At 35.3% G+C, this 144,179-nt stretch overlaps 4 protein-coding genes and 7 non-coding genes across 11 annotated transcripts in view; 4 read left to right on the top strand and 7 right to left on the bottom strand.

The window, feature by feature from the left end:
- LOC137402721 (uncharacterized) overlaps nt 1-12,479 on the bottom strand; it is a 13,811-nt gene extending 1,332 nt beyond the window's left edge. Inside the window, exons 1-7 of the mRNA XM_068089226.1 lie at nt 12,356-12,479; nt 10,975-11,131; nt 10,118-10,251; nt 8,817-8,964; nt 6,005-6,114; nt 2,722-2,792; nt 1,496-1,618 (exon numbers count right to left, since the gene is read on the bottom strand). Of these exons, the coding sequence (XP_067945327.1) occupies nt 1,496-1,618; nt 2,722-2,792; nt 6,005-6,114; nt 8,817-8,964; nt 10,118-10,251; nt 10,975-11,131; nt 12,356-12,479 (867 nt within the window). The remainder of the gene's footprint in view (nt 1-1,495; nt 1,619-2,721; nt 2,793-6,004; nt 6,115-8,816; nt 8,965-10,117; nt 10,252-10,974; nt 11,132-12,355) is intronic.
- Nucleotides 12,480-21,860: 9,381 nt separating this feature from the next.
- LOC137402720 (uncharacterized) lies at nt 21,861-25,245 on the bottom strand. Its single transcript, XM_068089225.1, has 3 exons — nt 24,970-25,245; nt 22,061-22,190; nt 21,861-21,976 (listed from the first exon to the last, which is right to left on the bottom strand). Exons 1-3 carry the CDS (start codon nt 25,243-25,245, stop codon nt 21,861-21,863), a joined length of 522 nt encoding a protein of 173 aa, XP_067945326.1.
- Nucleotides 25,246-29,976: 4,731 nt separating this feature from the next.
- On the top strand, nt 29,977-121,665 carry LOC137402719 (coiled-coil domain-containing protein 158-like). The gene is made up of 25 exons (XM_068089224.1): nt 29,977-30,049; nt 30,368-30,548; nt 32,976-33,198; nt 35,753-35,847; nt 37,218-37,389; nt 44,135-44,305; nt 44,909-44,985; nt 49,104-49,214; nt 56,088-56,202; nt 57,018-57,226; nt 57,345-57,453; nt 58,377-58,542; nt 62,959-63,152; nt 67,655-67,756; nt 79,950-80,057; nt 85,392-85,480; nt 89,554-89,693; nt 91,020-91,085; nt 93,915-94,028; nt 107,222-107,331; nt 112,095-112,286; nt 113,344-113,450; nt 114,267-114,331; nt 116,111-116,250; nt 121,034-121,665. Exons 1-25 carry the CDS (start codon nt 29,977-29,979, stop codon nt 121,187-121,189), a joined length of 3,285 nt encoding a protein of 1,094 aa, XP_067945325.1. The 3' UTR covers nt 121,190-121,665.
- Trnag-ucc (transfer RNA glycine (anticodon UCC)) lies at nt 78,466-78,537 on the top strand. The gene has a single exon. It is a non-coding gene; the product is annotated as a tRNA-Gly (tRNA).
- Trnag-ucc (transfer RNA glycine (anticodon UCC)) lies at nt 86,998-87,069 on the bottom strand. The gene has a single exon. It is a non-coding gene; the product is annotated as a tRNA-Gly (tRNA).
- Trnag-ucc (transfer RNA glycine (anticodon UCC)) lies at nt 87,825-87,896 on the bottom strand. The gene has a single exon. It is a non-coding gene; the product is annotated as a tRNA-Gly (tRNA).
- Trnag-ucc (transfer RNA glycine (anticodon UCC)) lies at nt 92,227-92,298 on the bottom strand. Its single transcript has one exon. It is a non-coding gene; the product is annotated as a tRNA-Gly (tRNA).
- Trnag-ucc (transfer RNA glycine (anticodon UCC)) lies at nt 100,835-100,906 on the bottom strand. Its single transcript has one exon. It is a non-coding gene; the product is annotated as a tRNA-Gly (tRNA).
- On the bottom strand, nt 103,685-103,756 carry Trnag-ucc (transfer RNA glycine (anticodon UCC)). Its single transcript has one exon. It is a non-coding gene; the product is annotated as a tRNA-Gly (tRNA).
- On the top strand, nt 110,329-110,400 carry Trnag-ucc (transfer RNA glycine (anticodon UCC)). The gene has a single exon. It is a non-coding gene; the product is annotated as a tRNA-Gly (tRNA).
- Nucleotides 121,666-131,778: 10,113 nt separating the features above from the next.
- LOC137402717 (large ribosomal subunit protein eL29-like) lies at nt 131,779-134,402 on the top strand. Its single transcript, XM_068089223.1, has 2 exons — nt 131,779-131,868; nt 134,070-134,402. Exons 1-2 carry the CDS (start codon nt 131,779-131,781, stop codon nt 134,400-134,402), a joined length of 423 nt encoding a protein of 140 aa, XP_067945324.1.
- Nucleotides 134,403-144,179: the final 9,777 nt, after the last annotated feature.

Below are 144,179 nucleotides of genomic sequence, written 5' to 3'. Positions count from 1 at the left end.
TGCCATTCTAACTTTCAAACTACATATCATGAGAAAATTGTTTGTGTAGTTGAAATAATTTAAGACAAAATAGAAACAACTGTAAAGATTTTCAAACTTTGTCAAACAACTGTAACTTTTAAACTTCATATCATGAGGAAGATTTTTTGTGCAGATCAAATAAATTAAAAAAAATTAAACAACTATGAAAGAGTTTAGATTTAAATTTGAATTAGCAAGTAATAGCTAAATTAAGTCGGTTTTGCTATGATTACATTAAAAAGTGACTCCGTGATGATACAATTAATACAAGTAAGTAAATAAAATAAAAATCCTGAAAATGTTAAACTCATAATAACAATTCTTGCATAGAAGTGTGTATAAAAAAGGTTACTGTTCCACCAGAAGCTATTCATCAAAACTTAGAATACGACGATTCTGGTGCTTCTCAATACTGGTACAAATGTAGAAATGAGATATCGTACTGCCTTTGTCTGACCGAACGGAGAGATAATGTCGAGGCTCTTCCCACGAAGATAATATCATTGTCCGTGTGAGAAGAATTGACTTTGACCCCAGATATAGCAATTGAGCCTCACGAAAATATTTCTTAGCAGGGGCATCGTAACGGGTAGGCGCAATCCAAAATAATTAGCGTGTACATACGTACCGCCATATGTTATATGATAACGTCTGAAATCATTACGTCTCGTATGGCTCAGTGGTAGAGCGCCATGATTTTTAACATGTCGTAGCAATTTAGGTGAATTCAAATCTGTCAAAACGCGTAATGTTAATTCTAAAAGTTAAATAGCTATAGTTGGACTTACATACATACGACAAACTTTGAAAAATATAGATAAAGATATGCACTATATGTTTCTAATTATACTAATGGTATTTCCAAAGGTTTTTTGGACAAACAAAAGGAAGAGCTAATTGCCTAAAGCTGAACATGATAAGTAATACAACCGTATCAATAAATCAATAAACTAATCGCATAAATCTTAATTTGTAAAATACTGTAAAAACTGGCCATGATGCTTCATTATTTAAAAAGCTAGATGAAGAAAAAAACTATTGAATGGTTATTAAATTTAGGTGTATAATTACTGAGCAAAATTGAGTATTGTTTTAATATTTTCATTTTGACAGCATTTTGTATGACTAACATATTTTTAAACGAGTTTTTTATTATTTGAATGTTTCTGAGTGCCTTTAAGTAAACCGAAAAATTTGTTAAGAATGTCAATTACACAAAGCCTCAACTGTTTCGTTACTCAAGTTGAGGCTTGACATAAGTGGACATTAAGATCTTTTTTCTTAAAACGTAGTACCTGTTTTTAATTAATTATTTATCTCATATTTTATCAAGTTTACGCCAAAATATTCTAGTCTACTGAGAATTCATTGCATTAAGTTGGAGCACACAAACTTTAGTTTTTAGATTCATTTATATAGAATATTGCATATTTTTATTCCTATGCTAGTATTTGGCTTGAGATTTTCAACACACCTTATATTTAGAGTCCAGATCACTCCAGTAGTCGATAAGCTGGTTTTTCAAATAGCTGTTTGCTGTATAGGATCCATTCAGGTAGGTGTCATCTTCGCTTACCATTTCAGTATAGCTTCCGATCTGTATATGGAAATTACAAAAAATGGTAAAAAAAATTGGTAAAACAGAAGCAAGCTTTATGATGAAAAGGTGTTTGATCTTTGATATTTAAAATTTTGTGTTAAAGCAGTTTGTTTAGTCGTAATAAAATATAATACAAGTAATTCAGCTTTTCCAGCTGAAAAAAGCAAATTTGTACTTTAGTGTTTTTTTCTTTGGGAGACTTTTTCAAGCCTTGTTTCATAAGTAAAAGCCATGGTTTTGATAGCTGTTAAATGATAATAATTGTACTTATTGTTGTAGCTTTTTGCTTTCTGGAGCATTTTTTTATAACTAATTGAACAATAATTGTAAATAATTGTAAATGTGCTGAAATTAAAGTATTTAAAGTGGTTGTGCGATTTCTTTTCTAACTTTCAAAACTTTAGCTTGTAAGCTTGAAACGCATTTAAATAATTAAAACATAGTTAATTGTTTTATGCATGCATGCATAAAACAATTAGTAATGTTTTATGCATGTATGCATTTTATTACAATAAAGTTCGGGTAGTCATTTTTTGACCTTGAAAAGTTAATAAAAACAGAACCATAGCAAAACAAGTTAAGAAACAAGTCAACACAAATATAATAGAGAGTATATAATTATCCAAATAAACCATTTTTGGTGATCCTGAAAGTAGTGTTGAGAAACCCAAAGGTATACTTAAAAATCTTCCACCATAAATGAACATTGAAAATTCAATTATGGCATGCGTTTATCAGCTTTACCACTTTTGGATCCTTTGAATAAAAATAATAACTGCTTTACAATCCAGTCTTAAGTATTTAATGATGTTTAGTTGTAGCTTTATCTCTAGCTATGTCTAGACCCTTCAATGCATCGCATGTTAAGTGTGATGTAACATCGCACAATAGGACCAATGATATTATAAATACTATCCAAATAGATAATTATAGCATACATTTAGCTATGATGTTAAATTTAAAACTAAAGCAGCATTCTAAATGGCAATTTCAAAAACGTGTTGCTATGGTGATATTTTTTCTATTTGGTTTTCTAAACAGCAGTAAGTATTAAAAGTGTTTTCTGCCACTTTACCAAGCTTTAATACTTGAATATTTACCTCACGAAAGGCCTCATCAGGGAAATTTTCATTGTTGCGCTGCAGGTGCTTTGTAATCAATTTCCATTTCTCTGTAAAAACAAAGTATTACCTTTAGATAGTAAGTTAGGAGCCATCCTGAACAATAATTTATAAATATATAGTACTTTATTGGCAATAATTTCATTTCACAAATAGAAATGTTTTTCAAATTAGGCCACACAACAATAGTAAAACAAAAAGGTTGAAAAAAAGCAACAGTTAGCCATTAAAATTGAATAAATAGTCTGACAAATAGTGTTTAAAATGCCTTTCTCTGCTAAGAGAACGGATATTTGGTGGAAGATTGTTAAAGCAGCTGGCAATGACATTTTCAAAATGATTGTTAGTGATTGTATGCAATTTGTTCATATCACGTAAGTTGAAATGAGTTAAGAACTTGTAATTGTCATGTAAAAAACGAGGACACAAACCATGAAAACTCTTGAAAAATTGAATTGAAGTAAAATAAATATTTAGCATAGGCAGAGTAAGAAGACGCAGAGATTTGGAAAGATCATTCGTTGAAATAATATATGCAGGAAATATGATGTAGATTATTATTTGATTGCTACAGTGTCATAAAATAGATTGACCATTAATAAAACTAATAGCAATATAAAATATTAAGATTTAATATAATATTTCTATAAACTGATAAGACTCTAATTGTCTTGTAGTCTAGCTTAATACAGTCAACTTAAAAAAATGACATATATGGTAACTAAAGGGCTTCATATGACATTCCTATTTAAGGGTCTTTATCTTGTGATATTCAGCTTAAGTTACCGACACCTTATCAACTGTTCCGATCTGACCACTCACATTGCGCACAAAGCTTTACTATAATAAGAACGGCGTTCCGCAGTGTTTAAAAATTATCAAGTAAGAGAAAAGCCTTCAAGCCTAAAAATGCTGCCAGAGCTCTCTGCCTTATCTACAATTTATTTAATGTGCAAAAGCAGGCCTACTCCAAGGATCGTCAGCTCAACTGAGCTCAAATTTTCATTTTACATAAAAATAAGCCGCAATCTGTCTGATTGGAAACTGAAAAATGTGCCTTCGCATGCCTTACATACAAATGCCATCAAGAAATGTGTTCATGAATTGTTGTCGTTAATGTAGTGGAGCCATTTGCGTCAAAATCAAGGCCATACTCACTGTTTATTAAATAATAATATAAATACTTACGTATTAAATAAAGCTTTTTTCATAAACGTTCTGTTTAGCATAAAAAAATTCTTAGGGCAACAACAAAATGGAGTTGTATTGTTTTGAGGCGCCGACAGCAATGAAAGCTTCCGGTCACTATTTTTCTACTGCAATAGATTATGTGTTCGTTGCAACCAGCCATAATTGGTTTGAGAATAATTTTGTTAGTACCAAAAGATTTTGTATTTCTGCATTGGGCTAATAATAGATATTTGATGCCAATTTTTTGTGACATATCAGAATTGATGCGAGATTAGTTCGGTTTGGGCCAAAAAGTTTTGGTCCTTCTACAGTGGTTAAAAAACGTTTCAGCACCAGCTGTGAAGTTCATAACTTCTGTAGTAATATCGTTGAAGCCATGATTTCATAACTCCCTATAACTTGAAGCAAATTTACTTCTTGCTTGCTTTAGCTGATAATTCTAAGTAATCATGATGTTAACTTGTTAAACACAGTAAAGATGATGTTAACCTGTTATAAAATTTTCAACATAAAACATTTTACCAAAGGTTGACAGGAGTTGCTGTAAAAGAACTTTGAGGGAGCATGCAATCTAATTTAAGTTTTTATCAAGGAGAGCATGCTAAGGGTGGGGACAATGCTCAACAATACAGCTTATGGGTACATATGAGGACGGAGCCGGTCAATGTTGTGTCTAAGCTGGCCTATTGACCGGCACAGCGTGACCCGGCTCAACTTGGCCAGGATACCAACAAAAGACCAGATGCAAAGAGGCAGAGCTTAACTAACAAAAAGCCCCTATAAAAAAGAACAGGAAGCACGGATCAAACAGTATTTTTGCGCTTTTTCAGTCTACATATATGCTTCATCGTATTTGCTTATATACCAAACATACGTATCTTCACTGAACTATCTTTGTTAAGTTTATTGGGATTGGTGCTGCATGGCATGAAGGATTCTTTTAGACTGCCTTTACGCATAGCTCTTGCTTGCAGCTACCTTCTTAATAACTTAATAACTGTAACCTTTTCTCATTATTATCAAAACTTTGCCCTTCTTGTAATACCAGAGACGCCACCTTTTATGATTGCTCTATTAGAAGGAAGTACGTCACGAAAACTAATCAATACAGCCGCTATATCTTCAGAAATTAGATAAAATGGGACCGGATCTTGTGAGAATGTTGTCTATAAATGTTTTAAAATGTTTGTTTGCTCTTCTCATTTCCTTTCTTCCTGTAATAAGAGCCTTAATCGAAATTATAGTCATTGTAAAACCATTATTTTAAGCCGTTGGCTATTGCAACAAACAAAAACACCCACTTACCGCTTGTAAGCGACAGCTGAAGTGAGTGTTTGTGAAAGTAAAATTAGAATTAGCCATTAGCTAACGAAATAACACCAACTTGCTAGAAGCTGTGAGCTTTAAGATACAGGATATTCAGTTGTAATGCTGTTAAAATTTGTTTACTGAGGCCAAGGTTTACTGGCATATTCATTACATGCAAGAGATAGATTTAGTGCATGATGAAGTACTGTGATATTACATTACTGGTCTCTCATTGATCTGTTATTTTGCCAATAGTAGCACTTTTAAATTTTGCTAAAAATGCCTTGTCAAAACATTAATTCTTTATTTGACTAATATATTGCAGCAGAAACATTAAAAATGACCTTAAACTCATAACTTTATTGACCAATATTAGCTACAGACAGGTACTATTGTACTATGTAATACTATACAGATACTACAACACAACTACTATTGTAGAAAGACTTTGTCAATAAAGTTTTGTGAAGACAATGATTTTAACATTCTTGTGTGTTGATGTGATGGATAGTTATTTTTCTACAGTTATCATTATATCTACACCAGCATTCAATTTGTTTTTTTTTTCAATAAGTCATTCATTATATAGTTTTCGTCCTAGCAAGCATTTAATTCTGTTAGAATTTAATAGAATTAGAAATCAGAATAAAATAGATTATAATAGACTTGGGATTAGAATATAATTCTGCACCAAGTTCTAAATAGCTCTAAATATCACTACATGTATTTGCAAATTTTAGGTGTCTGATAGCATGAATCTTACCTGTATCCTTTTTAAAGTAGGTGTTGTATCCAAGAATCACATCCAAGTATGTCCAGTCATCAAGAAAGTTTGCAGTAGTAAGAAAACACTCTTCTGCATTGGAGTTGTAGCTACAACCATTCGTAACCTTGAGTTATATTATAGTTCTATAAGCTCACAATCTTTTGTCTTATAGTTGAACACAGATTTTCACGTATTAATTTTCAAAAGCTTCATTCAAGTACAATTCTTAGCATAGCACAAGAAACAAACATGCAATGCCAAACGTTCTGCATTATTGCCGATTTATTACGCAAGTCGCTTATCGACTCACAAATGTTTTTATGATTTGTTAAGTGTTGCTGATTGATTTTTCTACCTTTTGTGTACAAGAACATCTTGCTTTCTATCTAAACAGAGACCATATGTAGCAAAAACCTTTTAACAATGAGGTAAACTAATGCAAACACATTAACTCACAAGTTATCTAGATTTCTACAATCTATAGTTCACTTTCTTGTCATTAAACCCAAGAAAATCTGAGTTGAGTAGATTGTAAGATTGCAGAGCTAGTCTCCTGTACCAAAATACTAAAGACTACTTTACACTATGTTGTTGTTGATCATAAAATACTTTTGTGATCGTCTGTGATAACAATGTTCACACTATCACAAAACCATCCATAATTACATCAGCGAATAGTCCACAACAATGCAGTAGCAAGAAATGGTGAAGTCCTAGACCCACAGCAACTGTCAACTAAGAATATATAATTGTACATCAAGCAATCCGAATCAGCCAATCACTATTGCTGAAGGGGAGCATATTGCAGAGGCTGTCGATGATGAACGGTGAACTATCAGAAAAATTTGACATCTGCAATCTTTTCTAACATATCCATGTTACCTTGACGATTTTTTCAGTTTACGATGCTCAAAGTAAGTCAATGAACATTCACTGAGAGGACACGGTGGAGATATGGCCATATAGTGCCAACCAACCTTAAAGTAATTTCTACGCTATGGGCTATTAGCTTTGAACTAATTGTTTTGACTGCCAATTTCCTTCACAAACAAGCGCATCAATAGATCAACAGATCCAAGCTACTGAGTGCTGTTAGGAAAACCAATATGTTTGATATTTCTATTGATTATTCTTCTTTTTTAGTTTTCTCTGCACGAGAAAGTAGAGTGGGCACTCAAACTTCTCTCAACCATTGTCATACCTGATGCTGGCGGAAAATTTTGTGAAAATCAAACTGGTTCACCCAATGTTTTAAAACACTTTAACTTTACCAAAATCGAAAATTCAAAATTTTTCAGTTCATTAAAATTTCACTCAAAATCCTTAACTATTGAACAGCGTTGGATGCTTATAGAATCATTGAGCTTGGAATAGGCCTGCTTGTAGATAATGCAAGAAGTTGTAGATAATGCATAGGGTTCTGGCAGCATTCTTAGGCCTCAAGTTCCTTTCATCACATGACAACTTTTAAACACTGCGGAACATCACCCTTATTATAGTAAAGATTTGTGTGTAATGTTAGTGGTCGGATCGAAGCAATTGATCAGATGTCGGTAACTGAAGCTGAATGTCACCAGGTAAAGACCCTTAAATAGGAATGTCATACGAAGCCCTTTAGTTACCATATTTGTCATTTTTTCAATTTGACAGTATCAAGCAAGACTACAAGACAATTAGAGTTTTATAAGTTTGTAGAAATATTATATTGAATCTTAATATATTATATTGCTATTAGTATTATTAATGACTAATCTATTTTATGACACTATAATAGCAATCAAATGATTGTTCAGGATTGCTTCTAACTTACTATTTAAAGGTAACACTTTGTTCACACAGAGAAATGGAAATTAATATCAAAGCACCTGCAGCACAACAATAAAAGTTTCTCTGATGAGGCCCTTCGTGAGGTAAGCATTCAAATGTTAAAGTTTGTTGAAATGGCAGAAAAAACTTTTAATATTCACTACTACTTGAAAAGTCAAATCAAAAAATTTTTACCATGGCAGCATGTTTTTGAAATTGCCATTAAAAATGCCGCTGTAGTCGTAAATTTAATATCATAGCTAGATGTGTAATAAAATTGTCTATTTGGATAGTCTTTAAAATATCATTAGTTCTGTTCTGAGATGTTACATCAAACTTAATCTGCGATGCATTGAAGGGTCTAAACATAGTTGGCGCCAAAGCTATAGCTGAAAACCATTGGATAATTAAGAGTGGACCGATGGAATTAAAGCTTCCAGTAAGCATTGAAAGGCCATCCATCATATGTAGTAATAACACTCAAAAATCGATAGGTAGTGCATAGTAGTTGCTTTGTGGCAACAGATGCCATTATCCGTCACTGGAACATTAGAAATTTTAAAAGCAAGCACTTTTATGATGCACAGCTATTGCAATAATAGCAGTTTCATGGTTCTAATAGTGCTTTCTCATTGTGCTTTCGGAAAGCTTTTTGCTCATTGGTACCCATAGCTTTTTCATTTAAAGTTTTCTCTTTGTTTCCAACTGTCGAGATGAAAGCAGCTAATAAAGTTTCTGTCAATAAACGGAACATTCAAACTTTATAAACAACAACATGTATTTCTTTTCAATGACTCTTGTAACACTACATATTTTTTATTTAATTTCTCTTCAAAAAAAACTTGCAATATCAAGAGGCTTTTATGTAAATTTAAACAGCTGAAATTTTTGGAATGTTTCTGAAAAGTTTTGCAATGTTTTTATGCTTTTAGATTTATGCCAAAGAAGAAAACTTTTCTGCGTCTCACTTTGAAATTGGCATTGTCATAAGATGTTATCTTACCTAAAGGTAGGACAATCTCCAGTCAGAGCCACACATACTTTGTAGCAAGAATTTAGATCTGGCACCTCAGGGATAGCCATCATATTGTGTTGTCCAATTCTGCCATCTCTAACGCGCTGGTCTGTAAGGTTGCAATAATCTGCTAAGGCTGAAATCAAGCAATACAGTGTAATGTTAGTTTAAGTATTTTGCTATGATATGATGTAGTAAAAGTTAAACTGTCATGAAATAATATACAGTTGCATAATGTAACAAACATCATAAATAATATTTTGGTATAGCAAAGATTGAAGACAATATAGCATAATAAAATATAACATTTATATAACATAATAAGTTATAATATAATGTTATGTAACATAATACAATAAAATGCATTATAGTATAGTGCAATTTAATGTGATAAAACATACTGTGACATAATATAATGCAACAAAACATGACTGAATCATGTGATAGCATACCAAATCTTATTATTACATAATATAATATCCTTAAAAGTTGACCTGCAACAAAATTCACATTACAGTTATTTGGTATCAAAAGATTCACCATGTCTTACTCTGTTGTGTTGTAGGTGCAAAATATATGGAAATATAACTATAAGCTCTTTAAAGCTAAAAAACGAACAGTGAATCGCCGTCATTACAAAAACGTCGTAGGCTGGAATCTCTTTATGTCGATGAAGTTCTCAAACTTTTTATTTGTGTAACAAGTATATTTGTGAAAATATTTTGTCAGTAGCCTAATAAGAAGTATTATTAAACAAAATTCATATTGTTCAACTACGTTCCATTTGAGCCGTTTTGAAAAGGGATTCTAATCTACGGCGTTTTCGTGATGGCTGCGATTAACTGTTCGCTTTTGAGCTTTTAAAAGCTTGTAATCACATTTCCACATATTTTGCATCTACAACACAGCAGAGTAAGACATAGTAAACCTTTTGATATCAAATAATTGTAATGTGAATTTTGTTGCAAGTAAACCTTTAATATAATATAACATTGAATATTATGCTGAAGTTGCACTATATTAAACATGCTGGAATCTGCGACTAGCTGCGTTTTCAAGCAGTTTCTTTAACGATGAAATATATCTTTGATATAGCAAAATCTTTTTTTTACTTTATTGTTTAATTAGGGTAATATCGCCTTACATTTAAACCAAATTGCCAAAATACTAGTGCAAAAAAGCAGTGCTGAGGTAAATATAATATTAGAAATAAAGCAGCATGTCACTTGCGTAGTAACTCTTACTAATGCATCACCACATTTCTACATTTGGAGAGTTTAGCTACTTACATGTCAGCTGTCTTGAGACTTGCGCTGCTGATATAAAGTACGTGCTGAGAAGATTACTTGAAGAAATGTTAAATTTAGAAACTAATACATTTTGGACATTCTGCTGCGGAATTGAGCAATACCCTTCTCCGTACCTACAACAATTACCTACATTGTAATAGACAGCGTTTACCTATGCTGTAATAGACAACATTTACCTACGTTTTAATAAACAACATCTACCTACGCTGTAATAGGACCAGACAGCAAACTCTCATTAGTTGATGTAGATATTCTGATCAAAATGAAACAGTGATTATAAAATGATATAAAAATTGTATTACTATTAGTGACAAATAAAAAGGGTGGTTAATATTTTAGCAATGGCCGCAATACGTAGTGTTTTAAAGTTGCCTTTCTGCATTTCTGAACTTGGTCCCATACACTTTTTAAACATTGTGGAAGAAAACCACCAAATACTCATCAAAGAATGTTTGCAATTATAATTTTTTGCAGTGTAGCTGTTTTTAATATAACTTTGCATTGCACTTAAAACTTTACTCGTCGTAGTCACAGGCATGATATAACCATTAAGTTAATCGTTAACATTTAGCAACAGCTATTCAATATCAAGGAAAAATTAGCAAAATAGAGATGTATTTATAGTATTTAGCCTTGACATTTAGATTTCACGGTATGCCATCGATTTGCATAATGGTTTATTCAAATAGAAAAAGTTGAACGACTTGCTAAGACGTAGCTAATTAATTAGTGTTGAGATTGATGTAGATATCTATGACACGTTTTAGCTATCCCTAAGTGTCAGACATAAAATTGTTGAGGTGAATGCCTTTATGTGCTGTTAGTTAAGGACTTACGTGAATAACAAGCAGTTAGTTCCATATCGCAAGATACAGTAGCTATAACAGTCTTCTGCATTGCGAGTCAAATTTGTTACATCAAGGTGGTCGTTAGTCTCTTCAAAGCCAAATCCTTGGACTAAGTGGTAGTAAGGAATATTATCGACATCGATGACTACAAACAGTGATTTGTAGAAGGTCAGCAAGGATTTGGATTAGAGACAAGTTTATGTCACAATAGTCATCTTATGGAGGAATTCGGGTCAGCAAGCAACTACTCTGTATGTTTATGTTTTGGTGTTATTGGTTGCCCGAATATAGTGTCACCAAAAGATTAATTCTTTAAAGATGCATTTTTTAAAAATATTTTTAATATATTGGTTAGACAATAGAGAGATTAGAAAATAAGGGAAATGGCAGCATCTTTATTTATGTGTTGCTGTTAGTGGTTGACAAAATAATGTAACAAGAAATTTTATTATTTAGAGATATGTCATAGAACAACATACTTGAAAGACTACTGAAAAAAAAGCATTTAAGGAAAAACAGAGAAAGGCAGCATAATTATATCTCATTATTTATAGTGGCTCTCATGTCATTCAGATATGTATATATTATATATTATTATATATTATTTTTTGTTTAATTTTAAACAAATAGTTTAGTACAGGAAACTCTATACTACGCTTAAAGGTTCTTTTGACAAGTTTTGTAACCTTCGTGTCAATTTTTCTGACATCTTATACCAATCTTGTTGGCACTTGAATTGTGGCATATAGCTTTCAAGTAGGTACACATTTACAAGTGTCAACAGGTTTATTAGTCTATACAGTTTTAGCCGTTGAATTGTTGTAGTGATTAACTAAAATGTTTCTTATTAAAAACACGCAGCTTTAAAACTTGGTAAAAATCAGCTGGTTTAAGTGGTACGGAAATAAAAATCTGCCAAACTGGACAAAAATGCCGTTAAAGTTACAAAATAAATTGTAATTCAACTTAGTTCTCACATAAAATGGTGGTTAATTTATTTACTTTCGTCAATTATAATTGCAAAAGCAATTTTAATAAATTTAAATTAAAATTCATTTATCTGACATTCATCATTATTTTATCTGATGCTACAGTTCCATATGAAATAAATTATGATTGGATAAAAGCTAGCAGATTGCTCAAACACCTTTAGTCATTCTAAAACATAAAAGTACAAAAAAATTAGTGAAGCTGTTATATGGTTATTGGCTCAAGTACACTAATGTAATTACTGGCAACAAGTAGCTTGTAGTCGCTATTTGACAAATACACTTTTTAATACTTTACAGAAATGTACAAGCCGACTAGAAAAAAGACAAAAAAACAAAAGAAGCGCATTTTATTAGGATGCATTGCTATGTTTACTCACCGTACACGCTAGAAGATAAATCTTCAATTTGTACAGCTCCTGAAGTGGAAAGTTTACAGGTCCTGTCATTTTTCTCATAGGACACCTGTACACATCCCTCTTCACCGGCATCAATGCATGCCATCATGCATTCTATGCTGCTTCTTATATCGTTCAGTACAGTTGTTGCCTTTTGTAACTCATAACCATGAAATGTCCGAAATCGGCCTTGTGATTGTTCAGTTCCTTTTGCAGTTGTTAGTAAAATCTAAAAGTGTGTTGATTGGCCTCAAATTTTAAAATAATGTCCTTTTACACAAACCAGTATGAGACTAAAAGTGAGATGTAAAATTTGAAGCTAAAAAAGCCATGTAGGCTAACTGCAAACAAGTTTCAGACATGTGTGCCTATATTTACTTCTAACCATTGCATTGAGTTGCGTCTAAAAACAAATTATTTGTTCAAAACAAGTTTTTGTCTAATCAAATTTTTTTTTTAATTATCGTAGTACTGTTTAGAAATTAGTGAATAAACTTTATTCATAGCTAAAAGGAGCCCATTTTTTATTGACATTTTATGGAATCAAATGGACCATTTTAGCTTTTGTTCTAACAATAACCATAAAATTGTTTTCAAAGGATTTTTCCAACTTTGCAAATACTCTAAAATCTTTCCCATTTATTTCATGCTGAATATGTTGAATAAAGTGACATTCAGTGAAACCACTCAAATTGACAGAAAATGACTTTATGCACAGAACCCTCTAAACTCTTTAAATTAGAACCATAGTTTAAACTCTTATATAAAACCTATCTGAGATTTGTAAAATGAGCAAAAGAATAGATAAATACCATACCATAGTCAGTATCAGCAACTTCATAGTCATATTGAATCTATGTTAGTGTGTCTGGCCTCAGAGAATAGATGACCATGTTTTATACCCGCTTTGCAAGTATTGATTTTGTAGCATTTGAATAGAGCCACAAGTCTCTCTGCTACATTAATATCCTGTCATTAAAATAGTATTTCTAAAATTTCCTGGATGTGACTGATTACTCTATGAGTAAATATTTGTTAGATAGATATATATACAAAGAACTAAAAACTCGTTTCTTGACCTTATTATTGACGTATCCTGGTGCACACTGCAGGTTCCGGTTTTATTCTGAAAGCTTGAGCATTTCACTAATCAACTGCAACTCACAAATTTCTTTAAGTTTGTGATTGAATTATCACTTGAATTGAATTTGAATTGTCACTTGCTGTCACTGTTGCAATAATCTCAGATCACCACAATTTTCATGCAAATGTTATCTGACCTGTTGTTGTGTGTAGGACAAAATTAGCATTTGTGAATTTACCAAGTTCTAGACTAGTTTCTTCAAGTGTTATTCAGTTTTTTATGAAACCAATTGCCTATCAGCCTTTATTTTTTAATCATAAGCAATTAAAACTCCAACAATCTTTCTCAAGTTACTGTTTACATTCAGGAGGCCGCAACTAGATACCGTGATTATTAATGTATTGATTGTTCGGTATATGCTGACAAGTCAATTGATAAAAGCCAATAACTAATAAGGTTAAGTACAAAGGGAGTATGCATGTACACAGTTACTAAATAACGGGTATCATATGAGAGTAGCTTTGCTGCTTCTATAGTCAACGTACACTCAAAGAAAACTCAAATAAGATAAAATCTATTCTCTGTGGCAGTGGCAATATTGAATAGTTTATTCCAGTTGATTCTAATGTCTGATGATTTAGAGTAATTGTATATCTAAACAAACAATTTTTTGATGCATTGAGTGTGCTGCTGATACACGAATACTTATAGCAACTTTCTCTTCTTCTTTTTCTTCTTTCAGCAGTCAGTCGAGACAACTGATACTGTTTACATGGCTGCTGTTTGCTTATGCCAGGCAATCTCTCAACTTTGCGTAGCTTTAATCAATCTGCTTTTTTGGTGGAGCAGCCAATAGCGTATCAGGTTAGATAAGCTGATATTTCCTATTGGCTGAGGTGTTTCCTGAAGCATTTCCTACTGGCTATGAAGTATGGCTGACACAGTGACAGCTGACAATAGTGCCTACACCAGAAGGATCAACCTGGTTGATGAGTTTTTTGTAAATATGTTTACTTAATTGCTATTTTTCAATAAGTATTTCGTCTCTAGCGCATTATTTAATGTTGCTATCTTCTCTTTGAACAATCTTTTTATATTTCATTAGAGGTGCAAAAGTTAGTTTTCAAACCCTTATTATTTGAGTAACTTTTTAAGAAGGAAGCAGCATGGTGGGAGCCAACATAGCCAATAAGATGCATGCAATGAAAAAGCATTTGTAATCACTACAAGAAATGCCAGAAATGGAGCTCACAACTTCAAAATTAGATGCCCGAATATTAGTTTTTGTTTAGGAAAAGCACTAACTTGTGTAGATAGACCTTTTTATGAGAACATGCTTTCCTGTATATACCTAAAAGTGTATGTGAAATACTTTAATTAGGCTCCAAATTTTTTTCAGTAGATTTTCTACATATTAGATCGTTCAAAATAAATTCATTGATTTTCCTTCTAATACTTTGTATGTAGCATTACAATAAAAATAATATATCAATTGGTCACAAATTTTGTCAGTATGACTACTAAATTTTGTACAAGCTTAATTTTTATATACTTTAGTGCTCTAAATCAACTGTGAATCCTTTGAAATTGTATCGTTTTAAAAAATTAGCATTGGCAATATATTGCAGTGGTTGCCACACTAATCTTTTTACAATATGTTTTATTTAGCATTTTATTTGCTACAGTGTTTAATTCTTAATTAATAAATTCTACCAACGTTTGACCTTTGTTTTGATTGCCTTATCAATATACATGAGTCATATATTGGCCATAGAATGTGGTGTTTATGCATGTGGTAAAATAAATATATTGATTCACTTTGATTGCTTTCACTGTAAATCCGAAATTACAACTAATTCCGAGGCTTAGTTAGAAATTTCTCTACTGGGAGCACAGCCATTAAGCGGGGTAATTACAATATCTGGTGGGGATGTAACAGTCTGGAACGTACAGTCTGGTCATACCATCTGGCAGTCGTTCACTTCACGAGAAACCATCTGTTTAGTCTGATCATAGCATCTGGAAGATACACTCTATAGATACAGATCTATATAGATCTACAGATACAGCATTTACATGCACATGCACGCATGTGCATGTGTCTGTTAGCTCGCCTAAACATCGTGCATTTCCACATGTTTGAGCTGCTTGCATTCAAATTTTCCATATCTTTGCTCCATTCCTTCTGCTAAATGCTAAAGGCTGCTAAAAGTGTTTGGGCTCAAAACTCAATCAGGTTTCTGAGAACTACCCTCTTAAACATCCTCTTGCAAGCAATCTGATTAAAAATGAAACAATTCTCGAGCATCATTGCACTTACTAAAAACACATGTTATTATGTTAACATATTAACATATTATACTAGAAATTCCACTGTCATACAGCCCACGACCAAAGAGATATTGGAAAAAAAAGAAAGGGTACTGATGGTTGAGAAATGCAATATTAGCAGTCAAATAGCCCTGCAGTGCAATAGGATAACTGCAATGGTAGTTGTAATGTACTGGGTGTGGGTGTTATTATATACAACAAATAGCAATAATGAAAGGAAAAGATTATATGTTTATATCTCTCCCCCTGCAATAGGAGAAATGCAATATTGGCCAATATTAGAAGTAAAATGCACTGATATTATTAGAATAACCAATATTATTAATATAGTAATATTATAAAACCAATACACAATTTTGTTTACATTTGAAAACATCATAGTTTTTATAATCTAATAAGTATAATCTCATAATCTTAAACTCTCTTAAGAATCGTTAAAAAAAAATATCATCGTCATTTCCTTTGCTTACACTGCATTGTACATCAGTTAGAATACCGAAGTACTCAAGAGTCTAAAATGTCAGTTACTTTGAAATCGGCAAAAACGAAACGATTTCAGTACTCCTACTGTAATTACAGAAACCTTCGACAATGCTATAGACTGGTAAAATGTGCACGTTATTTTTTCGTGAAATGCGCACGACTTTATTGTTCTAATCTCTGTCGCTCGGCGTTTCCATTTCCGGTCTTAACTTTTATTAAACCAAGCTTTTCAAGCGTCTTGTGGCGATTTTCGTCCAAATTAATCTGTCTATTTGTGTATAATCCGATCAGATGGGAAAGTTTTAAGATAATGCCGACGGTTTACAAAGACTTGGTAACATATTTAAATAAGCTTAAATGTGTTTTGTATCGTTATTATACTGTAACGACTCTACAAAACGATGGTGAAATTTGTTGATGAAATTTCTAGACAAGGGTTCGTCTCATTGTTGATGATTAATTTTCGTAAGTTGTGTGCACATGCATTTATCATAAAAACTCTCATGCTTCGCTTCTGCTCGTTTTTTCGTGGGATTATTCGTGAGTCTGTAAGACTTTAAGAAGACTTTGATGTGTATGCACGATCAGATTCAGATCATATTAGGCCTCCTGTAGGCCTAATATGATCTGAATCTGACCATGCATACACATCAAAACATTTAGCATATGGACTCAGCTGATAAAGGTTAGAAGAAAGTGATCAGAAATACGAATTGTCCATATAATGGTTCACAGTGGATCCCAGCCCATGGCTCAAGCAAACCATAAAAAGCCAAATCCAAGCTTTCATCTTTGCACTGTATTATCTCAAGTATTATCTCATATATTTGTAAATATATGAGATAATAGACAATTGTATATATACTAAAATAGACAATATATATATATATATATATATATATATATATATATATATATATATATATATATATATATATATATATATATATATATATATATATATATATATAGTGCTTTCTGCAGGTCAAATAATTTAAGAAACGACATAAAACAACGATATAAGTGTTTAAATGTAAATGTGAAATAAATAGCAAGTAGTGGCTAAATTAATTCTGTTTTGCTACGATTACAATAAAAGACGATTTGATAATGATACAATTAAAACGAACTGAAAAACCAAAATAAAAATTTTGAACATGTTGAATTGAATATAACAATTAGTGCATTGAAGTGTGTGTATAAAAAAGGTTACTGTTTTAGCAGATGCTATCCATCAAAATTTTGATTACGACGATACTGGTACATTACCTCTCGATACTAGTACAAATGTAAAATTGAGATATCGGACCGCCTTTGTCTGGTACTTTGTCTGACCGAATGGAGAGAGAATGTAGAGGCTATTCATACTTGAGATAACACAATTGTATATGTAAAAAATATTTCCCTTTACCGATTTAGCAACCAAACCTTATGAAAAACCGGAATTACAAGCATAACCCACATTTGAGATTAAAATGGCACATTTGAGAATTACAAATTAACAAAATAATTAAAAGTAACAAAAAATTAGTTTTTCAACAATTTCAAAAAATAAAAAATGCAAAAAGTAATATTAGTTAATAATCAAAAGTGCACATTTGGCGTGCACTTTTGTTCCGTATGCGCGTGTGTGCGGTATGTATTATAGAATAAGTGCAACACACTTATAAGCTCAGTATAGCTCAGTGGTTAAGCCTGTGGATTGAAAAACTGCAGTTGTAATCACCATGAGTTCAAATATAGCAAGTAGCAAGCTTTTAATCCAATATTTTAATAACTATAGCTGGACTTACACAGACACACAAACTTTGATAAATATAAATATATATGATATACAATTTATATTATATAATATGTTATATACTAGCGGAATTGCACGAGTATTGAAGTGATAGCAATGCCACACTAATAAACTTAGCTTATAACTAGTGCCACTTGATGTTAGCCTGGCAATTTGAACATGGCTAACTTAAGTCTAGCTGTCTATACGGCTCTTACTAATACATAGAATGGTGTTGCGCCGTAACAAAGAGCGATGGAGTATTTTCACCCACATAACGACATATATCGGTCACTGAATCCACAAGGGTTTAAGGTATCGTCTGGGGGACAGGAGTTACCGAGATCAAATCTTCGGCGATACAGATTCATCATTCCAAGATTGTGATAGCTATAACTGGACATACCAAACTACACAAGTGCTTACAGACCAACTTTGAGATATAATGTATATATATTTATATTCATATACATTTATGTATACTCATATATATATTTCATGTATGTTAAAAATGTAATGCTTTTCCCTCAAAGGCTCTAGTTTTCTACATACTAGCATAAAGCTGTGTATCTTTGCTATATCTGCTCCAAGAACACGTGTGTCAGTGAAATTTTGACTTATTGTAGATTTTATGTTAACATAATCATAGATGATCGGATAGGGTAGAGATGAATTCTAATCAACAAAACTTTTAAAACAGCACATGAGGAAGCCTTGCTGCTAAAAAGGAAATGCTAAATTACTGCTCTTCTAGGCTCCAAGACATCTGGCCCAGGAGTTACCACTCCTAGAATGAATTGCAGGTGAGTTTCCATACAGCCAGAGACATGGATTATGCATAGAAACAATGCATTAGGTATTCTAGTAGCATAGTGTCAAACCAAAGCACGTTTACAAAACAAAAACTCTTAGCCAGATTTCAAATAGTTGTTAGTTCATTTAGTTAGTATATTAGCATAGATCTACAATATCTGCAGCTTTTTCATGTTATTTATTTTTAAAAAATTATTACTTTTAGTTTTAGCTGTTTTAGTTTAAGACTATAATTACATTAAACATATTTTATGCCAATAAACTAATACAAAAAAGATCGCTCCACACTGTCTTTAGGACAAAATAATTCCCAGTCATTATGTCAGTCAGGCTATCAAATACTATCACTTCCACTCATTAAGAGGACCTTTTTAGATCTGATTTAAGGGTATAAGTATAAGTCTTTTAAACTATCACCTTTGACGGATAATTCTCTGCAATTTTCACCATTTGCATAAACAAAAGAATACTGGGAAAACCCAACCTTTAAGAAGTAAACGCACAATCAGTCCTTATAACCAGTTGATTTCGCAAACATAGAGTACAGCCTAGTTCATAAAGTTTGAATACGGTATCGATGATAGTAGTGGTACTGCTGGTCCTGTTGGCACTGCTGGTACTGCTGGTGCTGCTGCTGCTACTGCTGGTACTGTTTCTACTGGTAATGAAACAAATGGTACTTGTTTCATTGGTGGTAGTGGTAGTAGTGGTAGTACTGAAGGCACAGGTGATAGTGGTGATGAACAGATCAGACTTGGTTCCTAACAATATTAGTGTAAACCAAGTGTTCCTCTGTTGTACTAAAATAGATTTTGGCACTGACATATATAATATTCCTTTAGTAAGCTCTGAGTGTATTCTCATGGTTTACAAACCTTTAAACAACCTGCAGTACAGAAAGTGAACTACCCAACTACTCCCAATATACAAACTTTGGCTATTTCACAATTAAACCGATTAACTGTACAAGTTTGACCGATTACAGCATTAAGATGAGTATCCAAAACTTATGATTAGTAAAAAGCTCTAGAAACAGAAACAGGCTGAAACAGATAATCTTTTGATAATTACAAAAAAGGTCTTTCAGATTAGCTCTGCCCATAGATATATAAAGGTTTATATATCTATGGCTCTGCCATTCTTATAAATAGTGGTAACCTTGTATCATTTGTAAGTTATAAAAACTACCATACTGTGTAATAATATATTGTGAGATAATACAAGTAAGTATAATTACAATGTAATAAAAAATAATACAATTGTGATTTGAAATCTGTGCTAATATTTGATCAATCAGCTGTAATTTTATGTTGGTGATGTTTACGTTTATAGATTAAAGGTACGGCCACACAGAACAATTTTTTTGTTGATTCTGACTGAAATCACGAAATGAACAAAAAACACAGAATTATTTGGCCGAAATTCGCATAATTGTCAAAGCTGTGCATGCACACAGGAATCGTCAACAAAATGTTTCTAATTGGATAAACAAATTATTTGCAAGCACGATTCTAGCAGCTTTTGCAATTTATATAGTTCAAGACACATATCAACGAAAAAATCAACGAAAAAATTTCACAATCAACGAAAAAATCGTTGTGTGGCTGTACCTTAAGTCTACATTTAAGTTTGCTATTTTGGTATTTTAATACGGTATTTATATTCTACAAACTAATAAATTTCATCACGATCAACATGCTCGGCCTTGATCTCGTCTAGCAATAGAATGTTATGTTAAAAACTCACCAGGTTTAAATACGCTGCCGTCCAACTCCTCGTCTTCTATACCGGACATAAATGACAATCACTGTGACAGCTACTACAAAGGCTATTCCTCCTAGGACACATCCTGCGATTACACCAGTGTTGTTGTATGTGTAGCCTTTATAGTCTTCAAATATAGCAGTATCTAATCAGCATCAAACAATAAAAACGTTCAACAATGGAATTTTCTAAAAATTGCAATAATATTAATCTATAATCTTTTGTGTTGAAGATGAACTTGTACAAAATATTGGTGAATTTTATTTGAAAGTATTGGTATGTTTTTATTATTCGCAATTGTTTTGATGTTTAAGGTGATCTTATTGCCAGGAGGTTTTGAGAGTAAAATCAATAAAACAATTACAACACTCAGATCAAGCGAAAGTACAATTATGACACACGTGGTTGCATAGAGACGGAAAAATAGAGACAAGTAGCATTGCTACTTGAACGCAATAGCCGGTATCACAGCGATAACAACTAGTGATGTCATTCCTCACATGCTTTCGTCATGACTGTTTTAACCACAATCAAGTTTTATTGATTTTAATCTTGCAACATCCTGGCAGTCAGATTCCATCAAATATTAAAAACATTCACAAATAATAAAAAATATTCATACTTTATAATAAAATCTACTAAAGTTTTGGGTTAGTTCATCTTTAGATCTGCTGTATCTGCAGCAGAGAACAACAAATGTTTTGCATCGATTGCTTAATGATCCGTCAAGAGTAGCTGAATAATCTCTTTTGTCACATTTCAAAACTTCTGAAATTTTGGAAGCTTTTTAAGATTTTATGTTGGTAGTCTTGATTAGAATGTCTCAGCTGCCAAAGTAGGCGGATAGGAAACGCATCTTCAATAAATTTTACTAAATTTAGTTTTATCACATTGAGATACGATAGCCTGAGATTTCACACTTTCTGCTGACCTATCAGTCAGTAGTTTTTAGTTCTAGTAAGTTACATACATTGCTAGGAGTAGAAATGGAAAAAGTTGTGGCTATTTATTAATAATAAAGCAAAAATATCAATCAATTTTATTGAAAAATCCAAAGCACATGTCTGCAGGATTCAACGCTAGGGCACTTGCATGTATTGGAAGTTTTTTATATTTACGCCACTTTTCTGTAATCAAATTTCTGATCGCCACAGGTTCTATTTTAACTTAAATTTACAACTGACCAAAAAAGTAGTTCAACTTACAAAAAAAATCAATTTGCAGACTTTCGACTAATTCAGCACAAGCGCATATGATTGTTGGACGCCTTTCCTAATACCACCGATGGTCTCTGTCTGACTGGAACAATAACCTAACCTCTGAACCACAGTTGCTCCGTTGTCCCTCGCTGCAAATATTCACGCTAAAAATGCATCATGCGCAGCAAGCTCGGCCATATTTACTAACTAGTCATGACATTCAGGTTACATACCATAGTTTTCAATGACCATCTGGAAGTCAAAGTCTGCAGATGAGTTTGGGTTGTAGAGCTCAATAGTGATATGCTCGGCTTCGTTTATTTGGTAGGATGTTGGAAAGTCTGCCCCAGATGTATATATCGCCTAAATTAAAACAACATCAAAGCCTCATCGATGAACAAGCAAATGGATTATATAATTTTGTTTTGGCAATGTCTACAAGTTTATCTGATTTGGTAATTATGTGGGTTTATTATTATTATTATTATTATTATTATTATATTATGTTATTATAGTAATTATAATTATTATTACATTAATAATTAATTAATTAATTATCTAATAATTACTTTTACTTAATTAATAACTGAAATTAATTATTAATTGTTTTTAATAATTAATTATGATTAATTATTAAAAACAAGCTTAAAAATGAACTTACAAACATTTTTGTAGTATTTATCAGAGAGTATTGTTTTTTTCTATCAAATGCGATTGTTTTTGATGTTTGATGTGTTCTAATTGCACGGATATTTCAAAATTAAAATAGATAAAGCTTGATCGCAATTAAAACAATCAGACAAAAAATACGTGCGAAATGACATCACTAATTGTTATCGTTGCGATAATTAGTGTCGGCTATTGCGCTCAAGTGGCAGCGTTACGCTTCTTTATTTCGTCAATCTCCGTGCACCTATAGAGATCATAACCACACTTTTGCTTGATCTGAGTGTTTTAACTTCGATCAAGTCTAATAAATTTTAATCTTAAAACATTCTGGCAATCAGATCACTTCGAACATTAAAAACAAATGATGCTTTTTGAGAAAATTTACTAAAAATTTTGTGAAAGTTCAATCTTAACTTTTACAGTATTTAAAATCTAAAACTAGAGTCCAGTGTCTGTTTGGTTATTTGACTTACATAAGAATGTAAAATAAATCCTAAGAGCATAGATTATACTTAGCTTCATTTCTAAAATACAAGAATTTAGTCTAAACCATCAAAGTAGCCAGTGCTCAAAAACATTTGACTGCACATTAGGCTAGCCCATAGCAAATGCAAAGGTTTATTTACTCTCAGTTTGAGCAAAAAGTCAAAAGATTTGACTACTGCTTGCTAAATAAGCGGTGGGTCTAAAATAATTTTTGTTATTCACCCGACTCAAATTTTGTCATGTCAGAACTTGCCAAAAAATTAGGTTATATTTCAAAAATTCAATACTTAGAGGGAAAATAAACTAGACAATGAGACTTTAACTATTGCAGTGCTGTCACAACATTTCTATCTAGCATAGCTAGCTGCAGTTCTGAGTACAAGTGCACACAACTTCTTTTGCCAAGTACCTAGTTGTCAATGAGTGCTTATGTTTGGATAGCACTTGCATATGATATAGGTCGAATAATCAAAGATTAGTTTTGTTGTAGATAAAAAGCTATTACGACATTTGTCATTTGAATTCATCCGCTCTTTTGACATACCATAAAATTTAAAGTGTATATAGTACTTATTACTGTTAAGCGGTTTAAAAACTTGTATTTTATCATTAGGGAACTTTTACTGTTTTCTCTAAAGTCAGGTATTTCAGTCACAGCTTTTACGAGTGGTAAGTTTTTTAAGTTTAATTTGTAAAATTGAACCCTGGAAACCTATCAATTTTATTCTTGACAATAAAATTCCAAGCGATCGTAAACTACAGCTTGCAGTCACTGCACAGTCATGAGGAATACTTGAGTATTGAATTTCACCATTTTTTAAATGGATAGATTTATTTGATTTATGCTGCAATAGTAGATAATAGCGGTATTCACTTACAATTCCTTTATTCAACACACTAATAAATCTAAAGAAGGTTTCGCCCTGGCTTAAGTGTAATTAATACAAGGTGTCTGAGAGCGGCTAACCGGTCAAAATTTACAGATAGGCCAAAGATATAACTAACAATGTTAGCGTAAGCATAGTTCCTCAAACCAATTGTCAATGCAGTGGAACACAGGCTATTGTAGTATACATTTGAGTTGAGTAGTCAAGCAGTCTGTTGATGCCATTTTTAAAGTATTGTTTTCCAGTTGAATCATCAAAAAGTATCTTATGGCAGTTGAAGCAAGCTCAAAATCTATTAGGTAAATAATGCTGGTCTAACTGAGATGGATATTGCGCCATTCATGTGATGAAAGAAGATTTGTCGCAGTCGAAGATTTGTTTCCCGATCCGAACTAACCCAGCAAGCAAGTAGATGCTGGTAAAAGATGCATGTTAAAAAGCAGGCCTGGGTCTAGAACAAGTGCCACCTGCTCTGCAACCAAACCCCATTTAAGACACACAAATTTGCTAACAGAAACTTTTGAAACAATTAAGGTACTGTCTATACGCCTTAATAGTGGAATATATATAGATACCAGTCTTCTTTACTATAATAAGAGCTGTGTTTGTCTCTTCGTCTGTCGGAAGCCACAGTTGGAGGCTGGGAAAAAAGATTGCATCGTGCGAGATTCGCACCGGCGGCATTTGGCTTACTAGCCTCATGCAGTAACATCGCCCAGTCGACTGCCTTTGGGCTGAATCAGAATATTTGTATGCGCTTCACCAGCACACCTGCTGATCTCTTACGGTCCACTGACTGCTGCAGCACTCATCCATCCCTCTGTCCAAGGCCATGGTTAGAAAAAGTTGGTGAAAAAAATCGCATCATAAGGATTTGAACTTATAATATTCAGATTAGCGGACTGACACTCTAGCACCTGAGCTATTCATTCACGTTTCAGCATATCAGAATAGTTGTGCGCGCTCGTGCTCACTGTACTCCATTGTCAAACCTTCCAGTCTCAACACTGAACTCGAAGCTGCCAGGATACTAATTTAACTAAAATAAAGCCACCTAAAAGTGACAAATCCGAGGCACCATCAAGAAAAACAATACTTACAATCTGATCCCTGAAAGTCGTAGAGACTCCTTTATAAACGTTTAATGTCACTTCACTTTCCGTTGCGATATAACCACTACTGAATTTAAACTCCATGCCGTATCCGGGTACAGAGCTTATAGCTAAGGTACATCCTCCGATCACCGCATGCCGAGCAGCAGAGTTTGACCAGGCAAACACTGTGGCAACTTGAGAATAGGATTCTAGTTGCAATGTACTGGGATAGTCTCCGCAAGAATCATGATCATCCATATACCGTTTCAGATTTGACCCCATGCTGAGGCTCATCCATGATGCTAAAAGAGTGATTACACCCAGTCTCATGTTGAATGCACTAGTAAAGTTGAGATCTACTAACAACACTGTTTACTATGATGATAGTATCTCAGCTTATAAGGGGCATCTCATCTATCACAAGCATGATCTCTTATCACACGCTAGCTCATGTCTCTACAGTCCTGTATGCCTTATCAGTTTGTAGCAAATCCTGAATGAACTTTATCAGTTGACAGGTTAATCGATTACATGAGCTTGACTTTGTCTGGTACAATGCTCAAGGTCATTTTATTGACACCGCTGTGTGTTATGCACACTAGTATCCTGGCAGTCCAGGGTATTGTGAGAGATCGTCATGTGTAATAAATGGGTTCAACAAAAAGGTGAGATTTCAGTTGAGTTACTTGCCGGGGTTGCTGGAAGCCCAAGTGTCTCATATCACCCAACTTTCCCATATACATTCAATTATTCCGAAATGCGAGGAGGTGGTTGATTGCTGTAGTTGTTAGAGTGTTGAATTTAAGTTTGCATGTTGTGAATTCAGGATTTGAACTCACAACACGCCAAAAGTTGCAAGTTCAAATCCTGTATGATGCGACCCTTTTTCCCAAACCTCCACAAAGGTTTCAGACAGATGGGTTAACAGACAGAGTTCCTATATACTGAAGATTAAGAAAGGATGCATACAAACTCTGGCTATAAGATTATTTAATTGGTCAATAATTTTCAACAGCAGTGGCGCCACATTTAAAAAGCCACTAGTATTATTTGAAAAAGATTGGCATCACTGGCTTCTTTTTGGTAAAGTCTTTCAGCAGCAAGTACCATTTTAATAGGGAATAAAAAAGCTTGAAATGATGCTACCACCATTGAAAAAATTGCTGTTAGAGGGAACTTGAATTTGTAAGTCCAGAGACAAACACACAACTTCCTCAGGTTTTATAAACAAACTGATTTTAGAGAAACAATAATAGAGCAAATTATTGCAGTTAATTTTTTATATCCATCTATATTGTGTGCTATAACTTAAATTCATAAGTAACCTTTTTTACTATTTTGGAAATGTGATCATATCGAATATCTATCTACATGGGACAAAGATTCAGAGCTACAACAACATCAGAGCCTTTGCATATATGCCTACCGGCATAATAACTGCAGAAAGAATTTGACAAGTTATGAGTAAGCCCTAGAAAGGAAGGATTTAGCAAAACACTATATGAAATAATAAACACATGAATGATTGCAGTTGAGTTAGCAAATCAAATGTAGTAAGTGTGTGAAGTAACTATTTTATAATTTTCAGAATATTATAAGTTTGAGATACTGATAGTTGGTAGCAGATAACGATATGCTTTTGCTTGTTACACATAACAATACCCTTTTCTTGTTACTTGTTACACAATACACGACATTTTTGCTTGTTGCCTATTGCACATTACAATACACGTTTGCTTGTTGCCTGTTGCACATCACAATACACTTTTGCTTGTTGCCTGTTGCAAATTACAATACACTTTTGCTTGTTGCCCGTTGCACATTAAAATACACTTTTACTTGTTGCCTGTTGCACATTACAATACACTCTTGCTTGTTGCCTGTTGCACATTACAATACACTCTTGCTTGTTGCCTGTTGCACATTACAATACATTTTTGCTTGTTGCATGTTGCGCATTACAATACATTTTTGCTTGTTACCTTTTGCACATTACAATACACTCTTGCTTGTTGCCTGTTGCACATTACAATACACTCTTGCTTGTTGCCTGTTGCGCATTACAATACATTTTTGCTTGTTGCCTGTTGCACATTACAATACATTTTTTCTTGTAACCTCTTACACATTAAAATGAATTTTTGCTTGCTGCCTGTAGCATGATACAATACAATTCCATTTGTTACCTATTGCACATACAAATTTTATACACTTTGTTACAAGTTGAACAATTTGTTAATGAACAAGACTCGCAAAAGGGCATCGATATAATGCATAGAGACTCGCATCATGGTATAAAATACTGTGTAGGAAGCTGCCGGTTCCCTTTATTCTCCGCAAGGAAGTCAAAGAACAACACCGAGTGTTAAGCACTAATGAAATATATATTTACTCAATATAGGATGTACTGTATATGTATTTCTCAATGCTGGTATGTGTGTCGTTCTAGTTATACATATAGTTATTAAAATTTTGGAATTCTGCATTCTGATGGATTTGAGCTCACGACGAATTCATGAGCAAGTCTATTGCGGGCACTCTACCACTGAGCTACAGCGGCATATTGGTCAATGGTGTTATCATATACTGTCTACTGTATGACACGCTAATTATTTTAGCAATGCACCCACACGTTACGATGATGCTATTAAGAAATATTTTTCGTAAGGTTCATTTACTATATTTGGGATCAAGGCAAATTCTTCTCACGCGGACAATTATATTATCTCCGTGGAAAAAGCCTCAACATTCTCTCTCCGTTTGGTCTGACAAAGATCGTACGATATCTAATGTTTACATTTGTACTGGTGTCGAGTGGTCCCAGTATCGTCGTATTCAAAGCTTTGATGAATAGCTTCAGGTGGAACAATAACCTTTTTTGCGCGCCTACACACGCACGCACGCACACACACACACACTTCTATGCAATAATCGTTATTATTAACTCAACATATTCAGGATTTTTATTTTGTTTTTTTTTTCAGTTCGTATTAATTGTATTCGTATATATTGTAATCGTAGCCAAACTGAGTTAATTCAACTATTATTTGCTAATTATTTTACATCTGAACCCCTTTTTAGTTGTTGTATTTTTTATATTTATTTGACCTGCACAAAAATTTTTCCTCATGATACGAAGTTTGAAAGTTACAGTTGTTTGACAAAATTTGAAAACCTTCACAGTTGTTTTATTTTCTCTTAAATTATTTCAACAACACAAAACACTTTTCTCATGATATGTAGTTTGAAAGTTAGAATGGCAAATGCTGTTATATGTTAAATACAAAACAATTATCTGTGCAAAGCCTTTTTTTATTACCTGGGCAACGCCGGGTAGTACAGCTAGTAAATATATAAGTATACTGGAAATGCATGACAGGCAATCAACCCAGAACATACATGCAAAGAGCATGTGCGCAGTACAACTCTGCTGCAACAAACGATTCCTCTTCATTTTATATATTTACTAGCCGAATGTTCGGCTAAAAACAGCTTATAAACAGTAGCTGATAATGTAGTTGCCTGCTACTTGCCATTAGTCTGGCACATTGCCAATGAATAATTTGAGTAAGCCACTATCCGTATTGCTAAACTTACTAATAAAAGCTGTGAGAGCAAGTTTCAATGGCGTTGCGTAACACAGAGTGCTATCGTATTTTAGGCCAGATAATGACTCATATCTCGTAATGAATCCATTGCAACTCACATAGTTTAATTGGTTAGGTTTTCTCCTAGTGAACAGGAGGTTCCGAGATCACATCCTGCACAAAGTGAATCTTTCATTCCTAGATTTTAACAGCTATAGCTCAACAGACCGTATGACTGACTTTGAGATTTTTATATATAGATTTTACTGTCTAAGCTTCACTGTTTTTCCTTGTTTTATGCACGATTTCTTTTTAGTCTTTTTCTCAGTCCCTCGGCTTTCCTCTCGGTAGTCCGAGTTTTTACTGGTGGCCAGGCCTTCTTCGGTATCTCGAAGGCATGATATTACGACCGTGGTGGCCAAAAGGTCTATTGCTATGGCCCTGATCACAGTGCTCTGCCGTTACAAAACTTCACTTTGTAAAAAACTTAGCAGTAGGTAATGTTTGTGGATTATTACCAAGGAAACAATAGAATGGGTACATGACCAACACTGCCAATCTTTTGACACAGTGTATGAGGACATTTAAAGACAAATTTTTAAGCTCTCACAAAAGTTTCTTTATGCCAATACTATAATATAACTATATATAGCTAGTAACGAGCCCATATCTGAAGTTGAAAACACTATTAAGTTGTTTCATGTTTACATATTGTAACAGAGGGTGAGGAAGAATAAAGGCAAATGTCTGGTTTGATCAAGTTAACAAAACACCACTCAAGTTACATGCTTTAAATATTGAAAAGGTAAGTGATGCATCCTAGACTATTTTGTGCTGAAATTTTTTGAGGTTGACTTGACACTATATGGTTACATGTATTTATCTACTAATAGGTTTTTCAATGCAGTTTACAGTGCCATGCAATAAATCCTAAAGATACTGCTAAACATACTGTTTCATAGCATTAGTTATTTCTATGGATCACAAAAGTACGTTGAAACTGGTTTGATAAAGATCATTGCTTCCTGGTTTTCCTCTTTGAATGCCATGAAAACAAATACATCGCACGGCATGCTGTGGCGAGCCTTAAACAAGTTCAGAGTTGTTGGCTCATGGCAACAGTTTTCGACCTAATCGCTCGATTGTCCATAGAATCGCCAAATATCGATGGTTACCTTGAATTTTGATTGGCTCGAAAAATTGCAGGAAGCTTTTCCGCCGCGAGTTTTGAAAGTGCGCACGCGCATCTCCGACGTAAACAACATGAGCGAGGAATTTGCGCCGTTTAGATTTTTTGTTTTAAAAGTGAGCGACTTATTATCCCATCACCTACTTATTTTTTAATAATTGGCCAGACCGATAAAATTAAACTGTAAAGCCTACCAACAGTTTTAAATAACTGTTTTATGAAGTATAAAGCGTTAAAATGGCGACCAGTCAAAGCTTTGCTGAAAAAATTAAGCAACTAGAACAGCAGGGAAAAGATCTCCTAAGCAAAGGTATTTGTATATGGACGTTCCGTACACAACTACTATGGGCAGCGTGTTTGAGAGTGACGTTTAAGATCACTGGAAATGACGAGGCTGCGGCTTGTGAGTTGATGTAGCACGCTAAAAGCTTGGCTATCTGCCCTTTAATGAATTTTGTTACAGCGTAGTAATCAAATACTCTTGTCTTTTTTTGTTGTGACAGGCAAAGCAATCATTTGTGTTAATTTGATGTTTTGCATTTAACTTTTTCGTAGTTTGGAAGGCTTTACTTGTTAAAAATATTGAAAAAGCCGTAATATTCTTTATTTACATTTTGCATCTAATTAGGCTTTGACTCAACTATTTCATCGCACGAATCCCCACTACCGAAGTCTTCCTCACCGCTTAAAGAATTGCTAAACACTAGAATAGCCCAAGAAGATGAGCATGACCAGGCTAGAGTTAGTGACATATTGAACATGTCTATTCCTGTGCCAAATCCTTCAAATCCCTCAGCCACTCTCTCGCAGTAAGTGCCTATATCACAACCCTAGACAACCATATGCACACAAACTTCTGCTAGGTTTATGAAGGTTTACGGTTATTTTGCCAAAATTCTATTGGCCGATAACACATTCAGAAAGGCCATTAGTCTAAATTGAAGCCTTTCTTCGTCAAGTGGAGTTTCTGTCAAAAGTTTAGGCTATTAGTCAAAAACATGTCATTTAGTCAAAAATATTAATATTGGACAAAAATATAATTAGTTCTATTATTAATAGTAAGTTTTCACTTGTTAGCTAAAATTATATTCAACTTGGTGTTAGTTTAGTATTATAATTTTGTACTAGCTCTCATAGCTAAACATACCGAAATGAGAAGTTGTAATTGTTGTACTGTAAACATACTTCGCCCACAATATTGATATGCATGCAATTTATTTATTTTTCTAAATTTCTGTGACATGGGTCTAATAATATATACATGCATAGCATGTGGTGTGTTCTGTTGATTCAAGGTCCATGTTGCTACGCAAAAATTGGCTTGTTGAAAAGCCATTACAATTTACTGTCATGCATAATTATTTGTTTTACAGGCTATACATATTGTGAAATATTTTAATGTGGCATAATTGAGATGTAATGCTGTACTTTTTAAGAATTATAGCAAAATGATAGTGTTATCGGACAGGTATTTTCAATAATTTTGACTAATAGTCTATGAATTCGACTAAAAGCCTGTCAGTTTCGACCAGCATCTTTTCGACTAAACTTACCACCTATGAATGCTTATTCGTAATTGGCACGTGCATATGTTATAGTTCTAACGCTGTTTTAATTGTCTATCACCAGGGTCATTCTACAACTTGGTCAAGGATTACCGGCGTTGTATGTAAAAAGCTATAATGATTTTGTCATTTGAATTTATCTGCCTCCTGTGGGGTATCAGATAATTTCAAAAAATATGTTTCATTTATAATTATCAATCACCTTAAAATCTGTATGTCACTGGTTAGTGGCCTTCATTTTATTCGCACTCACCAACCTTTTCCTTGCATTCTCTTGTTCTCCTTCAGTGATTATGTCATGGCTGACAGTCTTTGTGATGACATCTTAGAAATACAAGATATATGGATAGATTTTACAGGCTAATCTCTTACATTTGGTGATAGAATTTGTGATATTATAAAACATGTTCCATTCTAATTTTGGCTTAATTTAGCTTTTCATCAAGATTAAAACTTTCTAGTTGCTTAAGTAAAAACTTATTCGTTTTTAGTATCTTTGCTCTCGACATTGCCACTGTTGCATTGATTTTAGTTGTCATGTAGTGGTTATCATAACATCTATGGTAAACTATGAAAAACATGAAGTCATTCATAAAACAATATAAAACGATTACCATATAAAATAGGTGCTGAACATTGTAATTCATGGGGAGTTGCTTTTTCATTACTTCATTAATGCTCTTGCTATGTGTATGCAACTCTTTTAAGGACCTAATTCGATATCTAATAATGTTACTACAGTAGACGCCCCTATACCGTATACCTCCTATAACGTAAATTCCAGATAGCGCAAAGAATTTATGTTAAGCTTTTGCTTCGTACTATGTAAAAAATTCCATATAACGTAAAGTGTCAAGTTGGGCGAGTTCTCAAATTTGATTTGAGTGGTAACCTATTTCCCCACATTTGCGGGAAGTGCGTAAAGCGTTATTTCTATTAATTATATATCATTATATATAATTAATTATATATAGGCCTACAACTTCTGTGACATTCTAGTTCGTCGTGATAGATCGTCAAATGTGTTTACAAAACAGAGAATAGTGTAGCTAAGTTATTCTCAACAGATAGTGTAGAATTGTTCATAATGTTTTGCTTTATTGTAGACGTATAAAATTTTTGTTTATTGTAATATTAATTTAATAGTTTTACTTTGCAGAATAGATTTTGGTTTTCTAGGAAAAATAAGCAAATCATTTAAAATGAACGTCGAATATGTGCGCTACTATCAACTTATTGTAAAATTACCACAACCGTTGTCTATAAAACCCACTGAAGTTGATCAGAAAAAAGGAGAAAAGTTCTCGACGCAAACCAATAATACTGTAGTTACCGTACAGCCCAAAAATTAACAAATTAACGTTAGTTTTTATTTTTTGTCTTGCCAAAAGGGTGAGTTTGGCAAGATCTTGGAACGGATTAGGCAATTAACATTTATTACAGTGGTCTGTAGGCCACAATGTAAAATCCCTATAACGTGAACGCTCCTTGAACGAATTATTTACGTTGTCGGAGCGCCTTCTGTAATTGTTTGTTTAGTGGTTTCTACCTGATCATTACTGCAACAGGCTGCATCACAAGATGATAGTGTTTTATTTGCTACATGGGCAGTACTGAAGTTCCTTATTTATGACAGATCGGTAAATAGAAAGTAATATTTCCTGCTTGTAGAAAGAGGGCACACAAATCCCTTTCCTTTCCATCCCTTCACTCTAGTCTTACGCAAGACCTACTCCCTCCTCCTCCTATTTCATTGCCCAGCTACAGAGGAAACAGCCTGTCTCAGCCCCAGCTAGGAAGTAGCGTGCAATTCGGGTCATCTAGCCGACAACAGCAGGAGAGATTAGCTATTGCCAATCGTACGATAGACAGGATGAGGGAGGAGCTAAAACAGGTGTGCACAGATTTTTGTAGTTGAAGTTTGATGTTGTTTTAACTGAAATTATCTTAATTACGAGCAAATATGTGACAAACTGATTTAAGAAAAAGGGAGTTACGAGCATCGCTTTACATTACATTGGGTCTTCCCTTCAGAACACCGAGTTGGCTATATTTTGAACTTCTGATAAACTGGTAGTGATTAAATTATAGTCAAATTTTGACTCATGATCACCTCTACATACAAACTACAGTCACCTATACATACAAACTACAGTCACTTCTACATACAAACTACAGCGCATACTTGTATCGGCAGAGACATACCAAGTAATTCCCATCATTTGTTTTCTGAAATTTCTCTAAACATAGTTTTCCAAGTAAAAAGGAAAAAGCTTTTACAAATTGAAAATGCGATGCCAAATTAACATAAATTAAATTAATTTCAACTATTTGTGTGTTAATTATATTTCTATGCCCACTGTAACATCTGCCTTACACATTACGAAGCCTTCAATTTCGTTCTCACGTCGGTAAAATAACAATAGAAACCAGTTTTTATGGATGACTACTTTATATTTAGTTTTAAATTTAGTTCTTGAAAGTTTTCTATTTTGCCTTTTGAATATTTTTTTAAACTCTAAAATGAATTAATCAAACTACAAAGCGTTCTTATTAAAATAGTTGCTCCAACCTACGATAGTTTTGACATACATAGTAAATATCAGAATGGATAACTTTATATGCTAACATTTGACTTCATCTTTAAATGAAAGCGAAGACTGCCATTACTTATCTCATTCTTTCCTAGGACAAGTTCTAACTCTCAGCATTGCCAATATTTTTATAAGTGTTTGTTGGATATCAGTATGGAATATTGTAAACCATATCTGACCTTTGTAGGATTGCTCTGAGATGTTGCCAAAAACAACCTCAAATACAAGCCATTTTAAACATTGTGTCATCGACATAAAAACACAAGTGATTTTGCTATCAACCAAAGTTGTTGAAGGTGTTACGCGCATCATTTTGCGTTACATTCGGGTCTCCCCTTCAGAACATCGAGTTGGCTATTTTTTGAACTTCTGATAAACTACTAGTGATTGAAGTAAAGTCAAAGTTTGACTCATGATCACCTCTACATACAAACTACAGTCACCTCTACATACAAGCTACAGTAACCTCTACATACAAACTACAGTCACCTCTACATACAGTGGTGTGCATAAACTTGGAATCACATTGTTTTGTTCACTCTATATCGAATGGATCTTCCATTTGCTTTCTATTTTCCCGCCAATTATGATGCCATGCCAGATATTACATATCAATCTGATCAGCAGAAGATGTGCTTTCAAACAATGCATTGATTGATTTAACACAATCATTTCTGAGTGATTTATATTAATCCTTGGCATCACATCATCACTCCTGAAGAGCTCAAAAAGTTGGTAAACAGCATGCCTCGACGGTGTCAGATGGTGATCAAGAACAAGAGCTGGCCAATAAAATACTAATGCTCAGCTCAAGACACCTTACCAGTCCTTCTGAAGACCAACAATAACCCAACAGCCCTTTTCAGGGCCACCAATTTGTATAAAAGTGTTTGTTTGTATCCTATTTTATCAATTTTCACTAACAACATTCATAGCCTGCAATAAGTCTGCCTTTCGGTAGATCCATCCCCAGCGATAAAAATCTGAGAATATTTTCGAATATTTGGCATCATCTTGTTCTTCAGAATTTTCCCTTTCAAATGATATATATATTGATGGGGTTGAGGCACTTAACTCCAAAGAATTTCTTAGACAACAACATATAAACATACATATTTGAAGATTTAACTGGTGATTCCAAGTTTATGCACACCACTGTACAAACTACAGTCACCTCTACATACAAACTACATGACAAAGTGAATTAGCTGTCAGAGAAACTCTGTTTGATATTATATGCAATGCTTTTTTTGAGATTTTATTGATGTCACCTGCTGTTGTATCAGTATTACTTTTTTGGTCTCTTCTAGCCTTTTGCTAATCTGGGCCATGAGGAGTTTAGAACAAGTGAGAGTGCATCTCAGACCTTAGTTTTGTGATCATGATTTTTTGTGCCTCTACGACATGTATATTTGAAATATTTTTATGAAAATAACTCAAAGCTTTTTATCACAAAGACTGTGCCTGTAGCACAAGTTGAAATTAAAATTTTTTATTGCTTTTATCTCTATAAGCTGAGAAAGTGTGTTGTTAAAAAAACTATTTCTGGTATTTTAATGAGCAACAATCTGACTAAATTTGATATGAATTTACTAGTGGTTTCTCTTTTCCCTCAACACTAAAGAACAAGTATAATAGTCATTGTATTGGTTAATCACCGTTACATGCTTTGGCTCCTTTTGTCTCATGTTTTAACTTTATTGGGGACAAAGCAAGAACAAACTAAGCTAGCATCTCTCTAACTAGGACAGTTGGAACCACCTAACATCACTTGATTTTTCTATTGCTTTCAATAGGTCATCACAACCTTTTTCACAAAGGGTATTTATTGTGCGTGAATCGTTCTCACTCCAGGCACAGAAGCTCAACAGTGACCACAAAAGGCAATTTCGAGTGTCGACAGAAGAAATCACTAGACGTCTGCAGGACTCTTTGCTGGAACGTGATAGGTCTGTAAACCCTTGGAGTTTGTATGATTCTTCTATGTATGAGACAAATTTGTCAGTTCTCTGCACTTATCATTATTTTTGGATGTTTGGGGGATGATCAAGCAGGTCCGCAACCTGTTGAACCAGTTTGTCACTAACTCTGCTATCTTGTGTCATTATATTACAATCTTATTGTTGCTTAGGGAAAAATTAATTTTTACGCTGATCATATTACAGGTTTTACTAAAAACTGAGTTGGTTGAATACCTGACCTTGACACTCGCTAAGCTACATGAATAACTATCAGCGTCACTTTGAACTATGTTCAACCGTAATAATTTTGGTGCTGAGATTTTTTATTTGCGTATATCTACTCCCAGCTAATCATTGTAAACAAGGCGAAAGGTGAGTTTTGATATTAAATATCTTATATTAACACAAGATCACAAAATATTTGAGAGTTGACAGTGGCTTAATGTCAAAATATATACACGTGCACATGTTTAAATCTGCGCTTGTATAAATATGTATAACAATTATAATGGGTAGCGTGTGTATGTATGTAACATATATGTATATATCGTATGTATGGATATAATGTATGCATGGATTTATCTTCTTAAATTATTATGCAATAATAATTGAAATCAATTCTACCAAAAATATAATTAGTTGGATATTTCGTACGTTTTGCAAGGAAAAATATCCATCAGTGAAGGTAGCTTTTTATGTATCCAAGATTAGCAAAATATTTGAAAAGCCCTAAATATGTTTTAACTTTTTAGGTATAACAATTAGCGAATATGGCCAAAGATTAGCATTATTACCTCTTAGTAGGATGGCTATTTCCTACCATACAAATAGGTTCGTCAGACAAGAGCTGCTGATCTTTGACCTCTTCGCTTGCTTAAAATTATTGTTTATAGCTGCTTTAGTCTTGTAATCAAGTGGGATGAACACAAAAATGTTTTCATAACTTAAACTACATACTTGCGGTCTTAATGTTTGTAATATGCATGAAATATGTTAGCTAACTTTTATGTGGACACTAGTCACCCATCTTTGATCTTAGCTTAGGTTTTTCACACATTTATTTCATTGATGCGTTTATTTGTTTATCGTCATAGTAACTACAGTTTAACCACGATCGCAGCAAATTCATTTTATTTTAACTAGCCTTTCACTATCCATAGAGTGCCTAAAATTTTACGTTTGATGCCAATTGTTGCCCTTCATTTTTCTACTCTGTATCACTTTTTTGTGTGAAAGCTAGCCTGAAGCAAAGATATTGCCTCGACTGGCTACACGCAACAGCAAATGTTCTCTACAAAACAATTATTGAAAAATTCATTATTAAAACGTTTCTATTCACCTCTAATTCCATTTGTTAGGCTATTGGCGAGCAAAGCAGCGGAGGCGAGCAATCAAGAGGCCTTGATAAACAGTCTACAGAGTGCTGTCACTGAGCTCCACCAAACTAGTGAATCCCAGAAGCACACCATAGATGAGACAGAAAAACAACTAGAAATGTTACGTCTCATCAAGTCCGACTATGACAATATGGTGGGTGGCATTACCGATGACCCGAGCAAGATAACTTGTGTAAATGTAGGATAAACAGTCTCCAGGTGATCGTTGTACCCTCTGGCCAAGCGGGCGTTGGCTGGGAATATAAAACTGCCTGAAATTTTTCGTTAGAATTATCTACATGTATATTAATAAGCCCAACCTTTTTATTGCATATGTGTGTGTGTGCGTGTGTGTGTGTTAGTTTGTGTGAACGCTGTTTCCACTAAAATGTTTCCACTTTTTGACCTACTTCCTCCAAACTTAATACGCATATGCTTTTCGTTAAAATATTTGGTTTCAAACCCGTTTGGTTCTTAAAAAGCAGCTTCTTAAAGCACATAAATTACATAATTTTTTTATTATATATTTCAATACATCAGAGTCTTGGCTTTCGAATGAGCCTATATTCAATACACAAAGAATGATAGAACTATGAAAAACGGGGTGTCAAAAGTACGTCCTGCAAAAAAATAACACTTGGTTCAGGTACTCAAAATGTGACGTCATTATTCTCATTTAGCCTTAGGTCGTCGGTCCCTTTCACTGCCATTGAAGCTGCGTTTTTCTGTGGCAATCGGTGCTGTTAAACCCAGAGAGCGCTAATAATAAACTAAGATTCTAGATCATCAACAATGCCCGCGATCGATTGTGCTAACGCCCGACCAATACAAACACATGTTCTGGGTTAATTAATTATGCTTCAATAAATGTACTGGCGTTGATAAAGGTAATTAAATCACATCGATTAAATTATGACCTGCGGTTGCGTGGCCCTAGGACTAAATGTCAATCGCACTTTCGCGAAATCACCCAATGCTTGAAATTAATTAGTCTCAGTCGTCACCCTCAACATCACATTAAAAATAAATAGCTAGTGCATAATATCATCGGGAAAATATAGTATGGTTTTTGGAGTCTGAGGTACTTATCATAGAAATAATATGTACATGGAGAACTAATGACACTGATTCCTTTGTCATCTTCATTCGTTCTCTGGAGTTGTCCTACCTTTGCCTGCCACTAGCGTCATTATTGTGGTTGATAAATAAGCGGTAAGAGCACACAACAACGAATATGAAAATTGTGACGTCACAATTTTCGAGACTATGCCAGTAAACTTTTTCGCGGTAGAGCTCTGGGGAAATCCTATAAACACCAACCAATGTCTGTCTCACCATGGCAAACAATAGCTCATTCGAAAGCCAAGACTCTGATGTATTGAAATATACAATAAAAATTATGTAATTTATGTGCTTTAAGCACCGACCAGCAGGCTATCGGATTAAGAAGAAAAGAAATTATGGGCATTGCCACACTAAGTGTTAGTTCTTTATGCGAGGCTTTGAAATTAGCTATAAACCTGTGATATCATTCTGAAACTTAAAAATCCATCTTACAATGTGGGCAGAATTTCACTAAATTTGGTTCTTATCAACTTGGAAAACTTGCATTTTCTATGAAATAAGTCCAAAAACATAAACAGCAGCATGAAGTTTCAGATATCATTTTTTTCATTCAACCTTATTGCTGTCAATTTTTGGACTTCAACTTCTGTATAGTGGCTCTTTAAATTTGGTGAGTACGGCTTTTAGCGAAACCGTTCTGTTTTGCTAAATATTTAACAATCTACTGTTTCAAACTAATTGAAACTTACGTTGTACATTTTTTTAAATCTTACAAAATTTTGTTGTTCCATCACAGATGTTGAATAGCACACAAGCAATCGGTTTGAAAAAAAAAAGTTTTGCCTCAATTAATTTATATGACAGCTGAAAGACAAAAGTAATTCCTCCCTTTCATGATCTTCTAAACTGCGATTAAGAATTATCGTAAATTGTTTATCATTGATTTAAATGTAAGTGCATTTTAATTGAAGCCACTATGACCAAGTTTGGTGTTCAGAAAAACCTGTAAGAATATTTCGATGATTTCTTGATTACCTTAATTACTTCGTTTAGCCACTATTAGTATGCTTATGTAATTATACTCTATCAGAATTCATTGCATTTTAGCCGGGTTATAATTCTATGAGAAAAAGTTAGACAACGTCGTACAATCTGCATACTAATGATGGTGTCATTTGTTAATGCATTAGACTCTAGGTAAAATGGAACCCATTGATCCGGATATCGGATAAGACATACAAATTTGTGCATAACAGCAATCAAAGTGCAGTTATGTCTAAACGATAGTTTATAATGTTTTTTATTGAACATTCAATAAACTTTTAACTGTAAGAAACACGTGTCTATTGGAGCCGATTCTATGAATAACTCGCAAGAGTGAGATAAATTTTTTAATCATATCGTTTGTGTGCCATGCTACATTCATGAGCTTAAAAATTTTATCATTTATAAATATGTTAAAAACTTCAACCTAAGTTTGAAAAAGTAATTCATTTAATATTCAGTAAAACAAAATGGTAGTAATATTTCGCATGTTTAGAAATTTCCATAAATAATCCATCGTTTTTTTTACATCATCAAGTTGTTTGCACATGCGCTCGTTCACGAAAAAGCCGCCATATTTGTAAAAAACGATTGTTTTTCTTTTATTTTCTAATACTTTTTGGTGTTGTTCTGATACTATAATAAAAAAATTGCAAACAAAAGTATCGTTTTCAAAAGATCATTGAAAAAGCTTCGTGCTTTTAACAATAAAATTGTCTATAAAGATGGCCGACAATGATAAAATCACGTCACGAAAAAACGGAGGATATGCTGTTGCAAGGATTGTTGAGCCTTGATTGGTTTTTAAAAGTTTCTACAGCTTAGGAATTTTTTCTCACAGGCTAAATATTTAAAGTATATACAGTTATAGGATAGTGTACAGCCCAGATGCCCAAATGGAGGCCCGCGGGCCTGATCCGGCCCTCCAGCTGTTTTTATCAGGCCCCCCAGCTGTTATAATTTTTTTTAATGTTTTGAAAATTGTAAAGAGTTTGTTAGGCAATGTATTATTGTATCAGTAGTAATTATTACCGTACTTTTCGGACTATTAACCGCACCTCTATATTGGCCGCATCTGCTTTATTTAAAAAACCGGTAATAAAACAATACATGTACATAGGCCGCACCTTCTGTATATGCCGCAAAACTCATGACGGTGCTTTTAACACGGCAGCAACTTTGCTCATTAAAACAGAACAGTGCCGTTAGGCACTGTTTCGTATTAACCAACGCTTTTAACCCATTGCCTAACGGAACAGTATTGCAGTAGGCAAAGTTTCGTTTTTTATTTCACCGCTAGAGGCGCATTAACCACAGAAGCCGGTTAATGCGCCCTAGCGGTGAAAGAAAAAACTGCAGAATAGCCGTAGCCTCTAAATCAGCCGCATGGTTCAAAACATTGCAAAAAAGTAGCAGCTAATAGTCCAGAAGTTACGGTAGTTATCTGAAGTTACCTGACCAGCATTATCGACAATACTAGAGTTTAGTTTTGCGTTAGTGTGGTGGATTTCTCAGCATAAATTGTTTGATTGTATGACTGATGACTTAAAAAAATAATTCGTAAGCAATCATGGCTCAGAGATTGGTAGACAAAGAAAACCGACGTTTTAATCCAAACTGGACTACACAATTCTTTTTTCATGAAGTAAAAGGGAAACCTATATGTTTGATATGCAATAATTCAGTCGCGATAAACAAGGTAGCAAATATCAAAAGGCATTACACTCAAAACCATCCTGACTATGACGGAAGATTTTCTCCAGGGACAGCTAGGAGGCAGGAACAGCTTGATAGATTAACAAGGCAGGCTAATGGACAAATGGCTATGATGAGGGGAGCTACAAGCTTGCAACAAAGAGCAGCTACTGCTGGTTATGAGGTTTGTTATAAAATTGCCAAGGCAATGGCTCCATGCAGCCACAGTGAACTGTTCAAAGAATGCATGGTTTCAGCCGTTCAAGCGCTCTACCCCGAAAAGCTAGATATTCAGCAAGCTGTTCAGTCAGTACCGCTATCTAGGAATACGTGTGCCCGACAAATAGAAGCTATTGCCAATCATGTAACTGAAGGTGTCATATATAACTTGAACAGATGTAAATCATTTTCAGTTGCAGTAGATGAGAGTACTGACATAAACGGTGTTGCTCAGCTGAATGTGTTTGTTCGGTATTATCTCAACAACAAGTTTAGTGAGGACCTTGCAGCAGTTATTCCACTGACAGAACGTACGACTGGAGAAAATATATATCAGGCATTCAAGGCTTACATGGACTCCCATAAAGTGTCAATGCATAAGATAATTTCTGTAGCAACAGATGACGCCCCAGCTATGGTGGGTGTATATTCTGGTTTTGTTAATCGCCTGAAAGAAAACAATCCTCAGATGATTGCATTTCATTGTATCATACACGAAAGCATTCTCTGTGCACAACTGAAAGATGAATCTGGAAGTCTTATGCTGGACATAATGAAACTAATAAACTTTCTCAGATCAAATTCATCTCTACGACACCGCCAGCTTAGAAAATTTCTGCAGGAGTCTGATTCTCAGTATGATGAATTGTTACTACACAAAAATGTCAGGTTAGTACCATACTGCTATCTTCGAATTATATTTGACATACTTATTTTCATTACATTATGATGAGGTAAAAAACACAGCAAAGTTGTTAATATTGTCAATTATTTTTAATATACAATGTACTTTAATGTATATTTTCAGATGGCTGAGTAAGGGTAGAGCTTTGCAAAGAGTATGGACTGTAAGACAGCATATTGAGCAGTTTCTTAGTGAGATTGGAGGAGATGCAGCAGAACGATTTTTAGAGATTCTCAGATCGGAGCATTCACTGAGAGACATGGCTTTTCTGACAGACATTTTGGCTCATCTGAATGACCTAAATTTGAAATTGCAGGGTGAAGGTCGTACTGTGGTAGAACTCTGGCATGCAGTAACATCTTTTAAAGACAAACTCCACTGTTTTTACGAGGACATAAACAGTGATATGAACCACTTTCCAATCAGAGAATTTGTGAATGATCGTGATGGTGTCGTGGACCTTACAGCAGCACGCGCTTTACTCATTGATGTTTCTTCAGAGATGGAGCGTCGCTTTGCTGCTTTCGATAGTATCAATGGCATTATTGAGCTGGTTGCGTGCCCATTTCAGGCACATCAGCTTTGGAAAACCCAAGTTGATAACTTTCCCCGTGTTCAGAGAGGTGTGGCAGAATTAGAGCTGTGTGATTTAAAGGCAGATATACTGGCTAAAGCTCAATTTGCTGAGCGAACTATTGTAGGGTTCTTAACGCAACCTGCTGTCCAGGAGAAGTATCCTATGCTATGCAATATGGCAGTGCACTTGCTTACTTTCTTTGGTACAACCTACTTGTGTGAATCAATGTTTTCAAAGCTGACATTTATAAAAAGTAGGTATCGGAGTGTACTGACAGAGGAACATACTCAACAGCTCTTAGCCGTAGCAGTAACAAAAGATAAACCAGATATTGCAGCAATAGCTGCAAAGCAAACTCGCTTCCATGTGTCTCATTAACATTACAGATACTTCTTCTGCACAGTAGATTTTGTTGAGAATAAACCTACATATGTTATTATGTTACACCTTGTTACTTTTATGTTTATGTTCATGTATACTTACACATTACTTAAAATACACATACAGTTCATGTTTATGTTCATGTTTACTTACACATTACTTAAACTACACATACATTTACATATATACAGCTGTATTCATGCCTGGCCCTCCTGATATGGCCTGGTTACCTGTTTGGCCCTCCAGCAAAAGTATTTGGGCACCCCTGGTGTACAGTATGCAGTGCAATGTATATCAAACTTCGTAAGATCTTTCCTGTATACGTAGACCTAGATATATCTCAATGAAATGAATGAAGATAACACTTTGGTATTTAAGACCATTGCTAAGGGTTTTAAATACCAAATGTCCTTTTTTATTTAATTGAGATATTTTAGCTCTGAAGTTGATTCAATTTTATTGGGCTCTCATCATAAGTACACTTGGACATTTTTTACAGTATATTGACCCAGGTATAGGCATATTGTTTAAACCGAACAATCGGTGAAGATGCGTTGTCCTACCACCTCTATTAGTCCGTTTTAACAGGTCAGCTGATAAAATATTATGTAGCTTAAAATGTAGGTTTATATAAGAGGAAATACATACATTTCAAGCTTCACCCCACTAGTTCGCTAACCATCTGGAGTTCATTCATGAAGAATAATTTATTACCATCATGTTTACCGTTGACTGAATGTAGTGAAACCTTTACAAAAAGCTAAGGAGTTTTATGAATCACCAAATTAAAATAATAGCGAAATGGTTCAAGTGAGCTTACCTAAATTAGACTGTAGCTGACTGGCAGGAAGTAGGCAAATCCAAATTTTGACACAAGTGGCGTTGGGAATTAATTTCACCAAAGAGAATAGTCTCATTAGTCACAAAGAGAAGGAAAGAACTGAATGCAGATGCATTTAATGTCATAAACACTAAAAGCAATTTGCAAGTTGTATTTTTATATGAAACAGTTCTTGGAAATAATTTGCTTTGATCTAGTTTAAGAAGAGGTTGCTCAAGGTCACCACTCTTTATTCAGTGCCATGATGAGCGAGAGTTGTAATGATTATTTGTTCTCTGCATGCAACAGCATCTAAGGTGGCTTCCAAAACTTTCATCAAACTATAGCATCGTTTATCGTCATTCGATCATGTCCACAGTTAAGTCAAGGCCTCTGAATTGTTCATCACACAGGTGGATATGCTGAGGACCGTTGTGAAAGATACTGAGAGAAGGTTGGACAAGTCCTTTTACACTAGCGAACCAATCAGCAGCCAGTCTACTGCCATGTTGGTACACACTCTTGAGAGGTGTATAGAGGAAGGGGAGAGGGACAGAAGACTGCAGGCTAACAGGATATTAGAGGTAAGTCATCTAAGGGCAGGGTAACAGGAATAAGTTCTCTCTGAGCGGGATAGCAGAGGTAAGTTATCTAAAGGCAGGATAGCAGAGAGGTAAGCAAGTCGTTTTAAGTTGGCAAGTGAAAAATGTTAGATATAAGGGCCAGGACCATTCTAGCAGCTCTATGTGTGTGAGGTTGACTTTTAAGAACTTACCTTGACTGTTGCCTGTAATACAAGGTGGAGCTTGTACAAGCCGCATGACAATGCGGCATGACTATTGGTGTCAATCACACATAGTTGACAGTTAAAATAAGTACGTGGCATGAGTTGATTGGTATGAATTACAGGTACTTGCATAGTTTACCGCACTTTGAGATCGGATGTCGGGTTCGTGTTCAGAGAATGCTGAAACCTGACAAATGTATATATTCTGTGATAGGTCCAAAAACAGAAGCATTACAGTAACATAATTGAAACACAAGTTGATATTGCCAGATAGAAGCCAGGTGCAGTATAAGTATAGTCAGATAAGGTTGACTCATGGAAACTCTATATCCATTTCTGATTTCTATTAGTAACACTGACATCATCTGCAGGTGTTTATTTTATATCTGGCACTTTTTAGCTAGAGGAGCAGGTGGCTGACATGAAAAGAATGACGCAGGATGTGGAGAAGAGTATGAATAAGTCCTCTGAAGAGAAGTAATAAGTTCTATTATTAACAGTAGATCTATAGTTGCTTTGAGATTACTTTAGTCACTGCAATTAGATGATGCAATGCGTTTGTAAATACTTTCCATTCCTCCTGGTTCAACATGTGGCTATTTCCATATACCATAAAACTTTTATTTGAACGCCATGGCTCTCTATTGTTCAACCCTTCCCTTAGAGTGGTGCTTTATTAGAGGTGACGTTCAAATAAAGGGTGGCGTTGTATTTTTCAAACACTTCGTCAGAATGCTGAGAATATAAATTCAACCCTTTTACGGACAAATCGAATGCTGCCCATATTTTTTGCACACTCCTCCGGCGGTGTGGCATTAACCCCTTTGGACGCAAAAAATTTGCCAACTTATCTCCAACCTGTCATAGATCTTTATATAAATATGCATGAGGAAACTGATACATGTCTCTACCAGTTGATATATATTGCTTGCAATTAACCTATGATGATCTTATAGCCCGTGTTGCAATTTGTTGGAGCTTCAAAGATTTTTATTTCATTTTAAATTTGAAGGCGTGTTTTCATTTTATAACTATGTTTAACAAGGTTGCATCAAAGCACATTCCACTCATCGATATGTTTGCTACAGTTTACAGCCAAAGTTGGCTTTTTATGTGCAATGGAACAGGAGTTACGAGCGTCGATTCATTGTAAGCTGAGTTCAGATTAAATAATGCTATCATGCTATTAAATAATTTGCGCTACTATCTGCAAATTTATAAGATTATAATGATAATCTATCAAATGCTACAAATATATACAGTGCACCCTCGAGATACGATGCTAATCCATTCAAAAGCTGGCATCGTATGGTGAAAAAATCGTATGTCGGGGTATAGAAACCATTGTAATTGAACAATGAATAAAAAAAAGGTAAAAATCGTCCAAAATTTTATAAAAATGATGTACATATTGAAAATTAGTAACAAAATAGTATGTTAACTTTAGTAACTATAGTCACCTACAGTAGCTGCATTGTATTAAGTGCACCTAGTGATTATAATCTGCAATACTGTAAAATTGTAATCTGTGTACCAAATGCAGATCATACGGTAAGAAGTTCTTACCTTCAAATGGTATGCATAACATAAACTTTGAATTCACTTCAAATAAGTTTAGCTTGCCAAACTCACCCTTAAAACTAAGTTTTAGTATGTATTTTGAACTATTTTAATGAATTTCAATTTTTTATCACGAAATTTATCCTTCATAAGTTCCTGTCTTCATTTTCATTATAAAATTTAGCGTGTCTGGTTGAAACCTTTTTCAACCAGAATTCAATAAGACCGAGCGATGCATTTATCGAAAGTGGCCTCTCACACACCTGACCATTCAATGGCTACCGAAAAGAAAGATGAAATTTTATTTACAGGACGTAAATACCTTTGTAGTAACGTGACTTTAGCTGGTACATCTAACAAATAAAGCAGAGAGGAGGCAAAAACGTATCAATGCTAATTATGTTGCTGTACACTTAAAGATTAATTTAATACGTAATGAAATGTAATTTTTAGCAGGCTAAAGAAAGTTGTCTAGTCCTGTCCAATTTTTCTTCTGGTTCAAAAGAAAAGAATGCTGGTGCAATGCAGAAAACTGCTAGCTAGCTCACGCTTGTAGAAGGATTCAGAGAAGGTGCTACAGTAGTTTTTCTTGTATGAAATGTGCACAGGAATCAATGTAACCGGGCGTACAAAGTTTGTACGTATTTATACCCTAGATGACAGGGCTCTAACAAGTTTCAGAAAGTAATGTGAATGTGTCAACTATCTTGAGTAGCTAGTTATATGAGTGACATACATACGATGAATTGTATTCACGTAGGAGATAACAAACCCACCTTGCAAAGACATGGTCAAACAAGAAAAGAAAGCAAAATCAAAAGGAAACAAATGAAATGGAAAAAATATGAAAAACATGCCACACAAGAGATAAATAATATATATTATACATGCATTGTTTTAATGTACTAATTCACATCAGAAAATTAAACACTTGAAATGTTTCTGCTAATGTGGGGTTTTCTGTATCTTCTACTTCCTCACCCATACTAAATGGTTGCTCCTTTTGAATGCTGATCGCGTGCATGACCTTCCAACTCCTTCAAATCTTCAGTCGGAAGCTCTTTCTTGTGCTTGCTTTAATGGAGTTCTTGTTTTAATAATAATTGCAAATGCTGATTGGTTGCGATCATATTCCTTGACAATGTTAATAATACGGGTGCCTTCTTCTTATTTATGAGATCCAACTTTGTTGACATAGAAATCATTTTTCCTTCGTTTTGTAACGTTTGTATCGGTCTCAGATTCCATAGCTAACGAATTAAATGTAGGTATTGTAGTTATATAGGTATGCTGACTTGAAAGTTTATAGTAAAATATAATATAACACTACAAATGAATATTTGCTGTTGCTTGTGTATTTTACAGGAATTTTTCCACGCGGAATGCTGACATGAAAGAAGTCGATCATCGTGTCCCTTCTAAACTTTCTGAAAATGTTTTCGGCAAACCAAATTTCGGTGTCTTTTTTTATTTCGACGTGCGTTATGAGCACACCGACCGCCAAATTTTAACTCGGGCGAAACTTTTCTCAAAATCGTATGGTGAAATAAAATTCGTATAGCAAGGTGAAGATCTCACAATGTTTGACTTCGTAAGGTGAAAAAATTGTATATCAGGGTAATCGTATCTCGAGGGTGCACTATCAGGGTAATCGCATCTCAAGGGTATTCAAGAACAAGCGAAATGAGCCAACCATAATTATAATATATGCAGAAACAAAAACTAATATTTTGAAAACCAAAAATATTTGCATTGTTTGCTCGGTAGGCTGCATTCCAATTGTCACTTTCGTATGGAACCATTTCATCCTCTTTTAGCTGTTCAATATCTTCCACAATTTCTGCTGACCTAAACTCTTCTGCATTGCTGAGCTTGTCACTATTAGCGTCCAAACCATTTTTTAGCAGAGCAAAACTTACGTGTTGCTACCTGAAAAACTTTTCGTGAAAATAATCATAAACTTTTAGCCGGATGCATGCTTCGCGCAAGTCGTTCAAAACATCGTAATTGCTCATACATTTTTCACAAAGTCGAAGTATCAAAACCACGGTAAACAAGGAACTAACTACTATTAGCCTGGTACAGGTGTTGTTGTATGGTGGTGCAATCAAAGTTTTTAATGATAAAACCTAGAAGCTAAAAGCTTTTAGCATAGTTAAAAGCTATGAACTGCATTGAAGAGTTTTCTGTGATTGGTCGGTGTCTTGGAGTTGTTGCAAATCATCTTTATCGACCATTTATAAAATTAACAAAGCGTTTGTTTGTAACACTCATTTAGGTATCGCAACTTAACTATAGATATATTTCTCAAAGTTTGTGTGTATGCGTGTCCAACTATAGTTATTAAAATCTTGGAATAAAGAATCCGTAAAGCAGAAGATTTAATCTCGGTACCTCCCGTTCGCCAGTCGGACACCTTACTAAATCACACAAGCTTAATAGATTTACTAGGCAATATATGTCGCTATATGGGAGCAAAATGGGATGAAAATGCTTGTATTGAAGCAAAGGCCTTGGTTGGCTACATGCAACAGCAAATCTTGCAGATTTTTGCTACAAAATGCTTAATCCAAATTTGTAATTTTTCTAAGATACGCACACTGATTGGGTATCTGCTGAAGACAGTACATATTCAAGACCTTTTTAAGAATATTCATATATTTTCAGCGAATTTGCTAATAGTTATTTATTAGAGTGATAGGTTTATTGTTTACCATGACTCACGTATATAGCAAACAAATTCAGTTCATGAGTAATGTACAACGCAACGATATTCTTAACGTTAATTGACTAGACTGGGTTAATATAATAGGAAGAATGGTCTGAGCTCGACCTCCTTGTTTAGCCATATGTTAAAAGTTATGTACTGCTCATGTAAGTTTACGCAGTCATCTTATTGGTCAGTGTATTCTCCTGTAAATTATATTAGACTTTTTTACGTAAAAAGGCTTGCTTACCTCTTTGTTAGATGTAAAGATATTTGCTCTAAATAACTTAGATCGGTGGGAGTTTTAACTGGCTGCTTCCTGTTGTAGATTCGAAAGGTTGAAGGCTGATTTGGAATCTAGATTACAGGCTGCTGACGAGAGGGCGATCAATGCCAGGAGCCAATCAGATTCGCTGAAAAAACAGCTGGAGCTGGCGCAGTAGGCTATATTTTCTTTAAACTTTTAGTATTAGCTTATGTTTTGTAGATATAGGGTTTCCACCTTCAAACTACATTTTTATGTTGTTTGAAGATTATGGCTAAGTATGGTAGATCAGGGTATGTAGTGCATGCTACTGTATTTGATTCGTCGAGTAAGATAGTAAAATTATTTAAGGATTTTAAAACATAACGTAAATCACTTGGCAAGGCTAACCAGCAGTTTGCTCTTTGCAAGCATATGTACTTTAGTGTATGACCTCCATTTATGATTCAAGAAATATCAAGGTTACATAACTCAATTGTTTCGAACAAAAAAGTTTAAAATATTACAAACAATATGGCTGGAATAGGTTAGAATAGCTTACCTTCCTTCCCAAAACTCACCTGACAGACGACATTTGAAACTACATATCGGCTGTGTAGCTGTTAATCCTTCTGAGCTTAAGGAAAGCTAACCCTTTCTTTTATGAAAGTACCTGATCTAGCTGTTGGTCACACATGATATCAAGTAAAAGCTGCTATTTGTACTCAGTAAGCTAATAAATAAGTTATTACATGATAACATAGCTAATGACCTACGAAGTAATATATTTCGTTTGGAGTTGTTTACTGCTGCCTAATTCTTAGCTGTAGATTAGACAACTCCTACATCATTCTAACTCAAAAAATTCAGTAAAATTTAGTCACATTGATTAAATACTTAGTATTCAGTTGCAAAGACCCGGGGCAAATGAGTGCATTATACAAAGGCTCAAATTGATGGTATGCATACCCACTCGCCATTGAGTATTTTTATGTTACTCCGAGTATAGTTTGTGAGTATTAGCACTAGTTGTCAATAATAATACTTTGTATGTACTTCTTCCGTGAGTTTAGTTTGTCTTTGTAATATTCTAAGTTTTTACTGCATGATTTGATATTGAATATTTGGTTTGCTGATGCGTGGTAATAAGTCACTGCAATAAGAATACCTTCGCCGAGAAGAGTTCCAGGTCTGTCGCCTTTACCAGAGTTCATGAAATTGCTATCTATAATATGGTTCTTTGACAAACTATTCAAGATCAGACAGCCGATCATGTGTGTAAGATGATTTACTGGTTTTAGTATAAGCTTTCTCTTATGATTTGGTCAATCGCTATAACACAAGCCTGATATGTTTTTGGCTACATTTTGAGTTTATGCCAATCAAAATATGAGTGTGAAATTTAGTAGAGCATATGCATCAGGTATTCATCTAAAGCTAAAGTTTTGGGTTGTCGATAGCTGAAGTACTTTCCCCATATTAACCGTTTTCCATATTAATTATTTTCCATATTAACCATTTTCCATATTAATTATTTTCCATATTAACCATTTTCTATATTAACCATTTTCCATATTAACCATTTTCCATATTAACCATTTTCCATATTAACCATTTTCCATATTAACCATTATCCATATTAACCATTTTCCATATTAACCATTTTCCATATTAACCATTTGCCATATTAACCATTTGCCATATTAACCATTTGCCATATTAACCATTTGCCATATTAACCATCTTCCATATTAACCATCTTCCATATTAACCATTTTCCATATTAACCATTTTCCATATTAACCATTTTCCATATTAACCATTTGCCATATTAACCATTTGCCATATTAACCATTTGCCATATTAACCATCTTCCATATTAACCATTTTCCATATTAACCATTTTCCATATTAACCATTTTCCATATTAACCATTTGCCATATTAACCATTTTCCATATTCACCATTTTCCATATTAACCATTTTCCATATTAACCATTTTCCATATTAACCATTTGCCATATTAACCATTTGCCATATTGACCATTTTTGATATCAATCACTTTCCATATTGACCATTTTCCATATTGACCATTTTCGATATCAATCATTTTTCATATTAACTGGGGCGGCACTGTACTTAACCCAGCAGCTAAACCCAGTAGTCCCTTATATTCGGCGGTGAATCGGGACCGGTACCCGGCTAAAAGGGAATATCATTGGAATAGAAACTGATAAACACATCTATATATGGGCATGTCCATAAATAATAATTTGACATTTAGAATTATTTGATGCCAACTACACATGCACATTTACTTCCATTATAAACTCTTCGAATTAATTGATGCAGTATTTTCTTGGCTTTCAGATAATATAAAGTTTACCGCTTTCAAAATAGTATTTCCAGAGCTATGAAGTGCAACTTGCGTAAATGATGGGACATTTGTGATGTCCCATCATTTACGCATGTTGCACTTCATCGCTCCAGAACTACTATTTTGAAAGCAGTACATTTTGTATTATTTGAAAGCCAAGAAAGTACTGCATCAATTAATTCAAAGATTTTTATAATGGGAGCAAATGTGCATGTGTAGTGAAATCAAATAACTCTAAATGTCAAGATTTTATTTATGGACACGCCCATATATGAATCTCAAAGTCCATCGGTCGTTGTGTCCAGCTTTAGATAATATAATTTAGGAAAGATACATCTGCTTCGTGCTGGATTTGATCTCGGAACCTTACAATCGCCAGGCGATAATCTTACTAATTAAGCTATGCGAGATTCAATGATTTCATTAGGCGATAAAAATCGCCTACGTTGGTCAAAATAAGCATAGCACTCTGCTTTACGCAACGTCACTAAAGCTTACTCTTACTGCTCTTATTAGTAAGTTTAGCAATACGATAGTAGCGTACTCAAATTAGTCATTGTCAATGTTCCAGGCTAATGGCTAGTGGCAGACACCTGCATTACCTGCCACTGTTTAACAGTTGTGTTTTAATGCTCATGCAATGCTGGGCCTTCAACTAGTCTCTAATAAAGTCACTTTTTCCTCAATCAGTGCATTTTCCTCTTTTCCTTTGGTACATTAGACAATTTTGAGGGTCGAAAGTGTTTAAGAAGCATGATAAAGAGTGTTACTAGCACTTTGCACTTTTACAACCGTAACAGAAAACCAGCAAACTCGGACAACTGCTATCACAATAAGGCTCGTGGAGGGAACTCACTAGGCAAGAGTATGAGAGAGGTTTATGTAATTTAGTTTTTATTATAATTTTTTATAACCGTCTTTTACCCTAAAAAGTACTCACACCGTGTAAGCTGAACTGCGAAGTAGCGAGAGATTACTGTATACCCTTGCTACGACAACCATATCAAAGTTAAAAAAATTTGATACTTTCTGCTGCATTGAAATGCCTAAGTTTTTCCGCGAAGAGATAGCAACTCCAATAAGATATACAATTGAAGCGGTGAAGTATGCCATTGCATTTCTTTTACAAACAAATATTTGTCTTTCACTCTTTGCCTCCCTTTTCAGTTATTTCATTAAATTGATTACTAGTAATTCTGTTTTCTCACATAGAACAAGTTCCTTTCATCACTATTGTTACGCGTGTCCTATCAATTATCGCTTGTAACTCACTCATAGAAATCTAAGTCTATTGTTCTGTTGAACTGTTTCTCTATTATCCTAGCCGATGTGAATGAGCCAAAAATAAAGGACAATAATAGACAACAATGACTTTGATACGACTTGCACGCGCTGCGCTTTATGTTGGGTAGTTAGGAAACCTTTGAGCTGAGCATAGTGTCGCTGACTCTCTTCGGCAGCGGGTTAATTATTGGATCATCATGTTTCAATATGATGCTACTGGGTAGGTCTTGTATTAGTTTTTGATTTTGTGGGTTGAATTTTATTTTTTAACAGACGGCAGGCGTTCTGTGTGAAATGAAAGTGGTTTTTGCTCCTTTTGAACAAAATAAAAAGTTTGACTGATTTTTTGATGTTCAATATATTCAACATGAAAAAAACATATGACGTTGTTACATAATTATAGAGAGTAAGTAGGCTATTACTAAGCCTTGTTGACTGTTGTACTAACTGGAAACGTTTTTGAGGCTTCAAAACGAGCCGATTCAATTCAGTTCTCTTTAAAGGTTGACTTCAACAAAATTCATATTACAGTTATTTGGTATCAAAAGGTTCACCATTACTTGCTTTGCTGTATTGTAGGTGCAAAATAGGTAGAAATGTGATTACAAGCTCTTAAAAGCTCAAAAACGAACAGTTAATCGCCGCCATCATGAAAATGCCTTAGTTTAGAATCTCTTCATTTCGACGACGCTCTCAAACATTGTGGTTATTGTTTTGACACGTGATATTATTACGTGAAATTAAAGGCCAATAAAATGCTCAATATAACACTTCTCGTAGCACTAGTTTATGATAAACACTTCGGGCTCTACCCGAAAGCCCTTATCAAATATAGATCCTCGCTACTTTATGACGTTTTTGTGATGGCTGCGATTAACTGTTCATTTTGAGCTTTTAAGAGCTTGTAATCCCATTTTCACATATTTCATACCTACGACACAGCAGTGTAAGACATGGTAAGCTTTTTGATACCAAATAATTGTAATGTGAATTTTGTTGCATGCCAGCCTTTAAGAAATTAACAATTCATTTCCTGATTCTTTTGCATTATGGACCGTGGATGAATCGATTCAATTCAATAATCCAGTGCTAAACTCGCAATTCCATTTTCAATCATTTTACAAAATTCAATTTTATTGATAGGGTGTGCCACGTCAATTCAATCCTACATTAATCAAATGATACTAGAGAACCTATTCAATTCATTTGTGAGTTGAGCCTTAAGGCTTGCTCAGGCAAGCATGTTAACTCGAGTGCCCAATTCTGGTACTAACTATTTAGTTGACAAGAGTTTTTCTGTTAATGGTAGAACAACTAGAATCCAGACTTAATATCATGGTATCATTCATTCTCTATATGTGGCTTGATTGAATTACATCTTGTCAGGTTAACGATATATAATTAGTGTATATCATCTACCCTCATTTTGAATTTGTTAAAGACATTATTCTGATGATTATCTAGCAAACTATGTAAGTTGTGATATCTTCAAGCATTACTAACAAACAAGGGCTAGCTAGAACTACCTCAATATAGTTGGCTTTGCGTTTTGTTTGTTGAGGAAATGTGATGCTTACAACATTGGTTTTGTACAAGTATGTTTTAACTGTTAAAGTTTTGGTGTTTGCAACAGCATTTGTTGGAAGGGTTACGTGATGTAACACTAGTTTGGGATCTTGTGACAATGGGTAATGACTGACTATATGGGATGACGTTGTCTTGTTTGTCTAGCACATTGTATGCAACAAAAGCTTTCTAATGATTAAAAATTTGTAGCGGTTAGCGACTGAAACTTTTACTAGAGACAACTTAGGAAAGGAAGCACAACTTCCAAAATTAATTGTCATAACGGACTGATTCTGTGGGAAGCTTTCTCATTCTTGCCAGAGTAGCCAAACAATCATTAGGAACAATTTCGAGATGAACAGATGACATGACAATCTATTATGACATAACAGCATTCCGCTGTGATAGCTGTTTATTTATTAAATAATGGGACCAGCTTGCTAGATTAGTATTTGGCTGTATGCATTTGTGGCGCTTTAGAATTCCCCACGCTTTAGAATTCCCCACGTGGATGGGGTACGCAATTGTTATGCAACTGAGGCATTCTGATACTAATTGTCTACCCCTCACATTTTTAGAGAATTATGGTAGCTTTTACCCTGATTAGGGCTCACAAAGGAATGCAATAACTAAGTTGACAGTGAACTAGTGCACCAATAAAGTCTGTGGCCCGATATTTTTAAAAATATTTTAATGGTTTTAGGCTATGATAACTGTACGCTTGTCCTATAACAAACCAATTTAGTACATGAGGAAATGTCTTGTTGGATTCGTTCAATGATCGCCAATGTCCTGTGTCGCTGAATATGCCTAGAAATAATTGAATGCTTATCATATACCACATTCAACTATGTATTTTTCATGTACACACATCCTCTATGGTACCACCCATGCAATCCAAAAACCTTTAGCGGCGGCAAAAAGAGAAAATGAATATCAAGTCTGGTTCAAAATTGTGATGCCAGTCATCAATACCGTTGTAGTATACAAATCTTTCAAAAAGGAGAGATGTTACATTAAAGTATGTTTTCTAACAATGGTTTTTTAACAAACAGTTATGAATAATATATACTTTTGAACTCTGAGGTTTAGCCCCAAACGTATTACCAGAATAAAGTTGTAGCTCCATGTAACCTAGAAAAAAATACCGCGACATTCACTAGGCAGTAAGCTATGATTTCAAGGTGGAAGACAACTTCTAGGTCAAGAACTTATGAGTATTATTATTAGGCTTACTGCATTCTGAAAAACATGTTTGGTCTGATTCAGCAAAGACTTGAAGCGGAAGTGTTGTGGTATAATAGAGTTCACATGCTTTAGTCTAATAAGGAATAACCTGACAGAGACAAACCATTTTTTGGGGCGTTTGAAACACCGGTCCTATTAACCTTCCGGATACTGCGTTTTATTCTGTATGTAAGCAGGTTTTCCCTAATGCATAACTTATACTTATTATTAATAGTGTTGTTTCACTTTCTCAACATTTCTAACACTTGTATTTATAATGCCACGTAGTTGAAGAGTGATTCTGGTGAATCTTTTTAACAAATTTATAAAAAAAACAAATTAACGCTATTAGCAAATGAATAAATTTCAGAGAATACGAGTAATGATAAATTTATAAACTTAACATTGGTTCATTAAACATCATCAATATATGTCCTTATTGAAAGCTCCTATAAAACCGTTTGTGAGAAATAACAGACTGCATGATTCCAGTTTTGTTGTCAGTCAACTAAGTCGTGTTGTGGGCATATCTTATCAATATCTTACCAATATCATTGTCCTATCTTTGTGTAAGACACAGAGGAGGTCAATTAGCTGCGATGGGTTTTTATAGAGAGCAATACAGAGGCAGTGAGTTGCTACGGGAAGAGCAAAATAGAATGCTGGAGGAAAGGGTGGAGATGCTCAAGTCCCATCTTGAAGGTGAACGTAAGGACTCTCACACTAAGGTATCCAGATTGTATCCCCCTTCTTATATCTTTAGTAAATTTACTAGGTGTTTTTCTTTCACTTTGATCCAACTAAGTTATATTATTGATTTTTACACAATTAAACTGATAACAGTGAGTACATACTGCGTATCACAAGCCATATAGGTTGTGTTAGAAGTATGTATGGCTTCTTTGCCATCATCAAGATCGCATCTGCCATTATTATATAGTTTCAAATAATCTTCGGACATTTAACAACAAACAATGAATGCCAGGCTGTTCGGATTCTGGTTTTCTTAAAGTGTTTGTGCAGCTGTTGGAAATTCAGTGCCGGATTTAAAATATGTCTCTGTTGTCTTGGCGGCCAGTGTTCAGCAACAACTAGTCCCATGTGATAGATATGGGATCCTAATCAGACTTCAATCTATCACTGATTCAAATAATTACTTCCAAAATCCTAACATTGATTGATGGAAAATATTGGCTGTAAATTGTTAAATTTTATAACTTTTTTATCGCTGCTATTAATAACACAGTGAAAAAGTTGTTTGCGATGCGCTTGTAATGTATCAAATCATTTCATAGAGTTGAAAATGTATTCTTTGGGCATGACTAACATGAAGGAAGCCTATTTGCTGATAATCTACGTCTAAGTTTTTTTTATAACTTTTTCAATATAAACATTTTTTATATTAAAAATGAATCAAATAACTAATTTTAAATATGTTGTGGAAGGATGTAGATTGGCAAGACCTGAAGCTATTAGGTTGGCTATCAGGTTGTAGCAATTAGGCTGTGTTCTATTGTTTCATTTTGTTTTGTTTATTGCTCAGCTGGAGTCAGTCAGCGTCGCATTAGACAGCACCAACAGAGATCTCACGTCTGCCCTTTCGAGCAAAGACGAGCTCGTACGTAGATATGCAGGTATGGAGGAAAGGGTGAAGGACTATGAAGTCATTTTAGAAAAATTGACGAATGAGCTGGAGGCTGAGAAGGAGCAATCGAAAAGACTTTGGGAAAAAGATAATGAAGTCCTGAACAGGTAATATATGTAGTGACATACTGAGCAGCATGTATGTCCACTTTGATGCTGGGGTTAGGCAAACCTTTGACGATTAATAAGGCGAGGCAACTCTGAACTACTTTGTTACATGCCGTAGGAATGTTGAACTGGAAACAAAGATGGCGCTGAGAGATGCAGAGATGGCCAGACTTGAGGCACTGCTTGAGAAGACGAAAGAGGAATGCAGTAGAAAAATCAACCAAGAGGTAAGAAGTTGTCTTTCTCCGATCATTCTTATTGCTTTTTAATGCTCAGTAAATAACTGCCGGCTTGTAAATGTTAACGCTGGGGCACAATTAATGCTAACTAAGTTGTGGGGAACCTTTAAAAAACAGGAGTCTAGCAGTGGTCATCCTACAAAGTACACCTAAAACAAAACATTTGCGGAAAACCTTTCGTTACAGTCAAACCTCGACAACAAATTTTTTTACACGTATCATGAAGTAATTATTTTGATGTACAAAGTCGTTTTAGACATACAAGGAAAACGAAGATTCTTGAAATTTCGCTGCTTCTCTGTATCAGTAGGATCAACAGCTGTGGAATGTCCCAGTACTGTTCTTATTGCCTAATCATTATTAATATAATCAGTCCCAGATGATTCAAATCTAGTAGCTCTTCCATGAATGTATATTATTATTGTTATTTATATTGTTGCTATTTCAAGCCAGTAAGCATAAATTTTAATTTACCTCATTTTGTTTTCATTAAGAATATAGATTGTCTCTGAATTCAAATTTACTACAATGCAAGATTTGAAACTGCATTTTAATTAGATACCTTCTTAGCCAGGACCGGTGTGAGCAAATTAACTGTTATTTTGCCTAATTTAATAAAGCCTTTTTTGGCTTTTTACTGTACTGGGCATCTTATCTAGATAGCTAACCTCAACATAAACTCCTTCTATCTAATGTCTTTTAACCCCTTGAAAGTGCAAGCTCATTGTCTCTGATGCTTTATAACCCTTGACAGCATAAACTCCTTGTCCCTGATGCTTTATAACCCCTTCACAGCATAAACTTCTTGTCTCTGATGCTTTATAACCCCTTGACAGCTTAAACTTCTTGTCTCTGATGCTTTGTTACTCCTTGACAGTATAAATTCATTGTCCTTTCTAATTGGCCACCAGGTCGCTCTCACAGAGAAGTATCAAATGGACAAGTTCACAGAAGAAAAGACTCTACTAGTCACCCAAGTGGACAGCCTCACTGCCAGGGTAAACAAACTAGCGCAAGAGCTCAAAGATGCAGAGGTGGAAAATGGGAAGTTGCTTTCCCAATTACGACATACATTAGGTAAGGAGTTGTTTTCCCAGCAACGTCATCATTAGTTGAGGGTTGCTTTTTCAATCTATATATATATTTCTCAAAGTCCGTCTGTTTTCCGGCTATAGCTATTATTAGAACAGCTGAGCTGGACAACAATACAGACTCAAAGTCATGGCTTACCGTCATTGGAAGCCTAACCTTATTAACTAGCTTAGTGGGATTTTCTATTGGCAATATGCCAGGCTACTAGCTTGAAAGGTACAGTTGTTTGACAAAGTTTTAAAACCTTTACAGTTGTTTTTATTTTTCTCTTAATTTATTTCAACTACATGACACACTTTTCCCATGATATGTAGTTTAAAAGTTAGAATGGCAAATGTTGTTATGTTTTAAATACAATTCAATTTTCTGTCCAAAGACTCTTCTATTACACGGGCAACGCCCGGTGGAACAACTAGTTACTGTATACAGTTAGCTGTGGAGTTGCTTTCCGCAACATGTCAGAATACTATTTGAACAAAGTACTTTTTAAGTATGGCATGCAGTGAATGAGGAATTGCTTTCATCAATTGCGGCAGACATTAATTGAGAGGTTTTTTCCCGAGTTATGGCAAACACTGGGTGAGTCTGTGAGTTTGAGTTAAAAACACGAATGTAAAGTACATTGGTAAACATTTCACATCCTACAAGTTTCTCCGTGTAGAGTTTTGTTAAATACTTATAACATCTAGGAATGTAGCGTTGTCCTATATTAAATATTTTGCAGATGTTTGATAAAGCTCTTATCAGTGTATTAAGTTGTCTCTGAAATCAGTATAATTGCCTGAATTTACTTAGAATCAGTTTGTCTGCATGTTAATGATAATTTAAAATGAATTGTCAAGAGATCTCTCAAACAAGCTTATTCAACATATTTCACTTTAAAAACAATATATACAGTCAAGCATGGATAACTCGAACTTCACGGGACCGAGCAAAAGTGTTCGAATTATCAGAGCATTCAAGTTATCAGAGCACTGTCACAAGTCCATATATTTACTTATTTATTAGTAGATACATGTACATATACAAACTATAATATAAATCAAAAGCACAAATGGCTTGTTTCAAATTAAATGCTTCTAGTGTAAAGTTTAAAACGTTTTTATGAAAATGTATAGAGATTTTTCTATCACTTGAGATTGGTTTGTTGTTTGAGGTGATGTTATTGCCAGGACGTTTTTCAGATTGACATTGGCAAAACTTGATCGTTGTTGAAATGCTCAAAAGAAAAGACATTTTTTTCTTTTGGGGTTTTACCCACGATCAATTTTGCCGTTTTTTCTTGAAGTTTATGCAAAGATTACATTACTTTACCTGGGATTCGTTAAGAGCAACACTCCGAGGCAGTTCAATTAGAAGTTTTACGAGGTTTTACGGTACATTGTATATCACTCACGCTTTTTGAATAGATACTTATTGAATGTACACACGTATTCTGTGTTTAGGTCAAACGATGAATGGTTTTTTGTAGCTCAGACAACGTATACGTTTAATTACAACAATTTTTAAGACGTTTTAAACATTCAACATTCCGACGTTGATTCAACACGGAATCAACGTCGGAAAACTATTCATCACAGGCTAGCCGGGTCACGCACTCAAGGATTTTCGCCACGCACATACAAAACAAAAACAACATGCGATTTTTGTTTTGTATGTGCGTGGCGAAAATCTTTGCGCGCGTGACCCGGCTAGCCCGTGCTATTCATCTTATAGCAGTATAAATCAAATTTCACCAAACCTTTAGAAAAGTCGTTGACAAAAATATTTTGCCGATGGTGGTAATAACGACGCTTATGAATTACGAAAAGATGAAGTTTACCTCTATGGCTTTGAATAAAGTGATTTTCTAAAGCGATAACAACCGTTTCGGTAGCCGTTGGGCAAAAAAACGTTCGAATTAACAGTGTTGAGTTCGAGTTATCTATAGCAATTTATCATTACGTGGGAACGGACCAAAGAAAATGTTCGAATTAACCATGTGTTCGAGCTATCCGTGGACGAGTTATCCATGTCTGACTGTATTTCAAAGCAATCTATTGTTTCACTATGAATTTTCTGTTAATTCACTTAGTGCAAAAATCTTAGCATTATTACTTTATATACGTACATAGCTTAGCATCATTTACATACATCATTTATTGTACTGCTTAAAGGTTGACTTGCAACAAAATTCACATTACAGTTATTTGGTATCAAAAGATTCACCATGTCTTACTCTGTTATGTTGTAGGTGCCAAATACAGTCAAACATGGATAACTCGTCCACGAATAGCTCGAACACATGGTTAATTCGAACATTTCCTTTGGTCCGTTCCCACGTAATGATAAATTGCTATAGATAACTCGAACTCAACACTGTTAATTCGAACTGTTTTTTTGCCCAACAGCTACCGAAACGGTTGTTTTCGCTTTAGAAAATCACTTTATTCAAAGCCATAGAGGTAAACTTCATCTTTTCGTAATTCATAAGCGTCGTTATTACCACCATCGGCATAATATTTTTGTCAACGACTTTTCTAAAAGTTTGGTGAAATTTGATTTATACTGCGATACGATGAATAGCACGGGCTAGCCGGGTCACGCGCGCAAGAATTTCCGCCACACACATACAAAACAAAAATCGCATGTTGTTTTGTATGTGCGTGGCGAAAATCCTTGAGTGCGTGACTCGGCTAGCCCGTGATGAATAGTTTTCCGACGTTGATTCCGTGTTGAATCAACGTCGGAATGTTGAATGTTTAAAACGTCTTAAAAAATGTTGTAATTAAACGTATACGTTGTCTGAGCTACAAAAAACTATTCATCGTTTGACCTAAACACAGAATACGTGTGTACATTCAATAAGTATCTATTAAAAAAGCGTGAGTGATATAGAATGTACCGTAAAACCTCGTAAAACTTCTAATTGAACTGCCTCGGAGTGTTGCTTTTAACGAATCCCAGGTAAAGTAAGGTAATCTGCATAAACTTCAAGAAAAAACGGCAAAATTGATCGTGGGTAAAACCCCAAAAGAAAAAAATGTCTTTTCTTTTGAGCATTTCAACAACGATCAAGTTTTGCCAATGTCAATCTGAAAAACGTCCTGGCAATAACATCACCTCAAACAACAAACCAATCTCAAGTGATAGAAAAATCTCTATACTTTTTCATGAAAACGTTTTAAACTTTACATTAGAAGCATTTAATTTGAAACAAGCCATTTGTGCTTTTGATTTATATTATAGTTTGTATATGTACATGTATCTACTAATAAATAAGTAAATATATGGACTTGTGACAGTGCTCTGATAACTTGAATGCTCTGATAATTCGAACACTTTTGCTCGGTCCCTTGAAGTTCGAGTTATCCATGTTTGACTGTACGTAGAAATGTGATTACAAGTTCTTAAAAACTCAAAAATGAAAAGCCGCTATAGATTGGAATCTGTTTATTTTTCTGACGTAGTCATTACAGAAACCATCCTGTAACAACTACGTCCCATTTGAGCCGTTTTGGAAAGCGAATCCAAACTACGGCGGTCTCGTGTGGCTGCAATTAACTGTTCGTTTTTTAGCTTTCAAGAGCTAAAAAACAAAATTAAAATATATCGCGGAATATACTTTTAAGAGCAGAAAAATAAAATTAGGATTTACTTTCTTTGTTTTTGGTATGTATGCCAATTGCTTTTTACGAGTGAAATGCTTGACTAATTTCTATCTTAATAACCAGTTAACCACAACTATTGAATCTAACGAATCAGCGAAATAGTTGGATTCAAAATACATGTACTGAATGATTTAACTCCTTCATTCATCACTGATATGTTTTAATTATCAAGTGTCTGATATCCATGTTGTAATGATTTTATTTTGTACTTACCATAAGATGCACTCAACAATTGTATTGCTAATTCTTTTAATATTTTGTCAAAAGACATAAGGTGAATACCTAAACCTAGTTGCTTCAAGTCTTTTATGAATTTATTCGTTTTTGCGTTTACGGCACCACCTGGCAATACTTTTTTATTTAGTGATTTATTCGTTTTTTGGTGGCAGCACGAGTGAAACATTTTTTATATAAAAATGATTATGGCCTGCCCAATCCAAGTGGATATAAATACATCGATTTTATTACAAGTCTCCTTTATGTTAGCAGTGGATTTATCTCTACTCCTCACTTACAAAGACCTTTGTAAACCCTTTTGATAGCATTTTGAAGATGCTATTACCACAAACATTACCACATTTGCTGCGGATAATGTGGTAATTTAATATCGCATGTCAGATATATTTTGTTGCAGAGGGATAGGCTTTTTTAATATTATGGATTTGGGATGAAACTTCACATCACATGCATAATTTATGTCTGTTTGTCACGATAGGGTAATCTTGACATCGTAAATGACTATATCTTTCAGAAAAGCTGAAGGACGTTGAAAGGTTACAGGGTGACACCTCCGATGACAAGGTCACACTTCAGTCACAGTTGATAGCCAAGAATGCAATGCTGGATAAGATGACGAGTGAGCGGGATCAATATCTCAACATGCTCGAGCAGAGGAATGCGCAGTTTAATGAGATTAGCCTCGCGTGTGAACGAGTCAACTTGCAGGTATACAGTCTGTATCCTCAGACTATTGTCCAAAAGCATTCTTCTGGAATTGGCTCATTATTGTTAGAAACAATAAGAAATAAAGAATAATGAAGTAAAAGTTCTCAAGACACTAACTGTAGGTCTATAGTGAATTATATTATCTTATATATATATGTATATATATAAATCTCAGTCTTGCGGTCTGACCAGCTATAGCTATTAAAATCTAGGAAAAAAATTTCCACTGCATGTTGGATTTGGTCTTGGACCCTCCCGTTCACAAGGGGACAACCTAACCAATCGAGCTACACGAGATGCATTGGTTTCATTAGGCGATATGAGTCATCATATCAGTTAAAATACGCATAGCACTCTGCGGTATGCAATGTCACTAAAGCTTTCTCTCACAGCTCTTATTAGTAAGTTTAGGAATACTAGCGTACTAAAATTAGTCATTGGCAATGTGCCAAACTAATGGCACGTGGCAGGCAACTACATTAACTGCCTCTGTTTATAAGCTGTTTATAACCCTCACGCAACTCTGGGCATTCGCCTAGTTATCTATATATATATAAATATAAACCTTATTGTGTCTGGTTCGTCTGTCCAGTTATAGTCATAAAGTTTTAGGAACCAAAAATGCACCTTGCGCTGGATTTGAACTCGGCATTTACAGTTCTATCCAGTTCTTGGAAAGCTTACCATTAAGCCACACATCCTATTTGCCCGACTACGAATTAACCGTGATCATATTCGGTACATTGGTTGAAATACTCACGCTTAAAGCGCTTGAGGTTACTAACTGGCACGCTTGATCATTATGCGCTTCTGACACGGCTCTTACTGTAGTAAAGATTTTACTAGCTTATATTACTAGCTTACCAGGTAAGTTACTCAAATTCATTTGGTAATTATTTTATTGCCCGAGCCACACCAGCCATTCAGTTAGTGTAAAATATGAAAAGTTAGTCAATCACTGCAAATTTGTTTCAAGCGTATATAGATCCACTCTCATCAGGTGATAACTTCAAAGAGGTGGAATTCAAGGTGGCTTTAAGTGAGTGTGAAATTGACTCATCAATCACATCTCATTGGTCAATGGGTAGTTGTCATCAACTGATAAGAACTCCCTAGGCCTAAGGGATTCCCTCTTTGAAGAGATGAGTAGATAACTCTTACCATGCTTGCATGATGAAGTAAAATAATTTATTTTATTCAGTGTGCATCTTGTTTGGTTTGCAAATAATCATGAACTTTTGAAAAAGGCAAAGATGCAGGCTTCATATTGTCCAACGTTCTTCCATCTTTCTGATGAGAGCCGGTCTATATGCGCTTGAAGGAAATTTGTAATGATTAGCTAAGTATTCAGTATATATTAATATATATTAATATATATATGTTAATATATATATTAATATATATATATATGTGTTAATATATATATATATATTAATATATATAATTTTGGTACCAGCGTGAGCTGTAGAGTGTAAAATTGAAGAGATCTTATAAAATGGTAAAATGATTTTATAACTTAAAGTTTCATGTTTAAAACAATCTTCAGTTCTAATGATGGTGATCGGGTATCGTATCACTTATATACAAACTGGTGCTATTTAAATGTTACTAAGTAGGTATTTAGCTTTATTTCTACAAGCTGAAACCAGGTCGTTTCTTTCATTTAGGCTAGCCATTTCTGGCAAATGTATTATGTAATACTTCTCAGCTATACAGTATACATACAGGACAAACAAGCAAACTACTCTGTAAAATGGCAAATTATATCAAAAGCCAAGCCATTAGACACAGCAAAGAATTACTGCGGATTATGTATAGCTGAGAAGTATTACTTAATACATTTGCTGGAAATGGCTAGCCTAAATGAAAGAAACGGCCTGGTTTCAGCTTGTAGAAATAAAGCTAAATAGCTGCTTAGTAACATTTAAATAGCATCAGTTTGTATATACCCTACAGGATGAATTCATTCGCGGAGTTATATTTCGCGAAAATTGTCTTTTCATGCATATTCGCGGATGAATTTATTCGCGGCTAAAAACTGCCACTCTCTAGGAAAAAGTTAACTCTATTGCGGCTAGTTATAGATATTCCTACGCATGCGCACACTGCGTATTCCGGTTTCTATTTAGCTTAGAACTGCGAGGCGATCATGCTATTCTACGGTAAACAATTTTTGTTGCGTCCAGAGGTTTTCACGAATATTCATCGCGTTGGAGGCCTTTGATAAGCCAACAACTTGCGGTAAGTAATGAGTTCTTTACATTTACTAAATTAGTTGAATTTTACTTCGGTTCTTCGGTAAAACGCAATACTAACTTTTTCCATCCCTACTGCTTCATTATTTGTTTTAGTGTGAGAGAAAGATTTTCATCATACACTGAAGAACAATGATTGCAAGGGTGGTAGATGTCATTCTTAGAAGATCACCAATCATTCAGGGAGGTCTGGTGGGATTTTGAGGTGTCAAATTGAGGTTGAAGTGACCGCAGCTACTTGCGAAAAGAATATATCTGTTTTTAAAAAATGAACAAAAACGCCTTTACGAGCACAAATCTTTGGCCAACCGGCAGAACTTTGCATTAGTAAGCCACAAGGAGAGTTCTAGTGATAACTTCCTTACCAGCCATGTAGTAGCGAGAGATCAACACCTACCCAAGACAGTGACAGCGACAGAGCTGCTATTACCAAAATAACTAGTCAGAAAGCACCATTACACGCTAGTATTCACATATCAAGAGTACCAGTTTAATTTTATTGCTAGACAACCGCCATATGGACTAAACTGTTTATATTTACTCCATTCATCGTTTGTAAACTTTTATTTGTATTTGAAATGTTTTATTTGTACTCAAGTTTGTAATAAATTATAGTACATCTATACATTAAATAAAATATATAACTTAATCATGTTTGCTACAGCGATATCAAGGAGTTGTTGTCGATGAAGGCGTCTAGGTTGACTGGTTGCCTCTCTGCCAATATTCCTGCCTTGATGAATATTACTACTTGTCTGTAGTTTTCGTAATCGGAGTAGGTTGTTTCATTCTCAATCTGCAGTAAACACAAAACAGAAAAAATATTAACAAGTGTTGAGGAAGTACAAAACAATAGCTGAAGTATTTGATGAAAGCGATCAGTTTTTAAACAAAAGAATTAACTAATGCAGTTGATTATGGAAAAACGTATTTGCACTGCAAATCAAATGCATACCATAATGTCCAGATCAGATGTCATGATCGTCCTTGACTTCGGTATTAGAGATTGATGGAGTTGATTTCAATGTAAAAAGACTAGGAGAGCTTTTTTGCTATGCTGAAGCCATGCCGAATAACTCGTAAAAACCTTGAATAATTTTGTAAAGTTTGACGCAATGGCAATAAAGCTCGAAGCCTGGCGATGATTTTAAAGAAGTTGTGGAACTCGGCTACGTTTAGTACTTTTGCCTCGCGGCTATTTTCGCGATGACGCCATTTTGCATATCTTGTGACAACCTCGAATAATTTTGTAAATAAATGTGATGCATTGTCAATGGTGTTAGCTCAAAGCTCAGGCAATGATTTTAAAATTGTTTTGGAACTCAATTACGTTTAGTATTTACATTAAAAACTAGGCTAGCGACTAGTTTTCAATTTGATGCAGTAGTTATTCTCTCTTGTGATTAAAAATAGAACTAATTATTCACTGAATTTAATAATTCGCGGGATTGACTGTTCGCGAAATCGCGAATTTTTATGACCAACGAATATTTTCATCCTGTAGGGTAAGTGATACGATACCCAATCACCATCATTAGAACTGAAGATTGTTTTAAACATGAAACTTTAAGTTATAAAATCATTTTACCATTTTATAAGATCTCTTCAATTTTATATTAATATATGTATTAATATATATATATTAATATATATTAATATATATATTAATATAAATATATATATTAATGTATGTATTTAGTTTATATAAACTATATATTTATCTATAATACGGAGGAAACGGGCACTTATACATTACATATATGGATTTATGGTTTTAGATATAATTTAGGTATAGAATTTATGACCAAAGGAACTGCTAGTGGAGTATAATACAATTATTGTTTTAAATATAAATAATAATACTCACACTTGTACAACATTGTTTAGTAACAGTCTAGTGCCGGACCACATGCGTATACATCACTCATCAGATAATGTAATTATGTTAGTCTGTCTATCCTGTATTATACTACATTGTGTCGAGATTCTCTATTCAAATGTGAAGTAAATATAAGCTAATTCAAAAAAACTCTGCAGAAGCTGAGTTATTATTATTTTGGTATATTGATTGCTAGTCACTGTTCAAAAAATTGAAATGCTCCACTATTTCAAGTCATGTTCAATTGGTCTAAAAGAGTTAAATATAATTTAGATGGTTCTCTTTGCTATTTTACTTTGGTTAGTATTACATGATAGACCGCAGTATGAAAAAGACAGGATTACTATAGCCAAAGGTTTATATTACAGAAAGATGAGAGGGAAAGGCATGTTTCCACACTTGAATCAACGATTTTGAAGCTAGAGGAAAGGCTCTCGCAGACACACAAAGAGCTGAACAGCTATCAACAGGTATATCGTTTCTTCTATATCGTCATTATCATCATCGTGGTTATAGCGCGATGTAGCTCAATACTTCTTGTGGTGGAACTCCCAGGTTTTGATATGCCCATTTGTACCTCAAACGTTCTGGTTGAAACACGATATAGGTGTTACAATTGCATCAGTGGTGTAAAAGTTAGCATCTTTGCTTTCCAAGCAATAGATCCATGTTCGATTCCCGGCTGATGTACATTTTTTTATGGTAAGTCGTCAATCCTTCCTGTGGTTCTTTTCATGGGACATCCGTGTTTTTGTTTGCCATATTCAGACTTCAAACACTCAGACTGAAACACAAGATAAGTGTTACAATTGCATCAGTGGTGTGAAGGTTAGCATTGTTGCCTTCCAATCTATAGATCCGACTGATGCACTTTTTTTATTTCCACGACCAGCTCTCAATATTTGCTGTGGTTCTTCTGATAGAGCTCCCAGGTTTTGGTGTCCCATATTCGTACCTGAAGCTTCTTTGCTGAATCACAGTTTATCCGTTACAATTGCATTGCTTTAATGGGAAACCTCAAATTGCAATGAAATGCAAGTCGAGGCCTTTCATTAACAAATTGCAAAATACATTTGTTTCCATAACATCCTGCAATATGAGCTCAGCCCACCATAGGGTGTTGTACATGGAAACCCATAGCAGGAGCTCAGGCTATCGTGAAACATTTAATATGCTACAAATAAATGGCTAGCTTCTGTGTAGCCATATATATAGTTTAACTAAAATATATTCCTGTATTGTAACAATATATATTATAATAACCCTGCATCATTTTAATAACTGACTTGTAGTAAAATTAATGGTGTAGATAGTCTTGTTGCTGTATGCAGCTTGTAGAATATACTCCCCATAGTTCACCAGCTCTTCAGGGTTCTTCACTTCAGTGAGGGTCTACAATACTTCTTGGGTGGTCTTGTCTATTTTAACAACTTTGGAATGTCTGTTGGATGATATGATTAGAGAGTTGTTGTCAGTGGCGCACATTATGACATCGTAGAGCTCTATTAACCAGAGGAGGACTGGGATGCCCAGTTTCCAGCTGATGCACATTTTTCTCATGGCCACCACGACCAGTCCTCAATACTTATTGTGGTTCTTTTCATGGAACTCACGGGTTTTGTGTGCCATCTTTGTACCTCAAATGTTCTGGCTGAAACACAATAGGCCTATAAGTGTTACAATGGCATCAGTTGTGTGAAGGTTAGAGCTGTTGCCTTTCAAGCACTAGATCCGTGCCCAATTCCTGGCTGATGCACATTTTCCCACGACCAAACAGAGCGAAGCGATTGGTTGGGAGATTTATGATAAATGCACATGTGCACACAACTCCCGAAAATTTTTCATTAACAATGAGACGATACCCTTGTATCAAAATTTCATCAACAAATTTAATCATCGTTTTGTAGAGTCGTTAAAGTATAATAACGATACAAAACACATTCAAACCTATTTAAATATGTTACCAAGTCTTTGTAAACCATCGTTATTATCTTAAAACTTACCCATCTGATCGAATTATACACAAATAGACAGATTTATTTGGACGAAAATCGTTATTAAAACTTGTTAAGCCTCACTTTTATAAAAGTTAAGACCGAAAATTGAAACGCCGAGCGACAAAGAATAGAACGATTAAGTCGTGCGCATTTCATGAAAATATAACGTGCACTTTTCACCAGTCTATTGCATTGCCGAAGGTTTCGGTAATTAACGTAAGGAGTACTGAAATCGTTTCATTTTTGCCGATTTCAAATTAACTGACATTTCAGACACATTTGAGTGCTTTGGTATTCTAACTGATGTCCAACGCAGTGGAAGTAAAGGAAATGACGATGATATTTTTTTCTAACGATTCTTATGAGATTACGATATTTAATTATAAGTTTGAATACTCTTCTTGATACTTCTTGATATTGTTAGCTATGACGTTTTGAAATGTAAACAAAATTGTGCATTGGTTTTCTATTATTGCTGTATTACTATTACTAAGTTTGGATATTCTTTTTGATACTTTTTGATATTGTTAGATATGACGTTTGTAAATGTAAACAAAATTGTTCATTGGTTTTCTATTATTACTGTATTACTATATTAATAATATTGGTTATTCTAATAATATCAGTGCATTTTACTTCTAATATTTCTCCTATTGCAGGGGGAGAGATATCAACATATAATCTTTTCCTTTCATCATTGCTGTTTGTCATGACCAAACACTCTTTTAAATAGATTTTCTAAAAATCTATATAAATATCACTTCTTGGTATTGTTGGCTATGACGTTTTGAAATGTAAACAAAATTGTGCATTGGTTTTATATTATTACTATATTAATAATATTGGTTATTCTAATAATATCAGTGCATTTTACTTCTAATATTGGCCAATATTGCATTTCTCCTATTGCAGGGAGAGAGATAAACATATAATCTTTTCTTTCATTATTGCTGTTTGTTGTATATAACACCCACACCCAGTACATTACAGCTACCATGGCAGTTATCCTATTGCACTGCAGTGCCATTTGACTGCTAATATTGTAAAGGACTGACTCCGGTAGCTGAGTCAGCTTTACTTCACTAACAAGGAAGGCGCAACCTGAGCTACTGGTCTGCCTTATCCGAGACCTGATTGACACGCCAAGAGTGGTCAAGTCAGTCCAAGACAAGAACCGGGTAGTCAGGCTTGCTCCGAAACCAAATTCCGGCCTGCCCTCTAGGTCCCTATCTCAGGCTAGTCTAGTTCCACTAGCGGCTTGCCCTAGGACTTGATTTCTTATGCCATGGCACACCCGATCAAGTCTAGACAAAGCCGTGGATCAATCCCTAGCCTTATAGAGCCACCCTGGCAATTCCGTCAGATGGTTACAGTGAGCCCGCTTGTGCAATCGTTGAGCCAACCAGGCAAGCGTCAATGTAATCAGTTCTGCGAGTATATAATAGTTTTATTTATGATAGCTTTAGCAACATGCGTACACAAGATCGAGTGATATCAAGCACACTAGTGCACTCACTGCGCTGGCTTTATATAGCGGTCTAACTCCGCCCACCAGTCTACTTATAACGCAAAGAATGCACTGGATATAATAGGATTTGCACACAGGATAAACATAAGATTATATAATAGAAAAAGGAAGTTCAGGAAATTCAGGCAAGTGCTAATAAGGATATAATACGTGTAAATAGTTGATATACGTCCCAGTCTTCCACACTCTCCCCCCCCCCCAATTGTTTGGTCTGAGGATGAACAATTAAAAAGAGTGTTTATCGGTATTGTCGAGCGCGGGCTCTCAATCGCTAGGCCTCCTTACGGCACTCGTCGGCTATATCGCTGGTAGCGCTCCTCCTCCCGTTCTGCCCTGCGGGTATATTCTTCCTGTCTGAGTCGTGGGTCCTCATTGATTCTTTCTGCTTTTCTGCCGACAGGGTCATGGGCCTCGGCACCGGTTTCGGAATAGACCCCGGCTATGTCGTCGGCGCTGACATGAACCTCTAGGGTGGCCTCACCTACTCCTGTTACTTCCCGGCTTTCTGCGAGAGCTCCCTTAGGCGGTGACTCTACCCTCTGACTGGTGGGTATCGTTTGCTCCCGACTCAACCTCGGAATCGTATATCTTGGTGGGAGGGGCTTGTTGGCCATCTCTCTTCCCTCGGTTGATCTGCAGCGGTTTAGGTGGATGCGGAGGTCGGGTTGGCCACTTTTCCCACTCTGGCGGTCCCCCTGGTCAGCGCACCCCTTCCTTTCCAGTGGATTGGCCCTTGCCCGTTTCTGTCCGGCCCTCCTGCCTCTTATCCATCCGTTTCCGTCTTTCACGGGAAGGCAGACCCCAAACGGGGGGCATTCCTTCCATTGCATATATGTGCAAAAGTCAGAATACCATTCCTGGTCTATCTGGTACACGACACCGGGGTGCAGTTGGGGATTTTCGGCTTTCTTCTGATGTTTATATATGCTGAAGAATGAAGAAGAGCTCTTTTGGCATTTACACCAGAAGCGCTAATAATGCTGCCGTATGTGCCTCCTAACCGCACGACTTTCCTTATTTTGGAAGCCGCAGAGCCGGCATTCCCCTTTCTGGCGGTCTTCGGCGGCCTCCATCTTTTCGTAGGAGGTGGGGGAGTACCAGATGTCTTTTGATATCCCCTCGACTGTCTCTCGTCTCTCTCGGTCTTTTCTTATCTCGAACAATTCTTCTCTTTCCTTGTTGGTGGGAATTGTTTGTATATTTACTGAGCAGGCCCTCATTGGCCCTGGTCTGCTCTTGTTCGTTGTTAGCGGAGTGTGCGATTGGCGTTTCTGTCCGGTCTCTAGCGGAGGGCTATCGTTGGGTGGCTCACCTCTACTCCCGACCCGAAAACTTTGTCTCGCGGAATTAGGCTTGTCTTTGTTTGGACTGACCTTGTTTCGGGGCGTCTTGTTTTTCACCAATTGTACCACTCTAATGTTGGTTGCTACCTGTTCCCCTGGTCTCTCTCCCTTATAAGCAATGGGTACTGCATTTCTCCTTGTTTCGCTATTCTCGGATATTTTCTCTCGATCGATTCCTTGTCTTCCTGCTGGTATCTCAGTTTCCTCCAGAATACCATCCAGTTCTGCTAATAGTAATTGTAGTTCATGGTCCTCGATGGCTCCCTTATCATCTTGTGCCGGTTTCATGTTGAATTTAGCGATATAAGTTTTCAAAGGTAGAGCGAGCTTGTTGTTCGTCAGCGTACTGCTTATGGAGTGATTGGAAGTAGCGCCAATTCCAAAAGATGGCCACTTTTTGGTTCCATCGTGCCTTTGCTCCTGAAAAATTTTGCTGTCTGGAGTCCTCCGTCGAAAGCATTTGTTGCCGAACTGTTTTTATACCTCTTGATTTTTTACATCCGCCTCAGCCTCCGCCCCTTTTGCCGAGATGTTTCGGCCAAGTGTAATCAATTCCGGTTGTTCTTCTACGTGTTGGTTCGTGGCCAACATTCCTTTCAGTTCTAAGATCGATTCTTTTAGGATCGCGTATTGGGACATCAACTCTTGGTTAGTCCTCAGGTCTCCCCTCTCTAGTAATTTTTCCAGTTTTCCCACCATAGCTTTGGTGAACTGGTATCGTTCTATGAGTTTGACCTGTCCTTCCATTACTTCTGACCCTTCGTCCTCAGGGCCAATCCAGTGGCATACGGCCTGACCGTATCTGATGGGTGGTCCCACCGTTCGTCTGGGTCTCCCATCCTGCTTTCCTCCAATATTCCTCCAATAAGAAGTCAGTCCAAGACAAGAACCGGGTAGTCAGGCCTGCTCCGAAACCAAATCCCGGCCTGCCCGCTAGGTCCTTATTTCAGGCTAGTCTAGATCCACTAGCGGCTTGCTCTAGGACTTGATTTCTTATGCCATGGCACACCCGATCAAGTCTAGACAAAGCCGTGGATCAATCCCTAGCCTTATAGAACCACCCTGGCAGTTCCGTCTGATGGTTACAGTGAGCCCGCTTGTGCAATCGTTGAGCCAACCAGGCAAGCGTCAATATAATCAGTTCTGCGAGTATATAATAGTTTTATTTATGATAGCTTTAGCAACATGCATACACAAGATCGAGTGATATCAAGCACACTAGTGCACTCACTGCGCTGGCTTTATATAGCGGTCTAACTCCGCCCACCAGTCTATTATAACACAAAGAATGCACTGGATATAATAGGATTTGCACACAAGATAAACATAAAATTATATAATAGAAAAAGGAAGTTCAGGAAATTCAGGCAAGTGCTAATAAGGATATAATACGTGTAAATAGTTGGTGTGTAAATAGTTGGTATACGTCCCAGTCCTCCACAATATTGCATTTCTCAGCCATCAGTACCCTTTCTTTTTTACAATATCACTTTGGTCGTGGGCTGTATGACAGTGGAATTTCTAGTTTTATGATTACCACTGCTAGTCGTCAATACTTCCTGTGGTTTTTTTTATAATAGAGTTTGCGGATTTTGGTGTGCCATATCCGTACCTCAAACGTTATGGCTGAAACACAGTATAGGTGTTACAATTGCATCAGTGGTGTAAATTTTAGCATTGTTGCTTCTCAAGCAATAGATCCGGGTTCGATTCCTGGCTGATGCACAATTTTTCTTGATTTTCCTAACCAGTCCTCAGTATTTGCTGTGGTTCTTCTGACAGCACTCCCAGGCTTTGTTGTGCCATATTCGTACCTGAAACTTCTTTGCTCAATCACAATTTATTCGTTACAATTGTAATTACAAGAGCCCAGTCCACCATAGGGTGCTGTACATGGAAACCCATGGCAGGAACACAGGCTATTGGGAAACATTTAATATGCTACAAATAAATGGCTAGCTTCTGTGTAGCCATATATATAGTTTAACTAAAATATATTCGTATATTATAACAATATATATTATGTGGGATGTTATGTAATATTCGAGGCTTTCCAGTGATTAGGCAGTAATGCAAGGGCTGGCTATTTTGGGAAGCTAGGGCTATTGATAGGCTTTTTTCGTGAAAAGCCAGCTTATCTAAAAAGCATATCTAATGTGTCTTGCTATATAAACTGGCATGAATAAGATGCTTGGCAGATGGCTCAGCAGGAGAGAAAGTGAGCTGATCATCAGTATTGCCGTGCTTCTATTGACAAGCAATTTACCTTGTGGAGATCGGACTTGAGAGTCCATTGGGTAGCAGTGAGTCTGCTAATTTGGTTTGCCAAAGGGTTGGCAGTAGAGACTGCCGTGAGATCGGTGACCACATTCTTCTGTGGCGTGTATCGCCGTTGTGGTGAAGGCCGGTGGCAAAGGGGAGGTTAGTGTGTCATGGTAGCAGCTTGGTGCTGCGCAGCAATATTTTTGTTTATTTGCTACCATAGCAAAATAACCCTGCATCATACTAATAACTAACCTGTAGTAACATTAATGGTGTAGATAGTCTTGTTGCTGTATGCAGCTTGTAGAATATACTCCCCATAGTTCACCAGCTCTTCAGGGTTCTTCACTTCAGTGAGGGTCTACAATACTTCTTGGGTGGTCTTGTCTATTTTAACGACTTTGGAATGTCTGTGGGATGATATTATTAAAGAGTTGTGTTCAGTGGCGCACATTCTGACATCGTAGAGCTCTATTAACCAGAGGAGGACTGGGATGCCCAGTTTCCAGCTGATGCACATTTTTTTTACCACCAAAACCAGTCATCTGTACTTGCTGTGGTTTTTTTCGATAGATCTCCTGGGTTCTGGTATCCCATATTCGTATCTCAAATGCTCAGGCTGAAAGACAATATAGTTGTTACAATTGCATCACTGGTGTAAAAATTAGCATTGTTGCTTCGCAAGCAATAGATCAGGGTTCGATTCCTGGCTGATGCACATTTTCTCATGACCACCACGACCAGTTCTCCATACTTGCTGTGATTATTTCATGGAACTCACGGGTTGTCGTTGTGCCATCTTTGATCCTCGAGATTTTTGGCTGAAACACAATATAAATGTTACAATTGTATCAGTGGTGTAAAGGTTAGCATTGTTGTTTCTCAAGCAATAGATCTAGGTTCGATTCCCGGCTGATGCACATTTTTTCATGGTCAGTCGTCAATACTTCCTGTGGTTCTATTCATGGAACTCCCGGGTTTTTGTTTGCCATATTCGTACCTCAAACGTTTTGGCTGAATTAGGATATACAGTGGAACCTTTGTACTCGAACACAGTTCGTTCCAGAAAGTTGTTTGAAAACCGAGTTCGTGAACTGAACCAATCTTTCCCATTAGAATTTTTATATGTAAATTTTAACCCATTCCAAGTCGCGATAACAACTTCGGTATAGTATTTTTTCAACATTTTACACCCAAAAGTACTGTATACCGCATTTTAATAATAAAATTGGGTAGATATAGTTCATGTTTAATCTTAAGAAATGATTTTTTATTTTTAATGACAACAAAAGAAAACAAAAAGTAAGCATTTCGTATGTTTTGCTCTTGAAACATCGAAAACATAAAAGGTTAAGAAATGATAACGAAAATTGCAAAAATTGATAACGAAACAAAAAATGCAACAGATCAGTTACATTAAAAATTATGTAAAAAAGAAAATATGAATAGCAATGGCACATTTATTCCTCCAAAACAATTTATGATAACTCAAATGGAGGAGTTGTCTCCCTAGCAACTCGCTTTAGTAGAGAAGACGTCGTCCCAAATCGTTCCTTCTCGGTAAAAAATTTATAAAGCGTAACTTGGTTCTCCCTTTTTTTGAAAGCCTTTCTAAAGTGGCTCATTACAACCTCCTTAAACACATCAACAGCTCTAATGCTTGCAGCTATATCTGGATGGTAAAGTTCCACAAAACTTTAGATATCATTCCATCTTGCGCAAATTTCTCTCATATTCGCAGTAGAGGCATCATTTCTGACGTCATCCTCATCAGAAGACATCTCTGTCAACGTTAGTGCTGGATAACGATTCGAGTGCATTCGGTTTTTCGATAGTTGTTCTCTCTCGGTTCATCGATTCAGAAGGAGAAGACAACTGCGTATGAACCGAATTTTACATCACGATTCAATTCAGTGTTTGCGCATGCCCACGCAGCAGCTTCCTAAGCAGTTTCGTGAGAGCATTGTTGGGTCAGCAAATGTGTTTAAAGTTTTTTTTTCACCCAAATAGTAGCAACAGTCTTGACTCTTGTCAAATTAACTCATGTGATGTTTTGTAGTTAAGAGACTCATATTTGTAATATCTTATGGTATTAATCTTCATTGATTGTATTTGTCCTGAGCATATTGTAATTTTTTATTTATGTTTATTCAATTGTTTTTAAATTAATTAATTTGATGTTGATTCATTAAATTTTAAAGAGGATAACATTTTTCAAATTGTATTAGTTAATTAATATAATTGAAAATGACACCATTAAACATTTTTTGCAAATATTAATGATTAGTTTACTATTTAATAATAAATATACAAATCTCGGTTCGATTCGGTTCATAATGCCCATATGAGCAAACCAAAGTAACAAATGAAAATTCGGTTTCATTCAGTTTTCAGGAGAAAACAACTCTGAAATTGAATGCATAGTGCAGGTATACATCGAACAGCTCTAGTCAACGTCCGTTTCTGTTCTTAAACGTGCATGAGTTATTGGGTGGTGAGCAAGTCATGATGTTCGTCGAGGAACTCCTCGACATCGCCACTGTCTATTTCTAAACCAAGATTTTGGCCTATACTGACAATTTCATCAATCAGTTGAACGCCTTTTCGCAGTCCCTCCTTGACATCAGCAGCTTTGCTGGTACCGGCAACACTGTCTAGCCCTTCCAACTCTAGTTCGGCCACACAATTGAGTCACAATGCTTGTATAACACTTGGTTCCACGCTTTGTCAATGAGGGAGATGCAGGGATAAATATTGAAATGATTTTTTCCCAAAATCTCAAAGGGTTAGGTTTGTGTCACTAGTCACATCGAAGCATCGTTGAAACAAGAACTTGGTGGACTACTTCTCAAAATTTACAATGATTTGCTGGTCCATTGGTTGAATCAAAGTTGTGGTATTTGCAGGGAGATGCTTTGTTTTGATAAAATCCAATTGCTCTGTCAAATCCTCTTGCAAACATGGAGGGTGGCAATTTCTTTTCCACCAAATATTTTTTATGGCTTGACCAAACACTTTATGCACCCACTCAGTTCAAATTTGCCTTGTCAGCCAAGCCTTTGTATTTGCCCTCCACAGAATGGGCAGCCTCCCTTTTATAACATTGTTAGATTTAAAAGCACTTGCATTCTCGGAATGGTAAATAAAAGAGACTTTATTTTGAGGTCACCACTAGCATTTCCACACAGGAGAGTTTGTCTATCCTTCAATGGTTTGTGGCCTGGCATCGACATCTCCTCACGAATGATGTACATTCTTCGTGACATTTTCATCCAAAAAAGTCTGGTTTCATCCATATTGAACACTTGTTGAAGCATATTGCTCGGCATCGATATATTGTTTGTATGCCTTTTTGAAGTCATCAGCAACTGCTTTGTCCAAACTTGTTGCTTCCTCATGACGAACAACGAAATGTATACTACTTCTTTTCTTAAACTTTTCAAACCAACCTCTGCTAGCTTTAAAAGCAAACCCTTCAGGAACGATGGTAGGGTATTTTTTGATCAAATCTTCATATAAATTTTGCTTTTGCACAAATCGTATCTTCACTCAGAGTGTCCCCTGATAACTGTTTTTTGTTTACAAAAATAAGCAGAAGTGTTGCCACTTATTCCAATACCTGCGGCCTTTGTTTGCTAAAATCACTAGATCCTTTAGCGACACCACTTGCTTTAAGTTGGTCTTTATTTTTTACGATGGTACTTATGGTCAGTTTCGCCATGCCAAACTCCTTAGCCAACACAGATGCACGCACACCTGATTCACATTTAGCTATCAGTTCCTTTTTAAATTCAATATTTTTGCCAGTTATTTTTCTTTTTTCCTTTGGCGTCTTTCTTTGTTTTTGGAGCTATACTAACGAACGTTCCGATGCCGTTTCCGGAGCTGTTCCAATCGTTTAAATTCAATGCGCATGCTCCGGTTCGGTCAAGGACCGAATTTATGTTCGACATTCGAGACGAACAAACTCAAAATCTATGATCGAAAACTTGAGTTGGTCGAGGACTGAAGCATTCGAGAACCGAGGTTCCACTGGAAATGTTACATTGGCATCAGTGGTGTAAAGGTTAGCATAGTTGCCTTCCAAGCAATAGATCCGGGTTTGATTCCTGGCTGATGCACATTTTTGTATGACCACAGCTGCCAGTCCTCAATACTTTTTTGTGGATCTTTTGTTGGCACTCCCCAGTTTTGTTGTGACATCTTTGAACCTCAAACGTTTTGGCTGAAACACAATATAAGTTTTACACTTGCATTAGTGGTGTAAAGGTTAGCATTGTTGCTTCCCAAGCAAATCATACGGGTTCGATTTCCGGTTGATGCACATTTTTTCATGATTATCACTGCCAGTCATCAATACTTTCTGTGGTCCTTTTCATGGAACTCCCAGGTTTTTGTTTGCCATATTCGTACCTTAAACATTTTGGCTAAAACACAAGATTAGTGTTACAATTGCATCACTGGTGTAAATGTTAGCATTGTTGCTTTGCAAGCAATAGATCCAGATTCAATTCCCGGCTGATGCAGATTTTTGCATGACCACCATAACCAGTCCTCAATACTGTCTGTGGTTGTTTTCTTGGGACTCCCCAGTTTTTGTTTGCCATATTCGTACCTCAACCGTTTTGGCTGAAACACAATATTGGTGTTACAGTTGCATCAGTGGTGTAAAGGTTAGCATTGGTCCCGTTCAATCAATAGATACGGGTCGATTCCCGGCTGATGCAAATTTTTTAATTGCCACCACAGCCAGTCATAAATAATTCCTGTAGTATTTTTATAGATCTTCCGGGTTTTTTCTTGCTATTTTTGTACCTCAAACAGTTTGGCTGAAACACAAGATAAGTGTTACAATTGCATCAGTGGTGTAGAGGTTAGCATTGTTGATTTCTGATGAAATAGATCCAAGATTGATTCCCTGCTGATGCACGATTTTGTATGACCACCGCTGCCAGTCCTCAATACTTTGAATTTTTTGTTGGAATTCACGGGTTTGTTGTGCCATATTTGTACCTCAAACGTTTTGGCTGAAAGACGCCGTAAGTGTTACAATTGCATCAGTGGATTAAAAGTTAGCATTGTTGCCTTCCAAGCATCAGATCCGGGTCTGATTCTCGGCTGTTGTCCATTTTTTCATCTTGGCGAAGGCCAATTCGTTTGAGGTTAAAATGAAACAGGCTAAGCTATTATTTTCATTGTGTAAACCTGTTAATTTGGGGTAAATATTTGGACGGAATTAGATTTTCCTTGCTTTTTCCGCATTTTGTTTGTTGACATTAACACTTTGGTATCGTCATTTCTTACCTATGGTTCTCCTGCTCAAAGCATATGGTAAAGACGTGTGATAGACTTGCATTTATTTCCTTGCCTAATATAAAATACATACTTCATACTTGCTGAACAACATTGATCTGTTTTGTGCTTGTATAAGTCTTCGCTTTCACTATATTATAGGCACGTCCTTAATGTTCTTGTCCCCATCATTTACACTGCCAGATGTCCGTTTGTTCATCACTTTGTTTTGTCTATTCAGGAGAACACAACCCTTCACCGAACTCGAGATGAATTTGATGGTCGAATTAGAGAGATGGAGGCCGCAGTTGAGAAACAGACTAGAAAGCTTAAATCTAAAGATAAAAAGGTTTGTTGTAGATTATGACTATCCGTAACATTCTTCTCGTTCAGAACCTTTTTGTTGTATTTATCCTGCATTCCTCCACGATGAAATTAATGTTCAACCTTCTCGTATGTGTCACTTCAAATCTATCATTTTTACCTTTTAGCCCTATGATCTCCGCTGTGTAGCTCCATAGTAGTCTCTCATAATTTTAGTATTATAATCTATTCCATGATGCATCCGATATTGCCAATGTATTTTATATATACATGTTTTAGTATTTGAGAAAGTATTATATCATTGTCTTCATATTCTAGCATCCGTCAATACGTTAATTGGGGCCTGCGGATTTTTCCTTTGGCCTCCAGTAAAATTATTAATCATCTGAGGTGAAGTCAAATAGGTATATGCTGGTCAATAAACCAATCATAGAGGTATACGCTAGTCAATAAACCAATCAGAGGTATACACTGGTCAATAAACCAGGAATTGTCCTGTACACGTCGCCTTCAGCCAACTTTGTCATTACTTTATTGAGGATAAGATGACCAGCAGACATTCCAAGATAGTTTATATTACTGTTATTTACAACTAGTGTCTGTTGGCTGACATTTTCTCAGTTGCATTTTCTACAAACAGTTTTTATTGGTTGTCTGCTCCCAATGAAGTCAATCCGGCTCAGTCTCGGTGCATCAACGCGTGTCCTAGTTAAAAATGAACTTGCACAAAATTGTAGTAGGTTGTATCAGAAAGTGTCGGTATTTTTCTATCATTCGCGATTGTTTTTTATGTTTGAGGTGATTTTGACTGCCAGCATGTTTCAAGATTAGAATCGACAAAGCTTGATGGCTGTTAAAACATCTATAGTTGCAAAGAGACCTGCAGAATAGAGACGCGTAACACTGCAACTTAAACGCAATAGTCGCTATCATTTATTGCATTTAATGACGCCATTTCACATGTATTTTTCTTCTAAGCATTTCAGCCGCGACCAAGTTTTGCTGATTTTAACTTTGAAACATTTTGGTCAGACGACCTCAAACTTCAAAAATAATCTGAAATAGTAGGAAAATCCTGATAACTTCGGATAAATCTACTAAAATTGAGTGTGAGTTTATCTTTAAAAATAACCATTTCTCTATAATCGTGAGGGGTAAGCCTACCTGATCAGAGTTCAAATGCCACATCGGCACTTTAATCTGATGCGCATGCTCCGAGGGCATACAAACTACTACTAACACTAGTATGGTTGCTATTGGTCCATTGCTGTCACGCGTAGCTCCTGCAACTATATTTGATTTTTGCCATAATGTAATCGAGCGTCTCCAACTATCTGTGCATCACACAAAGTTTTCAAATACTTTCAATTTTGCAACTTAACTTTGGATATTGCTGCTAATTTCTTAGCTGTTTTCACTTTGCTTTCCTTTCAATGTTGGATAAATTAATAAATTTTCCGACCATTGTGAGCGTAAAGTTGAAAAATCGATTTGTTTTGAAAATAGTTTATTTTTACTTCATTAATTGCTTAGTTTTACTCCCCTATTCAAAAGATGCAATTAAAATATTGTATAAAGCTGATTGTAACACATGTAAATCTCCTCATCGGCACAATCAATTTTGAATTAAAAACTAGATTTGCATGTTATCGGCTAACTGTCTCAACCCCTAGTAAAATTTCTAGAAAACAAAAAAATATATACTTTTAATAAAATCGTAATTCATTGATTAGTTGGCTGGGATGAATAACTAAGCACTGGCATTTTACTCTTTGGTTTCATGAACTTGAGTCTCATATTTATTCTGCTGCCGTGAAGTTACGTTTGATTTTAAGACGCTTCTGCAAAGACTCAAAATATTACTGATGGCAAGTGGCTGTTCAAATTATTTGTTCAACAATTCATGTTTTTGGATTTTTTATGGAAACCGTTGAGGAGTGCTGGTGACAAAATATCGAAAAAGCGTCTATGGGTTCTGCAATAAGATGCGTCGGCTTACTTCTACTCGTATCCATAAACTAGGAGTTATTCTCTACCTCTTTTATGTTATATTTCACTGACAGGGAAATTGTCTTATGCACAACCTGCAGACGAGTCCAATAAAAGTTTTTAGCATACAGTGAATGTATTTATTATAAAGCAAGCTTTCATTATCATAGCCTGAGAACATTGAAGGCTGGCTCATACTACATCGCTATATCTCAACATTGATGCCACAATACACCGGTGATCATATGTGATAGCAACGTTCACCATATCTTGTTTGCATCAGCAAATATTCCGCAGCAGAGCGTTCTCGTTTTATAATGCTGTCGCTGAAAGCATCAAACATTGTGGTCTCGCAGAAACTATCGTAAAGGGAACTATAGATCAAGCAATCTACGACTGCCAATCACCATCGTTAAAGTGGTGCACATGGCACAGACTGTCATTGATGCCCAGTGGAATATTGGGAAAGTTGTAAAGTTACCCTCGGTGTTGCCATTGGTCACATGGTGCACACACAGTAGTCGACAAATAATTGCTGAGAGGACAAACTCACTATCCTTCGTTTTTTCGTGACGTCATTTTATTGTTGTCGGCCATCTTTACAGACAATTTTTTCGTTAGAAACACAAAGCTTTTGCATTGATAATTTGAAAACGATGTTTTTGTTTGCAATTTTTTATTATAGTGTCAAAACAACACTTGAAAGTACTAATAAATCAAAGAAAAACGATCGTTTTCTACAAAAATGGCGGCTTTTTCGTGAACGAGCGCATGCGCAAACGATTTGATGACGTCAAAAAAACGATGGATACAGTTTGTGCCAGCCTTTACCGGTTGGGAATCCGAAAGCGTCCGATTCGAAATTGATTGCTCTAACCTTCATCGTCTTTTACCACTGCTCATAATCAATGTTTTTGACATTACTTTTAATCTTTATATTTTACAGTATAACTTGTTGGCTCCTTTTGCAGCCTACACAATGTGATCATCATGTTGTTTGTTTGCAGCTAACAGCCCTTTTAAAAGTGGTAGGTGGTCACTCTCGCTTTTCTCTTCTGTTCAATTATGCTGTTCATTTGAATGGTTCCGCTATCTTGAGCCAAGGTCAACACGACTATCTCTATGGCAACCAATTAGTCATTGCTGCTCTGTATGCTTATGTCTAAACCAGTGCTTGACCTGAGTAATGTAAGAATAAATTTGGAGATTTATCCAATTAATGAATGTTAGTCGACCTACGAGATGCTCTACGGATGATGGTTTGAGACACGAGATGCCTTTTCAACAGAAATATCATTTGAAAACCAATTTATCACATTAAAAAACTTTGTGCATCTGTGCATTTTGCAAATGCAAAATGGGCATTTAAAATAAGATTTTTTTCATTCAAAGTTAAATCCGCTTCAAAGTGTAAGTACATTTTGCTTCATACTTCGGAGATGCTGTAATTTTATCCCCTTTAAGAGTTTTTTCTGGTCATTTATCAGTGAAATTATTTTTAACTATTGAGAATTTTTTCGGTGAAGTTTCTATATGCTGTGAGCAATCTGTCGCACTTCCTCACTCACCCCACGCCCATCTTTTTACTTTTCATCATGAATACACCCTCATCGGCCTACACCAGCTTACTCTGTAACAAGCGGATTGTTACATTTGGGAGACAAATTGAGCAGTTATAAAAGGTACTTCGTAAGAGCATGTGTGAATAATAGGCCTATATTGTTTTAAAACCTTGGAGATAGTGGTGTCGCGCTTTAGGTAACGGAAATTTAAAGGCTTTACTTACCAGTTATATAAACGCATTTCATAAGTATAGATTATTACATGACTATAGATTATTTCGAGCGTAAATGAAGCGAGCAAACAATAAAAAACTCTCATCGCATTTTGTTAATATAATCATAAAGGTTTATTAAAATTCAACTTGTCTCCCAAGTTATTTTGTTATAATTTCAAGTAAATGTTATTATGTAATAAGATCAGAATAAACAATCAGACCATAATATTTCTGTTTTCACTTTTCCAAGTAACCACACCTGTCAATTGCTCAGAAAAATCTCTCCTGGCTGCTGTGTTGCAACAATGATTAACTGTATCAAGGAATAACTAGATGTAAACAAATCACTCCTGCACTCTATAGATCTTTGCTAGAAAGTTGCGAAAACACTCACTCACTATATTAAAGGAAATTGAAAATCCATACACGCTGATTAGTTGACAATTTATAATCTCCCTTTTGTGACTAGTCTGTATTTGCTTGATTTGTGCACTTGTTAGATACAAGCTTGTTCTTGTTTGCCACTTATATTTTGCGCCGAACAACTAGTTTGCATATTACACAACTTCTCCCTGATCTTCTGCTCCAGTTTTTATTGGTCATCAGTACAAACACTTTCTTCATTCTCTATTGTATTTTATCACTTATGAGTTGGTATATTTTGTGATTGAGTGAATTCCCGGCACCCTTCTGCTAGGAGAGACCCTCTTCTTCTCTTTGGTTGCGGAATAATTGGCTCTTCATTTGTATAGATATATTTAAAAATGTAGATTTAATTAAAGAGGTTGCTGCAAATGTCAATCTTTTGCCCCGATGTGGCTGACACATACTGTCAATTGTTTCACGAGTAGGTTCAGAGTGAGGGTGTTCTTTTTCCTGATTTTGTCTTGCTCAAGTCTCATTGGCTCATACTGTTAACACTGATTGCACTTTGGTGTATGCTAGAAAATTGTCAAATGCTAAGAAGCTCATTTCTTTGTTTTTTTTTTCATTTCTATAGTAAAATTTAAAATGGTATTGATAGATATTGATAGGTATTGATTAGGTATTGATAGATAGGTATGAGGCCTGATAAATTTTAGGTAAGTCTATGAGCATCGGCGCATGTAACTTCGCAATGTGTGGCACCTATATTAGCTCATGCCTGTTTGTGTGGCCCTTCCTTAGCTCAACTTCTGATATGTCGGTCATTAAATGACATGTTGGTTAACAGTTGACATGTTGATCGCTAAATAACATGTTGGTGATTTGTTGTTGATTGTTAGAAAATAAGATAGATTTTTGATGATGTGCTAGTCACCATTTGACTTGGTGCTCATGAATTGGCATGTTGGTCGTGCGATGGCATCTTGGTCAGGAGATGGCTTGCTGGTTACGAGATGGCATGGTACTCATGGAATGGCATGTGCTCATGAAATGGCATGTTGCTCATGAAACGGCATGTTGCTCATGAAACGGCATGTTATTCATGAGATGGCATGTTTCTCATTGAATCGCATATTGATCATGCGATGGCATGACGATCATTATATGATACTATAGCCACAAAATGACATGTTGGTCATTGGCTGATAGATTTGGTTTACTTTGTAGATCGCGGATGCTGACTCTGAAAAAGGCAGGTTGCAAGAAATGCTCGAACATAAGAATGACACACTTGATCAGTTGGATGAACAATTAAGGTGATTGGCAGCTGCCTTTACTCTTTGTTATCGTGTCTCTATGGCTTTACTCTTTGTTATATACTCTTGTGTCTTTATGGCTTTACTCTTTGTTATCGTGTCTCTATGGTTTTACTTTTTGTTATCGTGTCTCTATGGTTTTAAATATTTAAAGTTGATGTATCTATTTTATAAATGCATAACTCTTGGTCATACGCAAATGCAGTTCCAAGCCTTATTATGCAGCTCATGGTACGCAATGAGTTGAATATTGAGAAAAAATTATTTATGACAGATTAGAAAGTCTGACATGAATTACAGAACGTTTAGAATTGTTTCACAGCAAATGTTGTGATTGTGTTTAACTCTTTCGTTACCGAATTAGTTTTTTACCAGAACATATTAGGAAAAAATGGATATTTGATCAGAGTGTGTATTAGTAGCCTATTCATAACTTTTGAACCACAGTCTATAAAAAAAAGTTGCTATCAAATTATTCAGCATAGAATTTATATTAACTGATATCATAAAAATGTTATAAATGTGCTGCAAAATGAGTTCGGATACTTTTCCCGACCATTTTCGCTTTGGCCGTGAGTATGTCCAAGTCAGACGATTTATTAATATTATCACTGCTGAAAATAAAAATAATCACTTTCAGTAGTATTATTATTCAATAAAAATCACCCAAAGTCCTTGGATATAAAATTATTGAAACTTTCATAGCTGTAATGCGTCTGACGCACCTGATCATCGCTAAGAAGGAATTACAATGAAAAATAAAGTTTTTGCGAAACTACGCTTAGGATAGGTTGTAAACATATTTTCTATTGCCACAACGCATTCTGACAATTGTTTCCTTTTGTTCAAGTACAGATACCATAGAGTAATTTATAAACTACAAAGACTACTAAATCCACACGCTCTTGGACATACGCAAACGCTTTGCCTTGCTACGCAGCTCGTGGTAGCGAGAGATTAAGCGTGAGAATGCAAATCTGTCAAATTCTGAGACAGAGTTTCTTGAGTAACCTCAATTTGAAGTCTTTCAGTTCCTCTTTTAAAGACTTTTACGATCTACTTTAGGTCTTCAGAATCTCATGAGAATAAGTGAAAACAGCCAATCAATCACACTTGTCAAAACTTAACCACTTTTTTTAAATGTTGACAACATTCTTTTCTGCTCAGTCATATTCAATTCTAACTGGGACTACTCAAAAACAATATTGTTCTTTTAACGGAAGTAGCCTACTGGCTCAGCAAACTTCTACAATTGTTCTTAAAAATAAAGTCTGGTCTTACATCTTAAATAGCAACAACTTGTGAAATTTTAGTGCATCTTACAGCTATTTATAGTTTTGTGTTTTTTTCGGGAACAGTGATATATAAAACAGAGAAAAACCTTTTTTATGCATGTAGTTAGGTAGGCTTCAAATAGGAAGTGGTAGTTGCACAAGAACAAGCTGACAATTGCTGTGACTTTATTGAACAAGCGTCCAGTTTCGCACTATAACTGCTTCAAAGGCTCCAAAAAGAAGTGCGTCGGCCGGGAATCGAACCCGGATCTATTGCTTGGAAGGCAACAATGCTAACCTTTACACCACCGACGCTGCTCTGACAAAAACTCAATGTGTATAAGGCCCGATGAGAAGTAAAATCACTTCATGACAGATGAAAATGATTTATTGCCATTAGGGTATTCATGGTATATATTTTATTGCCCACGCAACGCCAAGCCTTTAGCTAGTCACTGATGTGGCTCTATTAGTCTTTTTTCACTTTGGTTTCTTGTTGGCAGACTTGAATGCTATGGTAACTTTATATCATTTGAGTCTAATGACATGAGAAAACCGCCAATGGCACAAGAAAACTGACTTGTCAAATTCTAAAAATTTCTTTATAGTTTCCCTTTTTTCTTAGCCACAGCTCTTCAGTGTTAGCTACAACCATAAAAGAGTTTGTGGACTAATTGTTTTTACCAATGCACTGGTAACGCTTCGAAACTTTACCAAAATGAAAATAAGGATAAGGATAAAAATAAGGCATTTCTATTCGTTGTAGATAACGATAACAAGTAAAAAACTCTTCGAGCGGTTTTTGATTATCTGTAGTTTTGCTTTTTTATGGGTTCCGTCAACAAATCATATAAAACATAGACCTACTAACTATAATATTATTAACTATTATATTAAGTCTAGTTAATAGGTCTATGTATATAAAACAACTAAAAACCCTTTGTAATAAACTCTATTAGTTAGGGCTCAAAAACAAGTGGATCTAGGTAGATGTTCCATGAGGACATGGTGCTATTTGCTGGTGCCTTTCTGTTTAATTCTAGCAGCTCTAAAAAGATAGCAAAAAGAAGTGCGTCGGCCGGGAATCGAACCCGGATCTATTGCTTGGAAGGCAACAATGCTAACCTTTACACCACCGACGCTGCTCTGACAAATGCTCAATGTGTATAATGCCCGATGAGAACTAAAATCATTCATGACAGATGAAAATGATTTATTGTCGTTTGAGTAGTCATAGAGATGAGCTCTTTAGAGCTTAATCAAAGTCTTATGAGAGCTCTTTAAAGATATTTCAGCACCTTTCACTAGTATTCCAGTATTAGTATAATATTCTACTTATTCTACCAGATAATACGTAATCAAGTCATGAATACAGTGAAGAATGAAAGCAATTGCGGACTTGATTTACCTGAAACAGTTCAAAGTATCCCTGAAGCTTTATAATCATACATCTAGTTTGGGTTTGTACGCGCCACACATAAACAAAATTTCAACATTAATGATTGCTGGATACTACAGAGACTGGCCTGGCGGGAACTGTTTCTCTATGGTGTATAGTCAATTGTAGTTGGCTATTTTAAAAGAAATCAGTTTTTACTGGTCTAGTCAGTTGATGTTATTTATAAAATCAAGCATCAGTGTTAGCATATGAATAAGTATTCATCGGCATTTTAAAAACTAATTAATCTCTTATATTATTTACAATTGAATAATATGGTTTGGCTCTCCAAAAACGAGGCTTTTGAACAAACTTTCAAGTTGAATTGTGACTGAAAATTGAATCTTGCCAATGAGCTGCATAATTGTTTTAACAATGAAAATTAGCTAGTAAGGGATGAGTCATAGCAATCCAAGTCAGCACAACTGAAGGCAGTTTCGGTCATGTCTGAAGCAAGATTGGCTGAGATTAACTACATGTCAATACCTCTCAGTTCGAGATACATTCTGCACTTTTGTACATCATATCAATGGGCTGCTAGTGCATGGGGAGTAGAGGGTAACTCTAATCTTTCTAGACTATCTTTAATTTCGATTCAGTTCCTCTAAAGTCTGGTTCACACGATATCGCCGTTTGTCAGCGTTTTCCTTTCGGTATTCATCGTCGATTATATGAACCGTGAACCGATGGCATCGACGAAGCAACGCGGACACATCGGGAAAGTTTGCAGCTGTCAAACTTTCCCGATATTTCGCCGAGCATCGACGAATTAAATGTGAACCATTTCGGCGATGGTAATTCGCGGTCGCGGATAGCGTGATTTATTCATATCAGTTTATAATAGGCACTGTGGGACTAGTATTTGATTCCAGCACGTGAAAACAGAGTTTTCTCCACGAAAATTTAAAAAGAGAAATGGGGACACCCTTGTCACAGAGTATTTCCTGATGCAAACGGGATAAGTTTGTGATAGTGTGAACATCGTTATCATCGACGATCACCGAAGTATTGTGGCATCAACGCAGAGATATGACGATAGACTGTGAACGAGCCTTAAGGCTAACAATCATCTGCATAACAGATGCATTCCATAGAGATACATTCAATAGAATGTATCATTTAAAGTTACCAAACTCTAAAGTTTGGTGACTTTAGAGTCATGGAAATAATTCCTATAAATGTTATTTGATTCGTAGGGGTAGTCAATTCTCCTTATATAAATGAAAAAAGACAATTTTTCATTACTTATTTATTATTTAAATATTATTTCAACATTCTGAGGTTTTCAAAGATGAACACTACTGCTACACAATACTCTATCAGTTGTAACGCACCTACATTATAAACACACTACTTCATAGAGTGAATGAACACGAACTAAAGGAGGCGAGGAGAGAGATTTCTATGCTGTCAGAAGAATGCAACGCTCTCAAGTCTGTAATCAAAGGGCAGGAAGGAGAGATGCAAAGAGAAATTAACAATCTGCTCATGAAAATCAAAGGTTAGTTCCGTCGGTACAATTGCAGCAGTGTCATCGTCGCTATAACTTTTAGATAGAGCAATTTTATCTAAAGCGATCAAAGAAATCTCTGGCAATTAATTTTGGGATTGTAATTGATTGCGTGTCTTTGATAATGCTTCAAGGTATTTCTGTTTAGTTGCTTGTACAGTAAGTCGTCAACTTAGGACCTATGCGACATACATGTACATGCTCCCGACTTTACGACCAGGCTCGGGAAGGTCAGGCAGCTCAGTGTGAGGCGTAGCAAAAGCTGTTCTTCGTTATTTTTTCCGTTAGGGCGAGTTGTTTTCGCCACTCGATATCAATGATAGTTTCTCTCGAAATTAAACTTTAGCGATTTGTGTACTGCTTATATACGATATTGAGAGATATACATTGCTCACCATGAGGAGCTCAGCGTTTTTCATTATGGTAAAACGGATTATCAAACAGATAAATGATGAAATTTTTGTTAAAATTAAAGTTTACTAAAATACATACTAAAACTTCCTTCAAGTATGTGTGTACTAAGCTAAATTCATTCAAGTTAGATCAGAATCGACTTACTTCCAATTCGACTTACGACCGGCCAGCCGGAACCAAAAGCAGTCGTAAGTCGACCACTTACTGTACTTGTAAATGTGCCCAATAAAAAGTTTTTAACAGTTTTTAAGGTATGTCTGGCCTAGTCTGGACTGATGTTTAGCAATTGTTGAAGCAAACTTGACCAATCAGTATCTGTTCGACAATTTTTAAAACGACTTCAACTACTAGTAAGTTTTTAAAACTTTCTGTTAGCAAGCTGGTCCAATCGGTAATTAGTTTTGAAATGCAGAAAAAAATTTTTTGTGAATGCAGGGTTTTACCTCGTTATGTGCAACTCTAATACCCAATTGAAGTAACCAGTCTCAACCAGTGGCTGGGTTATCAGCTTTTATAAGCTCTAAACAACCATAGATGGTTCTATATATTATTTTAAATTATATGCAATTGTTAGGCTAGTTAGATTGATGGGGGAGGGAAAGAAGATAAAGGCTGAAATCTATTACCGAGTCTTGTATAATCGTAAATTTTAAATCTGAGCCTGTGATTCTGGAACAACAATTGCTCAGAACTGGTGCCCATGCGATTGAGGTTTTCTCCCTTTTAATTAGATTTTAGATTTTCTAAAATTAAATTACATAGTTTTTATTTCATACAAAGTTTTAATGTGCTTATTTGACAGGCAGTCTAGTCTAAACAGCACGTGTACACTCAAAGCAGAGCTTCTCAACCATTCGTACATATTCTGTATGTAACCCAAGTGAACTCTTGTCTCTCTTGTAGCTGTAGAGAATGATTACAGGCTGGCTAAGAAGGCCCTCAAGAGTAAGGAACATGTTGACAAACAAGGTATAAAATTACTCACCATTTCTCTCTCGTTTATCCCTTAGTTTTGCATTATCTTTTTCCCAGCAAAGGGCTCAGATTTACTTGCATCCGTCGGGCATGTAAAATACTGACAAGTGTTGTCTTCCCTTGACTAGCAGTCAGCCAAGCTTGTCTGAATAGGATAGTGAATATATTAACTATCTGATTGCTTTAGTTGAAACTGCTCTAGATGCTGTCAATAATCACATCGGGCAAGTAAGCTGCAAGCACTCTGATATATAGCAACAAAACATAACCAGGAAATAAAATAAAACATAGATATAAACACAAAATAAATAAAAAACTTAGAAAACTTAAAAATAGAGGAAATAAACTTAAAGATAAACTTGCACAAAATTAATAATAAATTTTATCGGAAAGCATCGGCATTTTTCCTCAAACATCAAAAGCAATCGTAAATGATATAAAAATACTGAAACTTTCTGATAAAATTTATCGCAAATATTGTGCACGTTCATCTTTAAGCGAAAATTTATCAGGGGGCAATGGGTTTTTCATAGATCCTGTTTCATACCTTTAAAATAGTTACAAGTCTCAAACCATCAGATTGATGGTTTGAAATTTAAGTGATTCTGACACTCAAATAAACTCCTTCAACAGCACGGGTCATGTGATCTTATCCGCTAGTTAGCCGATATGTTGACACTCTATTGTTAGTTTCTGCAATCACTTCAGGTGTTATGGCTATATTTTTAACTAATTAAGTTATAAACATGCTGTTGTTGGTTGCTTCTGCAACTTGAGTGCTGCTGATTTTTATATGCCTAGAACAAGGGAAAGTGACCAATACAAACCAATAATATCGCAGTTACAGTACAATCATTACACTAAAAGTTTATTTTAGATTTCTCTTTGTTGAAGGACAAAAGGGGCGAGTTTGAGACAATCTTGGAATGAATTGGGCAATTTGCATGTATTTCATTACAACGTTAACGATTTTAGCGTAAACTTTCTAGGAACAGGTTATTTATGTGGTAGTGGTGTCTACTGCGTATCTCGCGGGCTCCATCTATAATCACTCTCCACATCAAAATGTTGCCCTAAAAAAACACTTTTTCACCACACCCAACCATTGAGCAACCAAAAGTATAAAAATTCCCAGTGCGTCGGCCGGGAATCGAACCCGGATCTATTGCTTGGAAGGCAACAATGCTAACCTTTACACCACCGACGCTGATGTCATCCAAATGCATCGATAAATTCATACTGCAACTTTTGCCACATTCACACAGATTTAACTAATTAAATTAGGCAAATGTGTTTTTATAAACTGGCCTCAGGTATTGCACTTCAGTGTATAAGGCAGCTTGTCTAATGATGCTACTGCAGTAGCAAACAAGTGGTGATAGACTGGGCCACCATTCCTAACCTTTCCCATTTTTATAACACCCGATAACCGAGCAAAGTAGGCGCAAGAATTGCAGTAGACAAATGCATGCTTTCCAATGCACCATGAAATTCCTTGACCTTGGATCTTAACAAATATTTAGTGTGCGTAGACTGAGTTCTTGTCATATAACAAATCTATTCATTGAAGGCTGAAAATGCTTGTATTAGATTTGTCATGAGGTCACTCTCTAATCGATGGAATATTACTAAATGGTCATATAACATTGAAAGCTGCGGTAGGAGTGTCTACTGTACATGTATGTGGCAAATTGAAAAACCTGCTGATACTGAATTCTTAGCAAAATAAACTGAATGGAAAGCTGTGTGAAAAATTGAACTAAATTTCCTTTAAAAATTAAATACACCTACCAAAGCATGTTATTAAAACATGTTTTTGGGCATTGTTCTTTGTACATACATCAATATAATATTGGAATCTAGTTTAATAATATAAATGAATATAAGTTGTATTTTGTATTGTGTGATGTATTTGGCTATTCCCAATACTCTGATTATCTCTAAAAACATGTTTACACCACTACGATACGTTATCACTTGTTGCTTTGCTATAGTTCTCAGCCATAGGGCACCAATAATGGAATCTATAGCATGAAAATCATCTAAACCCACTTTTAATGGCTCAAATGTATTCAACTAACCGTTAAAATATTCCGTTAATTCTAGGACAGCCCTTTTAATTCGCTAGCTAATGACATGCCTGTCAACAATGCTCATTTTAATAACTTGCTTTCTCCGAGCAATACTGGATGTGGTTTACTTAGTTACTAAATATCATATCATTTGGAAACATACATTCTTTTATAAAAGGTCACACTTGCTCCGCTTTTTACTGCTACTCATTGACTCAAATATTACAATGTTTTTGTTAGTGGAAAAATAATTTTGTAATCAGGGTATTGTGATCAAATCTATAATCTCGATCACCTACTGTAAATTGACCCAGATAGTTGAAGGGAAATTATACAGTAAATTGGGCAATCGAAGATTGTATTTGTTTGTTAATCAATACATTTCTCATTGCTTAATTTTGTTTTACAGAGGTTTCAATTTGTGAGTATTTTATAATTCATTGTTAGGTTGTAATTGTTTTGAATTAAATTTAGTTTATGGTTACTGTAAAGTTTTAATTTTTTTAAATCTAAACATATGTAGATCATAAATTCACTGTTATTATTGGATGTTCTATATTTAGTTGTTTTTGACTAAAGAAGGCAACTCCAAACTTACAAAATGTACTTGTACAGATATGTGTTACTAGTCTTCAGTAAACCGATTAATTTTAACGTTTGCTAACTGCCTAATTTTTATGGCGTTATTTCAATTTATTTTTTAATTAATTTGCTTTTTAATTTAATCAAGTTTTATTTTATTATGCTTCAGCCAGCGATGTTGCTAACAAACTGCAAATAGAGCTGACAGATCAGAGGAAGTATTCTGATGACCTGAGAAGCAAAATACGCTGGTTAGAAGAGTCAGTCGATGCTGCTAAAAGAGGTATGTAGGTATAACTGTTTATTGGCATTGGTCATCTTCAGCAAAATGACGTATTTTGTTACATGCCGAAATAAAGAAAAGGTAAACAAAAACAGAAATTGGTAATTATTGTGTGAGTTAAGCAAATTTGTTTTTAAAAATTTCTAATCTAATAGTAGCCTATTGCGGAAGAGTCGAGATAGTAAATTGAAGGTTGCAGTAACAAAAAGTTTATAAACTGAAACATATGACGGTGTATGTAGTATCATATGGATGGAGGTGATTATTAACACCTTATAATTATTGCTCGATACTATTTACAAACAAAATTGTCAAGTCAAAACCATGTAAATCACATAATCAGCTATTTGTCCATAAATTTTAGCTTCACACACGACAAATATGTCACATATATAATACATCAGGTAAACGTATTGCATTCTAGACACAATAATGTTTGAATTGATTCGAAGCCTGGAATATTTTGGCAAAGCAGGCCTAAATTAGTGCAAGTACAGTGCTGAACAAAATAGTTGGGACGCAATTGTTAAATCGCCAAATTTTTACTTAATTTGTTTTCTCAGAGTTTTTGTAGTTTAACATCTAGTAACTATGCATATTTATATATCAATAGAATCTTTACACTCTAAGGAACCCAACTCATCTTGTTTAAAAGGAATATTTTAATCATCTCTCCACTTACCAAAAAAATTTTATTTTGAGTCAAATCTTGAGAAGTTGACCCAAACTCACTCACTGGAGGATTAGTTCATCTCTCAGACTCACTTTGAAATTCTAAATTAACTTCACAAGATGTTTGGTATTTTTTCAAGGCATATTGTCTGTGATTGCTGCATAACTTGAATACTCAAGTTGGCCAGTTTTGTATAAATGGGCTGTAAGCTGTTGAGAGAACGTCACTCATTCACAATGTCTACGCTTCAATATACGAAGTTTACCGTAGTGGATCTTCTCATTGAGGAGAACATGACAATACAAGAAATTTCAGCAAAGATAAACATCCCAAAGTCTACTTTGTACAACACAATCAAATTTGTCGACAATTTCTCGTACTGTCATGTTCTTCTCCCTGTAAAGATCCACTACGGTAAACTTCGTATATTGAAGCATAGACATTGTGAATGAGTGACATTCTCTCAACAGCTTACAGCCAATTATACAAAACTGACCAACTTGAGTATTCAAGTAATGCAGCAATCACAGACAACATGCCTTGAAAAAATACCAAACATCTTTTGGAGTTAATTTAGAACTTCAAAGTGAGTCTGAGAGATGAACTAATCCTCCAGTGAGTGAGTTTGAGTAAACTTCTTAAAATTTGACTCAAAATAAAATTTTTTTGGTAAGTGGAGAGATGATTAAAATATTCCTTTTAAACAAGATTAGTTGGTTCCTTAGAGTGTATGGATTCCATTGATATATAAATATGCATAGTTACTAGATGTTAAACTACCAAAAATCTTAGAAAATAAGTTAGGTAAAAATTTGGCGATTCAACAATTGCATCCCAACTATTTTGTCTGGCACTGTAGGTCTCACATAACGACTTGTTTAGCGATGACTTGCATTTACAATGGCATGCTAAAAATCGGAAAAATTGTCAAAAACGGTTTTATGCACATACAGTATAGGGTCCTAGCCTAACATCTGCTGTAGTTGAAGCATTATATGAAAGACTTATGGTACATACAAATGCTAAATGAAAAGAGAAGTACCAAAAATGTAAACACAAGGAATAGGTACAAATAAGTAACATCTATCGCAATGCACTCTATGGTAGCCGAATATGTGTTTACATGTTGGTGCTAACACAAAAGTTAAATTAAAATGGAAAAGGTAAAATTTAATGTACATATTAAAATTTTACTCTTATAAAAAAATCGATGAAAGGCAGAGAAAGAGAAAAAGGTGAAGAAGTACAGTGTAAATATACATTAGTATATGTATGCAATACAGTAGCTTACTACTAAGTATAATGTTCAATGGTATTCATGGGATATTCATGTTTAATGGTTCGACAGAGGCTTGAAGGAAGGAGTTCATTTAACGATTCGCTTATTGGTTGGGTCTTCAGGGATGTAACCCTGTCATTGAAGATGATCTTGCACAGAATTTTAGTAAATTTTATCAGAAAGTATTAATATTTTTCTATCATTCGCGTTTGTTTTTATGTTTGAGGTGATCTGATTACCAGGATGTCGCACGATTAAAATCGATAAAACTTGATTCCGCCTAAAACGCTCAGATCAAGCGAAAATGTGATTATGACATCTATAGTTGCAAAGAGACCGACAGATTTGAGACGATGAACACAGCAACTTGAACGCAATAGTCGGTATCAACTATTGCAACAATAACAACTAGCGACGTCGTTTCGCACGTAATTGTTTTCTGTGAATTTTAATTGCGATCAAGTTTTATCAATTTCAACATTGAAACATCGTGGCAGTCGGAACATCTCAAGCGTCAAAAACAATCCCAAAAGATAGAAAAGTAGCTGATAAAATAAGATAAAAAGATAAAATACAATCGCTAATGATGGGAAAATACCAAATACTTTCTGATAAAATCTGCAATAGACATATAGACAAAATAAATGTAAATAGACAATCATAAATGATAAAAAATATCGATACTTTCTGATAATTTCTTACTAAAATTTTGTGTAAGTTCATCTTTAAGACAGTAAAAAATAAATAAAATAAAAAACATTAACATACTGTGTTAGACCGCATTGCTAAACAATGAATCGCTAAAATGAACTTCAGCTTCCTACTAGCTGTGCTACCCGTCGTTGCCCGCGTAATAAAAAACTCTTTGGTCTGAAAGTTGATCTGTATTTAACATATAACAACGTTTGCCATTCTAACTTTCAAACTACATATCATGAGAAAGGTGTTTAGTGTAATTGAAATAAATTAAGAGAGACAATAAAAACAACTGTAAAGGTTTTCCAACTTTGTCAAACAACCTTTAACCTTCATATCATGAGTCGTGCAGGTCAAATAAATTAAAAAATAAAATGAGTATAAAAAGGTTTAGAGGTAAATGTGAAATAATTAGCAAGTAATAGCCAAATTGAGTCGGTTTTCTACGATTACACTAGAATATGGTTTGGTATAACACAAAATATGAAATGGGAGAACAAAATAAAATTCTTGAATATGTTGAATTATTAATAACAACTCGTTGCATAGAAGTGTGTGCATAAAAAAGACTACTGTTCCAGCAGAACCTATCCGTCAAAACCTTGAATATGACGATACTGGTACCACTCGATACTGATACAAATGTAAAAGTGAGACATCGGACTGTCTTTGTCTGACCAAATGGAGAGATAATGTCGAGGCTATTCCTACTCGAGATAATTTAATTGTCCGCGTGAGAAGAATTGGCTTTGACCTCGGATATAGTAATTGAACCTTACAAAAAATATTTCTTAACAGGGGCATCGTAACGCGTGGCCGCATCGGTAAAATAATCAGGGGGAATGGCAGATCCACAAACACACATACTTTGAGAGATTTATAGATTTGTTAGAAAATAGGCTACCACTTCTGCGACTACGCAACAAAATTTCCACTCAAAGGCTGTGTTATTGTTATGGGTATCAGGTAATGTGACCTCTTGAAATCCATATTGCATTTTTTTACATATATACACATTCTGTGGAAGTACAATATGCTATCATAGAAGTTTTAATATATACCAGCACTTAAGCTTTCACCATCATGAACTACAGTAAGTCATTGACCTATGCGACATACAGATCATCCGTCTTTACGACCATGTCTGTGGGAGGGTCAAGCAGCTCAGTGCAAGGCGTAGCATAAGCCATTCTCCGTTAGTTTCATCAAGTTTTTTGTTATTTTTTCGTTAGGGCAAATGTTTTTTGCTACACGATATTAACAATAATTTCTCTCAAAATTATTAAGACATATACGCTGCGAGTGCAACGTTATCCATTATGGTAAAAACGGATTCAGAAACACATAAATGATAAAATTTTAGTTGCAAGTTTGAAGTTTACTAAATTACATGTGTACTAAAACTTCCTTCAAGTGTGTGTTTAGTGAGCTAAATTCATTTAAGCTAGATCAGAATCGGCAGAATATACAAAATCAACTTACGTCCAAATTGTTCTACGACCAGCCAGAACCAAATCCAGTCGTAAGTCGACGACTAATGTACTCAGAAAAACATCTTCCGCACAAAGGTATCTCATACCCTTAATAATGACATCAGTGTGTTTGTCGTCCCTTAAATAACAGCTGAAATGAGTTTGAACACAGCTGTATTACAGTTGCCATAGCACAGAAGTGAGAGGTCCGTTTGAAGTCATAAAAATCTTATCAATTTTTCAATGGCTACTGGTGGACTTTAAAGCACATAAATTACATAATTTTTTATCATATATCTCAATACATCAGAGTCTTGGCTTTCGAATGAGCCTATATTCAAAACACAAAGAATAATAGAACTATGAAAAACAGGCTGTCAAAAGTATGTCCTGCAATAAAAAACACTTGGTTGCGGTTACCACAATGTGATGTCATAATTATTATTTAGCTTTAGGTCATCGATCCCTTTCGCTGCCATTTAGGCTGCGCATTTCTGTGACAATCGGTAATGTTAAACCCAGAGAGCGCTAATAATAAACCAGGATTCTAGATAATCAACAATGCCCGGGGATCGTGCTAACCCCGACCAATACAAACACATGTTCTAGGTTAATTAATTATGCTTCAATAAGTATACTGTCGTTGGTAAAGGTAATGAAATGTGGCCCTAGGACTATGTCAATCGCACTTTCGCTGAGATCACTCAACATCACAATAAAAAGAGAGGGCTAGTGCATAATATCGTCGGGTAAACATAGTATGGTGCTTGAAATCTGAGTTATTTATCATGGAAATAATCTGTACATGGAGAGCTAATGACACTGATTCCTTTGTCATTTTCATTGGTTCTTTGGAGTTGTCCTACCTTCGCCTGCCATTAGCGTTATTATCATAGTTGATAAATATAAGCGAATATGAAAATATAAATACGTCACAAATATGAAAATTGTGACGTCACAATTTGCGAGCCTATACCATTGAACATTTCTGCAGTAGAGCTCTGAGGAAACCTATAAACACCAACCAATGTCTGTCTCACCATGTCAAACAATGACTCATTTGAAAGCCAAGATACTGGAGAACCTGAATAAGCTGAAACAGTATTTGTGTAATTGATGTGCTTCAACTTTTTTTAATGGCTATGTTCATTGCTCAGAAGCAGGAAATTGAGCTCAATTAAGTCCATGGATATTTACTCAACACAATCATATAACATATAAACTGTTTCTTGTCTCTAGGACAGTAGCTTCAGCCTAATCCAAACAGACAGAATAAAATACTAAAGCTTGTTTTCTTTTTGTATAGAGACTGTTGAAAAAGTTACATAGCCTCACAGTTTTAGCTCAACGGAAGAAGACAGACGTCTCATACTTTTGATGAGTTTTTGACTGTTTCAAGAAAATGCTAGCAGTGAATCGCAATCGCTTAGTTATTAGTAGAACATATATGTAATTCTGCGGTTCATTTTTATTTGACTTGCACCTCTGGTCGTAGGTCTCTAACAGCTCTTCTAAAATTGCCTTCCAACATGTTTCTAAATATTTATCATTGTTGCTAAACTTATGTCAAATGAACATGCAAAAAGTTAATAGCTTCAATTTTGAAATCTTTTGTTGTTTACTGGTCCTGGCTTCGGTTACTGGCCAAAGAAGCACTTGGTCATATGGCATCAAGTGTTAACATAGTTCATAAGACTTGGAGTTATCAACCTACTATCGGAGTCAGTGAACACGTGCACCATTTAGAGCACGTGATAGCAGGTTGTAAAGGCAAATAATGGGAAGGTCTATTAGGACTTTTCTTGTTCTTGAAATTTTGATCTCAAATCTTTCCACCATTTTGTGATCATTCAGTAAAATAAATTAACAGTAAATTAATTAATCGGATTTTTCTTCTGTTACTTACACTTGCGTGTGGGGAAATATTCAATATAATTTATGATAAAGTATATTGTAGTCTAGGATCTAATGACAATGTCAATATATGTGGAGTGCTATTTTCAACTTTTCTGTTGAGCAGTTGATTGCTTATTTGGTTTTAGCTCAGCCAGATTGTTATAAGCCTTTGATTGGTTTCTAAATGTTTCATGCTTTCTCGGATAATTCACGATCACAGATGTTAAAATTTTTGCAACTTTCATCAATTATATGGCCCTATTAGTTTCTTCCACTTTGGTTTCTTGTTGAAAAACTAAAACGATATGGTTTAGGTCCTTTACACACTTGTCAAAACTTAACAATTGTCTTTAGTTTTCCTTTCTGTCTAGCCACAGCTATTTAGAGTTAGCTCCATACAAGAGTCTTAAAACTAATTGTTCTACTGTTCTTACTGATAGCAATAAGAACAAGCTGAAGTTGTTGTAACAGGTAAGGACACCTGTTCTTACCCGTTGTTCTTATTGTTAAAAAATGGAAATGGGCTTTTCCATACGAAAATGGAAATAAGGATAAAAATAAAGCATCGTTGTCGATAACATTAACAAGTTAAGAAGAACGTTTTATGATTGTTTGCAATTTGGCTTTTCTGTCGTCTTCATCAAAATTTATGTATAAAACAGCTAAGAACTTATGTTATAAACTCTATTAGGAGGGGTTCAGCATAAACAAGTGGCTAACAGTAGATTTTGCATGAGAACAAGGTGACATTTGCTGACATCCCTGTTTCATTTGAGCCGCAAAAAAGATGTGCGTCGGCCGGGAATCGAACCCGGATCTATTGCTTGGAAGGCAACAATGCTAACCTTTACACCACCGACGCTGCATTGGTAGTGGAACATGTGTATACTAATTTATGCGTGCTAAAATCACTTTCGGACATGAAAATGATTTATTGCCATTTGGGTAGTCATAGAGATAAGCTCTAAAGATCTTCCACTATTAGTCCAATATTCTTATTATAACCATTTTTACCAAATAATCCGTAATTGCATGTAAGTCATGGATACAGTGAAAATAAAAACAATTGTGGTTATAATTTACCTAAAACAGTTAAAAGTATGCTTGAGATTTTACAATCATACATCCAGTTATGGTTTTTGGGGGCCACACAGCTGCAACACGCAGCCAGTAGAGCAACAAGTCCCAAAGTAAAGTTCCTGTCATTATGTAATTCTAAATAATTTTGGAGCTTGTGAGTTCCCTTACAAGTCAGCGCCATTCTCTTCCAAGATGAAAACGGCAGTTTTTCTAACACAAGCTTCAAGTGCCAAATCTTGTGAAACCTTTTGGCTGCAAGACATCATTGTATATACTCACTAAGTAACTATGCACATTCACTAATGCTCTGAATATCCAAGTGGATTCGATCGGCAAATGGGCTTTTACAGTGTTACCAGGTGTTTGTTCATGCAGAACAAAATGTAGAACACAGAATGATAAACACTGGTTTTAAATTTGTATGCTTGTCTATTTTCCTTCAAAATGAACATATAAAATTTTAGTGGATTTTATCCAAAAGTATTGGTGATTTTTATCATTAGCATTTATTTTTGATGTTTGATGTGATCTGATTGCCAATGATGTTTTAAGATAAAAATTAACAAAACTTCATCGCTATTAAAACGTTCGGAAAAGAATTCATGCGAAACGACATCACTAGTTCTTATCATTGTGATAGTTGATATCAGCTAGTACGTTTAAGTTGCAGTGTTACGACGCTCTATTCTGTCGGTCTCTTTGCAACTACAGACGCCATAATTGCACTTTCTCATGATCTGAGCGTTTTAATTGTGATCAAGCTTTATCGGTGCTTATCTTAAAACATCCTGGCAGTCAGATCTCCTCAAACATCAAAAATAAACACTAATGATAAAAACACCAAAAAACAATTGTGAGCGATGGAAAAATACCATTAAATTAAATACTTTTAAATAGAATTTACTAAAGTTTTGTGCAAGTTTATCTTTAGCTATTTTGTTTTCCTAGATTCACCAGTCATTCCTTGAAGACCATGTGGCAAGGGTAAAAAAGAAATCGCATTTCCTTTGCAAATTCTGCTTTTAACCATGACGCCTTAAAAATCTGTACAGATCTGTGATAGACAATAGAAAGTCTGATATGAACATGTGTCCTCTCGTTTAACTCTATGGGTTTCTTTTTTATCAAGGTTTCACTGCAAGCAGCCAAGGTTAACTCTTTCGCTACCGCAAGCCGATATATCGGCTTTCGTGGTAATTCAAGTACAGACCGTAAGGTGATACATCGGCTTATCAATATGGTTTAACTTTTCTTTTTGTTACAAAGCCTATACAGTAGCTAGACTAATAAAATTTTGTCTCCAGTAAATGAAACCTCGTTGCCAATCACTTGCTATCATCAATAGAAATTTTTTTGGCTAAGTATTTTCAACAATTCGCTGTGATAAAAGTACCAACTGTAAAGCGGTATCTCGGCTTATAAATAGGGTTTCACTTTTCTTTTCATTGCAAAGCCTACACATTAGCTAGACCAATCAAAATTTGTCTCCAGTGAAACAACCTTGTTGCCAATAAAGTGCACTTAAAAGAAATTGCTTTGATTCAGCGATTCCATTTCTAATTATTTTTCAAAGCGGCAAAACCAGATTGTTATCGTCATGGCAAGGAAAAACACACCGCGTTCGTTCAATGCAAATTAATCGTTGGATATTTTACGAGAATGTAATTCATTTTGTACTTATCTTGTAGAGAATTTCGTTTTGAATATAATGCATTTTACAGTAAAATGATATCTGTTTTTATTCTCGAGATATTGCTAAAATACTAGCGGTGTATCTGCTTTTCGAAAAATTTGTTTTATTTATTAAGACAGAATATTCATTCGGTAAGGTTTTAATGCGGTAGTGAAAGAGAGTAACATGCTAGCATGTTAACATGCTAGCATGTTAACGTGCTAACATGTTAACACGTGTAACATGCTAGGGTTATTCTTGAAACAATCCGTAAACCTTATCAAATAAGTTTCATTAAGTTTGAAGCAGGTTTTCATGCATGTACAGTATGTTAAAATTTTTCGGCTAGTAAATCTTTTCAACATTTTTTAAAAAGTAGGAAAAATGAAGCTGTGATTTCTATATTGCTCGTTCGTTTTTTAATCTAACCTCATTTTCACCGAGCCGACAAACTGCTAAATTGTTACATCTTTGCATGCATGTTGAGCAACATCGGGGAATTTCATCAAATCGATTCTTTACATTTGTATCAACTGTTACAGTGGTCATTATTTACCAAAAGCTATTGGAATATTGTTTTGGCATTGCTTCTAAACATCAAATTTTGTTATAACAGCACTTTCCTTGCTAGTTTTTTTATACTATATTATAACTGCATTTCCTATATTTATCATTAATAAATGTAAAAAGCAATTTTATGTTAAAGATGATTGTATAAACTGCTTTCCAAGATAAAATATGTGTTTAAACCTGTTTGTTATTGCGCTATTGAATTATTTTGATGGCAAGTTACAATTATTCATGGTTTGTAATAGGTTGTATATACATGTATGTTAGTAAGTTACCACATAAAAATAAAATGATTAGTTGGTATCTAATAAAAAGACGTGCGTCGGCCGGGAATCGAACCCGGATCTATTGCTTGGAAGGCAACAATGCTAACCTTTACACCACCGACGCAGATGATTTGTGTGACTACTGAGAAAGTCTGACTGTGACTTTTGTCACTGTCTGCAATGATTTGATTAATTGAATTATAAACATATGTCTGTAATTACTCGCAAATTCCAAAGCTGATTACTTCTTAACAAAATTATCACAATCTGAGTTGCAAGAATATTCCTTACTCGTCAAGGTCATGTGAAAGTATGTCTTGTAGGCGGTGTTTTGCGACAAATATCAATCTAGACTTCTCGCCTATAAACCTAGCTCTATTCTTCACGGGCTGCTATTAATGACAACTGAGCACCCGTTTTGTTCACCTGAGGAAAAGCTAATAACAACCTACAAATATTAAATATTCGTATATTTCGTGCTGCGCTTTCATTGAAGGTTGACTTGCAACAAAATTCCATTACAGGGATTTGGTACCAAAAGATTCATTACGTCTTACTCTGCTGTGTTGTAGGTGCAAAATATGTGGAAATGTGATTGCAAGCTCTTAACAGCTCAAAAACGAACAGTTAATCGTAGCCATCATGAAGACGCCGTAGAGTGGAATCCCTTTCCAAAACCACTCAAATCATTCGTCGAAATATTTTCACTAATATGCTTCACGCATTCAATAAAACCATGTCTATTGTTCTTACGCATCTGTTTTATCATCATTGTAATGCTGTCATTTTGAGCACTAATATCTCAAAACCAATCGAAAGAAATTCGTTTAATTTTTTTAACCTTAGCTCGAAGGCGTGCATATCATTCTCTGATAAACATGACGAGCCTGTTGGTCACCTGCGATAGTCGAAAAATGCTGCAGAAATTATTCGCGGCTGTTTGGCAGAAAGTATGGGTCACATGATCAGATTACGACTAGACGATTAGACCAAGCTGAAACAAAACTTTAAAGTAGTGAGCATCTATATTTGTTTGTCATAAACTAGTGCTACGAGAAGTTTTCTATTGAGCCTTGTATTGGCCTTTCAATTCACGTGATAACATCACGTGTCAAAACAATAACCAAATCGCTTCAGTACGTCAGAGAAATAACTTGATTCCAACCTACGGCGTTTTCGTGATGGTGGCGATTAACTGTTCATTTTTTGAGCTTTCAAGAGCTTCTAATAACATTCCCACATATTTTGCACCTACAAAACAGCATAGTAAGACATGGTGAATCTTTTGATACCAAATAACTGTAATGTGAATTTTTGTTGCAAGTCAACCTTCAAAGTTTTAAAGGTTTATGTATATTCTATGTAGAGGAAGCGTCTACTGCTCCACTTGGTACTTGTATACCATCGTGTGCCTTAATCATTGTGCAAGCTACCATAATTCATCTATAATTGTGAAAGGCATGAATTTAAAATTGAAACACGATATAATCATACGCAATACCTGTTAACAGTCTGGTTATATCTTAAATTCAATTATCATTCAATTTTATATTATTTAAATTTATGAATTATTTAATTTAAATAATTCAATTTTATAGGCATCTTAAGGCCTGCTGTAACTGATTCACAGATATTCCGTGTTGTCTGTAGGAAAGCCATGAAAACTGGCTAATTCTAGTGACTGTCAATAAGAAAGTTTTAATTATCCACAACAACAATCAGATTATATTATATTACAATGCCAAGCAAACATATCAACTACAATGTTTAGTCTTGATATGAAACTGCTTTGTGTTAAATACATTTTTTAGGATTACTTGTCTGTGAAGCATTTATTGGAATTAAGAAGGTGTGAGAAATGCAACAGTGTTTGTAATATCAGAGGTCTAGCGAAATTTGTAGCACTTTGTCGGAAAATAGCTTCTGATTAACTGAAACGAGACACTATAAGTGTAAGAGACTTTTCTGAGTGATTTTCATAATAACGTAAGCATGTTGACCTTTGACCTATTATGTGGAAGGTAACCTATTATGTTGAAGGTTTCTAGTTGATCAATAAGCAAAGATAGCTCTGAATGATTAGCTGATACGCTTTGTAGAAAGATCTGATTGCTTATTGGCTAGTATACACACTGCTTAACTAGTTGAAGAAACATTTACGAAAAAGTTTATCTTGATGGATTTTTAGCAAGAAAAGTCGTTCCACAATAGAGTTCTCACTCTATTGAACAGCTCTTTGTTATTGGACAATATTTGAATAGAGCTGTCCATATCCGACCTGCAAAATCACAAATTGGAAAATGCAAAATTGGACGAGTCGATTGTTTCAAATCCCATACTTTTATAACCAATAAAATAATTGTTTTAAATCTTATACCTTTATAACCAATAAAACTGATTGTTTCAAATTTCTTAATTTTATAGCCAATAAAAATGAAGATAAGGAGAGCTTGAATAAAGAATATAATGTGTATTACTGCCAAAGTATATCACTTACATTGCAAAATATCTGATACAGAGTTCAGTTGAAATCTAGTAAAAAGCAGCATACCGTTTAATTTAGTTCAATTTTTTCATCAAAAGGTCCTCATTACTGTGTATCAGACCAAATGAAAAGCCAATAAACATTTGTTTATATCATTTACAAATGTATGTTATTAATGTACCATATTGAACATTTTGATGCGGCATTGCCAGTTTTTTCTACAGTGAAGTACATGTTACCATTATTCAAACTCTAACAGTTCATAGCTGATCAGTTAGTTATCACTCGGACATCTAATTGCAACAAATAATGAGATATAAATCATTTTATTTCAAGCTGCTCTCAAATCATTTTCACAGAATAAAGCCAAAAAGAGCAATAATATGAAAGTTATACACCCCATAATTCTCTTTTAGTCAGCATCTAAATATTATATAGTTCGTAAGCGTTTTGTTACATAATTAGGCAGGATTCTATATAAACAAATGGACCGAAGTGGTAGTTTCACAAGAACAAGTTGACATTTGCTGAGTCTATACCTAATTTGCACCCTGTGTTGCATTCGTTAGAGACAACAAAAAGGCCTGTATTAGTCAAGCATCGAACTCCGATGTATTGCTTGGAAGGCAACAATGCTAACCTTTACACCACTGACACTAATGCATTAGAAGCTTACAGCAGTTGACCAGCTTTCTTTCTTACAACTTGGAAGATTCCACTCAAATTAAATTGCTTGGACATACATTATCTTTAACAGCTTTTTGATCATTGTTAAAAATGTCTGTGGTTGGGGAACGTGACAGCATCCCTTTATGATGTTCATTAGTTAAACGCCTTTACAATGTTTTATTGTTAAACTAGTCTCTGAACCATAACTCTTTTAAGGTAAGGTTTTCAGAAAACTTTGTCTATCCAGATTCTGACAGCATTGTTAGGTCTGCTTGGGATGTTTGTTCTAACCTCATGGGCATTTAGAAAGTACATGTTGCTTAGTGCATTCATAGCAAATAGAAAATCTTTCAATTGTTTCCTCTGAAGTTCTTTCACCATTTTAGCGTCTTGTTTTATTGAGACGTTTCCTCAAAATGAGACTTGATGTTGCAGAGAGACTCGGTGTAGAAGACCAGTGTCAGCAGTTACAGCTTGAGCTAGAGCACAGATGCAAAGCTGAGCAGAGGCAGCAACAAATTGTCATGACAGAAAGAAGCAAGCAAGTGCTTTGGTACAGCTAATCATTTAAAATTATAACTTCTCTTCATTCCTTGTGGTACAGAGTTCTGAAATCGCATTTTGAGTTGACTCAATGATGACTCTCAACTCTAAAGAACCTACACAATTAGCATTTGCAGAAATTTTATATAGCTACCTCAATGTTGCTGATACAGCAGCGCTAAACTCCTTGCGTATATGAGTGTGAGCCATGCATAAACTAAAATATATTTTCAAAAGGTTTTAGTCATAATTCTTTTGTGTTTTTAAAAAATTATTGTGAATGTACCATGTAAGAAAATTCATGCTTTGTGTCATCACAAGCTTTGAGGTTAGATTAGTTAGTGACTCATACTTTCTGATAAAATCTACTTAAATTTTGTGAGTTCATCTTTAATATTACGGTTTCTATTTATTTATTTTTTCTTATTTAGGATGAAAAGAATAATTGTAAGCAATGGCCTAAACATATTTCTGCTAGTGTAATTTTTTAATATCAGGTTTCAGATATTTCTGATCACCATGTTTTTATATTAGAGAGTGGGGTCTGCGTTTTGATCAAACTAAAGAAACTGAGAAAAAAGAGAGAGGTAAAACTGAAAAAAATTATAGCTTTTTTCTTTTGCACCTAGTTTTTCTAAATCAAAAAAAATGAAACAGCTTCTGTTTTTCAAATGTATTGATTCTTGGGCAGAGTTTTTCACTCAATTTTTCTGCATAATTTTTAAAAACTTTTTATTGTTGCTCTAAAACAGAAACTTCAGCTTCTGCAGCAAAAATACTGAGTTCACTGCTGCCAAAAATCTTTGACAAAAATTAATTCCATCAGAAAGAGTAAAAGACTATGTAGTAGATGTGGGTAAACAGCATTTAACATATACTCAAAGGCTATTTTCACATTCTGTTGACAGTGAAGGGATCACACGGCATATGTTGCTGTCTGCATGCTGTTAGTGCAAAAGATCTAGTCATTTCATGAGTGCTGTTTTGTGGTTATAAAATTCTCAATCTTCATAAATTTCAAAACACAGCTTTCGCTGGTTTTTGTCAATACGATGGTGATGTCATCTTTTCTTTTGGCGCCAACAGGCTGCATATCTAAATGGTAACAAATATTATATTTCTCAGTCAAGTGAACTGTGCTCAGAACATTGGTCCGAAGAAGCATGAGTTCAACAATCATAAAACATGATTCTACGCTGCAAAGTTGTCTTCCCTTTTCTATGTTGAAATGATTAAGTCTCTGAACGTTGCATTACTGAGTTCAAGAGTGAAAAAGAATACGTCCCAATTTTTAGACCAGCTTTAATCTTCGCTATATTTTCTATAGCATTTTAGGTGGGCATGTTGATCAATAGACTTGCACCTTAATGGACAACTCCTAATGCTGGTTTCGCTGTTACTACATTTACAGTACACCTCATCATAAGTGTAGTCCTCTGAATTTTACATATATCTGGATTTGTCCACACCTGTTCGCTTAGCTTTAGCTCGAATCATCACTCTAACTAGGTTGATAAAAATTTATGCTATCGGTCTGGCAATGGTGGAGGCCAAAGGAAGTGTCACATCTCCAATAATCCTCCAGTATACAGTTTGTGTGCATAAGCTAAAAGTTTGAGGAATTACCTATAAAAATATCATTCCTGTTAACAAAATTCTCTTTGCAGTCTGTCACTGGATTGTGTGCTTGAATGAATACAAACTTATGGATATGTGATATGCCATTCTTAAGGCCTACAAACCTCTGTATTATTCGAACTAGTACCCTGTCTGCTGTGAGAGATTGTCATGTGTGACGAATAGCACTGGTGGGCCAAAAAAGCATACAGAATAGGTATCTCACATTGGTTCTAAAATCCTGGAAGGCGAATGATTGGGGATGAATTTGCCGGATTGGAATACCAAATGCTGTGGGTTCAAATCCTCCATGATGCAATCTTTTTTCCAACAGAGATCAAGTATAAATTTAATCACAATAAATTTAATTTCCTGGGAGGTGAATGAACGATGTATGCCGTAGCATGCCTAGTGGCAAAGTAGAAGGTTGTGGATCAAATTCTGTATGATGCAATCTTTCTTCATGCCTCTAACCGTGGCTTCCGTCGCGACCGGTGGACATGACATGTATTATAGAAGCAATTATCTCTACATGCACTTTCAATGGTATGTGACAGCTTGGCAATTTTTCTGTTAATAACATGGGGACAAATCTAATAAAACAGTTTCATATCTAAACACGTTCACTATTAATTAAGATCTATGGTCAAGGAATTTCCTGGTGCATTGAAAAGCAGGCATTTTTATCTACTGCAATTCTTGTGCCTACTTAGCTCAGTTATCGGTTACTCATAGAAAATGTGAAGGGCTAGGGATGGTGGCTCAGTCTGTCACCAATTGTTTGCTACTGCAGTAGCATCATTAGCCAAGCTGCCTTAAGGCTGGTTCACACTGTATCGCGGTTAGTCAGCGTTTTCCTTTCAGCGTTCATCGTCGATCATGTGAACCATAAACGGATGGCATTGACGAAGCAACGCGGACACGTCGGGAAAGTTTGCAGCTGTCCAACTTTTCCGATATTTCGCTGAGCATCGACGCCCACCTTTCAAATGTGAACCATTTCGGCAATGGTAAGTCGCGGATAGCGTGATTTATTCGTATCCGTGTATGATAGTCACTGCGGGACTAGTATTTGGTTCTAGCACGCCAAAACAAAGAGTTTTCTTCGCGAAAAATTAAAAAGATAAATGAGAACACTACGTAACAGAGTATTTCCTGATGCCAACATGGATGGGTTTGTGATAGTGTGAACATCGTTATCATCGAAGTATTGTGGCATCAACGCAGAGATACAGCGATATAGCGTGAACCAGGCTTTATGCACTGCAGTGCAATACCTGAAGCCAGGTTATAAAAACGCATGATCATAATTGAATTAGTTGAACCTGTACTGACACGGCAAAAGTGGGAGTATAATTTTGTCAATGCTTTCGTAGATATCAGCGTCGGTGGTGTAAAGGTTAGCATTGTTGCCTTCCAAGCAATAGATCTGGGTTCGATTCCCGGCCGACGCACTGACAATTTTTAAACTTTTTGCTGCTGAATGATTAGATACAAAATGTGGTCCTTTAGGGGCAGCATTTGGATGGTTTGCCCATTTTGGAGAATGATGATGGCTGGAGCATGTAAGATATAAATTGTCTCACTTAGTATGCTCATTGCCCAAATCAATCTGACTCATTCTTGAGCATGCAATAGTTGTAAAAAAACGGTCACTGTCAGTCTGGTATAATATAGACACTCCTATAACATAAATCCACATAACGTAACGAATTTACGTAAAGCTTTTGCTTTGTACTACTTGAAAAATTCCACATAAAACAAACTGTCAAGTCAGTGTAAGTACTCAAATTCGATTTGAATATCAAGAATTTGTTGCTAGCCTTAAAAATATAATTTTCTCTCTTGCCACACTTGAGAGAGAAAACGACATATAGGGTTCCCTCTATTATATATACTAGTATCCTAGCAGTTTAATTTGTCGTGAGAGATCTCTATTATATATACTAGTACCCTGGTAGTCTAGTGTGTCATGAGAGATCTCTATTATATATACCAGTACCCTGGTAGTCTAGTTTGTCATGAGAGATCTCTATTATATATACTAGTACCCTGGTAGTCTAGTTTGTTGTGAGAGATCTCTATTATATATACTAGTACCCTGGTAGTCTAGTTTGTCGTGAGAGATCTCTATTATATATACTAGTACCCTGGCAGTCTAGTTTGCCATGAGAGATCTCTATTATATATACTAGTACCCTGGCAGTCTAGTGTACCGTGAGAGATCTCTATTATATATACTAGTACCCTGGCAGTCTAGTGTGTCATGAGAGATCTCTATTATATATACTAGTACCCTGGCAGTTTAGTTTGTCATGAGAGATCTCTATTATATATCCTAGTACCCTGGCAGTCTAGTTTGTCGTGAGAGATCTCTATTATATATACTAGTACCCTAGTAGTATAATTTTTCATGATTTTTCAAGAGATTATCAGGTGTGTGGATAAAGCACAGATAATAAGTATGTGCACAGTTATTCAGAAATAATTAACAGTGAACTATTGGTGCTGGCAATAGAGTATCTATATACTAAAGCTGAATCTAACAAGTTCTAGTCTCACCATAGATCAACGGACGGTCAGACAGATTCTGCTCCTATTACGCGTAGTAAAGATGTATTTTTTATTTTATTTTTGACATCAAAAATATTTTTTAACATTTTCCTTTTAGAGAATAGACGTCGCTGTCTCAAAAAACCTGATGTAAATTAGCATTGAAGATGTCCGCTCCCCTTAACTCATTGTAAAATTACCGTAATCATGGACCATAAAAGGGAAGGTGATAGGAAAAAGTAGAAAAGTTGCCTATACAAACTATTAATACTACAGTTACTGTACAGTCATAAAATTAAAAGTCAAGTTTACTTTATTTTCCCTTTTGAAGGGCCAAAGGAGTTAATTTGGAAGATCTTAGAACGAATCAAGCAATTTACATATTTTAATGTTCACATAGCCTAAAATTCCTATAATGTAAACGTTACTGCCTTGGATTATTTACAAGATTTATTCAACTCTCTACTGTCGAAATAGACAGTAGACAATCTTGGTAAGATTGTCTACTGTATTTTGTTTTACACGCCTGAGCAAATAATCTAATATTACCATATTTATGCCTTATGATTGATGTTTTATTCTGTTTTTCTCAAAGGTAGTGTCACTTGAAGATGGGCTGAAGGGAGCCATCACTCGCTGTTCTGCTCTTCAAGCCGCTGCCGAGAAATCTGAGCAGGATATATACAAGCTTAAACTCAAACATCAGCTTGAGCTCAAGGAGTTGCAAAGAACAGGAGAACAGAGGGAGGGTGTCACAGCACCACCTAACTCACCTCCTAGGCCACAGGTAATTTTTAGGCTTGTTTTACATTTCGATTATTAAAACCTAGTTTGCGATAGTGATTTAACTTGATGATTTGATGTGACGCCCTTAATTATGCCTCCTAAACACCCATGACACTCACAATGTTTTAATAAACCTAAGAAATAGAGAAAAATGCTTACAATTAATAAAAAAGTTACTTTGATGATTAGTTCTCCTTTCACGGATTTCACTTGTTACCGGGGCGTCGGTTCCGATTAGCCATGCAAAGTATATATCCTATATATTTATATATATACATAAATATTCTATATATATATATATATCCTATATATATGTATCCTATATATATATATATCATATATATATATATATATATATATATATATATACTGTATATCCTTTCTCTACTCTTCTATATTCATATGTCGAGCACTCATAATCTAGTATTTCATTATCAACTATTTCAGGTTAACTATTAAGCATAAATATTACTTTATGTACCAAACTAGATGAGTATTAGACGCTCTATGGTTATATTCATGAACCTAGATAAATATGCTTGAGTTTACCAGAATGGTATACAGGATTGTTGCTATCAAAATGTCTGTTTCTGGCATCTTGCATGTTGAAACTGTATTGATACATGTATTTTTGTTGCAAATGCGTATAACAGACCATCAAATTATTTTTTTTCTTAAATGTTAGAATTTTTGATTTCTGGGAAGAGTTATTTTCTGTGTTGTGGGAGCATCACTACCCAAAGGCTTGTTCAAGGGTTTCATCTAAATTTATATTATAATGATGGTTTCTTGGCATTCTAATGACTTATATCATGGATAATATAACTTGCCTGCAGCTAGCATTGTTTATGTTTTGATTTAATCCTTCTATGAATTCAGAGAAGTTTTTTTTATTTAGAAGTGATTCACTAGAGGTACTCTTGTGATAACTCTATTGGCTTAAATATTATCGATGTAACAGAAATGGTTAATAGAATGTCATGCTGGTTGTGTTAAGGATTTTAAGCTAGGTTTTTCTCACAGACAGACTTCATGGCTTGACTGGTGTGCTTTTGTAGTACGATGGAGTGGCTACAGAGTTGAAGACAGTTTTAAACGATATGAAGGAATTATTATCTTCAGCCCAAGAACGTAGAAGTTACAGCGACCGCAAGTCCTCTAAGAGGTAAAGATCGACTATAATAAGCCTCACTGTTTAAGGTGTGGACGGAGTTTAACAAGAATCGCATTGTGTTGGGAGTCGGATGAACTTACGGTAACTAACTGGTGGTTAGTGACCGAACTGATAGCTATCTTTAGCTCATCATAGTCATAAAAAATAAAATACGTTTATTTCTGTAGCATATGGAGTTATCCATATTACATGGATGAAGTTTACCGTGGAACCTCTATTTGAGCGCTACCTTTATTTGAAAGCTGCTTCCAATAGAACGCAACTATAAGTGAAGAGTTGAAAAATACAGTGCAACCCTTTGGTTGAACGCTACCTCTGTTAGACTGCTTCTTTGATTTGCATTATGCTTGATCTTTACGAGCCCATAACTGAAAAGAATTGGTAAAAAATTGTCCACAAAATGGTATTAATACTGGCACGGTCACATCGATTACATCAATAACACTTAATTATTTTGCTTAGTCATTAGCATCGCTTCGGCCCTAAAAGGGTTAAATTTATCTTTCCAAAGTTCTGACCAGCTAGTCAAAAAATACAACGCCACCCTCTTTTTGAACGTCACCTCTAGTAGAACGTTTCTAAAAGTGAAGTTTTGAAAATACAACATCATAGCGATCAAATAGAGGTTTTACGGTATCTTACTAATCTATCAAACTTATTGACCTAATTAGGTGTTTAAAATGGTATGACATTACTCAGATTCAGAGAAGTTTTTTTCTCTTTTACCATATACCAGTAGAATTTTTTATGAAGAAGAAAATCAAACCGCAACCTGATCAACTGGTAGTTGTGTTCTTCATGTTGCAGTGAAAGAACAGATTACTCCGTACTCAGTCAAAGTGATGGTGGTAGACATGATGACCCACACCCAGGTACTGACAATATCCTTGTTGGTGATTGGCTGGTTTGAAATTTATCTTAGCATATCTGAAGTTGTTTCTCTTCATAGAGGTAGCAAATGTTTGGCTTGTTTGGTATGTCTTTTAGTTTCAAGAAAATATATAAAATGATACATTAGTTGCGAGCTATTGGCCATTGAACTTGAAGGACAGTTTTGTATATGATCTAGTATTAACTTTCGTATAGACTATTCAGGTTTGTCGATTCAGAATATGTGATCTGATTAGGCCAATTGTGCTTTTTTCCCCTCACGAAGTAATTAAGATTTGTAAGTCTCGCTAACACGCGCCTGCATTCAAACAGGAAATGATGGTTTTTTTCAAGTACAATCGTTTTTGGTCTTCGAAAATCATCACTCATAATTTAATTTTTTTCCGTTTTGAAGGAAAAAAATTTAACACATTTTTTTCCTTCAAAACGTGTTAAATACTTCAACACGTTTTGAAGTATTGAAGTATTGAAGATACTTCAATACTTCAAAACTTCAAGTTTGAAGTTTTGAAGTATCAAAACTTCAAACTTGATGATATTGAAGTTTGATACTTTCCAACAACTTTGAATCCAAATCAGACAAAAAATGATTGCCCAATAAGTATTTCATATCAGATTTTTGTAAATACTTTACTTATTGTTGAATTTGACTATTCTTGATGTTTTTAATAGCATTAAGATAAACTAACTTTCCTAAGGTTTGAGTAAACTGTAGTGATTGTAGATAGTAGCCTAAATTCATTGCATGAAGTATACCAGGGTCTCACTCATCGTAAAGAGTGACAGCACAGAGTTATGCAACAGCTCTAGGGAAAATTGTTCAATGAGTCTCTTGGGACTATTTTTACATCAATTAAAACTACAACTGTTCTAGTGTCGTACACTAATCTTTCTTTCAACCTCGCCACTCCTAAGATATTCACAGAAGCTTATTGGTTGTAATTATATAACGTCGCTCGAAAGTTAATGTGGGATGTTTAAATCGGGTGCTGAATTTTTTGGTGTTTCTGGAATCTGCTTCAACCTTGTGTTATACCCCGCCATGTCGGGTAACCAAACCATGTAGTGTGGCAACTAGATGGAAAATGTATGGAAATGGTAGCCAGCAGAAATGTTTTTATCCATCATTCAGGCATTGGCTATATTCGCTGACATTGACATCGTATATCATGCATTTATGTTTTGCTGAGAAAATGTCCTCTTTATCTCACAGTTTGAAGATTGCATCACAAGCTTTTTGTCTCCAAAGCTGGTTTTTACACATTTAACATTGAACTCATTGATGAAACTTGAGATTCCATAATCATATTGGTATGAATAGATGTAAGTTGAAAATACTGTCAGTTAACCTTTAGGAATCACAAATAGTGCTTTGGTTGTATATAGCATAAGCACTGTGAGTTGTGGGCCATTATCATGTCTGTTGCCTAAATTTGTTCAGCTTGTTGAGAGTTTTTTTCAAGGTCATTTGTTGTTCCTTATGAATTATCTAATTCAATTGAGATGACTACCTTATACTTGAAGATGTTACAGCTTCCGGAGTTCAGATTGGTATATATTGATATACAGTTTTTAAGTGATTTCAAAAGCAAAGAAGTTCCGTTAAACATGAAAAATTGCTCTTTTTGTGGTCATGTTTGTGCCCCGCATCTTCTAGCCTTGAGTCTTTTGTATGCAGCAGGAGGTGATTCACCCCAACTCCCCTTTCTCACATAATCTACGATGTAGGCTTCATCAATGCCTCTCTTGCTGTTCGCCAGGGTACTCAGAGAGGCTGCACAGAAAGACGGGTTCTATAGACACTCTACTCAACCCCGCTGGCACGCGATCAGAAATAAGTCATAGGTCTAAAAGCAAACGCAGTAAGAAAGTCTCTGAACCCCTTCGCGGTGAAGCTCAGGTGCGTTTGCCAAGTTCTTATGCTAATCATGCATTCAGCGGTAGTTATTTCTAGTTATGTTTGACTAAAGGTTTGTAGAAAAAGTCATCTAAGAGACAATGGCTACTAAAAATAAACATGTGTTGACATCTTTTCAGCACGGTTAAATTCAGGCTCCAACGTGCAATATTATGCAGACTGGGTACGCTTGCCAGTCTCGCGCACTGTGAGAGGTTCTCATGAGTACCGTAAGTCCTCATGCTCAAGCCGCGTGGCTTGTGCTCAAAACCAGATGACTCACAAAAGAAAAAATTATCCTCCAACGAGCCGCGTATGCACACAGACTGCAGCTAATGACCGAGGTTTTGTCGTCCTTGACTCCTTCAGGAGCGAGAACGTTGAAGGGTTTCGTTATACCCCCGTACTCTTGAATAAGAAAACAGGCTACAGCAGTAGCCTACATGTGAAAAAAATTTTTCTTTTCCAAGTTCGAATTAAAATTCCTAAACCATTGCATCAACAACTTCTTCCCATGTCTCAGCTAAATTTTTATTGCGCTTTTAGAGAGCTTCACGTTTATGGAAAGATGCCGGTCAGGAATGAAACGGTTTTAATGACCTACGGCTTTGGTGAGTTAAACATTAGCGATAAATTCTTCGTTAGTCTAAAGTATTCCATAAACATGACCCTGAAAATAAACGAGTAGGTCGCCAAAATCCCGTACATCAAAGTGTATCATGACTGCGGTTTTATGGTTATAGCGTGGAACTGAGCAGAGACCGCATTTATCGAGAAGCCGCCCTAAGCCTCACGTAAGTTTTAAAAACTTGGCTTTAGCCGCGGCTTATTACCTTGAACCAGAAGCCGCGCTCAATGACAAGCCGCGCGGCTTGAGCATAACGACTTACGGTAATCATTATATGAAGAATTATCACTTGAAGTTACAAGGTGCCACAGTGGTGTAGTGGTAGCGTGCTTAATATTAAATCTGTAGCCCTAGGTTCAATTCCCATGTGAAGTGTCTTTTTTCTTAGTGCGGCTTCGGATGCACACATACACTGCTCTTATTATATTAAAGATTATCTAGTGCTACACGATATCTTTCCATCTACATTTGATTATTTGGTCTCTAAATATATCGAACGTCGAAAAATATTGAACATTGGAGTTGTCTTTTTTTCGATATATAGTGTTAGGCTTTAATGCGAGCGATATGAGAAGATATTGGTTAATATCGGTTGAAAAACAGGAGTTGTCACCTCTTTACAATAAAGAGAATAGACAACTCCAGTTTTGCAAAATAAAATACGCCGATATTTCGATAAAATATCGGCTTCGATATTCATATCGACTTGAAAACTGACCAAATATAAAATCATCCACTGAAATATATCGTCACATTGAATTATATCGTGTTATCGTGCAGCACTAAGATTATCTTAGTTTGCTTAGAAATATAGTGATGTTTACGCTAAGGATATCGATTTAGGCTATTCGCTAACCGGATGCCTTATAAGAAGTTCCTTATCCGGTTCCTTGACTGGCGCTTCTTTGTTTTCTAAGCAGCCAACGCACCAAAAAGGCGCACTTTCGATAACCTTGTGCAAGTCTTACATGATTTTGGCTGTTTGTTAACGAGTAGGCATTTGGGCAGCTAGTATTTCACACTGAGCTGGATACTTCGACATTCTGCTAATATCCTTGAATTATTTTCATTGACAAAGTAAATGCAAATATAACACCCACAGCTTTGGCAGGCATAGCTGTAAACCCTGTTCAACTATTCTTTCATCCAATCGTAGTGAGTCAAGGTAAATCTCAATTTTCTATGGTCTGAAGATGGTACTGGTTGGCTTTCTTAGGAAATTGTTCACTTCAGGCACATTTTTAAGATAGGAACACTCTGGAGGCAAAATGTAATGCAGGTTCTTGTCAAACATATTGCAAATACAATTGAATGCCTCAGAAACAAACATCCTTGTCAACGGTCCAACAATGGTCCTTGACATGTATGCAAATCAAAATTTATTAAGTTTTGCTGTAAGTTTTGTTTTCATTGTATTAATTAATAATCATTTTTTCTTTTATATAATTTTTGCCCTGAATGGTGCTATTAATCTTTCATTATGAATTAAACCCTGTCTTTTGGTGGTTTTGGTTTCACCTTAAAACCTGCTCGCTGACAATCGGCCAGAGGCTGCCATAAATATCAATAAATACAGAATCACCAGAAAATTCACTAGATTTTTTTTTCATTGCGTTTTGCAGCCTATGTGTTTTATCTTTTACACTAGAATATGTTTTCTGAACTCCAAAAGTGTCATCGTATCTTCTATAAAACATATCACTAATATCCTTTGAATAAGTACCTCTGAAAATTCAGAATTATTTTAAAAAGAATGATTCAGTGACACACAACACAGTATATTAGCAGCTGGTAATGTGTATCTTGTTGGGTACTGTCTAGAGAGCTTCCCTGACATTGTGTATCTTGTTGGGTACTGTCTAGAGAGCTTCCCTGACATTGTGTATCTTGTTGGGTACTGTCTAGAGAGCTTCCCTGACATTGGTTTTATTAGTTGTAGTTTTGGTCTATTTGAATATAGAATTCATTTGACTACTTCTAATGTGACCTTAGAGCCTCAGTGAATGTTTTGCTTTAGTTTTATAATACCATGGCCATTAGCTAAACTCGGCTTTCGATAGATCGAGGCTCATAACTCATCTTTGACTGCGAATTAAAAGCCAGTTTTACTGCGAACTGTAGCCAACACATGAAGCTGTGCAGTGAGGTTTTATACAACACGGTTAAATATATTCATATGATCCAAAAATACATTCTAATTTAGCTTTTAAAAAAATTTTTAGTTTTAATAATTAGCAGTTCAGACTATAAATTCTTTATAGGTTAACTGCAAGCCAAATTCATTAGCTTGTATTGAGACTTCTCAGCTGTTCTATGTATATTTATTTAGGGCTTTACAACAAATTGGAGGTAAGTCATTGCAGCTTTCATGTGGCCATTTTCAAGATCGAAATCATGCTGCTAATTGACTTGATTTTGGGCACCCCAGAGCCGCGAGCCCCTCCTAGTCGTGAAAGTGTTAATCTAACCTTGCAACATCGGTGAATATTTATCTTCAGTCTCGCATGTATGGATTAGAAATACCCTTACTACTGATATATACATGTAGGTTCACTGTGGATTTGTATTTCTATTCATGCAGGAAGAGAAAAAGGTGAATGTACACTTATTATTTATCTACGTACTTACCTTTTATACTATTGTTTATCACCATGATATGCACTTTATCAGTTTCCTCACCCTCTTTCTTGTTCATATCACAACTCCCCCGCCTCTTTTAAAGGAGGTGTGACACACAGGTATCTTAGATGCAACTGTATTTTTATCCACGGTAATATATAACATACACAGACATGCGTCAAGTCAGTCGTCTCTATTTAAACAGTAATCATCGTCAGCGTAATAACGTATTTACTACTATCTACTGTCACTAAACCTGAATTTTTTACTATTCAATCGATTTTATTATGTTGTTTTACAATTAATATAAAAAAACTACAGCTTGAAAACATAGATAAGCTATGATCAATAATTTCATATTTGACTGCTGACAGCCATAGAAATATATTAATAGCACTTTAGCTTGATCTATAAGCATTTTAACTGTGATCAAGTTTTTTCGATTTTAATCTTGAAACCTTTCGGCAGGCATATTATCTCAAACATCAAAAACAATCCCAAATGATAGAAAAATACCATTTTAATAAAACTTATTAAAACTTTGTGTACGTTCATCTTTAAAATGGTGTTATCGATTCCTTTATTAACATGTTATGTAATAAATACATTTTTGAAGTGAATATAGCGTATTTACTCATATATGGGTCACACTTTTTTTAACAACAAATCGGTTTTAATTAGGGACATAACTTATCCACTGGAATTAATGGTAAACTACACAAGTCTCTCACCAAGTTGTTGATCACCAAGTCGATGATTGTATTAACTCAGAAATATAACAGTATCAGTATAAGTTTGTCATGCATTATTAAGCCATCAAAACCTTTTTATGCATAGATTTAATAGTATATATATGTATTTATGTAAGATTTCTACCGACCTACTGACCTGATGCTGTGAGATATTCTCAAATTGAACCCGCGCGTTAGTCCTATTTCTCTTTTAAGCGATGCCAACCAATGGTGCATGATGAGAGACCTTGACCTTTACATTTTATACTTGTTTATATGTTCATGGCAGCGATTTTATTATCTGTGCGAATAAAACATTTATATTAGTTAATGTTCTATCATAAAGTATAGTTTATAAGCCTATAAATTAAATTTTTTCGTATTCATCATATTTTACTACACCTACCAGTAGATCACATAGATTTTAGCTCAACTTATATTATAATACCACCTAGCTATGGGTCGAACCCAGATACTCACTTCAATAAGAGTAAAGAAGAGGTGTGACTTATGTATTGGCAAGTGTGTGCTAGAACTACCCACATTGTAAAGATAACAAGTTGTGTAAACTGATTCTGGTTGAGGTGCTATCAAGGCATAGACAATGCGAGCTCTGAGTTGCTACTAAGCTGTGTCAAGACTTAAATTGAGACTGTTTCATTTCATGCATTTAAAAGACCGCTCAATGATAGCATATGATACTCAGGTTACCAAAAACATTGATGTATAAATTTTTTTATCAAACAGACCCTTATCATACAAGAACTTTCAAGTTTGCGATTGTCAGTATTATTAATTCTCTCTACAGGCCCTCTGTACAAACCTTGAAAAGAAATTGGATCAGCTTGCAAGGCTTGGCCAGGAAACGCTAGAAGATTCCGGATCATTTGTCAGCAAGAGGCGATCTTCAGCAACTTCTTGTGAAAAACTTCACCGCTATCTCAGATCACAGAAGCATTCATGATGCTCGCCGTAAACATTTGTAGGACCTACAGAGGGAATACAATCCTACCTCAGATATGTGAGCAGGAGTGTTTCCTTTAAACCAACCAGCCTTCTAGTTCACTTGAAATCTTTTTTGAATAGTTCATACAAATCTTTATATTCAGGTTCATCGCATCCGTCCATAAGTATTCTTTTGGTGAATTTAAGGTAAAATTATTCTAAATTACCAGATTTATTTAGAAAACTATTTCATGTTTTGGTGCCTTACGTCAGCTTCCATTTGTATTCCGGCATCAATGCCAACCCAGAGAATTGTCAGTGTTCATCTTGAACTGGTAGCTACCATATCTGTTGCTTAGCAACCAGCGATGGCTGCAACAACTTCTTATAAGCAACTGTTCTCCCAATTATTTATTACACTCTATTTTTTAAAACATTACGTTTTTGTAGCTCCGGCTTGCAAGGTGTAGTTTTTTTGTGTGTCGAGAAGATTCTAGAAGCTAATAAAAATATATTAATGCTGATCGTGATTTCTTTGACACAAATTGACTAAATTTACAATGGTTGTTCATATTCCTTACTAAGTCATTCGTATTTAGTTTAGTACCAGATGAATGCCTGGTGTTGCACGGGTAATAAAATAATTACCCGTTGAATTTGAGTAACTTAAGCTAGTAACTTAAGCTAGTCTAAGTCTTTACTATAATAAGAGTCATGAAGCCAGCTCGACATTATGCGTAATGACGTGATGCGTAACTTCAAGCTGGTCAATACTATTTTCACAAGACTTCATAAGTATGTGCACAATTACTTCCTAGTATGGCAAGTACAATGTAGTGGATTAACAAGCTGTCTGCAGACCTGAAGATTTCTTGTTCTTAGATTTTAATCGCCATAACTGGATACACGAATGACAGACAAACACTGAGATTTATATATATAGATACATATATAGATTTAATTAATGGATTGTTCTCTCTAGACTCTAGAGCAAGGGTGAAAAGAATGAGAGCTCTCACATATATTAGTATCAACTGGCACTTAAGTTAGCCATAAGACATGGTCAGTGGTTGACAGGTTAATGAGAGTATTGTATTATTTCAGAGTCTATGCCTGCAATAGCAATACAAAGGAAGTATTAGTCGTCATTTATCAATGACAAAAAAGGGGATAATAATTGTCACTCAATAATAAACGGGGCCAAATAATGTTAATATGATACACAACCGTGATTAACTAATTACAGTAGCGATAGCACGAGCAACTCTGAATATTGGTAAATAAAGGAAATATTGATAATGAGGGCAAGTTTATGAACGTATTTAACATGCAACATGTATTTGTCAAACACTATGTTACCATGATGCGCAGTGCTTCAGAGTCGTGCCCTCTCCGAATCATGGAAACGGTGTCTTCGCACTGAAATCACTGTGCACTGATCAGTGCGAAGCCAGAGAAAATCGCAGCAAGGAAACAGTAATTGCGCAGTGGCTGCGCATAGCTCTCATGCCGTGGAGACGGATTCTTCGAAGGGCATAAACTAGTACAAAAGTTATTCCGCTTCTCTTGTTTTTTTTTTCTATTCTTCTGATCTTCTTTCACCTAAATTTAATTATAGCCTGCACCCACGAATATGATGAGGTGATTGGTTTCCTAGACTTTGTTATCGATGCCAACATTTTTCGAAAGATAGGTGGCAAGTCCTAAATTAACGTTTAAATAATATATTACTTAAAAATACTTATTAAAAATATATTACTTTGTAAGAAAGTGTGTTAAGGTTTTAAAACCTTGTGAATGTGTATTATAAATAAAAGTATAATGACGACAGAAGCATAAAAAGACCGTTTCTGACGTTCGGTATCCATGATCGATTCTATTTCTCCATCAGGCGATTCGATTTATACAATTCCTCTTCTCTGGCTAATATGCTGAAAACCACTGCGCAGCATGGAAACGTACAATCCCCTCGACTTTGGAGGGGGCTGCATCGCAGTACTGCACACCATGGAAACATAGTGATTGTTAGCACTCGTGCATTTGTTCATTAGCTCATTAATGTAAAATTGTTGACACGCTGCAGGCTCACCAGTCGAGGTTGGAGGAAACGCTGATTCTCAAGACGTTGCCGTATTTAGGATTTAAGGTCCACAAATACTGGACCTGAGTGAGAGTAGCCTAAGCTGACCATTTTACAAAGTGAGAGTGTGACGCCTATTTCAAAGCAGAGCGCAATCTACTGACTCAAAATTTCCTCGCATTAAACCTTCTCTCTCAATTGTTCTCAGCTATGAATAGTTCTGTTTCGATATGGATGACTAATGGTAACGGCCGCAATGGACCTGAAGTGTGTCACGCTATCAGAAGAGTAATTTGTTCAAATGTTTGTTGTTGCGGTCTCCACAGTGCTCGCCTTTTTTTCCGTTTTGTGGTTCTATTTCAGGAGTTATTCACCTTGGTAGACAAACTGAATCCCATTGGTTTCGTAGATGCCTTCACTGAACCCTTTTTCATTGAAACATAAAATAGGACTTTTTTCCATTCAATACAGGTATATATTGTACTGGTGTACAAAATGAACTGTTCATCACCGAGTTCAAAGGACAAAATCAATACAATGCATGAATTCCCAACAAATTATATATATTTTCGTAACACGTAACCTTGCAAATCAGCATGATACCTGCTGATGCCTTTGGGAGACTTCTACCAATCTCCTGAGGCTGACTCACTGCACCCTAGGGTTTGATCGCACCTAGAATAATAACAACTGCTCTAGAGATTTTTGTTGATTAGGATTTCGTCGTAAAGATTCAAGGTTTGAAGGTCATTAGTTAGAAATAGTTTTTGTCAAAAGCAAAGGGGATAACTTGGAGTTGTCTTATATGTATATACTGAAAATTATCACAAAAATGATATAAAATGTTTCATTTATGTCATATTTGTTATATGTAGGTTCAGTTGCAATGAGAGAGTGCAGTAGAGTAGTTGCGCTTTATTCAAATGCTCAAAGCTGACAGCCCGAAAATACATTACACAGGAAGCAAGCACGGCTCACACGTATGATGCCATTTACTAAAATACATGGTACAGGAATACGCATGATGTTTGATGCCATCAGCTACAACATTTTATTGATTTCCCTGACCGTGACAATAACTAAGATGAGTGGCAAACAAAAAGAGTCAAAAATAAATAGCTTTAGTTGTTTTATTGATTAGCTGAAGATGATTGTGAAATATGTAAAGATTAAACTCAACCAGAAGGAACAAAACTAGCTACTACATAGAGAGTTTCGTGTTTATTCAACTCTCCCAGTGTATTTTAACCGCACAGCAGTGTTTACAGATGCACAAATTACAAAAAGCATCTACAGGCATTGCATAAGATGAGTTAGTTTTATGTATTTCTACTAACCTTACAGTTATTATATTAGTCTATTAAAAAGGACAGTAGGAATGTCTTGTAACAATGAATTCTTTTTATGGGGAGGTCTTTTCGCATAGTATTTATAGGTACAAGTGAACAAGGATTTGTTTGTTTGGAGAGTAGATGGCCATTATGGTAGCAAGATAATACACATGCTTTATTTTCTACTAGTAGTAGAATTGACTTCAAATATACATCTGAAACAATAACAGGCTTTTTTGAATTTCCCATTGTGAGAATGGATTTGTTCGGATTTTCCCATTGTGAGAATGAATTTTTGTGGGTTTAACCCACTACTGAGAAAGAGTCTTTTTTAGATTTACCTATAACATTTGACTAAGGCTGAATGTATGTTCATAAAGTCAACAAGTCTTTTATCACTACAGTTCCAAAGAAACAATAGTTAAGCAAATAGAATCCTTACTAGCGTTAAGTCGCCTATAATTTGCAGCTTATTCTCCTCGCTTTACTCATACAACAACTAAACTACTCTCACTCAGAACTAGTAAGTATAATTGCGAATGTGGCTGCTGTTTCATGCAGGTTTGATCACCAACACCAAGTTGCAGATTGTTGTATGTTGCTTTACTAACCACAATCCCTTGTTGAAGCAGCTCTGCTTTTCAACATATATGTAGCTGTCTAATGCAGCTCCAGCTTGGTATAGCAATGTTTCATGACAATCCGAAGACCTACTAAAGAGCCATCAAAGCCTCTGCCTCCGTATCATATACCGGTATACATGGATAGAATCCTATTCTGAGTGGTTGTATATGGCAAACATGGCAGAACTAAACACCTATCTAGAGGTGATGTGTGCAAATTATGTGCTCAAGGTCAAACACACTCCATAACATGGTTTAAGTTGTCATATCCCTACTCGCCAGTTCTCTAGGCATCACTGTAAAAGATTGAGTAACTCTGATGAGCAAGTCACTATTCTATTCTCTCTTTTATTGACAATAATCACCTTTATCATTTTTATCATAACTTCTATGATATTTTAGGCTTCGGGAACTGGTTGTAAATAAAGTTCATATTCATACATATGCAGCGGCAGAAAAGGCTTTTGGTGTACACTCATGCTTCTCGAGTCTAGATATAACCTGGCTTATCAATCAGTGCCCTCGACTGGTTTACATTACAAGTGAAACACATACTGTCCAGTTTCCTTCAGGTGTAGTTTTATCAGAAATCAATGGTAAAAGCAATAGTAAAAGGCAAACATATTACCTTGCAGGTTACAATTTCATGAAACAGCCTGATGAATTTGTCAGCAGAGGTTCTTGACTCCATCAATCAGATGCTCAGAGATTACAAGAAAGAAGATTATGTTTCTCGCGAATATAATTTGAAAAAACAAGATCCTATTGGAGAAGGAGGTTTTGGAAAGGTGTATGAAGTGTGTAAGAAACATCCCAAGCCTGGAGAAACACCTCAAAAACTGGCATTAAAGAAAATGGAAATATGTTATGAAGAGAACTACAGTGATGGAAGTGTGTCTAGTGCGTCAATAAAGGATGAAGAAAACTTTTGGGGTTTCATGCAGAGTTGCCAAGAAGCTGTTCTCCAGTCAAAGGTGTTTGAGCACCCAAACATTGTTGCTGTCTTTGAGTCATGGATTCAAAAACCTAATGAAAGGTCGCAACAAAATTATGCTACGCATATTCGTACGATCATAGAGTTCTTGCAATCCGCAGACCGAAACCCAGGTGTCAATGTATTGGAAATTACTCAAGAAGTAAGGGAAGCACTTTCAAACACGGCGGGTAAGATTGTTGTTTTACATGTGAAAAAGTAAGTCTTTTCTTACACCTATCTCTCTAACAAATCCCTTTAGGTCATCAGCCTTGCAATTCTGCTCCTCGTTATCATCAATGCCTAAAGCTGTCAAATTGTGTCAGAATTAGCATCGGCAAATGTAAGACTGATAAAAGTGGTTGAAACATGTCACAAAGCAGAAGCAATCAATCTCATTATGCATTGTAATCAATTGATTTGCTAAACAAACACCGTATTTTTATAGTGCATTTCTATAGACGTTTTATAATATGATTGTATTAGATTTTTCATATCAACGCACTAGAAATATATCCTTATTGAAACCTATCTCATGAATGAATTGCCACTTTTTACAGAAGGCTTTTGTAATATTATCACTTATTGTCTATGTTGCAAACATTGTTACTACTTTTGGTTTGGCAACAGTTTAACAAAAACACCCATAATTGCGAAGTATCTGTACAAACCAATGATAAAAAACTAAAGCAGCGTCTATCAGTTGAGCTTAAAATTTGGTTGTTAAACTATGAGAGTTTGTTTTATGTGCTTACACTCTGAAAAAGTTGCATCAATGCAAACAAAAACAGTTCTGTCATGAAGCAGGCATGACATTTTAACTACTAATTTGTTAGTCTACAATGTTTAGAAGTTCAAATCGTATAATTATTGGCAATTAATCTGGCTGAGGTCCAACCAAACTTTTTCTCGTCTGCCTTTTTTCTTGTATTGAAGCCGTACACTAGATACAAAATCTAAAAAAATCTGAAACTTCAATACTAAACATATGTTATCCAACTTGTTTAAACATGAATCAAAGAACTGTTGCGCAATTTTACATTTAGCTTTTTGATTTATGCAGGTCTGTGCATCTACATGGTTATGGACTTGTACAATTTTACTCTCCAGAAATGGATGTTGCAACCACAAGAACTAGAAGAAAAGAAAGATATTATTGCAATGAAAAATGCAATAGTCAGTCAGCTGATTGTGGCTCTTAATTACATTCATACAGAAAAGAAATATTGTCATTTAGACTTGACGCCTTCAAATATTTTTTTAAAAGAAGAAGAAGGAAGAATCGCTGTGGCCATTGGAGATTTTGGGTTGAGTCAATTTTACCAGCCATCAGTTCAACAGAGCATTGAGTCTCGTCCTGGAAAGCCACCCTATAATCAAGCGCCAGACAAATATTTTACCTTACCTTTTGATATTTGGTCTTTAGGTTTAATCGTGTATGAAATTTATTGTGATAAACCCCCGACCTCAATTGAACTAAGGAAGCTTTGTGAATCAGCAAAAGCTGGCAGCACATCGCTGGCTAAATCTCTGACCAAAAATGCTTCAGCAAACAGTACCGACACAGAGGCTCTTTTTGCCGATATAATACCAGAATGTCTTAAGGTAACGGTGAGACCAACAGCAAGTGACTTACTGCTACAGTATGTCTATTCTATTGATAGCAGCGATTCCATAGGTGATTTTGCAGAGTGGCTACCAACATCAGAGTGGAATGAAGATACTCTAAGTTACAGATCAATCCAATCTTCTTGTAGCTCATTCTCATTTAAAGTCAGAGCTGGCAGAAAACGCAAAAGAAACAGATCTGGCGAGTTGGTAAGCTACATAGAACCATATAGCATGCCAGATGAAATAATGACAAGGAGTGCTAGCGAAATGGCATTCTCAAGTACAGATGATACAAATTCAGAAACATCACTTTCACTCGATCTATGTTTATCAAGATTTAATCTTGATGATTTTGAGCAAGCTCCCCTTGCTCAAAATAGAGGATTAGCTGCAGACCAAGTTGCACCTCTTTCCGATTGGAGAGAAGTTACAGAAAACTTGCCAACGATACTGCTGACATCACAAAAAGCAACACCTAAGGAAGATGCTGCTGGGAGTCAAAGCAGTGTGTAGCTGATTCTAAATGACCACTTTTTGATTCACGCTTGATGTGAATCTCGGTATCAATAGATGGAATAACGACAAAGTTTACATATGAATGCTAATAAAGTTCTCGATTCAAGCTTTTGTCACTTAGTTGCTTATTATTGTTCGCAGTAGTTTTTGTATAAGCTTTATCATTTGACTCCTTTGTGTGCAATATAATAGGTGAATTTCTTATATATTCATAAACTAATAAAGTTATGAGAATTAACTAGTGAAACTCACAAACAGCTTAGGCCTTGCACATTGTTTTCTTCAGTATGTAACAAGTCAAAGGGACAATACAGTTACATTTGAGAGCTTTATTTTAAAGAGGTTAATCTTACATAGGGTTGAGCAAATGACATGTTTTTTACAGTTGTGGCATTTATAGAATGTTGTCTATTTTTTATGTCTGACAACAGTATCCGATGTAATATTCATCAATGCTCCAATCATCTTCCAGTAGATGTGCTAATATATTAGAGCCATATGCTTTCCACCTTGCCATTTAGAATATAAACGACAATCGTTGTCTGTCTGTCTGTGTATCCACCTTATAGAGCGGTCTTTCCTTTTATCGTCGTAAAAATTTCAGTCGTACGAAGCGAACTGAATTAATATGAGTAGTAACAGTAAATAAATTATAGAGCGGTCTTTCTTTTTCCATTCGGTCGAACGAAGCCAACTGAATTAATATGAGTAGTAAATATTGCAATTTCGGACTATTAGCTGCTACTTTTGTCTGACGATTTAGCCAAGCGGCTTATATAAAGGTGTGGCGATTCTGTTGTTTTTCTTTCATTGCTAGTGCGCATATACCGAAATCTCCGGTTAGCGCGCCTCTTTACAGTGCCCAACGGCAGTGCTCGGTTTTAAACAGCAAAGTTGTTGCCGTGTTAAAAAGCCCTGTCCTGAGCTCTGCGGCCTATACAAAGGTGTCTATGCAGCTATACAAATGTACTACTCATCAAATAAAATAAATTAATGAGTAGTTATTTACACGCAATTAATATTTACTGCCGACGTGTACCGAGAAGGTCACGTAAACGTTTGTTTCTTGCGGATGCTGGAAAAAACGCAATTCTCACCTACTAAATTGCCACATCAAGAAGGTAAGTGTTTCTTATTCAATGTTGTATTGTCTATGAATTGCCACACTTTCAATACATAGCCCTTTCACTTGCGTCCATGTACAAATTTAGCTATCGACCTACTGCCAGCCCTTTTGCCGATATTGCTTCATATGTATACAATATTTTTTCAATTTCAAACTCCATCTAGAACGTTTGTTTTGGTTATATATTTTTTATGCCAACATGTTAACAAGCACTGCTATGCAAAAAATTCATTGTATCTATACTTTGTGCTTAGCCTCACATACTAAAGCGAAGTGAGGTTACGAACCTAAAACGATCCTCTACAATGTTCCTTATTCTTACAAAACCAATACTTTCACCACCATCAGAGTCAGTGCTGCTATTGCTATTTTAACTATCTGTGTAATCACAAAAATCTAAATCTGAATCGGCAATAATGTCATCAACATAAGTAGTTATTTGTTTTCTAACTCGGACGCATTTGATGAACTTGAACAAAAAATCTTCGTTTTTAAGTTGTAAATTCTCAAACAAAGATTTAAAATTAAACTTTAGGCTAATTTTATAGAGAAATCTTAGGGCAACACTGTCACTACCATAAAAGTATTAAAGACCATTGGTTATGTTATCAACGAATAATAAACTTCAGTTACTAGCAATTGCTGGTAAAATCGCAAAATGCGTCTATGCGGTCGATCATAGAAAACGCATAAATGAGTCTACTTCAGTGAAAGGGTTAAAAATGTTGGATTTGCCACTGTTTGTGAAAGTAAACATGTTCATTTCCTTTTGCAGCCGAGTTACTTTTACTTTTTTTTCAGCTACGAGTACACAGAACTACAGCTACTACAGAACTTGCTTGGGTACTGCTACTGCGTTTTACCTACTAAATTTCTATTTCAAAAAGGTAAGTACTTCTCATTCAATGTTGTAATGTATTGTCTATAAATTGCCACACCTCAACTACTTAATAACGCTGGATTTGCCACCGTTCATGATAGTGGGACAAATTTATTTCCTTCAGCAGCTGAGTTACTAATTTTTTTTCTAGCTACGAGTAGGCCTACTGTAACTTGCTACTACAGAACTTGCACGAGTACTCCGAGGGTTGCGATAGGCAATGGTGAAAAGAAAGAGAGCAGCTGGTATCGACTTACTGTCACCCTGCTTTAGCCATGACTAGCTGTACATCGCCTGCTCAAAAGTAGGCACAAGGCAAAAACTGTTTGTTCATACACCCGACAGAAAAACAAAAAGTGTTGTCTATTTGTAAGTGTTGCGTTGAACTAAAATTGTGTTATTGTTATGTCATGATATGTTCTTCATTTTCTGCTATACCACATGCAGCATTTTCTAACATGTTTTTCAGTATATATATATATATTTTCATGCATATGTTTTCCTTATTGTATCTCATACAAAGACTATCATGTTAGCACTATGTTTTATTATTGTAAGGTGCTAATGCTGTATCAGCCTTGACATCATACTGTCTGTGCTGTTATACATATAAATTTTATCGACACAACCCATTACTGTTTGTATATACCATGTCAAAACACAAGCTATAGACAAAAAGCTGGTGAGCTATGATTAGTGTTTTAAGCATGTAGAAGTCTCCATTCAATAAATGCTGGCGATAGCAAAATATTTTGTATAGTTCTTTAGAAATAGCCAAAATTTTACAATACTGCCAGTTTGAAGAACTTCAGTTTGCCTAGCAATGTCAATTTCATTATCAGTTCTCTGTACACAAATAGGGCAACTCCGATTTGAGTGGTTTGAGACTGATGCATTGTAGACTAGCTGTAAAACGTGTTGCAGATTTCCATTGTTCTCCCCAACATTATTGACATAAATGACTGCATGTGTGTATGCATAGTGTGATCAGGGCAAAAAGTTTCAGTAAACTGCATATTTGGAGTTGTTTTACAGTATGAAAGACAAATCGGGATAAACCTCTTGCTGTACATGAATCTGTTCCCGTGGACACGTAATGCAGCTAGCGGTTTGGGGCCGTGGTGTCACTCGGGGATGCACGGGAGACCTTTTTCGCCCCGGGTGCAGCGAGAGTATCCAGGAGCGGCTTTCTAGATGAATGAGTTGGCGAGTGTGAGGCAATTGAGTGCTAGGCGATTGATTGCAAGGTGATTGATTGCGAAGCAATTGGTTTTGAGGCGATTGATTGCAAAGCGAGTGCGAGGCAATTGATTGCGAGGTGATTAATTGCGCGGTGATTAATTGCGAAGCAATTTATTGCGAGGTGATGCATTGCAAGGCGAGTGCAAGGCAATGGATTGCGAGGCGGGTGCAGGCCGATTGATTGCGAGTGCGAAGTGATTGATTGCGATGCGAGTGCAAGAGCGCGATGGTTAACTGCTCAGCTGGTAAAGACTGGTCAGCCAAGGCGGGGGCTTGGCGGCGGAAGTGCGCGATCGTCAACTGCAAATATAGACGGGTATGAACTGATGCATGAATCTAGACACATGAATCTAGAATATCTACTAGATTTTACACACATCTAGCTGTAAAACACATTGCAGATTTCCATTGCTCTCTCCAACATTATTGACATGTATATACAATCATACATGTATGCATATTCAGGGCAACAATTTCAGTAGACAATTTACATAATAATACATCAGGTCAACAATTTCAGTGCACTGTATATTTGGAGTTGTTATACAGTATACAATTTACATAATAATACATCAGGTCAACAATTTCAGTACACTGTATATTTGGAGTTGTTATACAGTATGAAAGACAACTCTCGATAAACCTTAAACTGTACATGAATCTGTTCCTGTAGGCGGGTAATGCAGCTAGTTTACAATATAAAGAGCGCTTATTGTAAGAAAGAACTGAGGATTGCTCACAAAGCTTCAGTATTATAAGTAGCTATCGCATTTGAGCTTTTCAGCCAAACTGATCTAAATGCTTATACATTACTAGTTTATAGTACAAAATGTTTATAGACATGAAGTTGAAACTATTTGCATGTATTTTGTTAAAAACAGTAAGTCTACAATAACGTTTCCTTATTTGTTGGCACTCCATCCCTCAATAAATAAGAAAGCATGAGGTTGAAGAAACTTACAAGCTAGTGTTGCAGCAGCCAACTAGAAATTGTCTGCTCCTGATGCTATATGAGCCTTAAGAAGTCTTGGCTGTGTACCTTAGTCTTGGCTGTGTACCTTAGTCTTGGCTAAGTTTTGTAGGGTTACTATATTAGTGAGAGTTATCAGTGTTCATCCAAAAATGGGTCCTTTATGGCAAAAGAAGATAACTCCCAGACTTTGATCACTCGGAATTTCTATGTCTTTGTTGTGCTGTGATTAATACATTGTGATGTAATACATGATTAATTTCATCAGGTTTTTAGAACCTAATAGAAAGTCAGACTGATTAATGGAAGAACACTAATCGCTTGAAAGCTTTAGTAACTTGTTTTTTACTTGGAATTGAACAGAATTTTAACTTGAAATTGTACATAAGTACAAGCTTTTAAATATTTGAGCCAATAGCCTAGTTTTTTTAATGCAGTTTTGTTACAAAAAAGTGGAATGTTTTGACAGTTAGCAAATTTTCAACATTCCAACATTTTTTTCATAAGCATAGATTTTTCATAAAATAAATTAAATAAATAAATAAAACATAAATTATTTTTTCATAAAAGTAAATTTTTGTTACTACTGTCTTTCACTGTTTTCCGACTAATAAAATAATTTTAACTATAAATTTATGTATTCTATGCTTGTGACTATTTTTTCTAAAGCAGCATTAGGTGCAACTCATACTAATACCCGCAGGACGTTAAGAGATCGAGTTGAAATATGAGGGTTGTATTCTCATACACACGACTGCTTATAAAACTAAAAAGAACTATAAATGACAACCATTACTTTTTAACAACAATTTAATTAATTTAGTAGTGTTTTTCTATAAAATGAATTAAATATTGCTAGGTAGACATTTTTGGGTTATTAACAAAGAATTACAAAATAATAATGGAATGACATTATAAATTGCAATGAAAGAACTCAAGGACATTATTTGTAACCAAATTTATGGGCAGCTTAAACATCTTTAAAAAAACTTTGTAGCTAAGCTGTATCAACTAAAATAGACTGATCAAATCCAAAACTTGTTGTCAGGAAAACTGAATTAAGTAAAATTCAAATCATATATAAAACATAAAATTAATCAATGAAGCAGATCAAAATGAAGCTGCATAAATAAGAACAAATATGCAGATTTTCTTATTTTTACATTGCTTCGAATTTATGATAGAAGGTTATATTACAATTAAATTGTGTATTTTACATTGTTATTATTAAATTGTTTAATATGCCTTATTCTTATCCTGAGTTCTGAGGAGCAACTAAAATCAATTATTCACTTGAAGTTAAGTTTTTTATTGCAGTTTTAGTAAAAAACCTTCAGTTGTTTTGATAAAAAATTTCACCAGTATGTACGTGTATCTAGATGAGTATTGGGCTAGTAAGGCAAAAGTAGTCTTACCAGTATAAAACTACAATTTCATAATACAAAAGTGTTTAGTGGCAGATTAGAACAATAATTCTACTACAGTCCATAAAAAATTGCGTTGGTGCGCTTATAATGATACTAGTATCATTATAAGTGTGCTAAGAGGCTAAGGCTAGGACTGATACTAAGGCTAAGGTGAGGGCTAAAGCTATGGCTGATGCTGAGGCTGAAGTCAAAGTTGAGGCTAACATCGAGGCCAAAGCCAAGGTTAATGCTATTATTATGATTAGGGCTAAAACTAGAGCAAGGGCTAATGATACGGCTGAGACTGAGGCTAAGATGAAGATTAAGGCTAAATCAGAGAATAAGACCAGGGCTAGAGGAAGAAAAAATAGGACTAGAGCAAATGCAATGGCTGAGGCTGAAGCAGAAGCTGATGTTAAAACCGAGGCTAAGGCCAAGGCCAAGGTAATGGCTGAAGTAGAAACTGACGCATAGGCTGAAGTTAAGGCCAAGTCTAGTGCTAGGCCTAAGGTAATAGACTAGGCTAATAATCAGGCTAGTTCTATAGGGTTAGGGCTAAGATCAAGGCTGGGGTTTTAGCTCAAGCTAGGGTAAGCATAATAGCTAAAGTTAATGCTAGAGCTTGCATTAAAGCTAAGGCTAAAGCAAGGGATAGGGAAAAGGCTTAGGCTTTAGGTTCTACTAAGGCTAAGGCTAAAGCTAAGGATAAGACTGATGCTAATGCTGTCCAAGGCCAAGAGCTAACACTAAGGTTAAGGTTCAGACTAAGGCTAAAGCTATGGCTGAATATAGGGCGAAGGGTTAGGTTAAGGCTAATGCCAATGCTAAGTCCAAGGCAGGGGCTAGTTTAAAGGCAATGCTTAGGCGAGTCCTAAAGCTAAGTAAAAGGTCAAGGTAAGGGCTAGAGCTAAGGAAAATGCCAATGGGCTACAGCTAAGGTCAAGACATAGACTAAGACTAAGGCAAGGACTAAATCTGATGCTAATGTGCAAGTCAAGGCTAACGCCAAAGTTATTGTCAATGCACTGGCTAAGGATGAAGCGATGATGAGGCTAATGCTGAAGCAACGGCTAAGTCTAAGACTAAGATTAAAACTAATTCAAACGCTAAGGCTGAGGCAAAATCTAAAGCTAAGGTTAAGCTTGGGCTAGGACTGAGACTAACGCCAACAGCGAGGTTGAAGCTAAGGCTAATGCTGAAGCTAGGGGTGAATCTAAATCTAGGGCAGAGACTGAGGTGGAAGCTCGGGCAGAAGATGAAGTTGTGGCTTCGGCTGGAGCAAAGGCTGAGAGTTGGACTCAGACTTGGGAGGGCACTAGGGCAGGGCTAGAGCAAGGGTTCGGTCTTGAAATGTAGCCATACAATACAATAGGTAAAGTGTGCTATACAACTGCACCCACATGCCTTGTCAGATCTTTACTTGTTTGAAGCCACATGATGGAAGACCACATTAGAAGAATAGTTTTGTACATTCTTATACCTCTGTAGCTGTAGCGATGTACAGTTTACAACAGACTGCAAAACTATTTTAAGGATTGGAGTAAGGATGGCTATGAGCGAGTGCCGTTAGAACGTTCCTTATGATTATTTCTGATTCTTCCTTTTCAATTTTTATAAGCTGTAAATAAGCTCTAGGGAAAGCTCTTTGCAAAAGCAATTAATTCAACAAGTGGATTTAGATTGAAAAGGCTAAAACGGTAGCACATATATATATATATATATATATGTATATATATATATAGTCAAACATGGATAACTTGCCCTCGGATAGCTCGAACACATGGTTAACTTGAACGGTTTCTTTGGTCCGTTCCCACGTAATGATAAATTGCTTTAGATAGCTCGACCTCAACTCTGCTAACTCGAACAGTTTTTTGCCCAACGGCTACCGAAACGGTTGTTATCGCTTTAGAAAATCACTTTATTCCAAGCCATAGAGGTAAACCTCAACTTTTCGTAATTCATAGGCGTCGTTATTACCACCATCGGCAAAATATTTTTGTCAACGACTTTTCTAAAGGTTTGGTGAAATTTTTTTTATACCAAACATCCGCTTAGCGATCGCCCTTCAGAAGCGAGGAAAAGTGAGGTAACCTTTGCATAAACTTCAAGAAAAATCGGCAAAATTGATCTTGGGTAAAATGCTCAAAAGAAAAAGATGTCTTTTCTTTTGAGCATTTCAACAACGATCAAGTTTTGCCAATGTCAATCCAAAAAACGTCCTGGCAATAACGTCACCTCAAACAACAAACCAATCTCAAGTGATAGTAAAATCTCTATACTTTTTGATAAAAAAGTTTTAAACTTTACATTAGAAGCATTTAATTTGAAACAAGCCATTTATGCTTTTGATTTATATTATAGTTTGTATATGTACATGTGTCTACTAATAAATAAGTAAATACATGGACTTGTGACAGTGCTCTGATAATTTGAACGCTCTGATAACTCATACACTTTCGCTCAGTCCCGTGAAGTTCGAGTTATCCATATTTGACTGTATATATATATCGTATATATACACACCAGATATACCTTATACATATATATCATATATAGATACGGTATATACCGTATATATATCGTGTATATAGCGTATATATACCGTATATATATACAATATATATTCCTAATGTATAACATATATATGGTATATATATGCGATATATATTTATCATATATACCGTATATACCATATATAGGGGAGAGTGGGGTAAGTTGCCACCATTTTTACAAAAATGCAGATTTTTCATTGCATATTGATATTTGCTTTCCTACACTCTAATAATAGAAACATACAAATGTAGGACTGTTTGCTATGTAGCATCATCTTTACAAGTGATTAGCCATAAAAGTTTGTTTATGGTTTGAAATTTAAAAACGGTTGTTAATCGGTTCATCTTCCCCCAACCCTGTTCCAAGTTGAACCACCTATTGGGGTAAGTTGAACATATGGTAATAATGTTATAAGAAACAAAGTTTCAAATAAGAATAATATATCTTGCAGTCAATTATGACAATATAAGTTACATTTAGCGTATATTGTTGTTTTTAATGTCAATTTGAAAGGCAAAACCACCAACGTTGCGACCATTAATGCCCTTTGAAATAGGTTTTAGGACTTTTACTATTCTGCCACTTCGAAGAGTGTCAGAATCTTTTGTGGTGGGCATGACCAAACCGATTGGAGTGCCTAACTCTCTTCAGGGAATTGATATCATACTTTTGACCAGATATGGCTTCAATCTGAGCAACATGGAACAGTTTTTTTTCTTTTGTATTTAACAAGAAAGAAGGTTCCTACTTGAACGTCATTGGCTTGAACTTTCTCATCTGTGATTGCATTGTCACTAGAGTGTTCAGATAGCACAGGTTTTGACTCATCATGGTTGGTGTCATAACTCTTGACCACAGTGTGCTTAACAATCTTCATAACTTTCAACATAAGAGACCTTAGGCTGTGATTTCTTTGCTTTTCAATCTCAATAGCCTCTTTGACAAGTGTGCCAGTAATTAAAGCCAACTTTCTCATCTTTTTTCCTCTGTTCAATGCTTTTTCTGACATATGACGGGCAAGGTAATATTTCTCTTGGTGATACTTGGGAGTACTTTTAGCTGATTCTATATTGCCAATTCATAAGCCAGTTCCAAAGTTTAATTTTTAGATAATCCGTAGAAAGAATTGGTCAGCTCTTTTATGTGAGAGGCCAAGTCTTTCTGTAACTTATTGCTGAAGACCATGTGTGGTATCCTAGTGCTAGAATAGCTGATCACAGTTTGCTCATTCTTTTCTTTTTTCAACTCATACCGTGTTAGGGTAATTCAATCTATGCCATGTGCTAAAGCCACTCTCCTAACTGAAGTTTTCACAGCAACTTCAAGTAGAGCAAGATCCATCACTTCTTGGCTTGTGTTGCCAGGATTTGCTTGTCGTATATAATTTCGAGGCATCAAAAATAAGGCAAATGCATGCCTATACACAAATAAATATCTGGGGTAAGTTGAAAAGAGTCCTGATGGGGTAAGTTGAACATACATTCAACTTACCCCATCAGCCCTGGTTCAACTTGCCCCATAAGAAGAACAAGAACGATTCATTAAATGAAAGCTAAAATTTGCGTTCAATTGAAATAACGGTATCCAATATTTCTTTTCTATGCAATAGACCTCCACCAGCAAACAAATTTCAGCAGCCAAGATGAATTTCTGCCTTCCAGCCTAAAAATCTATTATGCCATCATATTCACTTTTAGGCAATAAAATTGACTTAGGTAAATTTTTAGCTTAGCTTGCAAGTCTGTATTGGCTGACTATTCAGAGAAAATGATGTAATCACGCTGCGCTAGTCATGTGACCGATAAATTAGATTAAAGCTGTCCAGAAAAAGGCAAATCTTGTGGTGGTTCAACTTGGACATAGATTCAACTTACCTCACCCTCCCCTATATCCCTATATATATATATGCTGTGTACACCGTATATAACGTATATATATCGTTTATAAATACCATAGGCTATATATATATATACATATATATATATATATATATATATATATATATATATATATATATATATATATATATATATATATATATATATATATATATATATATATATATGCACACATATAGATACACATATACACACATATACATACACACACACATACACATATATACACACATATACATACACACATATACACATACATATACACATATACATACACATATACATACACACATACATATATACAGACGCACATACATACGCACATACATACGCATATACATACGCATATACATACGCATATACATACGCATATACATACGCATATACATACGCATATACATACGCATATACATACGCATATACATACGCATATACATACGCATATACATACGCATATACATACGCATATACATACGCATATACATACGCATATACATACGCATATACATACACATATACATACACATATACATATATACATACATATACATATATACATACATATACATATATACATACATATACATACATATACATACATATACATACATATATATACATATATATACATATACATATATATATACGTACATATACGTACATATACGTACATATACGTACATATACGTACATATACGTACATATACGTACATATACGTACATATACGTACATATACGTACATATACGTACATATACGTACATATACGTACATATACGTACATATACGTACATATACGTACATATACGTACATATACGTACATATACGTACATATACGTACATATACACGTATATATATATTTCTCAAAGTATGTCTGTCGTCTGTTTTCTGTCGTCTGTCTTCATTCCCGCTATAGATCGTAAAATCTTGATATTAAGAATTTCGCGTAAGGATGGATTTGAACTCTTGACTAATGCATCGACAAGTTTCATAGACAGACACTCTACCAGTGAGCTAGAACACCATAGCAATCAGTTACGTTTTTATATAACGGATAATCCATGCGTGTGCTAATTATCTTAACCTTGCGTACACGATTTACGATGCTTCTGTTCAGAAATAATAATGAAATAATAATGATAAGATAACAAAACAACAAATGAACAAATTACTGTAGCTAATTTAGCAACACCTGCCTTTGTATGTATATGTAATTTATTAGTGTCATTAATAATCATCAACAATATGATGTTTTGCATTAGATCGCAAAACAATAATGCGAAGACAGAAATCCAGAATTACTCTGTAAGTTGAACAAAAGTTTTTTAGAAGTTAATAATTTAATATATTGTGGAAAAGTCAGCCTTAGGACTTGAATGATGTAGTAACAGAATGTTTATAAATTGAAACATATGATAATGAATGTAGTATGTTGGTGTCATGGAAGAGAAAAATATGTTTGTTGAAGGATAACTACAAGTATTTTGGGCATAGTTTATGAGTATTTGAAATCTGTAACACAAATGCAAAAAATGGGCAACTTTGGGATAAGGCAATATGTTCAAAGATTTTGTGATGCGATTGGTGGAAGTTTGGTAAACTGGAACACGTGATTGGTGGAAGTTTGGTAAACTGGAATACGGGATTGGTGAAAGTTTGGGAAACTGGAACACGTGATTGGTGGAAGTTTGATTAACTGGAATACGGGATTGGTAGAAGTTTGGTAAATTGGAATATGTGATTGGTAGAAGTTTGGTAAACTGGAACATATGATTGGTAGAAGTTTGGTAAACTGGAATATGTGATTGGTAGAAGTTTGGTAATCTGGAATATGTGATTGGTAGAAGTTTAGTAAACTTGAATATGTGATTGGTAGAAGTTTGGTAAACTGGAATATGTGATTGGTAGAAGTTTGTTAAACTGGAACATATGATTGGTAGAAGTTTGGTAAACTGGAATATGTGATTGGTGAAAGTTTGGTAAACTGAAACATATGATAGATAGTATGTTAAGTGTTAGTATAGACTTTTGTAAGAGTTCTCTAATTTTTAATATCTGTTCTCTAGATACTTCTAAGTAATGATAATCAAAGTTTGTTAGAACTCGTTACTGATCGACAATTATAGCTTAGTTTGTATTTTCTTGCAGCAGGCCTTATTTGGTATCAGGATAAAGCAATGGATCATTGTTGCTTCGGAGTTGTTTTTTTAATCCTTATGTCAAGAATTCCATATTGCTCTAATATTCTTTCCATTTTCTAGTCATGTTAACTCTATTGTAGCTACTGTAGAGCTGATGACTGCGGTTCCTATTATCAGTCAGATCATCAGATTTTTAACGCTATGGGTCAAGGTCATTGTTCAAAAATTTGTTTTTACGTGTATATTCTTATCACAGTACCTGTGACTATGAATGTGTAATGCAAACTTGCTTAATGTTGAAGCACAGTTCTTTGCCATCGCAAAAAATTTTGAATATTTTGATACTATTATGATTATGATTATGGTTATTACTATTATGGTTTTTGTGCTGTAATGTGAGAGCTTCAGTTTTAGTTGATTTGTGTGATGCATTTGACTGTGCACAGCCTGTCATTTAACATAGCAAAACGTAGCATATCCAATTTCATTACGCGTCATTCTATTTAATATTTTTTAATATCATTGTAATAAATTTGAAAATGTCAATGCCAGCAACTTGTGATCAGAAAATATCACAGCCCATTTAGCATATATTTATTTTGGCATTGGTTTATACATATATTTGTTATGCCATTGTTTTATACAGTGCTCGTCTCATGACATTTAAAACATCAGACAATGGTGATTAAAAATATGACAATTTTAGCAGCATATCGGAAGAAGAGCTGTGGCACATGGCCGTTATAGATGTTTTGTATATCGAGCTTTTGCAATGTCATCAGGAAATATCAGTCTCCCAGATAAAACCAAGGAAGTTTGTAAAAAGCAACCGTTAAAAATTTGCAACACACCAGGAAGTAAACTGCTAATATAATGGCTTATGCAATGTGACAACGGCTGATTGATAGAGACACAATGATACTGATGTTCATGTTGTCAGCCATGATAAGGGAAATCTGATTCATGACTTCTAAATGATAACATTTGCAGTCATGTGCGTAGGCCACTGGCTTACTTACATGGCAAAATATGCAGCATCTTAGTTTCTACTGTAAGCCATCCGTGACTCAAAGGGATGTCAAGGCCGGTCGAAAGTTGGTAACTTTTAAACAATTGTTTGTGAGACAACCTTAAGACTCTTCTCGGATGTTACATGTTACAATCCTTAAGGTAAGTCTATGTAAATTCTGAACTAAAGGCTAGCTTGAAAACTTTAGGTTGTTGCTAGAATGAATAGCTTTGAAATGGGGTATTCACTAAAGGTTTTGTCTCTGACAGTTCGACGTAAAGATAGCAAACCATAAACCACTGAGAGCTTTTGTAAGAAGTCAGAAAACATTATTTTTATTTCGTAATTGCCATCTGCTTTTCATATTTAAGCCAGATAACTTACAACATATCTCAGTGGGTGTCCAGTAATTGGCTAAGGTGACAACCAGAAGTGGTTTACTTGGTTTATGCAGTTAATTTAACCTTGAATGCCAAGGCTAAGTTGAACTTAAAAGTCATTGCATTCAGGTGTCTATGAGCTGTACACCGTCTGTATAGCAAAGAAACTAGGCTAATATTTCCTTCTGATGTTTGTGAACTACATTAAATCAGCGTAGCAGATAATTTAGAGTACACATTGTTTTCAGGTGTCTATGAGCTGTGTTCCATCTGTATAGCAGAGAAATTAGGCTAATATTGCCTTCTAATGTTTGTGAACTACACTAAATCAGTGTAGCAGAGAATTTAAAGTACACATTGTTTTCAGATTTCTATGAGCTGTTCTTCATCTATATAGCAAAGTAGCTAAACTAAATATTACTTTCAGATGTCTATGAACTATGCTCTATCATTAGAGCACAGAAAGTAGATTCTGTCAGGGAATGGGCAACTTTTTAACCTAAAATTTTTGTCAGAGCAAGGTGTGAAAGTTGGTTTTATAGTTTGATGTTTTTTGGGCATAGTTTACCAAATAATACTGTCCATAATCAATTATGAAGGTATATAAAAATTCAAACATCAAAAGCGGATTTACTGACAAACATTTTACTTTTTTACTGGGCATCAGGAATTAGGATCCAGCATTCTACTGAAGTTGTCTCATATTATGGTTGCTCAACAAAGTCAAGGTGCTAGCAAGTTCAAATGTCAAGCTAACATGAAGGTCACCTTCCCGTTGCTCTTTATAAAGTTAGTATGTTTAAATGATGCATATGCTTTGAGTTGATTGGCTAGTCAAAACGCACATTCAAAGCTATATGAAGTCGTTTCTATTGATTTTAAAGCAATGAAAAGAACTAAAGTTATTTTTAATAGATATCTGAACATAAAATTACAAAAATAATTAGCTGTCCAAAGAGTTATGAACAAACATCAACCTGCTAAACCAAATGCTCTAGCAGCTGGAGACAGGTACCCGAGATATTGAAACATCTTAGAGTGGAAAATTTCTTATGTGTAGTTTTCTTTCATAGTTTTTTGTCTCAGTCTAAATTTGAGGCATCTCAAGGTCAAGGTCAGCACTAAAGATGTTACGAAACACTTTAATTTTTATTTTTTGTATTTCCTAATTAATTTTTTGTCTCAGCCTAAATTTGAGGCATCTCAAGGTCAAGGTCAACACTAAAGATGTTACTAAACACTTTAGTTTTCATTTTCTGTATTTCCATGGTGTTCATGGTCTTGTGCTTAATATCCTATTGGTTCAGCAGAATATCTCACAATATGCTTAATACTAGTATTTAAAAATTAATTATTATTACTTAAAATTTATAATTGAGAGAGGGTTTGTCAGGTTTAATAACCATCCGCAAAATTATTCCAAACTGAGGCAAGGCGATTGGCTGATGCAGTAGCTTGAAAGTTGGTCTATCAATCTAAAAGGTGTGAGTTTGAATCCCGTAAAATGATGTCCATTTTTCCAACACCCAAACAGATAGATACCGCTCTTATTATAGTAAAGATAACTATCAGGAGAAAAGAGGATTCAAGTTAACTCCTACTAACCAATCTCGCGTTGTGTTATTAGTTGCTTGGTGTTAGTGTTGCTTGGTGCAAGCCACTAAAACCTTTTAATAGAGTTATAAGACTGTATAGAGGTATTCATAATATATTTGCATTGTGATTGCTCCGGGTTGATGACCATCTTAGTGGCCATATCCACTATGGTGGGTTTTACTGATTCTCAAAGAGAAAAATATAGCTTTTAAAGAATTCCCTGGTGTGAATGATCAAACAGTAAACGACTCCTAAATATGCAAACAATTACTGAAAATTCATACATAACACCTAAAAATGACTAAACTTAAATTTAACCACTAATTTGTCATCAGCATGAATAGTTGTGGTTGTATTTGCGTTGATTTCACAACACTTTAAAGTTTGCCTACATCTTCCTCAAGTGTATGTTTACCAGCTATTAACTCAATAATAAAATCTTAATATTCATTCCATTGTTTTAGCCAACTAAATTATGTAATCTCTGTGATGCATAGTTAAACAGTTGATTAATGAAAGAGTTTTTCCAAAATGCCAACCAGCCAATAAGCTGACTCGTCTAATTTGTCCGAATGCCAGCTCACCCACATGCCAAATTGCTTACACGCCAACTCGCCTAACTTGCCCAAAAATCAACTTGCATAGTTGCCAACTCACGAAGGCTTATTGC

The sequence above is a fragment of the Watersipora subatra genome, chromosome 8 (assembly GCF_963576615.1).
Source record: "Watersipora subatra chromosome 8, tzWatSuba1.1, whole genome shotgun sequence".
In the NCBI taxonomy this organism is placed as follows: Eukaryota; Metazoa; Bryozoa; class Gymnolaemata; order Cheilostomatida; family Watersiporidae; genus Watersipora; species Watersipora subatra.
Note: the sequence above shows the minus strand (reverse complement) of the source record. Positions and strands in the feature narration are given on the sequence as shown.

What these genes read in the sequence shown, in the direction of transcription:
- LOC137402720 (XM_068089225.1), bottom strand. Translation starts at nt 25,245, where the DNA reads ATGGGGTCAAATCTGAAACGGTATATGGATGATCATGATTCTTGCGGA. An exon ending in CGACTTTCAGGGATCAGATT is followed by an intron (nt 22,191 to 24,969) that starts GTAAGTATTGTT and finishes GTTTTAATTTAG; the next exon opens with GCGATATATACATCTGGGGC. An exon ending in GATGGTCATTGAAAACTATG is followed by an intron (nt 21,977 to 22,060) that starts GTATGTAACCTG and finishes GAATATTTGCAG; the next exon opens with CGAGGGACAACGGAGCAACT.
- LOC137402719 (XM_068089224.1), top strand. Translation starts at nt 29,977, where the DNA reads ATGGCGACCAGTCAAAGCTTTGCTGAAAAAATTAAGCAACTAGAACAG. An exon ending in AATAAGTCCTCTGAAGAGAA is followed by an intron (nt 44,986 to 49,103) that starts GTAATAAGTTCT and finishes TTCCTGTTGTAG; the next exon opens with ATTCGAAAGGTTGAAGGCTG. An exon ending in GATAATGAAGTCCTGAACAG is followed by an intron (nt 57,227 to 57,344) that starts GTAATATATGTA and finishes TACATGCCGTAG; the next exon opens with GAATGTTGAACTGGAAACAA.
- LOC137402717 (XM_068089223.1), top strand. Translation starts at nt 131,779, where the DNA reads ATGGTTAACTGCTCAGCTGGTAAAGACTGGTCAGCCAAGGCGGGGGCT. An exon ending in TCAACTGCAAATATAGACGG is followed by an intron (nt 131,869 to 134,069) that starts GTATGAACTGAT and finishes GTGTGCTAAGAG; the next exon opens with GCTAAGGCTAGGACTGATAC.